The 121,896-nt window shown below is 38.9% G+C and overlaps 10 protein-coding genes and 1 non-coding gene across 16 annotated transcripts; 7 read left to right on the top strand and 4 right to left on the bottom strand.

Annotated features, from left to right (window-relative positions):
- Nucleotides 1–327: 327 nt before the first annotated feature.
- Nucleotides 328–9,226, bottom strand: LOC122664555 (serine/threonine-protein phosphatase PP1). Of its 3 annotated transcripts, none has more exons than XM_043860417.1 (4): nt 8,599–9,226; nt 3,089–3,648; nt 1,220–1,432; nt 328–680 (listed from the first exon to the last, which is right to left on the bottom strand). In XM_043860417.1, the coding sequence occupies exons 1-4, from the start codon at nt 8,780–8,782 to the stop codon at nt 657–659; spliced, it is 981 nt and encodes a 326-aa protein (XP_043716352.1). In that variant the 5' UTR covers nt 8,783–9,226; the 3' UTR covers nt 328–656. The 3 variants fall into 3 exon arrangements, with proteins under 3 accessions (XP_043716352.1, XP_043716354.1, XP_043716353.1); XM_043860419.1 differs by having other exon boundaries at nt 328–677; XM_043860418.1 differs by having other exon boundaries at nt 673–717.
- A 6,254-nt stretch (nt 9,227–15,480) lies between these two features.
- On the top strand, nt 15,481–30,334 carry LOC122664552. 3 transcript variants are annotated; one of them, XM_043860416.1, is made up of 6 exons: nt 15,481–15,899; nt 16,521–16,856; nt 20,543–20,671; nt 24,786–25,123; nt 25,880–26,393; nt 29,524–30,334. In XM_043860416.1, exons 1-6 carry the CDS (start codon nt 15,722–15,724, stop codon nt 30,048–30,050), a joined length of 2,022 nt encoding a protein of 673 aa, XP_043716351.1. In that variant the 5' UTR covers nt 15,481–15,721; the 3' UTR covers nt 30,051–30,334. The 3 variants fall into 3 exon arrangements, with proteins under 3 accessions (XP_043716351.1, XP_043716349.1, XP_043716350.1); XM_043860414.1 differs by having other exon boundaries at nt 25,874–26,393; XM_043860415.1 differs by having other exon boundaries at nt 15,482–15,899; nt 25,874–26,393; nt 29,527–30,334.
- Nucleotides 18,512–18,599, top strand: TRNAS-GCU. The gene has a single exon. It is a non-coding gene; the product is annotated as a tRNA-Ser (tRNA).
- A 1,039-nt stretch (nt 30,335–31,373) lies between the features above and the next one.
- On the bottom strand, nt 31,374–32,137 carry LOC122664556 (protein LURP-one-related 17-like). Its single transcript, XM_043860421.1, has 2 exons — nt 31,919–32,137; nt 31,374–31,794 (listed from the first exon to the last, which is right to left on the bottom strand). The coding sequence occupies exons 1-2, from the start codon at nt 32,117–32,119 to the stop codon at nt 31,399–31,401; spliced, it is 597 nt and encodes a 198-aa protein (XP_043716356.1). The 5' UTR covers nt 32,120–32,137; the 3' UTR covers nt 31,374–31,398.
- A 22,334-nt stretch (nt 32,138–54,471) lies between these two features.
- Nucleotides 54,472–59,839, top strand: LOC122665270 (respiratory burst oxidase homolog protein A). 2 transcript variants are annotated; one of them, XM_043861381.1, is made up of 14 exons: nt 54,472–55,102; nt 55,207–55,366; nt 55,487–55,535; nt 56,416–56,529; nt 56,823–57,245; nt 57,339–57,719; nt 57,806–57,901; nt 58,012–58,127; nt 58,238–58,405; nt 58,528–58,679; nt 58,821–58,951; nt 59,043–59,171; nt 59,499–59,577; nt 59,667–59,839. In XM_043861381.1, exons 1-14 carry the CDS (start codon nt 54,517–54,519, stop codon nt 59,774–59,776), a joined length of 2,694 nt encoding a protein of 897 aa, XP_043717316.1. In that variant the 5' UTR covers nt 54,472–54,516; the 3' UTR covers nt 59,777–59,839. The 2 variants fall into 2 exon arrangements, with proteins under 2 accessions (XP_043717316.1, XP_043717315.1); XM_043861380.1 differs by having other exon boundaries at nt 58,528–58,687; nt 58,823–58,951.
- A 7,024-nt stretch (nt 59,840–66,863) lies between these two features.
- LOC122664760 (ABC transporter G family member 8) lies at nt 66,864–68,817 on the bottom strand. Its single transcript, XM_043860731.1, has one exon. It carries the CDS (start codon nt 68,784–68,786, stop codon nt 66,873–66,875), a length of 1,914 nt encoding a protein of 637 aa, XP_043716666.1. The 5' UTR covers nt 68,787–68,817; the 3' UTR covers nt 66,864–66,872.
- Nucleotides 68,818–76,487: 7,670 nt separating this feature from the next.
- On the top strand, nt 76,488–76,880 carry LOC122666058. The gene has a single exon (XM_043862169.1). It carries the CDS (start codon nt 76,488–76,490, stop codon nt 76,878–76,880), a length of 393 nt encoding a protein of 130 aa, XP_043718104.1.
- A 6,316-nt stretch (nt 76,881–83,196) lies between these two features.
- On the top strand, nt 83,197–83,919 carry LOC122666057 (late embryogenesis abundant protein At1g64065-like). The gene has a single exon (XM_043862167.1). It carries the CDS (start codon nt 83,197–83,199, stop codon nt 83,917–83,919), a length of 723 nt encoding a protein of 240 aa, XP_043718102.1.
- Nucleotides 83,920–94,765: 10,846 nt separating this feature from the next.
- On the bottom strand, nt 94,766–96,999 carry LOC122664761 (probable membrane-associated kinase regulator 2). Its single transcript, XM_043860732.1, has 2 exons — nt 95,374–96,999; nt 94,766–95,254 (listed from the first exon to the last, which is right to left on the bottom strand). The coding sequence occupies exons 1-2, from the start codon at nt 96,554–96,556 to the stop codon at nt 95,097–95,099; spliced, it is 1,341 nt and encodes a 446-aa protein (XP_043716667.1). The 5' UTR covers nt 96,557–96,999; the 3' UTR covers nt 94,766–95,096.
- Nucleotides 96,555–101,718, top strand: LOC122666056. Its single transcript, XM_043862166.1, has 4 exons — nt 96,555–96,707; nt 100,244–100,568; nt 100,687–101,226; nt 101,546–101,718. The coding sequence occupies exons 1-4, from the start codon at nt 96,555–96,557 to the stop codon at nt 101,716–101,718; spliced, it is 1,191 nt and encodes a 396-aa protein (XP_043718101.1).
- Nucleotides 101,719–112,809: 11,091 nt separating this feature from the next.
- On the top strand, nt 112,810–113,753 carry LOC122663984 (RING-H2 finger protein ATL67-like). Its single transcript, XM_043859653.1, has one exon. The coding sequence runs from the start codon at nt 112,902–112,904 to the stop codon at nt 113,514–113,516; it is 615 nt and encodes a 204-aa protein (XP_043715588.1). The 5' UTR covers nt 112,810–112,901; the 3' UTR covers nt 113,517–113,753.
- Nucleotides 113,754–121,896: the final 8,143 nt, after the last annotated feature.

Here is a 121,896-nt window from a genome sequence, read left to right as displayed (position 1 = left end):
TGCACATTCTTGTATTACATAATTTCACACTTGAATGTTAGTAACTCCATAAGTATACAACTGGGCTCCCAATTTCAGGAAGCCTGTGTGACTCATATTATTTAATTTCTTGGATAAGGAAGGAATGATAGATCTAAGGGTCTAAATCCTATATACTATTGAGCCATGTGGCGGAGACCTAGACAAAATTCGTATTGGGACTTCCAGGTCTCTACTGGGTAAATTATGTAGCTAAGTCTAACAAAAAGGCCTATGAAAAAACCAACGAAGAAGAAAAGCCATAGACCATCAAAGGTGCAACGCTGAAATTCCCTTTAAATTTCACTAATAAAAGAAGACTTTTGCCAGGAAAGGATTGCTGCATTATAACCACAACAATAAACAATTACCGACTTTGATTTATAAATCAAATTTACATATTTAAAAACAAAAATGAATTGCAAGCATTTAAGCTCATTCTGCTTCCTCTTGTTTGCACAACCATCCTTGCAATATCTCCATATATTGACCTCTAGCATCAAAATGCAGGCCATAAGTGGTCCTTTTGTGAGCTCTCGATACGGTAGCCTGTGTAAAACAACTAATGATGGTACAAAAAGCCTATGCACGCATCGCACTCTCCGGTGGGTTAACCCTTCCCACTCTGAAAAGGAACATCAAACAATATAAGCCTTCCCACCCTGAAAAGGAACATTAAACAACATATGCCTTCCCACCCTGAAAAGAAACATCAAACAGCACATAAGCTTCACAAAAAGACCTCTAACCCTGGCCCAAGGAAATAACCATAAAAAAAAAAAAAAAGCAAAATTTTCCAGACATCTAAGGTTTCTTGCTTCCTCACAACCACCATTTCTTGTACTAGCCCTGGCCCAAGGAAATGAGCACTGTGACTGTCACTAGTCAATACAATAACCATACAATATAATTAACAAAACAATTTTGTTTGGGGTGAGAAATTTAAGCTGGTTATGAGGCTGCATTTCATAGGTTAGACACCACAGATGTAGAACACATGCTAAGAAACATGAATTTTCAAAAGCTGCATCATGAAATACTGTCCGAGGAGAAGAACCATCAGAGACTAGTGAGAGTCGAACTAAAAAGTATGTTGCAATCATCCAATTCATCCAAACTGGCAACCAAAATTGTCACCCCTAGCACCTACTAAAACCTATTTTAGAAGACACTGGTTGAGATTGAACAAAAGCTTGTGTACCTTATGCGGAGGCGTTCCCGGTCTCAATGGGTTGTTGCCAACTCCTGCTTTCCCTTTCTTGTCAGAAGGCTTAAGTATCTGAAAGGAACATGTCAAAGTATCGTCCACACTCATCATCGCACCAGCATTGTCAAACTCCCCACAATAATTTGGAGCTGAGAAAATTGTCACCAGTTGTCGTTTCGCAAAAAACTCATAACCATCTTCCACAACCTAATGGAGAATCATACCGCTCAGATGAAAGTAGTGTTTTCATACTGTGGAAATAGTGGCCTAAAAAGTGAAGCATAATCCTAAAATGGTGCACAAGAACAAGGAGTGCAAAAATACATTAAATGTATGTAATTCATACAATGAAAGAACACAAGATTAAAAGGAGAGATGAGATAAATTACAAAGAGGAAACCAGGTAGTTTTAAGGCAAAAGATCATAAGATGAGCACCACTCCCCTCTTCCCCCCCCCCCCCCACCAAAAATAAATAAATAAAGAAAAAATAAAGAGAATCTCTAGGTTGGAATGCTAATGGGAAATCATCTTTCCCATGCAGAGTTAGCCAATATAACCCTTGGACAGACAGAGGAACCCCTTGCATTGCTTTTATGTCAAATGCGATGGTTCATCTTGATTCTGACCATCAAATGAATTTTCTAACCTTGAATTTACATCTCTGGAACCAGCGAAGAGCTGATGTGGCTTTTCCAACCATTGGATAGATACAGGAGAATGTGGATCCATCATCAGTTAAATTTCAAAGCCTTGAGCTCAATCTTATGGCCCAGTATGTATTGAAACTTTTCCCCACTATCATCAGCCACCCAGATGGCTGGACCAAATTAACCTGTTGATATGCCACATGGCATCATCTATTGCTTATACTGAAACTAACAAGCCTAGACTATGTTCTCAATTTGTCCACAAAGTTTAGAGCACCAACTAGGCTGCCATATAGCAGATAGAAGGGACAGAGGGAGCCACCTAGAGATTCCTATCTAGGGCAGTGACTTATAAAAAACACACATTTAAATTTATAGCGAACAAGTAAGACTAGGTTTTCTTTAAACAAATTAAGAGTTAAAATTAAAGAAAAATAAATCTTAAGCTAGAAAATCATGATAGGAACATTATTTTATTTAATTAACCATAAACCCCGACTGTTTTATGGTGTGAGGCATGTCTTATGCACTTGTACTTAAGGTGTCAGCTTTAGTATCAAAGGTGTTCCCTTCTAGTATGATCTTCAGATAAGCCTCACAATGTAAGCCACATCAGCTTCATGTGCCTTGCAGAGCACTGAAAAAAAAAAACACGCAGAAACACTAACGTATTACACAATTTATTGACATGGTCACACTTCAGATGTGTTGCAATATTTGATCCCTGAAGAACAATATTATAACACTGTATGTGGGCAATCAAAACATTATAATTGACATCAGTGAAAGAAGTGGGCAAGAGATGGTATATTGTGAGGTTCGAAGTGCTGGAACTTGCAAGGCCATTTAATATATGAAAGCCAGAATAGAGATATCACACATGAAATGTTGTTGCTTGTCAGACATGTCTCACAAGAAGAAAAAATAAAATGCCAAGAGGAATTTGGAAGGATAAATTGAATCATTCTAATAGGAATCCTAGAAATTGTGCTCTGGACGAGTTAAGTGCACATCCTCTGGTTGGTCTAGTGTTTATGTAAGACATGTGTCTCCAATATTTTAAAGCATCTAAACACAATTACATGGCAGCTCCCAAATGTTCATACGCATCAACAACAACTGATACTTTTCTCCCCCCCCCCCCCCCTTTTTGAGGGGTGGGGGGTGGGAGAGAAAACCAGGAGAGTCAAGAGACTGATTCCAAATAAACTTGCCTGGTGAGCTCGGCAGATCAAATCAAGATCATGTTTCTGAAGGAATTCAGCAACCTTGTCCGGCCCAAATGTGTAAGAGACACCTCTGTCATTCTCGCCCCAGCCTTGAATATCTTTATCTGGATCAGCCCAGAGAAGATCACAGAGAAGGCCCTGATCGGGCACATCAACAGGGCGAGCAATATTACGGATCTGATCCAAACTCTTCAAGTCAGGAGACAATCCACCATGCATGCAAAGGATCTTCTCATCAATAAGAGCAGCCACTGGGAGGCAATTGAAGCAGTCGGTAAATACCTTCCAGAGGCGGACATTAAACCTCCTTTTGCACTCATCGTAGAAGCCATATATACGGTTGATGGAGGCACATTCATGGTTGCCCCTGAGAATAAAGAAGTTCTCCCGGTATTTGATCTTGTATGCAAGAAGGAGGCAAATAGTCTCAATGCTCTGCTTACCACGGTCGACATAATCCCCCAAGAACAAATAGTTTGCCTCAGGTGGGAAACCACCATATTCAAAAAGTCGGAGAAGATCAGAATATTGACCATGAATATCTCCTGTCAAAGGAAGAAAGCAATTCAGCAATGAAGATTTGGTTGCAAAGGGCAAAAGAAAATAAATCAAGTTCCTCTTGAAAGATTTTTGTGTTACCAATTTTATTAATCTACAACAAAAAGAATAGTTCCAAAAGATGAAGGAATTTCTTTTTCTTACAGGAGATTCACAATGACAGTGTATTCTTGCTTCTTTATAAACAGTTAAAGCCCATCAACACTTAAAGCCAAATCCCACAGCTCCGCATTTCCTGCCGAGTGGAATAACAGTGTCCCTTGGTCCAAAATTCTATATTATTCTAGTAACATTTAGTCCTCAAAATACATTAAGCCTAGCTGATCATATAGCCGTAGAGACATACTAATGAAATCCTCTCTAGCATAGGTGATAGAAGCTGAATACAGGCTTTATTTTAATTGATGGGTGGCACAGGCCCATCAAGTCTATCAATTCAAAGAAGCTTCGGCTTCATGTAAACTATCTCTGTTCTCACATGAAGGTTTGTGATCGGTGCAGCCTGGGCAAGTTTACAGGCCAAGAGAACAAGGCTTTCCAAAGTCAGGACAAGTCAGTTGCGCTGGGTTATATTAGGTTTAGGTCTCTTTGTCCCATCAATTATTCACCCTATAAAGCTATAACCCCATAGACATCCACTGCAGGTCATTCCTTCTACTGCCAAGCCGTACAAGTTAAAACCATTACCTATTTTAGATTCCATCAAACCTGAATATCTCCATACCACACCATGTCAATATTTACAAAAACCCCAAAAAATAATTCAATTTGAAAATCTGTTTAAGGCCTTAGATTACCAATTAAAATCCTAGAAATTCCACCAAACAAATAAGGAAGCTCAACCCTTGGCTTAGTCAGAGCTTGACAATAAAGGAAACACCAATCATCCCTACTGCCTTAGAATATGCTCATGTACCATAATAGACGCAAGAAATACTGAACTACTTCAAAGTGTCAATTTTTTGCCCTGATGATTTCAAGTATTCCCAGTTAAAAAATATATGGTATAAATCATGCTTCAGTATATTCATACCCTAAAGCAACTAATTGTGCAGAAATCCATTACCAGCATTAAGGTATCATATCTCATGCTCCTTCTTGATTGTCAAATTCAAAGTATATCAAGATTCTGAAATTTTGAGGGATTTATCCAAGACATCGTTGAGTTTTATAATAAACATGCATAAAAAAATATCCACTGAGGTAGCACTAAATCATCCATAATTTAGTGAGCCAAAGAAGTTGCTGATTCTTTAGCCAACATCTCCACTTTCAAATTGTACCACATTGAACAGAACCAAGATGTCTTGATAAGAGGATGCTGAGATGAATTATTGGAAAAACTATGATAGAATTAGAGAGAGAATACATTCGAGGAAACTCAAGAGTGGTGCAAATATATGACAAGATAGGAAAGTCAACTGAGATGATTCAGCCATGTGCTACAAAAACCAGTAAGTAATGCAGGGGCAAGATCAGATGTGTTTGATGTGGTTTGATCTCAAAATCAGGGTCTTGGATTTGTATTTGTTAATTGAGGCATTGTAATAACATTGGCCCCAACCACAGGATAATTTTTAAATTAGAAGTAGTTTGGTTTTAAATTTGTTTGTGGGGTCCAATGATTAGATGTGTAGGAGTGTGGTATTATCACACTAGTTTTATTCTGTTAGAAGTTTACTTAGATAAGGTTTATCCAGTTTGTGGGACCCAGTTGGAAGTTTCTACATTCTTGTGGTTCCAATGATTCCAGATTTCCTGGAACCTAATTTTCCCCATACCGTGGGGCTTAGTGGCAGTAATGGATGGATTAGGTACTCTACGAGTCCAGCCCTTGTTTAAGGAGTTTTCTTTCTTTTATTTAGTTTTATGATCTATTTAGTACACACATTCTTAGCCTGCAGCTGAAATGTTTTCTTTTTCTGTTAGGTTGTTTTTGTATAATTATTTTAATTAGCCTAGGACTGCCAACTCAGATTCATCAATTCAAGGTATCAAATTGTTGGCAGGTTTAGAAGTTCAATTTTGAATAAGTTTCTTCCGATTTTTTTCTATAAAGCAATTTAAAGGCCAATAGCCAGCCAATGATTTGATTAATGGAATGAAAGGATTAGTTTGTTTGAATTTTGAGAGTTGATATTGTATCTCTGACCATCTTAGTCTACCAAATAACAACAACAACAACTCAGCCTTATCCCAACTAAATGGTGTAGGCTACATGGATCCTTGCCCTCCAATCAGCCCTCTATTTGAGGTCATGCTTGATACAAGGCCTAAGCTATGCATATTTTTCCTCACCACTTCTCCTAAGGTCATTTTAGGTCTGCCCCTGGCTCTTTTAAGTCCTTCAATTTGAATCAAAGCACTCCTCCGTATTACAGCATCCAACGACCTCCATTGAACATGACCATGCCACCTCAAATGACTTTCTTGTAGCTTATCATGTATCAGAGCTACTTCCAAATCAGCTCTAATATGAACTGTCCTTACTTTATCTTTCCTAGTTTTACCACTCATCCAGCTCAACATCCTCATCTCCGCAACACTGAGCTTATCTATATGATGCTTCTTAACAGCCCAACATTCCACACCATACATCATAGCCAGTTGTATGACTGAACTATAGAAGTTTCGTTTAAGTTTTAAAGGAATACGCCGATCACACAACATGCCGGATGCATCTCTCCACTTCATCCATCCTACTTTAATTCTCTGTGAAACATCATCCTCTATATCTCCTTCTTTATTTATGATTGAGCCTAGATACCTAAAATAATCACTTTGCAGAATTTCCCTCTCATCAATTTTCAGCACCTCATTATCCGTCCTAGTGTAACCAAAGTTACGCACCATATACTCCGTCTTCATTCTACTTATCTTAAAACCTTTTGATTTCAAGTTTGATCTCCATAACTCCAACTTGTATAAAGAAAAAATAAAATAAAAGACTCCTAATCGCAAACTAAGTATAATAGAATCAAACTCTAAGGCTGTGTTTGGTATGCATTCTATGTCTATTTCACATTCACGGGACGATAAAAACAACTATTTTTATCATCCGAGAATGCAAAATCGACTAGAATCATTCCAAGAATGCATACCAAATGCTGCCTAAGACTAAAACTAGAGTTCCAAGCTAATTTGGACTCAAAATCCTACGTAGATAACACCAATAAAGGAATAATTACATAAACTTCAAATTAAAAATACTCCATTTATAAAAATGCCTTTTTTCAGACTAAGTCAAGATGGTCCATGGTACCTGCATCAGTAATTATTCTTGAAAACAGAAAATCAAACAAAAATCAATTCAAGCATTACAGTGTTAAGTAGTGGTTTCATTTTCTTGAAAACCTGGCAACCTCTCATGCCGCCTATTTGTTGTCAATGTCTAAGTGATAAGCCAAAGGTGAATTTTTGAGAGATTTTATGTAAGAGATCATTGAGTTCTATACTAAACCTAATATTTTTTAACTGAAAATAAAAGGAAACCATGCAGAAGAAAAAGATCCACTAAGGTAGTGCTAAATGATCCCTAATTAAGTAAGCCAAACAATTGCTGATTCTATAGCCAGGATCTCCAGTTTCAAATTGCCTTGCATGAACAGAACCAAGGTGTCTTGCTAAGAGGATGTTAAGATTGGTTATTGGCAAAAGTACAAATGATAGAATTAGGACATTGGACGAAACTCAAGAATAGCACAAATATATAGCAAGATGGAAAAGTTGGTTGGGATGATTTAGCTATGTGCAACAAAAACCAATAAATAAACAAACAAGAATTTGTAACAGGTGTGCAAACTGGGGGTGTGAAGGCTGAAAATGACTCCATTTGAAGTGGCAAGAGAGCACATAGGTGGCATAGGTCTGCCAAATTTAACAGAAAATATTGTCTTAGATAGCATAGACTCGTGAAACATGACTCAAATATCACATTAGGGAACTTGGGATAAGCCTTCAAAGTTGGAATTGAGCTTAATATACTCCCTCCATCCCACAATGAATGACCCTGTTTCCATTTCCATTCATTACAATCTGTTTGTTCACTTTACGGATCAAGTAATGGATTTCTAAAAAATTTATCATGTTAACCTAGTCATTTATTACCGCAGCTCAAAGTTCTAAAGTAGATGGGACAGGAATCTCCACAAGCAAGATAAATACTGGAAAATAAGTTGGGCTTGAGAGTTTCAAACTTTCAATCACTACTTAAAATTTGGATTTCTTAGAAAGAACAACCATTGTGGAAATGCATACAAAGAAAGCTGAGACCAAGATTCCTAAAAAATTCATATATGCATGGACCCAATTGTTAGACACTGCACATAACATCTCTAACCACAATTATGTCCAAAATGGACAAGTTTTAGAAAGATAGACTAACACATTCACACACCAAGAGCTCAACACTGATATCTGTTGTCTTAGTATAGATAAATTCCGAAAATTCCCATTTGAGAATCTAACCAGTGAAAATTTTTCAATAGTGCAAAAGAGAAAATGAATTGCTGATGAATTAATCGACGAACTCTCTCCTCTAACACTTGCACCATGGAAAGTTTCATATTCTTCGGTTCTTCCCCAATCCAGAGAATTCTTCTTTCACATTGTAAGAAATAATTTCCTGAATGAACCTGAATCCCCTTTTATTCTTGCGTATACTTGTTTTACTCTCTTTCTTTTTCCCTCACAGTTCATTGACTGATAAAACTTGGAACGCATCAGATTATGCCTCTCAACACAGAGTCATTCAATACTGCCATTAAATACTTGTAACACAAAGTTATACATACCATGTGCATGGTTATGCTCCAATTCGATACATCATGAAAGCTTGAAATGTTTAAATAAGATAGAAATTGGATGACAGTAAGAGAGTTATAAGTTAAAACAGGTAGACAAAAATGATAGTGTGAGTCTGTCGCTTTCATTTTTACCGCAGATCTTTATAGGAGCTTCAAGCTCGAGGAGATTAGGCTGGCTGATGAAGATCTCCTTAGAATTGAGGCAAAGCTGACGGATTTCCACCTCCGTGAGCTGGACCTGCTTCGGCGTCCGGCCGTTCTTCACGTCGAGGAGCCGCCGTATGATGTCGTCCAGCAAACTTTCATCCATCGGCATCCTTCTTAATTTGTTAAACAATTCGAACAAATAATTTGACGATTAAAAACCCTAGCTGCTGTTTCTTCTTCTTCTCCTCCTCCTCTTTATCACAAATCAAACAGTTTCCCGATCCAAAAATAAGGAAACGAGAAGAATGAAAGAGGAAAGAACGTGTATATATCTTTTGGGAATCAAAAGACGAACAGAACCGATACTAACGGAGAGATAAGGTTTATAAAAGCGATAAAATTCAGAGATAATAATATTAATAATAGCATTAAAGACGAGGGATGGAGACCTCCGCTCGTCTCTCTATCTATCTATCTTTCTGTCTAATCTTCCGGCCAAACGTATCGGATCCCTTGAGATTTAACGACGCGCATACGTGTATGTACAAAAGATTCCGGCAGGGGATACTGGTTTCTGGTTATCTTCTCTGTGTCTCTCTCTTCCTGGTAAGTGATGATGACGATGACTGAAACGAGAAGGAGAGAGATCGGTAGATTCGTCGGTTCGGTCAAAAGAACTTCTTCGTCTCTGACTCTCTTCCCCACCCTCGCTTTCTGCTTTCCATCACTACGAAGAAAGAAACAGTTTGAAAACAAAAATTGAAACAGATAAAAACACATTTATGAATTTGTGAACCCTATCCCTGAAGGCTGAAACTGTAAAAGTCTTCCCTCCGCACGTGTTTGCATCTAGTCAACCTTTGCTGACGTGTAGCTGTAAAATTATCCAAATGGACCAAATAGAACTGGACCGTTGCTCGCTGAAAGGCTGGATCTCCTTCAAACTCCAAAGTCGTTTAAATGGATCCAAGAAGATCCGGGTCCAGGTCCAATTGGGTTTGCCCATTTTCTGACGTTTAAATAAGTCTTATATGCAGGTCTGGTTCTTGTAGCACGGGTGGTATTCGGACCAAGAATCTAAGGTTTAAACGCCCTAATAAAGATCCTCTCCAATTCTTTAATCCGGCAATACCACCTTCCCTGCACGATACCAGGATTTTTATAATCCAACGGTTATAAGAACGTTGCCTCATATTTGAGGTGAAAATCCAATATTTGATCAGGTAGGACAAAAACCCGCCCCAACCCTTCAACCGACTATCTTCTCTGGTGGTTCTCTCATTGCTATTTCCCCTTTTCCAAACAGTTGGAGCCAGTCTCTCATATCTTTATTTTACCTGAGAAAAGTTCTGGAGTCTTAAAGAGTCCTCTTAAATTTCAGACTTTTCTGTGGAAACCTAGATCTTGAATGCTTCCTATAAAATCTGTTTATTTAGATTTTTCCATGTAAATGGTAGCTTTGCATTCTACTCTAGGGAGTCCGAGTCTCGATCAGTGGCATTAAGTTATTTTTCTCATGCGAATTCCCTAAAAAGAATTTGAGAAGCTAGTGCTCTTGGATATAGATCGAAACTGCCATCTCCTTCTTCCGTAATGGATTTTGTGAGCTAAATTCCAATCAATTTTCAGTTTACCATTTGTGGAAGGCAATCAATCATTGGAATCTTTGGAATCACATCTTATTTCATTTGGGCAGAGCAGGAAAACAGTGTACCTTCAATTGAGAGAAACTCAGCCCCATCAGTTTCATATCCAGTATCGATAAGTGAGCAAATGAGTTGGGTTTTGATTGAGAAACTCATGCGCCCCCTCTTGTCTTGATTCTTGCATCCTTCTCACATTAGAAACTCTACCCCATCAAAGCAACTATTGCACATTGAATGGTCTCAAAAAAGCTATTGAAGGAGACGACGATCATCTCTACTGGGTATTTCTTCAGAGTTGTTGCCTGTAGTAGAAAACCAAGATTGGGTATCACTACCCACCTATAAGATTAAGATGAAAGCTTATATTCCTTAATTAATTTTCAGTATCGGAGTTGCAGTTGCGTTTTTGTTTTTTCATTCCTACTTTATGCGTTTTAGATTTTGAACGTGGGGCTGGGGCGGGTTCTTCTCTTACCCGATCCAAAAATGGATTTTCATCTCAAATATGGGGCAACGTTCTTACAATTGTTGGATTATAAAAATCCACGTGTCATGCGAGGAAGGTGGTATTGCCATGAATTGCCAGTTTAAAGGATTGGAGAGGATCTTTATCCGTTCAAGCCTTCTCTCAACCAACAGTACCATTGGTCCATTACAATAGGAAACAAGGAATAGCAGCAAAACAAAAGGGAAATAGAGAACTTCACCATCGAGAAGAACCAAACACTCAAAATTTTATTCCATTCTAAAACTGATTTCCTTGGTAATATTGCTTACATATATACATGGGAGAAAGTTTTCTGACCGAATATGGCTTAAGCCAGCACTTCCATGAGTCTATCTCTCTTCTCCTCATTTGAAAAGACACCTCTACCCTCTTGTTTTGATGGGGAGAGAGATAGACACATGGGAGTATTGGGTACGCCACACTCCCGGATAGAAAACTACTTCCCTATATAAAAATAAAAAAATAAAGAATTTTAATGGCAATCTATTAAATATAATATTTTTACACTAGAGATCATTGAGTTCTCTACTAAATATAATATTTTTTGGGCTAAAAAATGCCACCCGGTTGCACACCGTATGTCGCCCCTGCGTCTAGACACAAGGACGCATGAAATGACCACCGTATCCCTTGGAAAAATGAAAATGCCCAGGGGTTTGACAGTCATTTTGTGCACCACTATGTTTGGGTACAATGGCGGTGTGTGTTGCGCAACTGAGTGGCGTTCTTTATCCCATATTTTTTATCAAAAAATACAAAGCAAACATGGAGAAGAAGATCTACTAAGGTAGCGATAAATCATCCCTCATTAAATAAGCCAAACAATTACTGAATCTACAACCAGGATCTCCAGTTTCAAATTGCCTCGCATTGAACACAACCAAGGTGTCTTGCTAAGAGGATGTTATGATGGATTATTGCCAAAAGTACAAACGATAGAATTAGGACATTTGAGGAAACTAGATAATAACACAAATATGTGGGAAAGAACGCTACTTGGTCGCTAGACTCGAAAGCGCACGAAAGTACCACTACCCCCATGGAAAGGTGAAAATCCCACCAGAGCAATGCATAGACTCGCGGAGCCTAACTCAAATATCACATTAGGGAACTTGGGATAAGCCTTCAAAGTTAGAATTGAGCTTAATTTAATATACAAATTTGGATCGTCTATTGTGCGCTGCCCATGCTTCCTCACACAAGAATCGTGCAATGATCGTCCTACCCACTGCCCAAGGTGCCTGCCTGTTTGGGGAAGCACAACGGCAGGATGGGCAATGTGCAATAGAGGATCAGAATCCATATACTCCCTCCATGGCTCCATCACACAATGAATGATCCTTTTTCCATACTCATCCTACAAAGAATATCAATGTCAATCTTTAATCCAAATTTCCTAACATCCGGTGGAGAGTGTTGAGAATAATCTTACATTGAAAAACTTAGGGACCTTAGATGCCTTCATGTATCAATTGAATCTCTTCATCTATTAACTTAAAGCTTTTGGATTGGACATTTCAATTTGATATCAAAACCATCAAACCCATTATATTAATTAAGTATTTATGTATAAATACTAAAAAACGATGAGCAACACATGAAGGCATGAAACAGAGCTTCAAGAATAATCCTACATTGGAAACTCTAGGACCGTAGATGTCTTTATGTGTCACTTTGGTCTTTCTGCATAATATTTTAAGATTTTGAATTGATGCTTTGACACCAACCATTAATCGGCAAAAGAAAGACTCGATGATATAACATTTAAGAAATAAAATTAAAGGCAATGATTGATACGTCATCGGTATGGAATGGAATCTTCCATGTCAAGCCAATAGGAGCATGGGAGCGTATATATAAGGCCCCCAAATGGTAGGAAGGAGAAGAAAATGTGAAAAAGTGCATGATACCCACAGCATGAACATCATTTTCTCTAAGATAAAATATCCATCAACAATATGGTTTCCCTCATCACTTCAACAACATATGTTTCATTTGGTAAGATAGCACCTTTCATGGCTTTCAAATCAATATAAAAGGAGTTCGGTTTCTCTGCATGTACTAACAGATGCACGTACATTTGAGAGCCAACCGTCTGTCTTATTTTGGCCATTTACAAGGGGAGGAGGGGTTTTTTATGGAAACAAAATTAAAATGTGATTTGGCTCTGAGATGTACGTTCACCTATTGGTACGTGCAATTGATCCATTCTCTATAAAAGAAGACCTAAAACCAAAGTGAACTACCCAACATCAATCATATACTCATATACATGATAGTAAAAACGCCCGTGAATCGATTTAAAAAAAGGTCTTACTAGTGCACAAGGCTCCCGCGTTTAGCACTGTCTAGGGAGGGTCAAATGTACGCAACCTTACCCTTGTTTTCCAGAGAGGCTGTTTCCAAGACTTAAACCTGTGATCAAGCGTTCAGCAAGTGAGTACTTGAATTGATTTACTCGATTACTTAATAGTTTTGAAATGTACGAAGAAAAGAAACTATTTGGAAGTCTATCAGAACATACAATAATCAACTAACACACATTTATATATAGAGAGTAGTTCCCTCCTCTGGTAATTAGAATCCAATTGTAGCAACAGGCATCCTTGACTGGAATTGGCACCCAATGGTTACAAGCTGTCTGTCTCTTTTCACACACGTGACGATGTGAGTATGTTGGGTGTAGCTCTTCCCTTTGTATTCGGAAGAGAGGGAGGATGATAAAGATTATTTTTAGGTTTTCTCACCTAAATAAGGATCTAAGATCCATAAATGCTTTTTCCTTTTGAGGGATAAATTTTGGTCAATTTCGAAAAGATTTGGATAAAAGTGGCACCAAGGTCAAAAAAGTCATTTTCATCATATAACCTTTGAGAGCAATGCTAGATTTAATTGTTTGGAGGTTTTTACTAGTGACAAAATTTCAGTGTCTACATCCCTCCCCAATATCTTGAAAAAAACAGAGAAGTAATTATATACAGTGGACGTATTTTATTAACTATGGTTGGACCTACAACTTGAAATGACTAGGATTATTAAATTAATTAATTAAATGCCTAAATTAAAATACAAGTGTAGATTCATCAAAACCACTAATGGATATATCTTCAAATATAAAAATTTAAATTTAGAAAATCTATATAATGATAAGGCGAAAGTTTTCTTTCACCCACATGTAAGGAGGAAGTGATTCCATGATTGGAATCTTAGATCATTATTACACTCCCATTCCTTATTGATGAAGTTAAAAATACCTCTTCTCGGCAATCCAATGGAACCGATGCCCATGGTGAGGGAAAGAGATGGGAAACTCTCCATGCTGAAGGTGAAGGTGAAAGAAAACTTGATCTTTATAATAGTTGCAAAATGATCTTCTTATAACCCCCCCGTAAGAAAGGCTTCTTTAGTGATCCAACTTCTTGCATCGGGTGGAAATATGACATGCTGTTTGACCTTTGGACAGATAGAAAACCTTTTGAATTAGCAACATGTCGATTTCTAAAAGTCTTATTCAATCAAAATATCCTTCCATGGATTGCCACGTCCCCTTTGTAGTTTTAGTTTTTAAATCATTATTTTAGACGTGACTATTTTTATTTCAATTGAAAATTGACATGTGAGTAAAGAGACCTTATGACCTGTCAATATCCATTAGATTTGGACTACATTCAAGCTATCACATGGTATACCAGGCCACACGAAAACAATGTTAAAAAAAAAACGAGAATTGTCGACTGATGCTGATTTTGATCAATTTAGATTGGTCGATTCTTATACGAAAACTAGGGTTAGGGCTTATTGGGACTGATTCTTCACCGATCCTAACTGGCTAGAACTGATCCAGATCTCAATTCTGGGTCTGAGTGAGAAATTTTGGCAATGTTTTGTATGCTTTCTCATAATAAATCTTGGGTGTATAACGCATTTGGAAGCTGAAAATAATCAAATTACAAATTACATTCTAGACCCAAATTTATTTAAAAAATGCATCACATACAACTTCTATGTAGGGGTGTCAACTGGTTAGTTTGGACTGGTTTCAATTTGGTTTTATCGATTTGGGTGTGAGAATAAGTGAGCCAAAAACATTATCCAATAAGGATGCACTAGTTTCGATTCCAATTCGATTTGGTTTCTTTATCATAGTAGTTTCTCCTATGGGTTTACCATCGGCTTGATTTCATTTTGCCATATAAATATTCAAAAGTGTGAAAAAAATATGTTTTTTTAATGAATTTCGGATTAGTGTCGATTTTTTATCTGGTTATATCAGTTTTGGTCTGATCCGATTTGATGTTGGTGTCACAAAACTGTATCCGAAACAGGATCCAATATGCTCATATTGGTTTTGATAGATTTGGTTTGATTTGGTTTGGTTTGGTTTAGTGGGTTCCGACTAGTTTTTTGATAACCCTACCTCTATGTATAAGAGGTTTCTAACGTTTTTTTTTCCCCAACCCGCTATGGATATTTCGGGTCAACACGTGTAATACACGGGGCTCGGGCACCTAGCAAAGCGCGAGCAAGAGACAGATGGGATGGATTAATCTGACGGAAAACTGGCCGGAATATTCGTCAAAGGCAGGGTTTTTCTGGTAAGAGTTCGCCTTTCCCGAAAACTATAAATACTTCTCAACTTCTTCAATTTTAAGCCCTAGAAAATTGTTTTTGGATTCTCGTGCCCCTCCCTTGGCCGTGGAAAGCTGATTGCGGCCAGAATGAGCTGCTACAACCCCTAAAACCCTACTTCTATCGTCAATTAATCTTTGCGAGTCCATTTGAATCCATGGAGCCGTATTTTCTGGGGGAGGAGAAGCTTCAGGTTGATGTAGAAATGGCGTCGTTTCCTCCGCCTTGATTTGTTGAAACGATTTAAAATGGTATCGGCACTGGTTTTCTTCTCCTGATCCTTTGTTTATTACTTATTTTGAATGTGCGGGCTTGTATATTTACAATGGATGCGGTGGAGTTGCCTTTTCCGGCTGTGGCTGTGTCGAAGCTTTTGACTGCCGAGGGTTTTAGTAGAGCTGGGGTTTCTACAGTTGAGGAAGCAAATGCTCGGAAAGCTGACTCTGTTTCCATTCTTGGAAGCTCTCCGATTAACGGTTGCATCTCTTCATGTAGCCCTAATGGTCAACTTCCAGTCTTCTCTTTTGCTCACTTTCACCCCTCCCCCTCTTTTCCTCGGCTATTTATGTTACGCTGGGACTCATTGCTTGTATAATAGTCGTGTTATCTAGAGCTTGGTGGTACCTCTGGCTCAGATGCCCCTTTCTTTACTTTCCTTTCTTCCCCTACCATCTGTGATTATGCAGCCTGTGACTTTTGTCAAGGATATTCTGGCATGGAGATGTGCAAGTAACGGATTTTTTTTTAATTATAAAAAAAAGAACCTTACACACACATTTTTGGGAAACGAAGTTTTACTTATGCCATGGGATCATAAATCCCTTGGGTTTTGAGAACTTCAATATTTGGTTGTCTTTACATTTTTCAATAGAATAGTATAATTGAAAATTTTACTTCCGAAAAAAATTGGTGAATAAAACTTTAAAATGTTTGGTTTTAATTTATTTTTATTACCTTTCTCATACTTTAAAATTTTTTAGTAGATATGTATCTGTATGTAATGTGTAAGTTCTTTCATAATATTGTGGCTGATGGATAGTTTTCCATCCACTATAGTATATTCTTTGTCGTTGAAAACTTCTCTATCTCATAAACTGATGCTACGTTCCTTATTTTCATTCCAGATGTAATGTGTGTTGGTATCACGTCGGAACAAGATTCAGTTTCTAGGCACAGGAAGGCTGAAGTTGGACTTGGTAGGGATGAAAAGCAACATTCGAATTTTCAGGGTGAAAAAATCATTAAACTCTGTGGGAATGTAAATAGTTCTGTTGTCATGTTGCCCAAGAGTGCTGGTAAACAGTGTACTCGAAAAGCAGGAAAAGTTCAGAGTACTAGCCCTTGCTCGAAGAGACAAAGAACGGATCAATTAGAAGATACCATAAACCAGAATGGAACCGTTGATAGCAATGTTATGTCTGAAAAGCTTGGATCCGGTCAAGCAAAATGCACCTTTGCTGGTAATATGTCCATGCCATCCCATTATGTACATGTTTTTTTTATGTATATGTGAGTATATGTATACATATGAAATAATTATATATGCCTAGAAAATTTGCTGGTAATATGTCCATGCCATCCCATTATGTACATGTTTTTTTTATGTATATGTGAGTATATGTATACATATGAAATAATTATATATGCCTAGAAAATATTTTGTACAACCACTTGTTTCTTTACTTAATGTTTCTCCATTGCAGAAACATTTATTCACATAGGTTCCAGGATAAAGAAGAAGGGACAAGGTTAACCAGATTGAAGTATAGATTGTGCCACATATCAAAATAAAAAAGAAAGTATATATGCGTCCCAGGGTTGTGATTGTAGGCATTTATAAAGAATCTGATATTCATGCCTACAAGCCCAAATATGTTATCTTGACTCGATACTAGCCAAAATAAACTCAAGTCATGTAATATATTCCCAAAATTAGGAGTTATATAACCATTGTCTAAACTGCTTTCTGTTTAATAATCTGCAGCCTCCTTTACAGTTTTGCCCCATTAGCAGTGTTTCAAGAATCGGGATTGGATCGGCCAATCCCGATTCCATCCAAACCGGCTTGTCCCATCCTTGTACGGAAAAACCCTAAAAGGCATTAAAACACCAATCCCGCGGCCGATCCAGACCAATTCTGATCCAATCCGGATAGGAATAGGCCGGGGACTGATTGGATCCTGATTCCGTGTTTGTAAACCCTGCCCATTAGTGCATTACTAGTGAATTACGAATGTGATATCTCAATATGCAGAACTTACCGAAACATCCCTTTCTTTGAATTAAAGGCTGAAAAATTATCCGTTTTTCTTTTTCTCTTCTTTAGAGGCTTGTAAAACTTTGTACAAAAGGTACTAATCACTTCCATTCTTGTTAGATCTTGCGACTCTATGTTTGACTTATTTCAATCAAGGATTCAAAAGGCCAGACCTTGTGAGTGGTATATGATAGCTAAAGATCTTAAAAAATGTAGAGATAATTGGAAACTAGTTAGAGGTCCGAACAAATGTTAGTGACTGTGTTGGGGTGATGGGAGGAAAGCCTCCCATGATTAGAATGCAAGGTGCTGACTAAGGCTCTCTTTGGTATAGTTTATGTTTTTATTTATCTGACACATTTTTTGCAAGTAATATAAATTAAAATGAAATAATTTAATTTATTTATCTATAAATTAATATAAATTGACTCATTAATTTTGCATGGTCATGGGTTCGAGTTTGGAAACAGCCTCTCTGCAAAAGTAGGGGTAAGTCTGCGTACATTATGACCTTCCCCAAACCACATAGTGGCGGGAGCTTCGTGCACTGGGTGTGCCCTTTATAAATTTAAATAAATTGAAAGTTACAAATAGCTTAGGAACGTGGACTTGGTGAGTTTTGGGATGAATTTGCAGGTTTGGAGCAGGGTTGTTGGTACAAGATGCAGCAAATACAGGAAGACTAATCCCACGTCCTGTGGCGTTAGTGCTGCGAAAAAGTTAACAAGGTTAGATTTTAGAAGAAGCATACAGTGGTTGGACCCAGTACTCAGTAGTCAATACTGTAATCGTTGCCATTAGCCACTAATTGTTCAAATCTTGTAATTTAACCTAGTAAATCAAATTCTTTTTTAATTAGGCGAGATGGCTGAGTGGACGAAAGCGGCGGATTGCTAATCCGTTGTACGAGGTATTCGTACCGAGGGTTCAAATCCCTCTCTTTCCGTTTTCTTTAATGACTTGAGATTATAGATTGAAACTTGGAATTGGCAGTGTGCATATGATGTCATTGACAAGACTCTTAGAACTCAAAGATTGGATGATTGCATGACAAAAATCATCGGATATAATTTTTTTTAAAAATCTTCCGATCTGTTCCATTTTATCTGCTCATTGTACTTGGGAAGAAGTCGTGGCTGCTGCCAGTTACTCCACTCTATGGAAGGCCTCGAAGTAGCCCGAGCCGTTGGCTCTTTTTAGAGTTCTGTTAATTCATGTTCTCAGTCCCACTATGTTCATATTGGGTTGTTTGCTTGTGCATCAATGGTGCTTTTTAGAGTTTATGTTCTCGTCCTGGTTGTCTTTGCAGTTTGTACATGTGTTTAAGAATTGCATACTTGTTCCAATGTGCACGGAGGAGAAGCAGAATGACTGATTATCAGAGAATGCGTACGTATGAACAAGTAGAAAATGCATATCCAGTATAGGAGGATAGGTTAATTAGACAAAGAGAGAACACCCTTTTCTCAACTCATAATCAAGCCTGTGTTTTGGATGGTCACAGTTCAAGCTCTCCTATAAAAGGGTTGGTTTGGATGCATACCTCGCCCCCCTGAACTCCCCCCCAACTCCCGACCCTCCCATCTCTCTCTCTCTCTCTCGACCCCCCTCCCTCTGCAACTCCGCTCCTCTCTCTCTCTGCAATTCCCTGCCCCTTCTCTCCATCTCTCTCTCTCTCCCCTCTAGGTTATAGAATTTATTCTGAAAATAGGCAATACCATACCTATTTCTCATTTTAGAAACTATTCTGTCTATTGCTACCAAACGATTTGTAATTATGACTCATGAATTATTAATGTAAATTATTTTTCATAAATAGAATAGGAACATAAATATAAATCATACCAAAGAGAGCCTAAACTAATGGGTTATCTTCTGAAGGATTAGTAAGGTCTATGCACGTACTCCACCTGATGAAGCATACTTATTTTTGTTTATATTTTTTTCATAGATAAATTAATTTAGTGATTCTTTATAATCTACTTGCAATTTCACCCCCTTTTGAAGAAATAATTTTTTTTTATTAATTTTCCTCCTTTCTCTAAATTCTAGTCGTCTAATAGACTCTAAGTTTTATTTGTATGTGACAAAGCCTAACAGTTGTATATTTTTGTTAACTCTGAACTTCAATTTTATTTTTAAAGAGTTTTTGAGTGAATGAGGAAAAAATAATTAATATTTAAATTTTGTTGACATTAAGTAGGTTAGCACTTCAGGCAAGGATTTAGGGATCGGTATAAGAATCTAACTCATTCCCAGGAAATACGACTCCATATTGATATGTACAGGATGATCGAATCCATAGAGAAAAGATTTGTATTTCCTATGCATTGATTTGGTCCACCATGTATAGTAGATTGAGTTGTTCCCATCTGATACTGGTTCTGGTCCAGGTCCCGGTCCGGTTATCTGGATTCTGGACTGGTGGATTGGTATGCCAGATGGACTCCCAAATTTTTACTGCATTCAGATGAGTATTTTTCTATTAAGTAACTAGGGATGCCATTGGTTGGATCTGAAATGAAAGAATTTTTAAAAGCATTGGTGGTGTAGCTGTCTCTCTGATTGTTTTAATAAAACTGCTTGATCAAGGACTTTACTCTAGTTATATACTATGGACTTATATGGTCGACATGAAATAAGGCAGTCTAAATTGTCGGGAACATGGTGGCATGACACATTCTCTTGCTGTTCTGACGTAGTTAATTATATCAGTTTCTAGTTTTCTACATCAGCTTTGTATTTTTTGATTGGGGAGGTTAGCACATAACATAGGGAGTGAAGTGTGGTATATGTTTTTGTCTCTTTGTATTTATATTATGAACTTATGCCGTTCGTACTTTGTTGAATTTTGTACTTATGTTGCCTTTCATGTGTCGTTCCTTGCAGAGAAATCTAAGGTTGTGAAACAGAAGCATGATGCCAAACGTGTCAAGGCAAAGACTAAATTGGATCCTTTCTTTGCAAAGGCTGGTCTGTTGAGCTCTAGCTCAGCTATAGGAGGGAATAATATTCTAGGTATGCCATCATCCTTTTTGTGTTTATCAAGTGTTTTTTTTACTGTGGTGGAACTCTGCTGCAGGAAATAGTTGTCATTGCATTACTGATAGGTAGGGACCTAAACTAATTTAGATTTTGGCATTCAAGCTTTAGAAACATGCTATTTTGCATATTTTGTGTAACCAGAATCGTCTAGATTTTGGAGTTGATTTTATCCTCACCATGATTGAAACGAACCTCGCGTCTCAAAATTTCCTTAGATGCTTCCAGATATTGAAAATTTATGAGATATTAAGATGAAATTAATGGAAATTTTGAAATTTTAAAAATAAAATTGCTTCGAATAGGAACAAAATACTGAAATTAAGAATTATGTTTCATTTTAGAACTTTGTTGAATGGTGATGCAATAGCACTCTCATGGATGAGCTTGACCCAATCTGGAGGCCCAGATCATGGTTCGAGATTTTGGTTGAAATGACCAAAATTTCATGAATTTATTTCAGTTTTGATGTGAGTCGATATGAAATGATAGTCAACTCAGAAATATGCAAAATTTCGGCAAAAATTTCAATATCGCCCTCTCGTGTGGAACGATACAAAACCGGTATTTAAATACCATAATCCGATCGAGACCCATTTCATCAGTTTCGCCAATTTTGATCAGGAGAGGAAAATTGCCAGAAAACCCTAGATTTTCGGATTTTTGGCCAAATCATCTACATTTCTTGGTGGAACAAGTGTTGGGGACAACTACAATGTATTTACATCGACAATTTGCCAAATTTGAGCAAGATTTTTGCATGATTCCAATTTGGGGGTATACAACTGATGCAGAACCTGGGTCACAAAACCCTCTTTGGGTTTGCTTATGGGACCACCAAGTCACAACAGGCAATAGTAAGAAGACAATGGCAATCTCGTGAATATATTGAAGTTTACCAATGGGATGGAAGGGCCGTAATTAATCAAATAAGGATGGATCACTTGATACTTGAGCAAGGATACAAGGCGAATTAGTATTTATTATGTAGTGTTAGATTTGGAAATGAATAAAAAAGAAGGGCAGAGAGTAATAAGGGAGAGGAGGGGTATTTTGGAAAGTGGGAATAAAACCAAAAAAGAAGTGAACTCGTGAAAGGAGGGGAAGGTTATCTTCTACAAAGAGGAAAAGAGGATAAGACAAAACTAATTATGACTAAAGGACAAAAAAAAAAGAAAGTATGCAATTACAAATCATGGAGTTGGGTTGCCTTCAGCCTCTGACAAGAACCAAAACTCAGCGGTGGGGGTCGATTCCAAGGGGAAAAAGCTCATCGGGTAGGCGTCTGATTGGCCTGAAATTTCAATGGGAGATTCATAACCCAATGGACTAAATCAACTCAACCACAATCAAATCTAAAGCCCAAAATTGAAAATACAGAATTTCTGAAACATCGCCTAGAGGTAAAGAGTTTCAGATCTGGTTTCAGCAAGAAGTCTCTCAACAGAAAGGTCGAATGGAGAAGGGAACCTAGGTTTTAGGGTCGCCCTAGGGAGGATTACCTTCGACCCTAATGTCAGGTTGAAAGGAAGAAGGGAGAGAGGGATTCACACCAGCCTTTTCGGAATGCTGTTAACACTAGGACAGAAAGGGGTAGAAGAAATAATGAGGAGATAAAGCTAGATCACAGGGAAAAAGTGGGGGGGGGGGGGGGATCGCAAAAGCCACACTGGCTTTTGAAGCCAAACACTCACAATTCCATTATCATCAATCTGTCCAATGTGTTGGACTGTTGGTTACAAGCATATAACTAATAAAAGAAAAAGACTCCAATAAGTAAACACCTATGCTAGGATTCCTAACCAAAAACAACTTAAAACTTGCTAAAACTCTTAAATACCTCCTGAACCAACCAACCATAGTTGGGCCCGGTTCATCTCGATATGGGCCTTCAAACGGGTTCGTAATGGGCCATGGAAGCGCTCCTGCATCAACAACAGGGTATGACGTACATGGTACACTAGCAACCTGAGGTCGAAGCCAAACTACCATTTTGGATGTGTTCTTTTACAATCTAAAGGCTCAAATATGTTTAGAGATGATGATTAATTAGGGTTTCCCTAAGTTCCGGGCAAAAATATAGCCATTTGACTATCAAAACAGTCAACTCAAATGTGCTGCCAAAATGTACCAAATTTCGGTTTCGCTCAGGGGTTCAACCCTGGTCAAAACTTGGTTGAAACCGAAATCTTGAACTGTGGCCCAGACCAACGAGAACCATATCTAAAGTAGGATTTCGATTCAATAGGGATGTTTAGGAAATTATTTAGTTGTTAGTTTTATTTTTTGTAATTTCATTTTTTATTATTATATGTTTGTTAGCCAATGATACGAGTTGGAGTCTAGTTCAGTTTTCCAGTTTGATTCAACTTTGTTAAGGAAGTAAAGTATATAGTGGATGTAATCCTTCGATCAGAAGGCAGATTGGAATAGAAATATTGAGTTTATTCTCATTTTTGCGAGGCTGCTATGCGAGCTTGCTGGTTGGTTTTCTTCTTCGTCCTCCCTGATCAAATGTTCTGAACGTTCCTTCCAGGTGTGATATTCTCTTGCTTACATTCTTCTTCTTCTTAAATTTCTTCCTCTTTTTCCCTTCAAGTATTCCTTGTGTTTCTGTTATTTACTTCCTTCCCTGTTACCACCAGTACCATTGGACTGAAGAGAAAATTTCATAATCAGATTGAGAATTGATTGCTTGCTTTCCCACCCGGGGAGATTTAGGTTGGCATTCTTGAGCGTGAAAAACTGCCTGAACAGTTGGATCCAAACCAAGTTTCAGTTCAGGTTCCATGTTCTTCAGCCAGACCATGTTGCAGAAATAAAAATTATTTTATTCATTGACTTTTGGTTCTGCTATTGGCCACATTCAATGTATTTTTGAAATTCCAGTTTCGTCCGCTTTAAATCGAATTACTTTTACATCCCAGATTCATTTTTCTTACCAAAAAGTGTTCCAGAAATTACAGAATTTCCTTTATTTCAATTTGATTTGTTCATCACTTTTGTGGGCCCATAGCAACCTAAATTAGGGTTTTGGAACCCTAGGTTGTTACTTGTTCTACATCTATTGCACCTGTTGGTGTGTTGGCTGTTTACATTGTCCTCCACTTTCTAAAAACTCCAGCTTTAGAAAAGATATGTGCCAAAATTACTACTTGGGAGAATTGAATTTTTAAGCATGAACCTTTAGGTTTATGGTCATGATTAAACATTCCCTGATATTACCATTTTGATGCACTAACTATTTCATATGTAAAAGTTGACTGTAGCATCCAAAGGTTGTTATTCTTTGGCATCTTGATTATATAATTCACTTGAGTATCCATTTTATTTTTCCCCTTCAAGGATGCATTGTGAAACTGCAGCTTCTTGATGGACTTCACAAATGATTTAAGCATCTAAATCATTGGGCTGCAGTTGGTTAATCTGGTATCTTTTGTTCCCTCCATATCTTGAGTTTAAAGATGCAGCTCATACAGAGAATATAAGTTCTGTAGTTTTATTCCAAATAATTGTGATGACCAATTACCACTGCAAGGACATACATATTGCCGTGTATAAATTCTTTTATAGTGGATCATTCACAGAGTGTTTTTCAGCATTTTAGTGTCTTGGATTCTTAAACCAACATTTTATACATGGAAAAACTTCAATGGTCTAGGAATGCAGACTACTATAACTTAATTTGTTTAGACGCCTCCAACAACCATGTTTTTCTATATACGCCTAAGACGCATGCTTGGGATGTAATGGGGGCAAGGAGTGCTAAGTGTATCTATATGCAGATATCTTTCTATTAGCATGAAAAGTTTTAGGCCTTCAGGGACAAAAGACAAAATGATCATTATCTGTTGTTATTGGCGTATACTCTTCTAATCTGAAATTATGAATATCTTTTGATAATTTTTTTTTAAAGATTGTCATTCCTTGCACTTTCTGATGATGAAAAAAGGAAACAGGAATAAAGATTTGATTTTCCATTCTGTTTACTGCTAATTTGTTCTTTTATCAGTTTGCCTTTCTAAGCTGTTGCTATTAGAAATTTCTCTTACATGAAATTTATTATTGCACTTGGGACATTTCATATCAGGAATATATGGTCTCAAGTCAGATATTCATGATGTTACAAAGCATGTAGATGAGCTGTCATTGAATGAACTCCTTGATGGCAGTTACAAATGTCCTAGTTTATGCCAAGACAAAGGGAAGAAGGCAGCCAATACAAATGATAACATTCTGCACTCAGTCAGAAAGGCTTGTTCAATTCTTCAGCGCAGGAGACCTGTGCAGTCTCAAAATTCTTTTGAGCTCGATAGTAGTTCCAACAAAAAAGCACCTACATGGCTAGTGACTTCCGGTTCTTGTGGCACAAGCATGAACTGTGATAAAGTGGATACCAACATGACAGATTTATCTTCATCCAGCAAGGTAGGTTCCAGAGAAATTCCAGATACTGGCAGGTCTGATCATAAATAATGTTTTCCAAAGGAACATCTGTATAGATGGCATATGTTTAAGGGGATTACGTTTGGATAATTTTGTGTATCCTACTCTGAAGAAAATGACTTGTCCTACCTAGTCTTTTCTGATGGAGCATTGGTCTTCTCTTTCCATCTGAATATCAAGTGTGGAACTGGACCTTTTTTTTTTTTTTTTTTAAAACCCGAATATTACCTGGGACTCGGCCAGCCCCAAGAATATTAATAACCCAAAATGGTAAAAGAATACAAGGGGTGGGGGACATTCCACCTTACCCCAACCCAAGGAGCAGCAGAAGCTCTCATAAAAACTCTTAAACAATTACTTTCCCAACCCCATACAGCCATGAAAACCACAAGCACTACTTTCCTAGAACAGGCAGTCCAGCCTTGTCCTCCCTTAGAATACCCTGTAAACCTCCCGGTGGCAGACTGCCCCGGTGGAAAGTGATTGAGGATCCTGTATCACAAGCAAGGTTAGCCAACCAATCAGCCGCCCTGTTACTGATTGGACCTCATGGTGGGTCATACCCACTTAATATGTGAGATTTGTAACACTTTGTTATAATTCCCTTTGGGCTCTACTTAATGGGATTTCTTTAATTTGCTAAATTTTAAACATAGAACTTGTTTACCTGGTAAAGTTGATATTGATGACTTTGGTTAATTATGTCTTTTGCTCTGTCCTTCATTCCTTAAGATTCAGGCTTCTTGTGGCAACCCTGGAGCTTCTGTCAATATGAACAATTCCTCATTATTTCAGCCTAAAGATATCTTGAAGCAGTTAGAACTACCACCAGCCAAAGGTTTGGATTCCCTCCTGTTGGAAGTGGTCAAGCCAGCAGTGTCTTCAAGGAGTTCTATAGATCTACGTTCAGGCAAGCTAACGTCTAAGAGAGCTGGCTTGCCCCCTTTTTCTTGGTCGCATTCTATTGGTCTGCCTTGTAAAACCAATGCTGACGTGGGCAAGATGTGTACAACCAAAAGCACATGTCAAGGTCGATGGGTAAGGATAGGAAGCGCTGTCAGCTCTCTCGGGGATGCCTGTGGTTGTTTTTCAGACTTGGATTTATTGACTTATGATCACAGTTTAGTTCCTTCAAGGGGACTAAAGCTAGGTCTTCCTGAAGATGAAAAAGTGCCCTTGGTGCATATCAAACCTCCTTGGCATGAGCCATCATCATCTACTGCAAGATTTCATCCAGCTTCTCATATTCCAGGTAAGACCAACCTAAAGAGGTTTTGTGCAGCATCTCTGGAGCTTGGGTGTGCGTGTGTCTTCTTTATTTTATTTTTTATTTATAAACATTTGCACACTCTCTAAAGTGATTTTACCTATTGTAATTCTTCCCCTCAAAACAGCAGAACCTGAATGAGATATGAAGTATCTGGGACATAGTGACATCTTAGAGTGCCCTTCAACAAATAATTTCCTATTTCAAGAACATATAGACAATTTGATTGGGGTTTCTAGAAGCCTGAGGTTACTAGTTTCAGAAATCCAAAGAAGCCAGAATCGCAGTGACAGGTTTAGAAGCCAAATTCAGATGGGCTTAAAATTCGAGTCGAAGGTCAAAAGTATGGTGAAGAATAACTCCTCAAAAGATGAGTCTGATCCAATGGTATTATCTGGAGTAATAAGGGTATCCTACTAGGAATATGTTTCTTTAAAACAGAATTTCCGAAGTGACTATCAATGGAGATCTTATGGGGTTCAAACCAGAAGAAATTAAAGAGTATTAAAATGCCAACAGATTTCAGCAATAATATAAGAATACTAAGCTGAAACTGAAAATCAATCTGATCTTAAAATAAAATAGAACTAGATATCCAACTTTAAGTAGGACAATTAAGAAATCAGCACAAAAATAAAATTTCAAACCATGGAGGTGTTTAGAATATTATCTGATTACCAAATATGAAATCAGATTTGGAATCACAAATGGAAACAATGAAGAAATTGAAATTTCAACAAGTAGGGTATGCACAAGAACATAATAGAAATCAGAAAATACTAATCTCATTTGATGGTGGATAAGATGAAGAATGAAAGAAGGATGGATATGAACCAAGCGTCTCACCTAAAACTAGAGGAGATCCCATCAGCCCTAACTTTACATCTCACCAAAGGTTGCTACTGCATCTCACAAAAGCTATTCTGAATCACACATAAAATAGGAGCAAATCCCAACTTCATTCATTCATTATTAAAAACCATTGGAGGGGGGGGGGGGTGTGTTGTATGGCCTTACATCTTTTAGATAGATACTATAAATGTATTTACAAAAGGAAACAAATGTTTACTTGAAATAGGAAAGAAAGAAATAAGAAACTCTCTCCATAATAGGAATAGATGTCCCTTATAACTAAAACTTCATCCTAACCTGTCTCACATGATTAAATCTCTATCCAAAGTTGGAATAGTTCCAATGTAGACGTGCTAGGCTGAAAAGGACCAACATTAACACACCTACAGTAGACCAGAATCGTAGTGATCAAATAATAGAATACTTGGACAAAATATGGGAGAGTTTATAAATAAAAGAGCAAACCAATGGATGGGGCTGTCCAGGGAGTACAGAACTAGGGTGCCACAGGTAGATGTAGTCTTCCAATCGTAAGTACACCACAGAATATATTTAGCAGCTAAGAATCACGTCCACAGTGGCTTTGATTTCTCACAAAATCACTCAATTGTAGAGAAAACAAAAATAGAAAGTAAAGAATAAAACAGAAAGTAGAGAAGAAGAAGAAGGATAGAAGGATAGGGTAGGCTATCTCAGCCTTGGGCCTCTCACCCACAGCTATCTCAGCTGTTGAAACAAAGATCTCTCTCAAATCTCAAGCAAGGGGGGGGGGGGGGGGGGGGGGGGGGGCAGGGGGGGGGGGGGGGGGGGGGGGGGGGGGGGTTTCCGCTTGGGGCCTCTCACCCACAGCTATCTCAGCTGTTGAAACAAAGATCTCTCTCAAATCTCAAGCAAGCAAATTGCAACTTCAATGATGTTTTTTTATACTGTTGGAGGCCTTTAAGGGCATTACATTATATAGACTCAAGGGTTGAGCCCAAAATAGAAAGTGTTTGTTAGCAAGTAGCTTACAACCAAAATAGAAAATTCCTATAAAATCTAGTTGCCATTACATCAAAATAGAAATTCCTATTTTAGTGAAGAAAACAAAAATAGTAACAACTGAAATTAGAAGCTACCTTGACAGCATTAGGATAGAATCTTTCTCCACTTGATGGGCCCACAAGACCTTCTAAAAAGCATCCCACACAAGGCAAAAATGGGCTGTGACACTGTTCACGTGAACAATACCGTGAACAGTGTTTTGGTAATTTTTTCTTCATATTTCGAGCTACATCAAGTTCTATTCAGGCAAGACTCTATCCTATCCTGCACGACCAAGGAAATAACAATTATTTAATGAAATAAAATCTCAAGCTAACCTAATAAAGTAAATCCCGTATTTTTATCTTCTACCCATATTTAAAATGGCCTATTACAAAGTAAACCCATTGGACTAAAGGTCCGACACATGTATAACCCAACCCAAGGCTTATATCGACTAAACAAGCCACATATATGATTTATCTGTGTCACAATTTTTTTGAAAAAGAGCAGCTCAAAAGAAATGGCGAAGGTGTTTGTACTGATAGTTGCTATGGTATAAAATCTCTTGTGGGTGGATGCAATAGATTTTTGTCAAATTCACTTGTGCCAGAAAACTCAAAACAGTAACTTAAGTTTATTGAGGATAGAAGTATTGAATCTTCGTTTACTTTTGAAGAGTTGTCCTATATGTTATTCTGATGTTTGTGTGTTTATTATTGGGTGTTCCTAGAGAAAGAATGTTTACAAATAAGCTACCCTATTGGGTATAACTCTTTTAGTTGCATTACCAGTTAGGTTTTAAAGCAGAAGCTAACCAAGCAAGTACTATACACTACCCAATAACTAAATAAATAATGGTTATAGGTGAAAGGTCTATCATCATTGATGACATCAACCGTGCATGCAATACCATTTAATCTATCGTCACCTCTTTGAGGGACAGAGCCAATGCGGATTGACTGAACATCCCTCCTTTCTTTCTCCCAAATTTCTAATTGATAATTTATACTTGGAAATTTAGGCTCTAGATCAGAAGGATAAGTTACTGAATTCGGATAGTCTCTGGGATATGCTCCCTCCATGTGAGCTGTCTAGATTGATGAGTTGGTGGACCATGTACAAGTTTTATTGCTTAATATATTCATGTATCTTCTAGTTACCAATTTGTAAATTAGTTATGTTTGCTGTCGATTCTTATCTAAGCTTTTCGCATTTGTTTTGTTGGCTTTGTTTATGACAGATGTACATTCTCCAAGACTACTGGCTGCAGCTCAAATACTCTGCGAGATAGCAAATGATTTCTGGAAACGAAACCAAAGCAATGGGAAGATCAGATGGCCCAAGAAACCATCACAAAAGGCCATGAAAGCCCGCAGGTCGAAGTATTCAACAGGAAAAGCAGAAGTTCTGTCTGTGGCTGAAAAATCAGTAACGGGATCTGGTGATCTGGCCAAGGTTGCTGACCAGATAACACTGCCAAAGCCACCCAAGTTCCACAGAGCCGATGAGAAAAAGGATCTGGGGTACACCAATAATCTTGGAAGAGGATTAATAAAGTGCTCGGTACCAGCATCAAGGATATCGTCTCCGAGTAAATTAGAGAGGGACCAGGTTGCTGATTCTAAGCTATTGAACACAGACATGGTAAATCTACTAGGTACAAAGCCCTTTTCCACTCGAATACTGGAGGAGTGCAACAGTCATCAGAAGACAAGGAAACCACTGACAGTGGATTGGGGAAGAGGAAGGTGCAAGAAAGAGTGATTGGTATTGTTTCCACTGTTATGGCTTCCTCATTCCTGGCAATGCCTGTATGTTATTCAGATTCCAATCGGAATCTGGCCCCTGTATGTATATTATCCTGCAAATTGAAAGAGGTTTGATGTTGTAACGTTGTTTCTGGGTGAGCTGAAGTTGATGTTGTAACAATAAATTGGAGGTGTAGTGGTAAAGCTGGGCATTTGGTTCTTTAAGAAGGTTGTATATTGGTCTTTGCCTTGTGTAGAGCATTGGATGAAGGCAATAGAATTCCATTTCTCTTTCTGTCTATATGTCTTTCCTATTTCCCATTGAATGACATGGAAAACACCAGCAAATATTAAGTACTGATATCTTTGAAAATGTTACTAATGAATTAGAATTCAATATAGGATCACAAAATTAGTGTTTGCCATTTAGCAGGTAAGAAGGTTCCATGGCTGAGAATTGAAGCAGGTGATGGAAGATGTTGATTGTGAACTGAGATCATCCTGCCTATACCGCAGAGCACTGCGTGTCTTACAGGTATGGTGTACTGCTTGTGATCACAGGATCTGGTCACCGGATGTATCACAGCCTCTGTTTCCTTGAGGATCTAGCCGTCCAGGGTTGCTTAGACAATTGAATTGTTCAGAAGTGAAGATCCAGAGTGCAGACAGTGTGTCTAAGGAGGGAGCTCAAACCCCCTGTCTCAAAACCTCAAAGGGGATTGGCATGCTTTGTTTCATTGCAGAATAGATTTTGGGTCTTAAACTTATTTTGAAGTGAGCAGGTTTAAAATTTTTTTTTGTTTTCTTAAAAAGACATCTTTGCAATTGAATGAACAGTTGCTCGGACAGTTACTTGTAATCCAATGCTTTATACATAAGAAAATGTTTTGTTTAGCGAAAGTCTTCCTTCGCTGATGGATGAAGTGGCCCCACCCCATAATTAGACTCTTAGGTCACCATTACACACTTCACTTCTTTTCGAAGACTCTATCAGCCCCTGTGGTCATCTGACCTATGCCCATGGGTGAAGGAATGATAAAGGGTGACTTAGTCCTTCGTGCTTATCGTTTTTCCTAGGAAAGAAAGAGAAAGAGTCAATTCCTTTTCAATTAATTAATCCCCTGTTGTGTATGAAGTTACTCTTTCCCCCAAGTCAATGACTCATGCTTCACGCTCACATACTTTTTGATGCATCATGATTCATCCCTTCGTTAATACCATAGCTGTCGTCCCAATATAAACACACACACACACACACAGACAGAAAGAGAGAGGCACTGGGCACTGGATTGTATTATTGTTAAATGGAAAAAGAATTTCAAAGCAATATAGAAGATGGTTAAACGAAAAAGAATGAACTAATTTCAAGTGAACATTTGATCGAGAAGTAAAACCAGGGACATTGCAAAAGCAGGATTGAAACCTGGTCGAACGATCAAAAGAAAAACATCGAGCCCATAAGAGATGCCTTGAATGCATGCATCTTTCTTTTTAATCTCTGCAACTACCTCTCCCGACTCATCATCTACCACCTGACATGTTCTTCTCTCGTAACATCCTTGTATCTCCAATCCATATCCTTTCTCCGACGAAGGATGACTATCCGATCCTCGAAACACATGAGCCAGTACATCATGTGGGTTTCTCTGCAACAGAAGATTTACATGCTTCCTTCCACAATAGATTGGCTTCTTTGGTTTCCCATCTCTCTCCTCTGCGTCTCCTTCGAATACTACCCAGTTTTTCACAAATCTTCGTTTCTGTTTCAAATTTAAAGTTCAAACCAAACATCAATTAATCAATCAAATCGATAATAATGAAAAAAAACCAGATCAAACACACATCATATTAGATTGATAGAAAAAATGTGGAGAGATTTTATACCTTACGATGCAGGGTGAGGAGGGGTTTCCCACGGGCATCCATAAGAACGATGTCTTCAGTACGGTCACCTCTGTAGTTATCGACCCGATAGACAAGATTTCCATTGGAATCAAATACTGTAAATCCATAACAACTGAATACGAGTGATTTCCTCCACACAGTTAGTGATGTACAACAACTACTACTCGTATCGTATTTCATAACGTTTCTCTTCTTCTCCGGCCGGTCGACACCTTGACCATCTCGTATACGCACCGCTTTAATTGTAGAACACCTTGAGAGAAGAAGCATATTTTTTTTTTCTCTGTCTCTGTTTCTCTGTTTCTCTCTCTCTCTCTCAACGATGAAATGGAAGACGCAAAAGGCTTCAAAAGTTTCAAACGGTAGCTTCGAGTATTTATTGATATTTTGGACTCTCGGTTTAGTTTTTTTATTTTTATATAAATTATCGTACATGACCCCCCACACGCCACGTACGAACCAGGAGCTTCTGGGCCTTAGTCAGCCACGGGCGAATGGCCCCAAGAAATTATACAGCGGGACTCTCAGTTTTCTTCCAAAATAACAAAAGGAGTGATAAAAGCAACGACGATTAAGAATAGGTTACACAGAAAAAAGTTACAGTTTACTCTGATTTGTTAATTGGAATTGTATTTGCTATATATATATATATATATATATATATATATATATATATAGTCTGAAACAAGATAATGGTTAGATTTGGCTTTCTGAAATTATTGTGGCTTTTACAAAAAAAATATAAAAAATATTGTGGCTCGTGTCGGTTCTTTGGAAGCTTCTAATATACCTTTTAAAAAAAAATTATTAGAATGAAAGCTTCCAATATGCCATGTGATTTCTCATGTTACAAAAGCATATCAACCAATGGCCTATGGTAAATATCTCTAGAGAGAAGATTCTATGAGCAAGTGGCATGGGGACTAGGGAGGGCACCAAAGAACATTTTATTTTGGGGGAGTGTTCTTTGCGTGGGACACAAGGGTCACACCGTGAGTAGCAACCAATGACTGGCTGAGTCCAGGCACATTGGGGCAGGGGGCACAAATTTTCACCATTCATGGGAGACACATCGATCATTTTCACCCCATGTGTCTGGGTGTGACCCCTGCGTCCCACACAAAAAATATTTCTCCTTTCATTCAAAGACACAAAGGTAGTAATGTACCTGCAATTATGCCTTAGAAAACCTTTTCAAGGGCTCATTCACGATGCATTAGACACATGTTTTATCCACAGCCATTTAGAGTGCTTTGAAGAACATTTCTTGAAACCAAAAGAACATGTGTTGAATGCTTAAGTGTATGTACAACATACACGTACAACCGTACAAGCAACATGGCCACTCTCTCGTGAGCACAAATCACATACTCGTTTCGAGGGTGATGATGTGTCCCATTTGCTAAGAGGGAAGTAAAAAAGACATATGTCATCACATGACCATATGTGAAAAGTACCAATACGAGCAGGTGAGCCCAACTCTTGTTATGGGTGTACCATCTCCTTCTCATATATGTTTTTTTTAAATCGTTTTTTCTCCTCTATCCTGAACGTATGGGCCCATGTGAATGATACCATTCCTCGAGCTCTTATTGATATGTTGTAAGAGATTCCCCCACACTTGAGGTGTAGGAAACCCTTTCCCTTAACCAAAGGGTGCTACTTTTTTTTTTTTTTTTGGTAAAGAAAGGGTGTTACTTGTAGTCACCAAAATTTGACGGTGAACTTAAAAATTGTAGAATTTAGCTCGCCTCTAGGGAGCCCAGCACGCCCAGGGTGTTGTCAGCCGTTTGACTGTACCGTACACATCCCTAGGCGTGCACCGAGATGTGTCTGGCACAACTCAGCCGCTGAATGCCCCCTGATAGCACCCTAGGCATTGGGCTCCCTAGAGAGGATCCTGATCCAAAATTGTAACCTTCTTATGATTGCGTAGCGTGGATTTTTTTGTAACTGATCTTTTAAGTCATGAGTACAAGTTAAATCATATCACCCCCTCATAAAAAAGTTAGGTAAATCGTGAGAATAATTTTCCTATGCAAAGACTCGTGGGTGGAAGAGGGCATCATCTCTTCCTTTTTAATGGGCTCACCTCAATCTTGTTGGATTGATTGTTGGAATTGCTAAGATAAAATGTTAACCTCACTGATTATGTAAGCTTCATGAGTCTTATATAAGTCAATAGCTGTCAAAAATAAAAAAAATTTCATTCCCTTTATTTCAAAAGGTTTGCATGGACACATTCATATTAGCTTGTGAGGAATATCCCTTTCTATATTCTGTGATGTAAGCAAAGCTATTCTGAAAATAGCTTTTGAGTATGAGATATAGTTATAATTGTCATCCTAATTGTAGACACAATGACCCACCTTTGTATTACACATATAATATGATTGCTAAGATGTGTTGCTTAGATCATTATATTTATAATCTTTTAATTAGATCTTTAATTCATTTGGAAGTGATAATCTAAAAGTAAAATCTTGTTCTAATCAAGGTTGATGAAAAAATATCATAACCTTATTTTTTTGTTCTTTTCGTATAAAACTTTTTTCAATTTCAATCAGAACAAATCTTATCATTTTACATAAATATTGCATTAAATAACTTTCAATTTTTGCATGGACACATTCATATTAGCTTGTGAGGAATATCCTTTCTATATTCTGTGATGTAAGCAAAGCTATTCTGAAAATAGCTTTTGAGTATGAGATATAGTTATAATTGTCATCCTAATTGTAGACACAATGACCCACCTTTGTATTACAATATAATATGATTGCTAAGATGTGTTGCTTAGATCATTATATTTATAATCTTTTAATTAGATCTTTAATTCATTTGGAAGTGATAATCTAAAAGTAAAATCTTGTTCTAATCAAGGTTGATGAAAAATATCATAACCTTATTTTTGTTCTTTTCGTATAAAACTTTTTTTCAATTTCAATCGGAACAAATCTTATCATTTTACATAAATATTGCATTAAATAACTTTCAATTTTTTAAAAGCGCTTTCTTTACCCTTCTAATAAATAACTTTTGAGAATGAGACTAGGGCCGATCAAAAAAGGCTACAACTTCTCACTTCATTTTGGTGACAACAAGATGCACCCTAATCTAAATCATTAATTTGATAAATAAATACATTTGGGAGGGAGGGGTGTGGAGGAATAGGATATATTTTGCTCTTGATTTTTTTTCTTCAGTACATTAATTGTTTGTAAGAACCTTCCAATTGAAATCATTTATTGTTAATTGCAATTTTCAATCACATATCTATTTTTCTTTAGGGAGGGGGATCGTTGCCAAGTTGCATGGCCCTTGCTCTAGCGTGGGCTAATGAGAGCACTCGTGCGAGAATCTAATAGGGGTGGAATTTTTCATTTTATATAACGGTACACTCATATGTCTGAGCATAGGCGCCTTGCAGCCTGGCAGCCTTCTTTTTTCCCTTCTCTTTATTTTGCCTTTGGGTATTGTATGGAGAATTGATATGCAAAATCTAATTTAAAATAGAAAATGCAAGACAACAAGAGAATGATAATTTTTTATGGGACCGTGATCTCTAAGTTGGCGAGCCAAGAAGTCAACCAATATGGAATATGGTTTGAGAAATCGGTATCGGATCAGCCATATCAGTGCATCGGTATGGACAAGGGTAAAAATATTAAAAATTATAAAAAAAAAAAAATATAGATAAACTTGTGCGATCTAGATCGATACAAATCAATCCCAATACCGAATACTAAAACCCTAATGAGGAGAGCGGGAGACAACGGTTTGTTAATAAGTAAAGACAGGAGAGAGAATATAAGAAAAAAAAGAAGAGAGAGAGAGATTGCTGGCTCATAAACAAATTTTTTTTTCTTTTTTAAAGCTTAAGCCCAAGTACAGAATTCTAACATGTATCCAACTTCTTACACAAATTTTTATTGAAATATCTAAAAAAATATAAGTGAAAAGAGAATGTTGTTTGATTGCGTTGAGCCTGTGCCCTAGACACATGAACGTGTGGAATTACCATTCGTTGTGCGTGAAATAAAAAATTTCTATATATTGATGCTCCTTCATGCGTCCTCATTGGTCTAACCCCATAGGTGCGAGAGCTGCATGAGCAGGCAGCGATCTCTTGCCAAAAATATTTTGTAATAAGCACTTTGATTAAAAACATGTTAAATAAAAAAAAAATCCCTCCATACACGCAACATAAACATCTAGAAAATACAACCACGAGGAGAATGGCTGGAAGGTATAAGAAATGAGAAATTTAAATTCACTTTTGTAAACTTATTAGAAGAGTCCAGTAGTTTGAGCCATGTGGGTATATGACCCTTCATAGATGATTTGTACAATTTATGGGTTAATTAGCAATATTTTAAATTTGAGATCTCATCTCAATCATATGAACCATATATTAAGCTTCTAACCTAATATTTTTAATGGTCAAACACATTGTTAATGAATAAATTTCACCTAATGTTTCAAAGATTAGGTGAAATAGATCCGTGGGTTAAAAACTTACTAAACTAATCGGAAGTGGAGTTCACAGTGCAAAGTAGGAAGGAACCAAGATTTAACTTTTGTTTTCTATGAGTTTGAGAGATCTAAAATATTAAACAATTCTTTTGGAGATTTTTTTTTTTTAAATGGTGAGTACTTTAATTGAAAGAGAGTGTCATATATAAAGTACGGGGGAGTGTTCTTTGTGGGGGAGCAGGAGCGACACACATGCGGCAGCCAATGAGAGTGCACACTGACATCTAGGGCAAGATTTTTGCCTTTCATGGTGAGTGGGGCCGATCATTTTACTGCCCATTGTGTCTGGGCGTGACTTGCACCCCCCTTTCCTCCTGCGCCTTCCCCTAACATTTTCCTATAAAGTATATTGTATATCATTCTTGTTGGGAAAAGAGAAAAGTTTCTAGAATTTTCAGGAAAGTGGATAAAAAGGAGAAGTCTATTACTTTGGGAAAAGAGAAAAGTTTCTAGAATTCTTTCATATGGATATGTCCGAGTCTTGATCTTTTTTAAAATTTTTTTGGAGAACGCCTTGATTAGTTTTGATGGGATCCAATGCATTAATGCTGATATAATCCCACCCGTCTTGATTTACAAAAATCTTAATACATAATTATATTTTATAGTTCAAGGCCCTATAGCCTATATATAATCTATCCCATCAAATCTACCCAAGCACTAAATTTATTTTAAATCCCCATTTAGAGGTTAAAAGAATATTCTCAATTTTTATTTTAAAAAAAAAAACCCATTTTACCTATTTTAATCCGTGTTGGGATTGAACCTTGTTATTGGTATGAAGAAGGCCATTACTCAACTCTGCTCTAGCTACCCTAAATATGTAAGGTGCCTATGGTTTCAAAAAATGGAATCAGATCAGTAGTATCGCTCATAATCAGCCGAGTCTGATCCCTATTCCTCCCGTGTTAAAATGGCTTGAATTTGACTGATTTTGATCAATTCAGAATGGAATCAACTGAACCTGATTTTGATCCCAATTTCAAGTTTAATAACCTTGACCATGCCAATATAAGAATTTTTTAGACCATTTTGCCTTCCCTTGGTCTCATTTTTACTATTAATACAATATCGATCAAGTATTAATATCAACCATGACCAATACCAATATGGATCGATCGATAGAACCGATCCCATCCCAATACCTAAAACCATGTTTACAAGGGCTGTTCTTGAGCTCCCTTGTTCATAGGACATGGTCATAGCCTTCCTTAACATATAGAAGCAAAGATGTGGACTCATTAACAAAAAAAAAGAAAAAGGGTAAAACCATCAGTCAAGAGTCAAGACTCTTGTCTGCCTCCTTGCTTGGGTTTAGTGTGACTAACCCATCAGAGTGAATTGGTTTTTGGAGCATGGTTTTAATTAAGGAATTGAAATCGGAATCGAAAGTAGAATTGGTTTGATCATATTGACTAATTCGTATTGTTATGGGTCTATCATAGATATTAATACAATAATATACCTAGTCAGAGATAGAGAATAAAATGGTCAAAATCCATATTAATATCGATATCAATTCTGAAATTGACCGATACTCAATCCGATCCATAAATTAAAACTATGTTTTTTAGGGCAAAAACAAAAATTCCCAACTAGCAAATAAGGGAAGGAATTTTTTTGCTACTCGGTTCATAGGCAAAGAAATGAAATAAAAAAGGATATATTGATGGGCTGATGTTCTCTGTGTTGTAGCGCAATCTGCGCCCAAACACATGGGCCTGTTATTCAGGGGGCAAGATGGTCATTTTGCCTACTCATGTGTCTAGGCGCAGCCTGCGCCACCAGCACAGAAAACATTTAACCTTTTGGAAAATACTGAACCCTAAGAAGATATTTGTGAACCCTAAGGGAAAGTGAGTTATTCCAATTTTTCGGCTTTCAAGCCCAAGTTTTGCAACCAAAGTAGCAGCAGATTTTTTTTCTTCCAAATAAATATCGGGAAGCAGTTTTCTGTACAGGAGTGTGGCCTACTCTAGCACTCCCATGTGTCTATCTCTCTCCTCCTTAAAATAAGGGGACAGAGGTGTCTTTTCACATGGGGAGGAGAGAGATAGACTCATGGGAGTGCTGGCGTAGGCCACACTCCTGGACAGAGAACTTTTTCCCATAAATATCTGATACCAAAGACTAGGTGAAGAAATCGTTCTGCTTCTCTTTTCCAAGTCTTGGGAGACGGGACGATTTTGATCTTTCAAGCAAACCTGGCGTGCCATGCAGCCCACGCCACTGTCCTAATCTTAGAAGTAAACAAGATTCTATTTTCACCACACAAAAAAAAAGAAAAGAAAAATCCATTGTCATTAATGGGCAAAGACCGAGTTTTCCTCTGGTCATTGGTCAATTTGAAGGAGGAATTCCTTTACTCATAGCCCACTTGGATGAGTCATAAGAAATAGTGAACATTTCGAATCTCCAACAAACAAGAAAGAATACTAATTAGATGGGAGAGAATTCCTAAGCTGTCAGTGTAGAAAGGAATCTACATGTTACACTGAAAATATTATCTCTCCATATAGATTCATATTTGTTTCTCTTCAGGAAGTACACAATCTAAAGAACTGCCTGGATATTTATTGTAAAGCTAGTGGCCAGAGGATTAACTACAAAAAATCCTCCTTGAGTTTCTCCCCCAACACGGCTCCAAAGTTCAAATGGTGGTTCTCTAGGATTTTGAAGATCCCCCAGGGTATGGCTCCTAAGAAGTACCTGGGCCTCCCCTCCCATTTTGGTGTCTCTAAGCTGGAGCTTTTTCGAGACATAAGTGACTGCACCAGGAAAAAGATGCAAGGTTGGAAGCAACAGTTACTTTTACACACGGGTAAAGAGGATTTACTCAAGTCGGTTGTCCTATCGATGAACAACTTTGCGGCATCCCACTTTAAATTACCTACAACCCATCACTCAAAGCTTTGACAAGCGGCGAGTCAATTCTATTGGGGCACGAAGGAAGATAAGAACAATGTGCTGGATTTCATGGGACAGGATGTGTAAATCCAAAGAAAAAGGGGGATTGGGATTCCGGGAACCAAAGCGACACAATTTGGCTCTTCTGGGGAAACTTGCTTGGAGGCTGTGGACCGAGCCAAACTCTCTTTGGGCGACTTTCATGAAACAGATTTATTACTCCAACATTGAGCTTCTTCATGCCAAAGCTGGTTCAAATCCTTCATGGTGTTGGAGAGGTATATTGGAAGGATTGAAAGTTATCAAATCGGGTCTCTTATGGATTATTGGAAATGGGGCTGATGTGTGAATTTGGGAGGATTAGTGGATTCCCACATCCTCAAATTTTAAACTAAAATACCCCCTCTTTTCAGTCCATTCAGGTGTGTTTGTGGCAGAGCTTATAGACCATGAGAATAGAACTTGGAAGAGGGATGTCATTGATGCTCTGTTTCACCCAGAAGATGCTGCTGCAATTAAAGCAATTCAGTTGAGAATTTTTGAAGAACCAGACTTTCAGATTTGGGGAGCGGCAAAGGATGGTTCTTACATTGTGAAATTAGGCTATCATCATCTTACAAATCTTGCAGATTGGAAAAAGAAGGATGACAACAGCATAGCAACCTCCTCTTCCACAAGTAGTTATAAAATGATCAAAGATGTTGTCTGAAAAACAATATGGACCTGCCTAACAGTCCCTAAAATCAAAACTTTCCTGTGGCGTGCTTGCACAGATGGACTAAGGAGGAGGAAAATTCCAGTGGAACCACTGTGCCCACGGTGTGGAGATCAAGTGAAAACCGTAGATCACCTCTTACTTGACTGCTGCTTTGCAAGAGCAATTTGGTTCGGGTCTGCCCTCTCCTATTCACCTCCTAGGAATGCTCCTCAACTATCTCACCTAATTGATTTCTGGAACCAGGCGATTAAAGCTGAAAAACTAGTGGGGAGAGACCTTGCAAGTCAAGCTTCTTTTATCTGCTGGAACCTGTGGTTAGCCAGAAATGAATTGATCTTTGGGGAAAAGATATGGTCTCCTATGCAAGTAATTTCCAAAGTAGCAGCTGATTTTGCAGAATTCAAGGCTGCAACCACATACCCGGGGGACATCGGCCAACCTCAGCCTACTCCAATTACGCCCTCCTCTCCTATTCTTTCTCGGGAAAGACCTTGGTCACCTCCCCCTCATCCCTTCTGTAAGGTCAATGTGGATGCTTCAAAAGCTGGGGAGAAATGTGAAATTGGGTTTGTCATTCGTGACTCAAGAACAAATCCCATTGTGGCGGTTTTGGACCCACAACACTTCACTTCAATCTTACAAGGTGAGGCCATTGACATACGAGGGGGCATGCTTGAAGCTATTGAGGAAGGTATCTTGCATGTTATGGTGGAATCGGATTGCAAGGAAATGATCTCTCCATTGGCACAAAACAAAGTGCCTCCCCAGGTGGAGACTCTCAATATTGTTAGAGATATTAGGCATCTCTCTACCTTCTTTATTTCTTGTATCTTTCACCACATTCCTAGGGAGATTAACAGCGTGGCTGACTCCCTAGCCCGGAGGGCGTTGTCCATCGCATGTAGGACATCTTGGCCCATATCCACACCATGGTTGTCAGAAATCTGTAATTCGGACACTATGTTCTGGTCACGTTTCAATAAATAGTTTTCTTCTTACCCAAAAAAAAAAAAAAGTGTAGATTCATATTTTCAGAGTAGGTGATCGGAAATAGGATTTTTTTTTCTTGTGGTAGAAATTGAAAATAGTATTAAAGAACGTGCTATCTGGCTGGCTGCATAACATAAGCTTTTGCCTCCCTAGGTGTGGCTAGGTCTCTCTCTCTCTCATCCTCTCCTATGAAATGACATTTAGGCCTTTATTATGGGAGGAATCGGCTCCTCTCCTTGGAGGGTATCGCCAATGAGTATCCAATGAGACATCCAATGGTTGGGCTGTGTTGCACACATCTCGGCGCACGTCTAGTCAGCCATCATAATGTGTGCGACAAAGCTCAGCCTTTGGATGCTTCATTGGGCACTCATTGGGCGATGCCCTCCAAGGAGAGGAGCCCAATCCGAGAGATAGAACCAGGGATATGCTAATGTATGCTAAGTAGTCGTTCTCTCTTTCACATGAGAGGAAAAATATATTTCCCCCAACAAAGATTTGTAGGTGTTTCTTTTATGGGCTAATATTCTTTGTGCCGCAACGCAATCTGCGCCAAGACACATGGGCCTGCCATTCAGGGGGACAGGGTGGTCATTTCACCCACCCCTATATGTTTGGGTGCAGCCTGCGCCCCCAACACAGAGAATATTTGGCCTTCTTTTATAATGTGGGTGAAGGAAAAACTTTTGCCTGCGTATTTGACTCTATTTATAGTATGACAAAAAGATTGCTATGTTGCTAGTGCACAATTTCCTTCTTACATGAATTTACTTATTATATTTTTTCACTTGTTTTGAAAATGTGGGTTCCGAATGAATGACATCTTTTTCATTACACCCATTGGTGTGGTGTGCAAATTCTTTTCCACATTGACAGTGTGGTAAACCCCTTATAGTATATACAAAAAAATCTAAAATGGAATATAACTTGGAAGAGGGATGACACACTATCCTTTTACGTTAGCATTATACATTGATACACTTATAGAATGAGGGAAGAATTTTGATGAGTATCAATTAATACGTAAGAACGTACATCATTAAATGAGGAGAGAGAAAAAAACTTATTCGAGAGTGTATGTTGCGTGCCCGCCTGTTTCCCAAGTAAACGAGTTTTTTTTCTCTCAAATCTATCACTATCTTTCTGCTATGTTGTAGTATCATATATGGGAAGATATTAGTATAAGATCTTAATTATCATTTTCATTCAAACTAAATATTAAATATTTCGTAACAAACCGTAACTAAACTTTACTCAAATAAACAAAAATTAAAATAATTTATTTTCTTTCTTAAGCTCATATTCTATGAAGAATATCTTTTCAATGAGTATCCTCATGGGCCATGGTTATTCCACCACACAAGGCCACACGTTCTTCATAATTTATGTGGGAAAAAAAGGGTTTCTTTACCTATGTGATAGTGTGGATTTTATAATCACCTAACTCCAAATTTAGAAAGGAAAAAAATGAGAAATGTGTGAGAATTTCAAGGAACCGTGTGGAGTGTTTTCTATTTATGGGAAAAAGGGGATTCTGATTCTCATTGGCTGTCACCAAGAACACTATCATGTAAGAAAGAAAATGAAAATTTTGACACGGCAAGCTGATATCCTTCCTCTTATCTGTGAAGTTGACATGTACTAAGTACTCTCCATGTGGTGGTAAATGATTGCCAACAAAGGGTGATAGAAGTGAAATCATTTTTAAAAGGGAAATTACACGTCATCCCTTGGTTTTCAAACGAAACTCAAATCACCCCCTGATTTTAGAAAATACTCAAATCACCCTTTGTATTAGACCCCAATATGATAAATTAGTCCTTATCGTTAGTTTTATGCTGTTAAGTGATGATGTCAGCCAGTTAAATAAATTTAAATTCTTAAATTATCCTTGACATCTAAACATAGATTTTGAAGGGTAGTATTGTAAATTTAATTCTAATGTTTTAGTACAAGGGTAAAATAGTCTTTTCACACCAATAACTAACAGTAGACTAACACCGTTATTGTAGAGGGGGACGGATGAGTATTTTCAAAAACCAGAGGGTGATTTGAGTTTCGTTTGAAAACTAGGGGGTGACGTATAATTTATCCTTTTTAAAAAGAAAATGACCCTTAAGGAGAATTTTACCCGTTTCGAAGATTACCCTGTTCCGACATTTTTTGTGATGACCCAAAAAGAAAATTTTGTGAGGTCTGTGATGGTAGTGGAGGGTTTGGATATATTGGACCGGTCCAATTTGGAGGAGTATTTGTTTGTTTTATTATCGTGTTGTTGAAGCAAGAAAAGAAGTGAGATTTGAGGGGGGGTTTTTTTATTTATTTTTTTTGAATTAGGATTTCTGGGGAGAGCTCTTGCTGTAACCATATTAATTCTTTATGTCATTTTTGTTATGCTTTTTTTTGTTTTCTTCGTGTTTCTTGGTGTTTACATTAACAATGATTATATAATTGTCCTAAATTCTTATTGTTAGAAAAATATCACCCACAAATATACATGTGAATATAAGTAATTAAGGGGAATAGAATACTTACTCGAGCCATAACTAAAAAATAATTGATAAAGTCAAACTCAAGCATCATACACGATACTATGAACCTAAAAATACATGTAAGACCTTAAAGAATCATCAGGACTAAATCGTATCACCGATCACTCTCCTTAAGACTGTAGACGTCTCATATGGTGCGAACTAAGTTCTTGCGAATTAACATTCAAGATTAAACAACCTTGCATGCCTTTTCAATAGTTGTTGCACTCACTTACTGGATCCCATCAGGACACACTTAAGTTGTGTTCAACCAACAAGAGAAGGGAATTCACAGAAAATCAATTGAAAACAAGTAAACTCAATCAAAGAGTATGTGAGATAAAGAATGATACCATTTACCACTAAAAGGATTTGCTGAACCGATAGCATGTGCTGTCAAATATCCAATATCGTACATGATCTGATCTGAGGAGGCCGAAGCCCAGCCCATTTATTATTGGCTTAAAAATGTTTCCTTTGCTTCTTTCAATTCCTCTCCTAATCTTCAAAACTTTGTAGTAGTCTATCTCTCTTCTCTCTCTGCCCTCTTTGACCGTGTGCGCCTATATACAAGTTGTGAGGCTCCCCCTCTGTTGCATCCAATGCCTTAGAATGGGAGATACCATTACATGCGAGCGTCCGCGCAGCTAATGTGAGGAGAATATCCCACGACACATCAATGGTAGCACAGATAACATTATTATTCATATGGGGCACACATGGTTAGAGTAGGAAAGAGAAAATTAAGAATTCATATGAGAACGGAGAAGAAGTACAGTACATTGGCTGCATGAGAAATTTTTCCCCTTTTAATTATTTTAGGGAAAAAGAACCCTGGAAAAAGTACCCTAAAAAAAAGGCAACATGACCCTTGCGCCCACACACTGAGGGACGTAGAATGACTGCCCCGCCCCCATGAAAGATGGAAATCCCACTCCTATTGATGCTTTCATTCACGGTCCCATGACCCCTGCATTTGCACAGGGGCCAAGCTGCCTTTTAGGGAACCCCATTATTTTATTACTACAAACATCATTCATCGGTTGATTGGAAAGGTGATCATGGGTTCAGGCCGAAGCTGAAGTGGGAAACTAATCTGTTGGGCCTAGGCCCATACAAACGTCTAAACGGTCCTACTTCAGGTTTGGAGCCTTGAACATGAATGAAGAATCCAGAGAGCAGTTCAGAGTAATTGGGTTAGGGTTTAAGATATAGTTTTTAACAGAAAATATGTTTGGACAGCAGAAAAGCTATGGTCTAGCCCAAAAACTGAACCTGGGCTGTGGTTTAGCCCAATTTAGCCTAGGAACATTTTACTTGGGCCTTGATACTTAAGGTAGCCTAGAATTATTCTAACAGGTCTAATTCTGGGCCATGTGTAGCCCTTTTTTAAAGCCGCTGAAGACCAAACCCTAGCAATCGAGAGATGGAGTGCTTTGTTTTTTTTTTTTGGTAATGGAGTGCTTCGTTTCAATCCCGAGTTTTGGAGTCCACAAGAATCCATGTCATTTATATGAAGGCCTAGAATCTTGGACTCGATTTGGAATTCGCCCCAAGGGGCGAATTCTTGTGGATTCCCAAATTTACACTGAAAAATGGATTTTCATGGATTCTTGGAATCTAACACGGAACCGGGTTCCGAGAAACCAAACACTCCAAAAATTTGAGAATCCGGATTCCATTGAATCCATCTCCGAAGAATCCTCCAACCAAACGCGTCCTTAGAGCGTTGGGGTTAGTGTTCAGGGTAGGGTGGCAATTCATGACCCTAACTGAACTTGCCAAAGGATTCGATACCAATACCTAAAAGGCTAAAACCGTAAAGCCAAGTGGCCGGTGTTACACATATTAAATTTTAATGAATGAAGAAATCAAACCAAGCCGGGTGGTTCTGAAAATCAGACGGTTTTCAGAAATCTCCTGATTTGATTACAGTTTTTAAGCAGTATATATTGGCCGGTTCTCTTTGGCGAACAAACCAGAGAAGGGTGTCAATTAGACTTGGAATAAAAAATGTTTGTTTAAACCCCAATCAAACCGAATAGAAAAAAAGTGATTTGATTTCTGTAATTCGATTCTTAGACGATTTTGATATTTGGTTCTTATCTGGTTTTTCGGATTGGGCTCGATTTATTTTGTTCGGCCCATGTTCAGTTGTATTCTCCTTCAGTTAAATCTTTGTAGTTCCAGCTTGGTTCAAACCAACGGTTTAAATTGAAATAAGAACCTAGTTGAACCAGTTCAGTTTTGATTTTAGTTTTAAAAATCTATTTGGTTTTGATTTTATTTTGGTTTATAGGGAAAATGTTTTCTATACTGGGGGTGCAGGATGAGCCCAAACACATGGGGGTGAGCGAAATGACGACCATGTTTGCCTGAATGACCGAAATGACCACCCTATCCTGCCTTATGTGTTCGGGTACTAGCACGCTCCCAAACAGAGAACATCGCCCCATATATTATATTCTAAACTGTAATTGAAACTCAACCAAAAAACGAAATGGAAACAATTGACACCCTTAATATTTGAGAGAGAGAGAGAGAGAGATGACTTCATGGTGAAGAAACGATTAAAGGTTGGCATTGAACAATTGAAGAGTCTGGGACTAACCTTATCTGATTCAAATCAACAACTGTAAGTCAAGCAGCCATAAAATACTTAAATTCTCTTTTTTTTTTATACTTTTTAATTCGATCAAAATTAAAGCATGTGAAAATGGTTTGCTTTCGTTTTCGGTTTCGTTATCCTTTTAATATCAAACATAGTTTCAGTACTACAGACACAACTAAATCAGTATTATATGATGGAGAGTAAGGTGGGCCTTTGTGCATGCCAGCTTTCTTCTGTTCTCCTTTTTTTTTGGTAAAACTTTCTTCTGTACTTTATTTCCTTGTGCTCTGTCTTCTGATCTTGTCTGCCACTTCGATGTTTGAGGCTCAGCATCCGCCACTTGTTCACAATATAAATTTTGTCATTCTTAATTTTTTCGTTTTAATAAAAATGTCATTCTTAATTTTCTATTCTCATTTTCCTTAATTTTCTTCGCATAAGATGTTAAGGGTTTAATTCAAAACCTTAAAACATTATGTGGAGAAAAATTCAACCTTTAAAACATTATGTGGAGAGAGCTTTTCAAGTATGAATAAGCATTACAGAACCAAATAAATCGATGGTGGGATTTTTATTTTTATAACTTTTAATATTTTAATATTTTCTTTCTTGTAATTTCGGCATATTGGTTTTATACGTAGACAAACAACTTAGAGAGAGAAACAAAGAGACCTAGGCTCTGAGATACCATGAGATTGGCCATCTAACCCAAAACCCTGAAGGCATTAGTTGGAGAAAGCACTTCAATCATACTAAGGTACATCGCAACACAAGAATCTAGTCTCTCATTAGTGATCCGAGAAGATAAGAAAATACATTAAAAACAATAAACTTTCTTTGTTATTTTTTTTTTAAGGCTTTATTTGGTTGCAAAGGGAATTAAAGGAAAAGGAAGTGAGAAACTACACCAATGAGAGAGTAGAAGGGGTAAATAGAATCTCTATTTTATTAGAAAAGAAAGAATGTCAATGTGAATCCCACTACTCATTTTGTGAGATTATGAAAGTAGCATTGTGGTGATTTCGTCTTTAAATTTTTAAGATGGTACTATCACTTATTAATAGATAGATTAGTGCTTAAGCGCTAAACAAATTAAAGAATTATATATTTTCGCACTATATCACATAACTTAATTAGACACTCTCAAGCTGCTTAACATAATTAATACACAAATAAATTGAATAAAAAAATTACAGAATCTAGCCTACTTAGCACTTACCCTAAACTTAGGTCAGATTAGATTAACTGTTATAATATTCTTAGATTTCTCCAAAAACACGTGGGAAGATACATATGATTTTTTTTCGCCCCCTCCTATTACCTTTTAATCTTAAGTTTATTTTTTCCCCAAAAGCATTTCTTCAATAAAAAGCCATTATTTCCGCGTAATTAAATATTCTTATACTTACGACTGTTTTACTTGGAGGGTCTTCAATTGGAACTTCATCTTGAAGAGGAGAGAGAGAGAGAGGAAGGAGGCACCGTTTGTTTTTTAAACAGTATTTACAATCCATGAACGATTATATTAGATTCTATGATAGATTTTGTTTGAGGGGTCCGATCCAAAATCTTAAGGCATTACATAAAAAGAGTTCTTTAAATGTACGAAGACATCAATGACCTAAACAAACTGATTACGTAACAGTATAACTCATTCCTGTACATGTGGAAAGACAACAAGATCAGAGAAAGAACGAATAAATCATGAGTTCTAATACCATGTTGGAGGGTTCAACCCATGGTTTGAGGTATCGGTCGAGGCCGATCCCGAGATTTGATCGATACAATAAGGTTTGACTGGATCGGTGATTGGATTGCCCAACTCGGTTGGCTCGGTCGATCCGATCCGATCCTTGACCAATCCAACTGAATATTTTTTTATTTTTTTAAATTTTAAGTGTTTTCTTTAGTTTTTTATATTATGTTAATCGATACCGACTGATACCAATCGATTTTGACCAAACCGATCCAGATAATATCGGCCGATCCAATCCCGAGATCGTAACACCCACCAACTCTTGCTGATACATGATCCGATCCATAAAAAAATGATTTTAGATGGTTTTTTGACCGATCCTAATCGATTTAAACTGATCGAATCCCGATCCGAGAAGGTTTCGATCATGATCGATTCTGAGTCCGATACCTGGATTTTGAACCTTGGTTCAACCAAAAACCCCAAGGTTCCATTTGTTTGTGATACAAAAAGACGAGAGAAAATTAAAGTTGTGGATCCTACATGTGGGGTTAAACCAAAAAAACTAAAAAAAAACTAAAAAAAAGGAAAGATAATGATAAAGTAAGGAAGATAAGTTGAAAGTTGCGGGCCTTATCATGCGACTCATCTTGTCGTCAAAATCCCACCAAACTAGTTGGGACGAGGGAGTAGACTGAGATAAATAGCTTGGCACCTAAGTAGATAAAAGCTTTTAATTCATCTATGTTTCTTTATTCACTTTTTTCATCCTATACTATCAAATACGTACAAGTCTCTCATCCTTTGTTTCTCAGTCTTTTTCTATATACCGCAAACAAATGGGGTTTAAGGTATTAAATAAAAAACTCCTCAAATATACGTAGACATCAAAAGACAGAAAAATCACTATAACTCTATAACTCTCCATTACCTTCCAATCTAATATCAAAACCTTTTCTTGATTCTTTCCTCTTTTTTTTTTTTTGTTAATGATCAGCAATGTATGTATTGATAATGAGAAATAGATAAAATTACAATAAAGGTAGCAACCCTTAGCTGCTACTCAACCTTGCAAGAAACTCAGAAAAAATAGAACATATTCTAAAAATCTGTGACGTGGACGACCCATCGCCTCCCAATTTACATCTTTTTCTATGAAGCTTGGAGATGTGTATTCCAGGTTTGAGTAGTCTTTGATCTTGCAGCATAATTTGCGAGGGAATCTGTAGGAGCATTTCCTCCTCTGAAGCAATGAGTGATGCGCCATTGGATGGTTTGAAGGAATTTTAGTGCCTTCCACCATTTCCGTCAAAAGTTCCATGGCAGATTTGTAGAGTAGTATCGATGTCACCATCTGATCACGCCTTATTCCGTTATGCAATCTAAGTAAATCTATAGAAAGGCCGTTCTAGCGCTCCACCCATAGCTTGTTTGCATGTAACGTCTATGCTTCCTTGATGCCTATAAAAAAGAGCGATAATTTTGCATTATAATTTGTTCCAACTCCTTGATATGAAGCAAAAGCTTTGATCACAGCACCAAGATGACTGCGAATGAGACCCCCAGCTCTTGAAAAACCTGGATTTCCTAGTGATGAGCCATCAATGTTGAGTTTCTACCACCCAAAGATTGCCTCTACCTTTACCTCACGTTGTCTTTCTAGAAGGGGGTATTGGGAGTTATTATCACGTCTTTGATGCCTTAATACATTTGCTAAGCACCTAATTAGGTACATAACCGAGGTATGGACACGTGGTCATCTACATTGCAAAGTGTTGTAAGTTGGTAATATTGCCATAGCCGCCCGTACGGCTTCGATGTAGCATATATAAAGCGATACGTATCGTCTCAACAAGACAAAACCACCTTGTTGACTTGTCCAAGTTATTGTTGACAAGTCAACAATTTCAGCTGTTGGCCCACCTAAAATTGGGTCGGCTTCGGTCCCTCAAGTCTTCCATGAACAAGGTTCGAAAATAATCCAAATTTAAGGAAAACCTGGGTCTTGTTTATGCAGAAACGAATTGTTGTCTATAAAACAGAATCTTTTTTTTTCTTTTCACGTTGATTAATTAAGACTTAGAAAGAGTAATTACGAAGAATTTGAAAGGGGAGTGGGTAAGGTGGGGGGGGGGGGGGTTTCTAGAAGAACATTACATTATACGGCACATTCATAAGTCAAAGACCCACCAACTCTGGATTCCTAGAGGTGATCCGAACCGGCCCAAATCCACCACCTCACACTTCTTGACCAATTAAAACAACCACAAGACTGTCATTATCTCAACAACCACCGTTTGGAGGAAACAGCCTAAAAGAGAAAGTTTTCATTTTTCCTGTGGAGGGGAGGGTTTAATCATCATTTAGGGTCATTATAACTCTGTCTTTGGTGTATGAAGTCAATAAGGACACTTCCATTGTTTTCGATACCCATTCCAAGACACTCAAACCCTTTAGCAAGGGATTCTTCATTCACCATGTCCATGGGTGAAGGGAAAATCCATTAAGACCCGGAGCAATGGTATAGTTGTTCCATTACCACTCAGTTTTGGTAGGTTTATCATGTGTGAGGTGACTAGCTTGGGAGAATGGATCATTTGCACGTACGTGCAGGTGAACGTACACCTCTAAGTCAATCACCTGTTTATTTTTGTTTTCATAAAACCCCCTCCTCCCCTTGAAAATGGCAAAAATAAGACAGGTGATTGTCTCTCACATGGAACTCTAACCTGGTGGTTTCACGCTTTACTTATTATCTTCTCATAGAAGAAAGTGAAACGATAGTTTCACGCTTTACTTATTTATCTTCTCAAAGAGAAAGACTGCAGACTATTTCTCTCTTCCACACTACCCATTATTCTATTTTAATAAAGGAGATAAACTTCTTTTAAAACAATGGGAACAACTTCTTGTTTTTTTTTTGGTAAGGATGAGAACAATTTGTTACCAAAGAAGTTGTAGTCCTAGTTTTAGTCTTAGAAAGTTATTTAATATAAAAATAAAAAAATTTAAAAATATTATACTACAAGGGTAAGAAAATAATATTACAACCTTGTTGTAACCAACAAAGGTTTTAACAAGATTTCTCTTTAACAATAATGTCATATTATTGCGAAGAAAGTTTGCCATGACACTAGTGTAAAGACTAGGAAGAATCTACATATCACACTAATGACTGTCTTGAAAAATGTATCATCTACACGTGACCTACATATTCAAAGCAGGAGAAAGAGAAAAATAATAAAAATGACAACAACAATCACTCCACTTGTAAGATTTACTATTGGACTTAATTAATTATTTATAGCTAAGATGTTGGAAGGATAGGGTTCATGAATAAGTTATTGATCGTAGCATCTAGTATGACTTTTTTTTTTTAATTTTTATGGGGGTAAACAATCTAGTGTGATGGTTTGACAGCCGAATAGGAGTTCTGGGATTTTTTTCTTTCTAATTTTTTTTTTTTCAGCTTTCATTTACCTTGTGATTTATACAGGTTATCTTATATTGGATGTTATTATTAGATCATCATTTTACTTAGTGATAAATAGAGCTCTGAAAATTCAAGTTTTTTGAGTTTTGGAAAAAGTGATCGAAATACGTGCATAGGTACGTATACAAGGAGGACGTCTATACATTGGAGGGTATTTGATTGAATTAGGTTATGAAATTTGATATTTTGTTAATTCAATCCATGTCCTTTCTATAAAACAGTGGATTTTGCTACATCATCGTCTATGTGACTGCAAATAGTACACCATTTTGAAAGCCCTTCCAAAATGGGACCTATATGTAAATGCATTTTTCTGGAGAACATAGAAGAATTTTTTTTTGGTAAACAACGTAGAAGATTTTTAGTGACGGGTAATTAAAAGGATGTGTATGAGAATTTTACAAAAATGAATATAAAGCAATATTATTTCCTATGCTTTATGTACTACAAGACAATCTATCCATCAAAAGCTCCAAAGAACAAGGATATTAATTGGGAGGGGAGTGTGTAGCTTGTATTTTGACAATTCCTATGTATGCCCATACTAGAATTTTCTCGATGAACTTTTCAAACGTAGGCTCTATTTAGTATGAATTCTTGGAATCGAATTTGCGTCTAGAATGCATTCTAAAGTGAGAAAATAAGGAAGAATTTGGTTTGAAAATGCATTGTAGCCTTAAAATCTATAGCAAGAATGCATACAAAACACGGCCTTAGATTTAATGAAAGCCCAATCACTGATTGATTGAAGAGCAAGTTTTCTTCAATAACACATTTATATCTCTATAGTTTTTAAAATAAAAATTATTGTTTATCTAGAATTCTAGATGGTCCATGCAATTGCACATGAATGCCATGGACCATAAAAGCTTCCTTTTTTTGTTTTTAATATTTGCATTTCAATCAATTATAGGATGGGATAGAAAACCCATGGGTTGTGGATAGAGAGAGCTCCAAAAAATTCAACGACAACACTTATGCTCTCTACTTATATTTGTAATAAATTAAACAACATTTTCATTAGCTTAATTAAATGAAGTAAATCAAAAATAAGAATTTTTTTTATTTATGTAAATAAGGTGTAAAGTTGAAATGATGTAAAATAATATAGCAATCATGTAGGACTAGGATCAGAACATAGGGAAAATAAACATATAAGTTAAAAATCAAAGTCTAATTTTACTTCACCTCACTTCATATGTAACCAAATTGAGGCCCTGATACATTTATAATCCACAAACAAGGAAGTAGGGTAATGAATGTTGCATGGAAGGTATAATGAAATACCACCAAATCATGTCACATTTATTAAGGAAAGTTCTGAATCATGACTAAGCTTTGGCCTAGACTTTGATTTTGATGAACTGGTGAGTGGTGACTCAATAACTTAGCTTATTTTAGAGAGAGAGAGAGAGAGAGAGAAAGGCAGATCTTTTATATGTTCCACTTAAGAAGTTAATTATAGTCAACTGAGAGTAAGGGCAATAATATTAAACTTTTGCACAGCTGCATCACATTATACAATAAATTAAGATTCTGTCAGCCAATAATACTCTCAAGCCCATGTGGACTTCATTTTCTATTCAAGAGAAAAGAACTTGGCTGGTTAGTAAATTTTAATTTAGTAGTGATAATGTGTTAGTAGTTATTATAGAGAGTGGAGCTTTTTGTAAAAGGTTGTCTACTGTCAGAGTGAGAGTCATCAAGGACGATGGTTATAGAATCGTACGTGGTGGTTTTTTATGTGTCTAATAGAAATTCAATGGCTTCAATCTAATGTATAGGTGTTAGATTAGACTAGCCTAATATATGATAGGTTAAAGGATTTGATTTAACGCGTTTTATTAGCTCTGGAGTTTTGACATATTGATTAAAGACCTACGAAGGTGCCCCACCATTAACGAAGGGTTGGACAAATTGTAAAGTAGACTAAGGTCAATTGGTTCAGTTTTTATTTTTGGTTTGATTTAAGATACAATATGTATAAATTGAAACTGAATCTAAATTGAATAATCTTCATAACCTCCAAACAGAGCCTCAAGTAATTCATAACCTCAAACCGAAACCGAATGGAATTGGTTCAGTTTTCACTCGGTTCGTATGCAGTTTTCTAGTATTCATTTCATTCTATTTATATACGGTTTTGATAATTCAGTTTAATGTGATTTTGTTCAGTTCACCCTTTTATTTTAAGTTTTGGATGAGACTTGAGAATATCTGATCTTGACTTTAAAAAGGAACGTATGAAAGAGAAAACAAGCAGGTCACGAGAGTCAATAGTCAAAAAAATGGAGGCTAAAAAGATGAAGTGAAACTGAAATCTTAGAACTTGTGTTTATACAATACCTTTTGTATATAATACCTTTCCTTTCCTAAATGAAGTGTATACGAAATAATCATTTGGATTCAAGATTTTTGGTGCAAGTTGAGAATTTAGTTGAGTATTAGGACTTAGAAGTGGTGGACCGGGCGGTTCCAACCGTGGACCCGGGAATCCATACAGAAAATGTGAGAAAACCAATTAAATCCCGGCCCATTCCATATAAATTCGTACTTTGCTTTCCCATTTATCCAAACGAATTCGTGTTTTCTTTTACGAATTCGTTTTCTATATCAATGCAATGGAAAAGAAAGAGTTTACCAACTAAAGAGGAAAACAAAAAAGAAGCCAAAGAAGAATAAATTATTTTTTGGGTCCCCTGCAACAAGCACTGTTGCAGTGTGGTTCCCTGTTGTGAACTTGTCTTTTTCTAGCTTTTCTCTTTCCCTCCTCTCTCTCTCTCTCTCTTCATTTTCCCACTCAAATCTTCTCTCTCTCTCTCTCTATTTCTAGCACTTTCTTTAGCTGCAGTACCTCCGCGTAAATATCCTTTCTGAGAGATGCTCGACGCGTTTAACGACTACAAATCCATTTCTTCTAAAATATTTGTGAGCCAAAACGATCACGTTCGAGCTTGGTGACTTACAGGTCACAAGAGAGAGAGAGAGAGACAGAGAGAGAGAAACACTGACGATCAGTTAATAATTTATATATATATATATATATATATCTTCTTCTCATTTGTTTATTTGGATTTCCGATCTTCTATCTAATCATGAGGGGGGTTGCGAAGCATGAACGTCGATGGGGTTCAGACAACCTCACCGGGAATACGTTCAGTGACGCATCTTCGCCGGCCACGGAGGAGTACGTTGAGGTGACACTTGATTTCAAGGATGATGACACCATCATCCTCCGCAGCGTTGAACCTGCCGGCGCTTTTGATATCGAGTCCGACACCACAAAAAGTGGATATCTGACACCGGCATCGGTGTCTAGGTCGCCGACGTTGATACGAAGTACGTCGAATCGGATACTTCAGTTCTCACAGGAGTTGAAGGCGGAGGCGGTGGCGAAGGCGAAGCAGATCTCTCGGAGGTTCTCCTGGGGTCATGGAAAAGCTTTTTCTTCGTCTCAGAATGGAGCAGGTTCTGGATTCGATTTAGCTCTCGCAGCTCGAGCTCTACGTCGACAGAGAGCTGAACTCGATCGGACTAAATCTGGAGCTCAGAAAGCTCTTCGAGGACTTCGATTCATTAGTAATCGTAAAGGCGTCGATGGATGGAGCCAAGTCGAAAACAATTTCGAAAAGTTCGCCAAAGACGGTTTCCTTCAACGCTCAGATTTTGCTCAATGCATAGGTTTTCTCTACCTTTCATTCTCTTTATTCTGCATTACCTTCAATACTGTGATCTCATGAAATGTTTCTCATTTGTTCTTACAAGTTGTTTTTTTGTTTCAAAAGGAATGAAGGATTCTAAAGAATTTGCGCTCGAGATGTTCGATGCTCTGAACCGGAGGAGAAGGTTGAAGCTCGATAAGATCAATAAAGAGGAACTGTATGAGTTTTGGTCACAAATCACAGATGAGAGTTTCGATTCTCGCCTCCAAATCTTCTTCGACATGTGAGTTATTAAACTAAAAAAAATGTTAAAAAGGCCACAAAAAAAAAATAATTTTGCATAAAGTTTAATTATTGCATTACTTAATTAATTTATTCAAAATTATTTACACCGAAATTGCAGGGTGGACAAGAACGAAGATGGTCGAATCGGAGAAGAAGAGGTGAAGGAGGTACGTAGTCTATTCTTTGAATTGAACCTCTCTATCTCTCTCTCTCTCTCTTCCTTTCTTTCTCTTCAAGCTCTGCCTACTTTCTGCCTACTTCAACTAATCACCATTAAAAAAAACGTTTCGGGAATTAGAGAAATTCTTTTTTCGGAATTAGAGAAGTTGACAGATGGCACCCTTGAATCTCCCCAAAAATTTTGGTTCTCCATGAATTTTTTTTTGATAATGAGGTTCTCCATGAATTCGATGAAATAAACCGCATGAGAGGAGCTTCTTTCTTCCATCGGATTGGAATTCGATTAGACAACTTATTCCAATCTGATAGGAACAAGCAAAAGCCTTCTCTACTACTTCCATCATCGTTGGAAGGCGACGCAAATTTCTTGAATCTATTAAACGTCATTTTCGGTAGAGTAGGTCAAGGGTATTATTGGACAATCCAGATCGTCTATGGCCTGCCTGCCCGTAGCAGTCATAGCAGCACACTAATGAAGCGTGGTGCAATGACCACCTTACCCTTGTTCGAACATCTTATCCGAGCAGGGGTAAGGCAGTCATTGTGTCGCACCTCATTAGTGCGCTGCTATGGCTGTTACGGGCAGGCTGTAGACGATCCGTTATCGGATTAAAATTTTCTGCAATTCCTTCGTCTTGCTGTACTTTAATATTTGGCCGATAAATCGACACGTGAAAGATGCCTCATCCAATGGTTTGAATTCGATTGATACAGTTTTTTTCTTTGCTCGGCACCATTGGATATCATATTTTCCTCAAGCCCGAAGTGAAAGCACCGCACGATTAAGGCACTGTTGAGATTTTTTTTCTTCGGTATTATTGTTCTTCAAAACGATTCTAATAATTTTTGTAAGTTTTTGAAATACAGATTATTGAGTTAAGTGCGTCTGCAAATAAATTAGCGAGACTGAAAGAGCAGGCGGAGGAGTATGCATCTCTGATCATGGAGGAGCTTGATCCAGAAGAGCTTGGCTATATCGAGGTGGGTCTCCCTTCCCTCACTGATCACTCATTTTATTCTCATTTTACGTTTTTGGATGGAGAATGGAAACTGGAAGCTTATTAGTGCGGCTCGTCCGACCATATTATAGTAGGTCAAGATCGATTACCAAATTTGACAACGACAAGTGGCCAAAATTACCATATCAACCCTTTACGTGGCAGATACGATTACCCTGAAGAAAACCTGTTCTTCCTTTTCTGTTTTTTTATTTTTTTTATTTTTTTTAAATTTTTGATGAAGATGATGGATGTGGATGGTGTTGATCGATGCAGCTATGGCAACTGGAGACACTTCTGCTCCAGAAAGATACGTACCTGAACTACAGCCAAGCATTGAGCTACACGAGCCAGGCATTGAGCCAGAACCTACAGGGGCTGAGGAGGAGAAGCCCAATTCAGAGATGGAGTACCAAGGCAATCTATTTCGTGGAAGAGAACTGGAAGAGAATCTGGTTGTTTGTTTTATGGATTGGAGTCATGGCTGGTCTCTTCACATGGAAATGGATTCAGTACAAGAACAGGGCAGCTTTCCAGGTCATGGGTTACTGTCTCCTTGTAGCCAAGGGTGGTGCCGAGACCTTAAAATTGAATATGGCCATCATTCTGTTTCCCGTTTGCAGAAACACCATTACCTGGTTCAGGTCCACCAAGCTCGCTCAAATCTTCCCCTTCGATGACAACATCAACATTCACAAGGTATGTCTAATGCTTTTACTTTTGGTCTTTTGGTACTGCTTAAACTTCTCTTTGGTTCTGACTCTGAAATGGATTGTGTTGCACACTGCACAGTCGATAGCGGCAGCAATCGTAATTGGTATTATTCTTCATGCCGGCGACCACCTTGTTTGCGATTTCCCCCGGCTAATTCGGTCTTCTCCAGACGCCTACAGAATGTATTTGGCTGCAGATTTCGGTTCAAAAAAGCCCACATACAACCAAATAATGCAAGACCTAGAGCCCCTAACCGGAGTTATAATGGTGATCTTAATGGCAATTTCATTCACACTTGCCACAACTTGGTTCAGGCGGAGTAAGCTTCCCAAACCCTTCAACAAGCTCACTGGCTTCAACGCCTTTTGGTATTCTCACCACCTCTTTGTCATCGTATACGCCTTGCTCATCGTCCATGGCCTCTATCTCTACCTCGAACACGTCTGGTATCAAAAGACGGTAAGAATCTAAAATGCGGAATTATGAAACATGTTCATCGCCCATCCATCTGACGCTTCTGCCTTCTCTTTTCTGTAACTTTGCAGACGTGGATGTATATAGCCGTTCCAGTTCTTCTATATGCTGGTGAAAGGACCCTGAGATTCTTCAGATCGGGCTTCTACTCTGTTCCCCTTCGGAAGGTAATTAATTATAACGTATAGTACATGTTCGCAAAATTGCCACAATGACAGTGCCCTTTGTCCGATGGCTTCACACATCCTGATTGGTTCCTTCTTTTGAATATATCCAGGTTGCTATTTATCCTGGCAAAGTCCTGACCCTGCAAGTGAGCAAGCCTTCCCAATTCCGCTACAAGAGTGGACAGTACATGTTCGTCCAATGTCCCGCTGTTTCTCCATTCGAGTGGTAAGTTACAGTAGCCAGCATCTTTCGTTTTGTGCAACGGAGCTCGATCCCTGTTCTAATACACAATTCATGTAAAATTTTTAATTTGAAGAATTGATTTTGTATTACAGGCATCCATTTTCAATCACCTCAGCACCAGGGGACGACTACTTGAGCGTCCACATTAGGCAACTGGGTGACTGGACAAATGAGCTAAGGAGGGTCTTCGAACAGGTTTGTGAAGCTCCCGAGTCTGGGAAAAGTGGGCTTCTTAGAGTTGACGAATCCACCACTAAAAGGTACACAACCACACATGGATTTGAATTACTTCACCTCTGCAATTTTTTTTTTAATATCCATTCTTCTCCCTTTCCTTTATTTGGTGATTTTAGTTCTTACAAAATTTTTCTGAATTTTGTAGTCTGCCAAAGCTCTTGATCGACGGGCCTTATGGAGCTCCAGCTCAGGACTACCGCAAATATGATGTTCTTCTACTTGTTGGACAAGGAATTGGTGCAACACCTTTCATCAGTATTGTCAAAGATTTGCTCAACAATCTGTTTAAAGCAGAGGAGCTGTCGGTAACTCTTTCTCTAGTGACAACAAGCCAGACTTTTCTCTTGATCCAACCATTGTTGGAAAATAAATTGGTCTACAGTTTGTCTTGAATTGCAATTTCTAGCAGGCAGAACTAATAATATTCACTCTATGTTCAGAACGATGGCAACAAGGGAAGGAAGTCACTGAAAACTACTAATGCCTATTTCTACTGGGTAACCAGAGAACAAGGTTCCTTTGACTGGTTCAAGGGAGTAATGAATGAAGTGGCTGAGTTAGATAACAAGGTAAAATTAGATAAACGAAATATGTATCTTGACTTGAATTAAACTCAAAAACACTTGGTTGGTTCTTAATTCAGCTCTACTTGGTTTTCAGGGTGTGATTGAGTTGCACAATTACTTGACAAGTGTGTATGAAGAAGGTGATGCTCGTTCCACCCTCATCACAATGGTTCAAGCTCTTAACCACGCCAAGAATGGAGTAGACATAGTTTCTGGCACTAAAGTAAGATTCCTTTCTTCGTATGGGGACTTGCCTCTTGCTTTACTACTACCACAGTATCACTCAAGGTTATAAAACAGAGTATCTGGATTGATCAATGTTGATACTGATACTGATACTGTTACTGATACCGATATTGATACCGATACCGATATTGATATCAATATCAATATCAGTATGGGTCAGCTATATCAGATAAAATATCCACTTTTGGCGAATACCAATATCGATATCAGCCTTGGTCTCTGGTGATACTGTTACGTAGTGATCGGCGGATAGGATTCTGATACTTGGAACCCTGGTATTACTTGCTAACTGAATGAATTTCAGGTTCGTACCCATTTCGGAAGGCCCAAGTGGAGAAAGGTCTACTCAAGACTCAGATCAAAGCACCCTAATGCTACCATTGGTGAGTAATTTTCCATCTGGCCACCTGGTTTCTTCTTGAATGTGTGTCTGTGACCGGCTCTATTAACTGATATTTGAATACCTGAACAGGGGTCTTCTACTGTGGGGCGGCAATCTTGGCTAAAGAACTGAACAAGCAATGCTATGAATTCAACCAGAAAGACTCCACAAGGTTCGAATTCCACAAGGAGCACTTCTGAGGTTTCCGGCTTGTGCTGCCTCTTTACTTAACCTTCACTTCCCACCACTCACTACCTTTTGTACAAAAAAACCCAAAAAGTAATATGTATAGGGAAAAAGAAAAGAAAGCAAATTTATACTAAAAATAATAATGAGAGATCGGGGAAACTTATTTGATAATCAAAAATTTTCCCTGATGTACAAGTATATTTGTTCTTGAAACCTATAGCTCCCTCCATTTTTTTTAGTGTATGACTGAATCTGAGAAAAAATATGAAATTCTCGAGTGAGTCTGCATATCTCAAATTTGTGTTTCTTGTTGGATTGGCACATAGTTCCTTTCGAATTCAAATTTGTAACCCACATGGGGATGGGTGGGGACAGATCTGAATCCTCCATGGGGGTGTGGGATCAATGCCCCATGAAGGGATTAGATTTGTCCCCACCCGTACCCATCTGGGTAGCTGATCCGGACTCGTTCCTTTCACGGGTGGTTTAGGGATACCTAGCTCTATATGATGCAATAGGGAGTATGGGGGGCTAGATCTCATTTTGGTGGTTACGACCTTTGAATCCTCGAGCTAATGAAAACCCTAATTCCAATTAGGAAGAAGTGCAAAGAAAGTAATTAGGTCATAAAATTTAAGATACTTTAATTTATCCAAAATGACCTTTATATAAGGAGGTTGAATTACACAGGAAAAGGATACTTCAATAAAATATGAAACAAATTAATATAGAAAAATAAAATAGGAAACTAATTTCTTGAAATCGCACACAAAACTTCGGAAACTGTGTAGACCTCTTAAGCATGCGAATTTGGCTCTAAAATATCAGTCCAATGGCTGCCCATTGCAAAAGATATTATGACTCTTGTAACTCCATCATAATGAGAAGTTGTGTTGTTGAAAGTTGAATTGAAAAATCAATATCTTTAACATGATCAGGTAGATTTTTGTCGGTCCAATCGATTAAAAAACCTTCTCTACATTACTAGAGGTGGACAAACAATTTAGAATAAATAACAAAAGGATATGGACTCTAATAAAATGTCGAAGAGTCTAATCTATTTCAATCATTAAGTGGAGATAGCTATGTATCTAAAGACAGAGAAACTTTTTCATCAAAAAAAAAAAGAGACAAAGAAACTGAACAAATTTTTTTTATTACACTTTTCCCTTATTATAATGAAAACTGAACAATTTGATTTTTATACTATAACACTGTAATTTCCAACATGTCAATAAGTTTACTTTCACAAACTTGGGTTGAAATATTACCAAAAAAAAAAAAAACTTGAGTTGAAATAATTGCTTGGGTTGAAAGGGATGCCCAAGTCTTCACACATGGAGCATGAATGAAAGAGAGGACCCCAAAAGTGTTTCTTAACGTCATGGTGTGGGTCCATGGATTTCATGGGCTTTATCCTCCGCAAAAGTTAGTGGGTTACAGCGCAGAACTATAGGTGGGAAGGTTGACTTACTTAATCGAAAAGGACTTAGATAATTAATTCAGTTCTAATAATAATTGGTAACACGATGCTACCTTGGTCTTTTTCCTCACATAATTTAGTTTTTTGTTTTAAACGTACTCACATAATATATAATTATATAAGTAATGTAATGGGATTATGGGAATAGGGTTGAGTGGCGTGAGGTGGGCCCAGCTGAATCCTTCTAGAATGTGTTCCTTCCCCTACCCATTTCTTGTGTTTTGTGTCATTGTGTGTTCCTTTTACTGCCGAGCTGCCCGGCAGGACCATGCTGTCCAGACACGGTGCTGCGTGCAAAGACCGCCTTACCCCCACTCGGGCAAGGCATTTGGGCAGGGATAAGGCGGATATTGTGCACAACACTGTGTCTGGGCAGCATGGTCCTGCCGGGCAGCTCGACAATAGAGGAACCAAATTGTGTTCCTTCCCCCCCCCCCTTCCCCTTTTTCTTGTGCTTTGTCGGTGTGTGCGTGTGTGTGCACATATGTGCGTATGCGTGTGTGTAAGTATGTATCTACTATCATGTGTGGGGTTGTGCGGATCTTTATTTCCTCTAGTTTCCTCCCCGACCCAGTTCCCTTGCTAGAGGAATGACCACCCTACCCCTATCCAAACATTCTGCCCAGGTGGAGTCTACCCCTCCTATTAGAGGAATTAAGGAACCTGAAGGAGATAATTTTCTAAGGTTGTGCAGCCACTCCAACACAACTATGTGCAGGGCTATGTGATGAACCAGATTGGTACTGATCAATCATGTTCTGCCACCTGTCCTTTATGACCTGAATCGATCTATTAACCGATGTGAAATAAGGGACAGTCAATGACTCAACCGTCAACGAAAATGTCACCGACCAACGAATTTAAATCAGGCACGATTGAGCTCGGCCAAATGGTCAAGAATCCGGATCAGCTACCCACATGGGGACAGGTGGGGACAGATCTGACCCCTCCATGGGACGTGGGTCCCACACCTTAGAGGCGGGTCCCACACCCCTATGGAGGGTTCAGATCTGTCCCCACCCGTCCCCATGTGGGTAGCAGATCTGAACTCAATGGTCGACTTAGGCTCTACCGAACCGAGCTATCTAAATACAGTCAGCTAATCCTACACATATCCACCAGATTAGCAACCGGCAACGAATCAACGCCATCACAGCTGAAGAGACAACTTGAGTAGCTAGGAGGCTAAACCCAAACAAGAGATTAACTCAGCAAGTAACCAGCCCGGTTAGGAGCATGCATTCCGCATGACTCTCCAGCAATAGGTGTCCACCCCAGAGGACGCCAAGTACGCGAACAAGAATCACAGATAATGGTCTATGTGTATCTAAAGCCCTAGATTGATCAATTAGCTTAGTCCTATAAATTGCCATCCCTAGCATAGGTAAATGGGCCAATTCACTTCTTACTTTCTCTACTTGAAGATTTATCAGTTGTGAAAGGTCTAATTTAGGCATCGGAGTGATCCGTCGATTTAGATTAGCACTCCCCTATCTAGTCTATTCTTCTATGCAATAAAGGTCGCAGCATCACGCAACCATGAGCAGTCATGCCCGCAAGCATGTGCGGGGCTGTGCAACGAAGCCTGCAGCCACACCGGCAGCCATATGTGTGTGTGCGCGCACACAAAAAAAAAAAAAAAAATTAAAAGTGCAGTACTGAGGGTATACCAACTTCATAAAAATTTGCCATGCTTGTCTTGTAAATCTTGTGGCCAAAGGGACTCGTATAACTTGTAATCGAGCAATGGGCCTTGGCCACTTCTGAGAAAACTGAATTAAACGATGTCAATCATCTTTCTAGACTAAGTCCCTATCAAATAACAAAGCAAAAAAGCAAGCATAGAATGAGTGATGCCAATCATCTTTAGACGAGCAAAAACAATTCAAAAGAGGAAAAACTTCAAACTAAGATTCTTAATCTCAAATCCAACACATTAGAGCTTGCTGTCAAACATCTTGTTTAAGAACTGGAGAATCACAACCAGGGTTTTAGTACTCTGTATCGTCGATCCGGATTGGCTTGGATCGGACAGATTTACCTTTCTTTTCTTTGAAAAATTAAAGTTTTTTACATTTTTAGTCCTGTCTGTACTGATCCACTGATACGGGTTTGGTCAAAAATTGGTATCGATTGATCAGCCGATATGACAGAACCGATACATATTCCTCAAACCATGATCACAGCTGCAGTACATCTAAGAAGAAGTCGCAGCAAGCTACGGTTCGAGTGCTCTTGCAAATAAGGTCATAGCCAAGCTAGGGTTCGATGAACATTAAGATGATTCGTAAGGTTTTCTGCTCAAAGGAAGTCAAAGAGGAGTATTCGGGTTTGAAACCAAGGAGGTACAAATGGGATTACAAATTCAGCAAGTCGGGTTTGGCTACAGGTAAAGCGAGGAATGGAATATTTTTTGGATGATTATAAAATGTATTAAAGCCCAGAAATGGAAACCGAAGTCCATTATAGACTGCAACACAAGCCCATATGGGCATCAAGAAAGAATGTGACACAGACGCATGTCTAATGCAACCCAAAAGCCCACATGGGTTTAAAACAAGAGTAATGAAGCCCATAATAAAGAAGAAGGGCAACAAGATGAAGTTGGAGAACCATCGGCAAGAAGGCAACCAAGGCGGAGGGGCACTGGCCTTGCAAAGGGCCACGACCAAACGGGAAGCTGGCCTAGCGAAGGAGACCGCCATGACGGAGGGGCACTGGTCTTACGGAGGTCAACGACAATGAGCCTGCTGATCGAGCAAAGAAGACAGTCTTGCGGACTTCGGTCTTGCAGCTGATAGTGAAACAGCAGAAGGCCGAGCGAACTAAATAGAACCGGCAGGAGGAAGGCCAAGCGAGGTTGGCAGACGCAAGACATCAAGTTAAATTAGTAGGTGACCGAGCGACGGTAGGTTGTGAGCACCGACGATGCAGACGACGACGATGAAGGTGCTGACGAAGCAGCACCAATTTATAGGTTTTTAAATTCCAACCATTACATTAGAATTTGCCATGTGTCACCTCTTCGAGCCTCATTAGAGACTCATTGGGCGATGTCCTCATTGGAGAGGAACCAAATCCACCCCTTGTCCTCCACTCCCCCCTCGATTAATATATATAATATTCCTACTTACCTGGACCAAGCGACCAAAGTTCAGCGGTTTGATTTTGGTTTGACCCATATTACACCAAAATTATTGAACCCATCTTAAATCGGACCAAACCAACCGTCTGACACCTTGGGGAGGACGAAACTTTGCTGCTACCCGGGGAGGGCTTGTGAAAGGAGAATCGATCATCTACACGTATCAACAGGTGACCGTACATGTGAGAGCCAACCACCAGTCCTATTTTTATCATTTACAAGGGGAAGATGGGTTTTTATGAAAACAAAATTAAAATGTGATTGGCTCTCACATATACGTTCACATGTTGGTACGTGCAGAGGAACCGTACTCTTGTGAAAGTCTTTTATAGCATGGGAGAATCTTCTACTTTCTAATGAAATGTCAAATGTGTATGAATAAAGGAAAATTATGGGAAATTATCAACACCACCCCTTGACGTTTGCCTATATTTTAAGGCACACCCACTAATTATCATAATATTAGTGCCACCCCTTGCTTTACCAATGTAATTCCACACAGACCCCCTACCATTAGTTAAGAGGTGTTAAGTGGTGATGTCAACAATTAAATATTTTTTAAAAGACAATTGTACCCTTCTTAGTGGGCAAAGTACTTAATCTACCCTTTCAATTAAAACACCCACAGACCCTTCTTTCTCACACTCACCGACAACCTTGGAGAATCCACTGCAACCTACTATGACCTACTCTGGCGATAAAGCAGCCCGGCGTCAACCGACCACCATTTTCCTCACTTCGGCGACCATCGTCCTCACACTGGATTGCACATCCTTCATCAGTTTTCCGACCAAGCTCCAGTTGCAGAGGCAAGTTCTCTCTCCAAGTCTCACTCTCAATTGATCACAAGCTCGAGTTGCAGCAGCAAGCCCCCTTCCACTTCTCTCACTTTCCATATAGCAATTTAAAATTTCCTAATTATCACCCCTGGCGTTTTTTGTGCGTTAAATTGTTTTTGATTAGGCAAAGGGAATGCAAGATTCAATGCGGGAAAGGTGGAAAGGAAAGACGGAGGAACAGTAGTTGGAGGAAATCATGATGCGTCAGGAAGAGTAAGAAAAAAGGAAAACGAAATTTCTTTCTTTGGATTTGATCTGAGAGAGATTGAGATATAAGCACCACTACCAGAACCGCAGTGCCAATCGCCGCCCTGCTTCTCATCAAAGAAGGAGAAACAGAGATTCTTATGCACGCCAAAAACGAAGTCTTCTTTAACAAAGCCCAGGTATTGCATTCTATTTCTTTCGTTTTTGTTTATTATTAATTTGTATAATACAATGTTTCAAGATGGGATTTTTATCGAGTCTGTGATGACAAATTTTTTAGTTTTGTTTTCTGGTTTTGAATGGAAGATCAATTCAAAGTTTTACTTTTTTCATTAATGCCTAAGCAGAAACCTTCGAAGAAAGTTGACTGGTCTGGAACCAGAATCGTGGAAGTGGTTTTCTGGTTTTGCTCTCGGTTGCGGCAAGAGAAAATATGATGTTAAGAAAGTCCGTTTTGTTCTTGCTGGTCGTTACTGTTTTTGCTCCTATTGTTCTCTGTACCGATAGACTTGCAAGTGTGGAAATTTAGGGATGGGAGTGATTGGCAGGGACGCCCGGTGGTGGGGAGAGCAGTGGGGAGTGGGAGTGGGGGTTGCACAGCAGGGCCGAGGTGCCTGAAAATGAGGTGGGGGTGGAAGTTGAGGTGGAGGTAGAGGATGAGATGGAGAGGGTAAAATAGGAAATTTGTTTAAGAATAGGTTTTTTTTTTTTTTAATATAAAAGATATATTGATAAAAAAATTGCATATGTTAACACCGTTAAAAAATGGATAATGGTTGATATTATGATAATTAATGGATGTGCCTTAAAATATAGGCGAACGTCAGGGTTGGCACTGATAATTTCCCATGAATTATAAACCATGAATGGTTAAGAGGTTGAGGTCTAAGCCTAGTGGAACCCACAAGGGTAGTTGTCGTGATCCAACATCACCATACCAAACCACACCACACCATACGGTCTTTTGTCTCAGAGCTTTTCTTTTCTGTTTGTCCATTTGCTCCATTGCAGGCCTAGTGCATGATCACGGGTTCACCTTCTTTTCTTCTTCTTCTTCACGTGAGCATCAATCAATGACTCGCATTCTGTACTCGATCTATACTCCATCCATTGCAATTTGGACTCGGAACTGGCCTGCCACATTTACAGAAGATCGATCAGGAGAGGAGAGTCTTCGGCGATGATGAAGTAGATAGAAAGAGGGAAGAGACAGAGGAATTGATGTAACCCAATTAAGTTCGATAAAGAAAGAATAACAATCTGGTTCTTAATTTTTGATAACCGAAATTTGCAATTCCCTTTCAAAAACTTAAAAAAAGTAGAGCACAAGATTCATGGCTTTCAGTAGCGAGGGGCTGAAAAAGAGAGGGAAGAAGGAAAAACAAAACCTATACTATACACCTTATTTCTTAAACCTCGAAGCCCCATACACGTTATTTCTTCGACCTCGATGCCCTTCTGATCAAAACCAGCAAACAAAGAACGCGATAGAAAACGAAGAACCCAATCAGAATGTAAATGTTAGTCCACTTCTGCTTCTCATGTAATCCTCTCGTCTCCAGTACATCACGCCCTGTTACCATGCATGTCTTGTTCTCTTCGTACCATATCAAACACCTTGAAACAAGGCACGAGTACTCGTTGATGAGTAGCGCATCCAGGGCATACTTGTACATGGAGAAATAGTGCATCACAAGCCAATACTTGGGTAATCTATCTTTCGAGATGAAGTAGCCGGAGAAGAGGAAGAAAGCACCCAGAAATACTGTTACCAGTGATGTCCCTGCAATGTAATTTGGAGCAAGAGAGCTCAAGAAGAGGACAAACGAATTCCCCATTAGAAAGACAATCCATATAACCAGTACAAAGTAGACGAAAGCTTGCCAAGTAGCACAGAGGCCCACTATGAAATAGACAGAAACAGAGTATACTATAGCGATAGCTAACAAGTAAGGTAAGAACACGAGTGTGTTCGCAATCAGATGGGATGAGAGCCTGTAAACGCCACTTGAGGTCTCTCTCAAGAGGATTGGCCTCTCGTTAATGAAGATAGGTAGAGTTTCAGTGGTGGATGAGAGGAGGAAGGTGAGTGTGAAGGCAAAAAGCCCCAATCTCTTCTCTATTCCCTGCTTATCGAATCCCATATGAATGTAAATAGTTCCCAATATAAGACCCACTCCAAGTGCTTCTAATGTGTTTGTCAAAAGAAGCTGCCTAGTTCTGTAAATAATCTTCCAAAATCTGTTGTACAGGGTGAAGATCTCACGGACTCTGGAGCTCTTATATCTGATCTCTCCTCTGCCATTATCTGAAACTGAAGAATTTTGAAGAGATGGAGGAATAATTTCTGATGGCGAGATGGGCTTATTCTCATGTAGCTGACTGAGTGTCTCCATTGCGTACTCTAAAGCGTTAAGCTGCGGAGGGACTGTGAACCCATTGGAGAGCAAGAAGCACTGAAGGGAAGAAAGGGTTCCATGGTGAACAACTGTTCCTTTAGATAACAATAAAATGCAGTCAATTGTCGAAAGGATCTTGAAGCTGGGCTGATGTATGGAGAGTACAACAGTCCGGCAACGCGAAATCGTGATCGATCGGAGAGTCTGCATTACGTTGAAAGCAGAGGAACTGTCAAGCCCTGATGTGGGCTCATCGAGAAGTAACACAGCAGGGTCATGAAGGAGGCTAAGTCCAATGGAGACACGGCGGCGCTCGCCTCCGGAAAGGCCATGGGCGAGGCGGGTGTGTGCGAGGTGAGATAGACGGAGTTCCGAAAGCAGAGAGCTCACAATCGAAGCAATTTGGGATGAACTGGGGATAAGAAGGCGAGCAGCAAAGGCAAAGGTCTCGGAGACTGTGAGCAATGGAAGGCATGCGTCGTGCTGAGGAACATAAGCGGAGAGCTTGCGAAAGGTGGATGGGTTCAGAGGAGAGGAATTGAGGAGAAGAGATCCATGGGTGGGTGAAGTACGTGCTGCGAGTATGTCAAGCAGAGTGGATTTTCCAGCTCCACTTGGGCCGACAATGGCGAGGATCTGCGAAGGGTTGGCAGTGAAAGAGATGTCACGGAGGATGTAAGAAGGTGAAGAGGGTGTACATGTTTTGAACAGAAAATTGGCTGTAGTGGCTGTGGTGGTGGTGGACTTGGTGTAGGAGATGGAAGAAGCTGTTATTGTAAAGGTTTTGAAATGCTTTGCCGCCGTTGGCAGCGGAGGAGGAGGAGACGATGGTGGTGATGGGGTTGTTGATGGTGAAGAAGGTGATGATTGTTCTTCCATGGAGTAGTGAATTGAGTAGGGAGAGGACTTACAGTAAAGAGTGGAAAGACACAAAGCTGAGGGATACATTGGTGCTTCGTTTTTATGACTTTAGTATGGTAGGAAGGATAAGATATTTAGGTAAATTAAAAAAAGTAGAATGTTGCATTGTTGCTTGCTCGTGAAGAAGAAAATAGTAAATTGTTGTTATATGGCTAATGCGGACCCAGTTCTAGTGTATGGGTATTAAAGTGGACCAATCTAGTGTGTGATATGTTAAAGGGCTTAATTTAACGCGTTCCATCAGCTCTAGAACTTTTGACATATCGATCAAATATCTAACACTTTGTATCATAGTCAAACAACACTTCATAGATTTGAATCACGAAAATGACTACCTGGTTGAGGGTGGATTTGTTCGATTGTGTAATCAAAGCTAAGACTTTACGAGTAAATCCCATCACTGTAATATAATGAATATCTCAACTGCTCAATCCTCATCTTCATCTTTGTTTTGGGCTCTTTGATTATTTCTATTCGAATTAATATGCCAAGTGGATTTCTTTTCTGAGGAATTTTTTTTGTCGTTCTTGGAGGGCTTTAGGCTGACAAACTTGAACTCACACTCCACGACAAAGTCAGCTTCACAGTTTTAATGTCTATATATTCTCCCGTGATTCATCCTTAGCCCTCTCCATGGATACTCGTCCCGTGATTCCTCGTCTCAAGTCTCAACTCGGGGTGTTAAAAGTTGCCGGCACCGGTAGGCCCGATCTGAACCCATCAGTTACAGTTCAAGATCGGTCGTCTTGATTATTAAACGTGTCTGGTTCAAACACGGATAAAATAATAATTGAGAATTCCCGTTGGCCTGACGATCCTTCAGCTGGGACTGACTGAATACCTTGAGCCCAATTATGGACCGTTGATATACCAACAAATAAAAAACGTGTTCATGCCCTGGTTTACAAGGTCCAGTTATCCAAACGGGTAAAAATAGTGCGAGGCCTTAAATTGGTTGGACTGATTTGGCCCGGCTTAAACCGGGCCCAACTGTTGACACACCAACTCTCAACCCCCTTTCATCTCATTTTCATAAATTTATAGAAGCACTTTAATCTCTGGGCTTTGGGCTTCCCAAACTTCACAGGTCCAAAAGAATTCCCTCTAGAAATCAACCTACACAACTGACGAACGGATATCAAAGATGAATCAATCTCCTGTGACGATTGGGCTCTGAAAATCCATCACTCCAGGTCTAGCTATGCATAGTCCAAGCCCATTATGAGAAGGTTGGGCTTGAGGCAGACATGGCCCATGTTCACTAAAACTTTCCAAGCCATGCATCGACCGAAATTATGTTTGGGCCTCAAAAAGCATCTTGGGTCCAGCCAGCCCACTGAACTTAAGGATGCTAGCCCAATTAAGGGTTTAAAATCTGAGAATCGAAACCGGATCTGTCCTGGATCGGTTTCAATCGGCCCGGAATCAGTATATTACAAAGCAGTGCAGGCCGTCACAAGCGAGATTTTCACAAATATGTGTTTTATGGAGTTTTTGTCCAAAAGTCTTGTACATACCATAAAAGGTAAGTTTCATAGGTTTTCTACAATTTTACTTACTAAAACAAGGAAAAATGTTCTACCCAAAAAAAAAAAAGAAGGAAAAATGCACTGGATTGGTATTGCTCAGAACCGGACCAAATATAATGCATTTGCCCCTGCATTTTCATTATAAAAAAAATTTGTTTTTTTTTTTTTTTTTTAAAAACCTTTTACCCTTGTGCGTACATGTGAATCAGATCGATCTCGAGATCAATCTCGGCTGATACCAAACAGATCTGACCAAAATCGGCCAATCAAATCCGAGATTTCGAATCATGTATTGGATGAAGAATGTATCAATGATGCAAAGGTTCACAATTTCAATTATTTTCTGACTTTTTCTTCCGCAATACCAATTAATTTTGTTGAGAGAGTGTTTGTAAACTGTAACTTGTAAGTTTCTTTGAACCTTCTTGAATCATGACCTTTTTTTTTTCTTTTTTTCTTTTTTCATTAAAAATGAAAAAAAAACCTTGATGATCTCTTGACCATTTTGATGCTTGGCACAGAGTCTGTTGACAAATTCTCCCTTATATGATTGTTCTTTGAAAAAGGATTTGATAAATAATGTTGGACTCAGTTTTCTTTGAGGCTATGTATAAATGTTAAGGAAAAAAAAAATTGAATTTGAGTCAAAGGAATAGACACATAAATTAATATATCATTAAGTCACGGTGAAGGGGAATATTCCATAGATTGTGGCTTTCGGATGAGTTGAAAAAGGTTTCATGCAATAATGTGGAGGTATGTTCGACTATTCATTAATTAGGAGATGTTTAGGGCCTTGGCATGATAGCTGAATTCTCTCCATGCAATGAAGGAAAACTTTGTCCAATAATCTTTTTGAAAGATTATTTTGACAATATTTATGGGAGAATGTTCTCTGTGCCGCAGTGCAGGCTGCGTCCAGGTATATGGGCAGCTTGTGCAAGGGGGAGGGGTGGTCATTGCTCCCATCCCCATGTGCCTGGACATAGCCTGCGTTGCGGCACAGAGAACAGCTCCCCAATATTTATATAGAAAACGAAGAAACTCTAATGAAAAATGGCTGCCAAGATTACAATCAGTAATATAGAAAACAACATAATCTTTTAAATCTAGTTTTGAGAATGTATTTGCCATTGAAATTATGAATTTGGCTAGCAAGTTTACCTGAGCACATTACTTACCATTGGATGGGGTGGGAAGCATATCAGTCGTTTGATCCAATGTCGCTATATTACCCCCAATCCATTGCCACTACAGCGCACACTTCGTCATTCACATCTCTTCCCTACCACTTAACTATTTAAGGGTGTCAAACGGTGCGGTTCTAGTTATTCGGTTCGGTTGCGGTGCAGTTTACATTTTGATAAGGTGAAATCAAAATCAAACCGGATAATAATCAGCCAAAATCAGAATTTTTTCCATACGGTCCAGTTTTATTGGTTTCTATTCGGTTTTTGTTATCCGATTCACAACCGGTTTACATGCGATTTGTGTAGTGTCGTTTTGAAAAACAGTAAAGAAGACAACCTTGGTTTTCAAGGGTTTCCCTATTCTCTCCCGATCTTCCTCATTCATCATATTTCCTATGCCTATGTGATAAAAATAAAAAAACTTTCCATCTTCACCCGTCTTTTTCCTTTCTTATTCTTTGTTTTTTCTTTTTTTGTTTTCCTCTCCACTCTCACATGATGAACAAATGATTTCTTCTATTAAAAAGTAGGATTTTGTTAATCCATTTTAACATCATCCGTAATCTTCAATTTATACTTGAACAAATATAATATATAGTTAACCCATGGCATTTTACTTATTTTATGTTTCATGTTGATGCAATAATTATATTTATTAAATTAATTATATGTTATTAATTAATCCAATTGATGCATGGGTTAGTATTAAAGTAAGAGGTATCAGTTTCTATTCGGTTTTCCCGGTTTCTTATTCGGTTTAGAACCTTGATTTTGCGGTGAAAATAAAAATCAAACCGGGAAGAGAATCTATAAAATCAAAACTGGATCTTTTTCTGCGGTGCGGTTCGGTTCGATCGTAAACGGCCGGTTCCGATTCCGATATTATGTTTCGGTTCCATTTTGACATCCTTACTACCACTATCCTCCCACAGCCAACCTTCCATCAGCCCTGCAACCACCCAATCGTGAGCCCTTGTCACCCCGTCTCTTATGAGTTTGGATCAAGTCCCCACATGGGGACGCGGGGGGGGGGGGTTGAAATCTTGACCCTCCATAGGGTGTGGGCCCTACACAGTAGATGTTGTCCCACACCTCATGGTGGATCCTGATCCGGACCCACCTCGTATCTCTACACCATTCCGCAACCCCCGTCCCACTCCCCTTCGTGCAACCCCCCAAGCCAAATAAAGCCCTACACTACTTCGTTTTTCCCGTTTCTCTTCTCTTTCATAATTTTTTTTGTGTGGCTAGAACTCAATTTTCTTTTCTTATATTTGGATCCATGTAGCCGACCTCATTAAGTTAAGATAAGACTGAGTTTGTTGTTGTTGTTGTTAGCTCCAATGAAGAAAAAGAGAGATATGTTGTGGTGACGGCAAAGAGATGTGGTAGAGAGGATTTAATGGCTTAGATATCATTTTGCACCATTCTTGCTAGGATACCCATCTGAGAATCGATAACCTCTCAGAAATTCTTTCCGCTCTTATATGGGATAATGTCAATGGAAAAAAAATTCTTCAAAATTTAAATACCTTGTAAATTGTAATTGATATTCTATTAATATAATCTCTCTTTTCTCCAAAACAAATAACTTAGTTCTCTAATTAGAAGTTTCCTGGTGGTACAACCCGAAAACTGTCTAATTGGGATATATCAGACCAATCTCCAATTGAATACCTTGGAATTTTTTGCAGGACTGAATAAATAACGAGCGCAAATCATGTTCTTTTACAAGTACCATTCAATTTCCTTCGGAACTAATCACATGGAATCCACTGTAGAACCACTTGACCCGGTCTCAGATATAACTTGGATTTATGGTACTTTATTCTAAAAGTCTAATTCAGTAATTCTCCATTGGCCATCACTCAGAGAGAGAAGGGCAGAGAGAGACAGTTCTTACGCGTCTTCTATATAAGTTGAAGCAAAGCAAAGCAAAGCAAATTAATCAAATAAAATGCAACTCAGCTTGGAATTAGTCATTAGGATGGAAAAACTATACCAGATGGGATGGGTGATGGGTCCTAAGTCTTTCTGACGCGTAGGACTTTAATATTTTTTCTTTTTTATTGCCACGTGGCAGATCATGAAAGTTAAAAGGTCTCTCTGTGATAGTCATTTGAAATGGCCAAAGTCAAGTAAAGACAGCATTTTGTGTTCACTTTTACAAAGCTTATAACGGTCAGCTAAAGTCAGAAAATTAGAGGAATATTTCGTCCATCCAACGAATTGGATTCTAAAGGTATTATAAAAAATCTGTAAATTTTTCCAAATCACATAAGCTATCTATTTTAGTAGATGGATATATATGATATATCCATTTCAACCGTTACATAAAGAGATTATGATGTAAGTAAGTCATTTGTCAAATTTCAGACTTTAATTCAATCAAATATTTTTTTTATTTTATTTTAGGATTGATTTGGTGTATGTCTATGCTTGTGGACCAGTACCCTAGACGCTATTGTACACTCTCTCAATTCTTAAAAATAAATTAAAATAAATGATTCAAATTTATCTTGTGAATTTGGATAACATCAACTTCCATTGAAATTTGAAAAATTTTCCATATTTCACTTTCATGTCTTTAAGTATAACTAGATCAGCCTCAGTCGATTCTGAAATAAATTCAATTAAATCTACGGGAATCTGTTAGAATCAACTTGAACCCTAGAAAATCAACATAGAGATCAGCCGTTCCAAATGAGTAGGAATCGAGTTTGAGATCGATAGATTCTAATCAAAATTGGCTGATTCCACCTAGTTCTTCAAAAAAAAAAAAAAAAAAACAATTCTCCACACCCTTCTATTGGGTAGAAAACTAAGTACTTTGCGTTTGATAATTGAACCCCACCCCCCTCCCCCCAAAAAAAGGTAGGGGAAGGGAAGGGGTTTGCTGTGAAGCTACATGGTCGATTTGCCAGCGCCGAACTAATGGAAGTGTGCACAATAATCTAGGGGAGACAGGGTGGTAATTTCGCTGCTACATGTGATAAGAGCGTAGGAGGGAGCTGCCCTAAGAAGTTTGTGAGGTAATCCAAATTTTTAAGGCATGGAACCCACAAGAAAAACACCAAGTGCAGGAGGCAAAGACCCAAGCCCTTAAAGACTTTTTTTTTTTGGGTAGGAAACCCTTTTAACACAATATGAACGAAAAGCAAGCATTGACGCCCAATATAAGGGTGTAAATCAGTCTGGTTCAGCTCTTAACCAGTTCCAATTCTAAGGGGCCAGGGTTAGAACCAGCTCATTCATCTAATTGATTCCATACTTTGAGATCGAAAACCATTTTTAAATGGTGGGACAGTTTCAGTTCTTAATTGTTTGTAGAAACAATTACAACGTTATGCATATAAATAACTAAATATTTATTCATATGCATATAAATAATACCAAATATCCATTCATAAACATACAAATAAAAATATAAACTACAATACTAAAAAGAAAATCTCCATTCTAAACATATCAATTACCAATATATCCAAAATTCCAAAATCCAAATCACAACACCAAATATATGAATATATATTCCTTCGGTCCTGAAACCATTGAGAGACCCATCCTAAAACCGACCTGTCTCATTTACTAATCGATTTCAAAATTTATATAAAAAATTAGACAAATAATTTAGCAAGTTGGTTCGGGTCTGATTCCCAATTCTGATCCTAAATTGACATAATTCAATTTACAGAGATCACTCAGGATCGAGATCCTCTGCTGTTACCTGCCCATGCGGTTGACGTGCGGCTTCACAGAGGTAGAGTGCTCAGGCAGTGGGTATGGTGGTCATTGTGTCTCTGCCTATATGAGGTTGCACGCCAACCGCACAGGTAGGTGGCAATAGAGGATCCGAATTGGACCACTCAATTAGGGGTGTAAACGGAGCGGATTCGGCTCGGATAGTGCTATATCTGCATTTGCATCCGATTAGCTTTCAGATGGATTCGGATAGTGCCAAACTGATACGGACATGGATATGGATAGAATATTTTATCCGTTTACATGTAAATATAGCTTTTCGGATAGCTATAGTCTATCCGTATCCGCATCCGCATCCGTTTAGCTTTCGAACGGATTCGAATAATGTTAAACGAATACGGAAACGGATTTCGACTATTCATTTACACCCCTACACTTAAGTAGTCAAGTAAATATGTCATGTTCCATTTGATTAAAATAATAACTTTAGAAATAGAACCTTCTAATAATAATAGACTAATAGTGACAAATAAAAATTAAAAGCGCGGCCCAAAGAGAGGGAGGAGGAAAGAAAGTTGGGAACTTGGGAGTCAACACCGTGTTGTCAATGCCGTGATATTTAGACTAAAGGCCAAACAATTTTTATTTTTTTTTAAAGAGTAGAACCTTCTAATCCACATACAAAGTCCCTTATTTCTGTCATAACAAATTCACAATGGATCCATACACAATCACATTTAATTTAAATTTCTCTTTCTCTCCCTATGTATATAACTATATATATATATATATATACCCATGGAGACCAAAGCAAACAACAGAAAAACAGAAGTGGAGAACGAAGAGAGCTTCAGTATTCCTGAATCCTGATCTCTTCTCCCCTTCCACTATTATTACAGTTTTCAGCTATATACAGAAGTCACCCAAAAGCTAGGAAGAACTTGAAGCAAGAAGCAACAACAACAATCATGGTGGAGGAAGATCATTACAGACCTTTCGCATACCCAACCCCTACCAGGCGTACCCGCGACGAAGAAAACCCTTCATACCAATCCAGAGGGACTATCAAGCGTAAGAGATGTATCAAGTGCTGTGGCTGCTTAACCGCAACGATTCTGATCGTCGGAATAATCTTTATAATCCTCATCTTTACCGTCTTCAAAGTCAAAGATCCAACCATCACTCTCAATTCAGTTACTTTCGATAACTTGTCCATCAATAACTCCACCACACCATCCACTACGCTACCCAGTTTACCAAACAATCCGGTCACCACCACTTCCACCAATCCCAGCATCAACGCCACCATGACGGCGGACATGTCCGTCAAGAACCCAAACATCGCTTCTTTTAAGTTCAATCCCGGCACCACTATCCTTTACTATTACGGTTCCGAGATCGGTCAGGCTAATAATCCGGCGGGTAATGCTCAGGCTAAAAAGACTATGCAGATGTACCTTACGATTAATCTTTATATTGAAGCTGACTCGTCAACACCGGGTAAACTTCAGCACTTGACGAACGATCTGAGTTCAGGAGAAATGAGTTTGAATAGCTATACTGTATTGAATGGGCGTGTGAACGTGTTAAATATCTTCAAGAAGAATATCGAAATCAAGATGAATTGTACCATGACTGTTGTCATTTCTTCTACCATGTCTCTCAAAGATATGCAGTGTACTAGCGAAGTCAAGCTTTAGGGATTGGGGATTTCCTTTCCTTTTTTTTATGATCCCCTTTTAATTATTATGTTTATTCATCCTCTTTTTTTTTTTTTTTTTTTGATAGAAATAATGTTTATTCATCTTCGCTTTATTTGATTGGAGATTTTTTTTAAAAAAAAATTTAATTGAAGGCTATTGTCTCTCTCTCTCTCTACGGTTCGTTTTACGCGCACGTATTCTATATAAATTGGAAGAAAATTAATCATATAAGCAACTTAGACTGGAATTAGTCATTAGGGCTGAAAAACTAGATCGGATGAGATGGTTTCCCTTTTATAGTCATATGGCAAGTCAAGAACGTTAAATGGTCTCTATTGGAGTCATTTCAAATGGCCAAAGTCAAAGTAATGACACAATTTATTTTTTGGTTTAAGTAATATTTCGTCCATCCAACGAATTGAATCCTTAAGATATTCAAAATTTATATGTCAATTATTATTATCGTAAATGATATGTCCATTTTCTATGTCAAATTTCACTCTTATTATATCAAATATTCTTTTTTTTTTTGGTATTGGGATTCATCCGGTGTCTGTGTCGATGTATGTGTATCAATATTCTAGACGTTATTGTGCAATCTCTCAACTCTCAGTAAGAGCAAATAGTATGGATTAAGAAAAATCGTAAATCAGATGATTGAGATTTATCTTGTGATTTTGAGAAGAATACTCTCATTGAAATTTGAAAATAAAAAAAATTACTTGTACAACCCATGTAGTATTTTTTATTGCACAATCTCTCTCATTTTTTCAAAAATTTACTTGAACACCCCCTACATTTTAGTCGGTCTCTGTTTAGTGATGACGTCATGGATTATAACAATCCCAAATATCCAAACTACTTTTCATGATAGTAAAGTGACCCTTTTACCCTCCTCCTCCTCCTCCTTCTCCCTGCAACCCTACCCCTTACCCGTCTTCTGCTTCCATGAACTTTTTAAGCTTATGCTTGAGCCTTGAGCTCCAAGGTAGTCTCGATTTCACTTGTACCACCACCGCCGGCAAGGATTTCAACGGTATTTACCAGACCAAACCACTTGCAGTCATAAGGCCGGCAGGTCCGAAGATGTGGCTCGAGTGGTGGGAAGGGGGTTCTCTTCTTCAAACTTATGCTGGAAATGTTCTGGTCATGGCGGCAAGGCAGCAACTGAATTTTCAGAAGAGCTTCCACACGTCGAGCCCAAACAAGCTAATATTTTGGGAACAGAGTCGCAATACAAAACTCTATGAAGTCCAGGTGTTATCTCAACGATACAGCCTTGATTCATTAAACCAAAGCTCTCTGAAATCAGATCTGGCGAACTTCTTAGGTACAGGTTTTCTTCGAAGATTTCGAATCTCAGAGCAAGGGAAGCTTTTGGGTATGAACGTCTCACTGGATCGCACTAGGGTGGTAATTCAATGCTCCAAAACTCAAGATCAATCGACTGGGGCTAATGGGTCTGCAAGAGTCTCTTTTAGATCTGGTATTATCGCCAGTTGCAGAAAATTTTGAGGAGTTGTAATGTAATATGGTCAGATTACTAGTAACAGAGAAGGAGAAAGAAAAGGAAAAGATGAAAATCCAGAGGAGAAAGGGGCAGAGGTGATCGTACCTAGCTTTATCGATTTCTTGCTTTTGTCTCCTCTGTTTTCTCAGTTTCCCGTTCTTCTTCTTTTTTTCGCTATTTTGGGGAAGTCATTTCTTCCCGAGTTGATTCCCTCTCTCTTCCAGAGGTGGTCCATGTCCCATGCTTCTTCGATACCTGTTGCTGTGTCCGTGAGTGAAAGCCATCTTTACGAGGTTTCTTCACCCGTGTCGGATGGCGCTGCGGCTGACCACCGGAACGGCCAGTAGAAGTGCAACACGGAGGGCTGGGTTTTGGATTTTTCAATTGCAGGTTTTTCCTTATTTTTTACGGTTTACTGGAGGTTAAGGATGAGGGTAAAATAGACTTTTCCATGCAACCACTAACAGAAAACTAACACCGCAGGTTGGCGTACTAAGCACTCAGGTAATATTACATGTGGTGTACAGGTACTATTACATGTGGTGTACAAGTAATTTTCCGTTCAAATATGCAAAAATCAGCTGGAGGATCAACTTTAATTGAGTCTTACATATGTTTCCAAATCGTTATCCTCTTCTATTACAGCAAGGTGTTGTATTGCATCGTACTGCGTTATAGAGGTCATGTGGCACAACGGGTCCCACATGATGCACATGACCTCTGCAGCCGCCGCACGAGATAGTATAACACCGTGCTGTAACAGGAAAGGATAAAATTCATATGTTTCCTACTTTCTTCAAAGAGGAATCTCCTCTCCACACCCTTCTATTGGGTCAGTAAGCTAAGTACTATGTTTGATAATTAAAAGGGTACCCTAATTAAAAAATATAAAGAGTAAATTATACGGACGTTCCCTGTACAAAGACTTAATTACATTGATCTCCCCTGTGTTTCTATTACAAAATTACCCCTATTTTCCAAACGTTATTATACACAGCCCCTAAGCCGTTAGTGATTTACTACTAGTTGACGACGTAATTTGACAATAAGCCTTTAATTTAGGATGGAATTTGTTGTCGAGCTGCTAGGTCCTTTCTCCCGCACGGGTTAATGGAAGTGTGTTGGATCTCTGTCCCTTCCAGTTGTTTGCCTAACCCAGTTCTCTAGTCCCTCTAATAAGGGGTGCAATTAGGGGTGTCAATTACAGACTCACACCGGTAGAATTGGCCGATATCAATCGATGAAAAATCGTGATCGATACGATCGTTTATAAACATGCCGGGCTTCAAAATCGATCGATAAATATCGATCGTTCTTAGTGCAGAATGGGAGACCGGCCGACTGATCAAAACTTAGATTTGTCATCGAATTGATTTTTTTAATGTAAGAAATTATACTCTGTTGGTATGATATAATATATATATATATATATATATATATATATATATATATATATATATATATATATATATAAGTATAATGGCTAATGGACTGATCAAATTAATGATTCACTAACATATTTATATAATCAATGGTGACTTCTACCGATTGAAGTGGCACAAAATATTAGAATATTAACCCATTACTTCACAAACCCTATTTTGTTTCTTCTCCACCGAATGGTTCGAAACTCTGAAAGTCTTCGAAAAGATCAGCTATAGCAGTTTCAACATCTTCAAGCCACGCTCCTCAAAATGTAATCCTAGAAGCATAGTTCGTTTCATGAGCCTATCGTCGAGACTTCCATATGGTTTTTGCTTAAAACCAAAGAAATCAGAATTTCTCATTTCACGTTTCTTTCCTGAAACCTTCCCCTCTCTTGCCATGGATCTCATCTGTCTTTCAAGGGTGCAACCTCGACTATTGTTAAAGGTTTGATTTGTTTTTTTTTGTTCTTTCTTTTTCCACTCTATTTCTCTAATGACAAAATACCAAAAGCTTCATGTCTGGAACTCACCGTCTATGGAAATCTTGTGTTGATCTATGAGATGAATATTGGAATTTATTCATCTCACAGATCAACATTAAGGAGACCACAAAGAACAGGAAAAGCCCCGCTAGCATCTCCATCCTTAAAGCCCAATTATGGCCTGGAAAAGCGTTGCCAGATCTCCTTCCTTACACCCGATAATGGCCCGGCAATCGATCGATCGAATGGTGCCGTGTCCATGCCCAGCGTCTGAAGGCCCGACTCCATAATCAGTCGGGAACGGTGCAACATCTTAAGCTGGTGGTGCCCGATTAAGTCTGACTGAGACCGGCCGACACCGACCGGTTGACACCCCTAGGTGCAATGACCACCTTATCTTTGACCGAACACTTTGCCCGAGTGGGGTCCACCCCCCTTATTACAAGCACTAGGGGGAACTGGAGTTGATAATTTTTCAAGTGCGTTCAAGAATCTAAGGGAGAGCGGGGTGGTCACTGCCACATGTGATAGGGCGTAGGAGGGAGTTTCCCAATTCAAATTTTTTTTTTTTTTTTTACAAGGAAGGCAACTCATTAACTAAAGAAGAAAGAAGAAGAGAAGTTCCTGCTTGAGAGAATGGCAGGGTTTACAACAAATAGAGGTGGATGCATCCACCAAACAGAAGAGAGAGTAAGAAGGGAAGCCCCCTTAGCAAAGATGTGGGCATCCCTTTTCAACCCTTTAGGAACATACAAAAACCTTCTAGCAAAAAAGAAACACTTAAGAGCTAAAATGTCATCAACTATAGAGTTTACCGCCCAATCAACAGATACAATAGAGGAATTAAGAAAAGCTACTAACGCTTTGCAGTCCGAAAAAACAGTAACATGCTTAAACTAAATACTCCGAACTAACAATAGTCCATCTCTCACAGCTTCTGCCTCCATCACAGATGTGGAAAGATTCCAACTATGCTTGCACTCACAACAACAGAGGATCTTTTGAAGTTTCGAATAATGACTCCCCTGCCACCATGAGCAGAATTAAATACCCAAGCACCATCACAAAAAAATATTAAAGTGATTAGCGGGATGGGGGTGAGGAGAGGAGCTCAAAGCAACATGAGCAAGGACAACATTAGCCTTATTCCGGGAAAAACCCCACCTACCCTCCTCAACCGAATGATGGAAAGCCTGAATAATACTAATAAGGGACAAATTAGTATGATTAAACACAAAAGAATTTCCTGTTTTCCAAATTTATCAAGCCAAACATACCCACTCGACAATTACCTCATCTTTATTTGGAAGGCTGGAGATTTGAGAAAGTAATTTAGAAAAAAACTTCCTTAAATGTAAGTCCTCTTGAAGGTTTGCCGTGCAAAACCTAAAAGGCAAAGCCCTCCAACAACATGAAGCAAAATGACAATGGAAAAATGCATGTATAATAGTTTCTTCATCATCTGAGCATAAAGGACACTTAATAGAATCATTAGAGGCAACGACCCAAGCCTGTTAACGCAATATGAACGAAAAGACACCCCAAGGGGTCAGTTCAATTCGCAAAAGACCAACTCTTCAAATAAGAGGTCATGAGTTCAAACCACCTTGGGGGCTATCCCCCCCCCCCCCCCCCTTATTATACAAGCTCTTAATCCAAAAAATATATATATATGAAGGAAAAAAGCAAGCATTGAGCCCAATATAAGGGTGTAAATCGGTCCGACTCAGTTCTTAATCGGTTCCATTCTAAGGGGCCAAGATTAGAAACAGTTCATTTATCTAATTAATGACTCTATACTTAGGATCCAGATCCATTTTTTAATAGGTGGGAGTGGGACAGTTCCGGCTCTCAATTGATTCTAGGTGCTTAAGCATAGATAAATAATTAAATATTTATTCGTAAACATACAAATAACCAAATATCCATCCATAAATATACGAATAAAAATATGTACTACAATACTCAAAAAGATTATTAGCGGGTTGCTTTCGATTCTGAAAACATTGGGAGACACATCCTAGAACCGACCTGCCCATTTATTAATCAGTTTCAAAATTTAGATCCAAAACTAAACCAAAAACTTATTGAGTGGGTTGATTTCGATTCTTAACGAGTAAGTTCCAATCTAATTCCTGATTCTGATCCTAACTTGACGGAAAATTATCACGTCAAGTACTTGAAGCGGTCAAGTGCACATCGTGCGGCTGAGCACCACCCATGTGCACATAGTGGGCCCCACCGTGCACACATGGGCGATGCCCAGCCGCACGATGCACACTTGACCGCGTCAAGTGTTAACGATCCTAAATTGACACAGCCCAATACATTAGCCACAGCATAAAGCTTTAGAAATAGAACCTTCTAATAATAATAAAATGTTAATTGAAAAAAATTAAAAAGCACGGCCAAAAAGAGAGGCATAGAGGAGGAAGAAGGAAAGTTCAAGTCAATACCGTGTAGTCACAGCCGTGATATTAAGACTTGAAAGCAAGAAAAAAAAATTTATAAGCGAGAGAAGAACCTTCTACCCCACACACCCATACCCAGTCATCTTAGATCTGCTATCGCAATATACAATCAAATTTTGTTTTAAATTTCTTAAGACCTAAGAGACTATTGACTAAAAACCCATTAATATTTACCAAAATTAGAAAAACCTCCATTAATATTCCTTTGATGCTTACAAAGCTCTCTCTCTATATATATATATCCATGGAGGGCAAAGCATAAAACCACAGAAAAACAGAAAGTGGAGAAGAGAGAGCTCCAACCCTTTAATCAGCCCAACTATTCCTAATCTCTTCTCCCCTTTTCGTTATAGTTTTCAGCTAAAGTAGCTTATATCAGAGAAGACCCAAAAGGAAGAACTTGAACCAACAACAACAGCAACCATGGGTGAGGAAGAACAAGCCAGACCTTTGTCAGTCGCCACCCCAACACGTACCGGCGACGAAGAAGACGTTTCGGTCGATTCAAAGAAAAAGCTCCGACGTAAGAGATGTATCCAGTGCTGTGGGTGTGTATCAATTTCGATACTGATCGTGGTTATAATCCTTATAATCCTAATCTTCACCGTCTTCAAAGTCAAAGATCCAACTATGAGTCTCAATTCAGTTTCGTTCGATCACATATCCGTCAGTAACGCAACCACACCATCCACTACTCCACCAAACTTACCTGCCACCACCACAACCACCAATCCCAGCATCAACGCCACCATGACAGCAGACATGTCCGTCAAAAACCCAAACATCGCTTCTTTTAAATTCAATCCCGCCACCACTATTCTCTACTATTACGGTTCCGAAATCGGTAATGCAAAAAATCCGGCAGGTAACGCAAAGGCTAAAAAGACTATGCAGATGAACCTCACCATTTCTCTTTTCATCGAAGCTGACTCATCGACACCAACTAAACTTGAACACCTGACGAGCGATCTGAGTTCAGGGCAAATGACGATGAGTAGCTATACAGTGTTGGATGGGCGAGTGAATGTGTTAAATATCTTCAAGAAGAATATCGAAATCAAGATGAACTGTACCATGACTATTCTCATTTCAACCACTGCCATGTCCCTTAAAGATATGCAGTGTACTAATCAAGTCAAGCTCTAGGTTTCGGTTTTTTTTTTTTTTTTTGGGATGATTTGTATTTATTTTATTGTATTTTGAGTTTTTTAGTTGTTTGATTGTATTGGAGTTTATTGTTACAGTTATTGAATTATATGGATCCTTTTTTGTACTTGTGGAGTTAATAAATTTTAGGGAAATTTATGAAACACCCCCTGAAAATGGGTCGAAACACAGATCACCCCCTGAAATTTAAAAATACTCAGATCACCTCCTCTACATTAACTGTGTTAGTCTGCTGTTAGTTATTGGTGTAAAAGGACTATTTTACCCTTGTATTAAATCATTAGAATTAAATTTACAATACTACCCTTTCCTTCATCTTCAACCTAAAATACCCCATTGCCTCTGCTTCGCTCAGGCAGCACCGTCGCTGCCGCCTCTGCTTCCTCACACCTGCAACTCAATCCCGGCAGCCACCGGTCTGAATCAAGAATAGTGAGAAGCAGCTGAGGAATGATACAAGACCTGGGATCGGTTCGGATGTCGAATCGAAGGGTGAAGGTGGAGCACATGCGTATGATGATGAAGAATCTGAGAAAGTGGGAGAGGAAGAAGAAGCAGTCGAACAAGCAGAGGAGGGAGAAGGGGAATTTCCAGCGTGGCTGCAAGGTTCTTTCCAGCGGAAACCCTCTTTCGATTCAATTTATAAAACTCATTACAAATCAGAAATCAAGTTTTATTTCAACTGAAACCTGAAACCTAAGAGATCTATGTGTTACGAATCTACCTAAAAGCTTAGATCGAGTTTTATAAATTGAATCGAAAACCTAAAACCTTTGTAATCGAGTTTTATAAATTTCTCTTAGGGATGGGCAATAACAATATCAGAAATCAAGTTTTATTTCAAGGAAATATGGCTGAAACTACTTATAGCGGTAGGTTTAGATTCAAATTTGAAAGTGGTTTTGAAACCCACTATTCCAGCCAGCTTTGGAGCTTAGGTTCACCAGGATGGGTTGCCCAAAGGTAAGGCCTCAACCCCCTAAATCTGAGTAGAAACGGAAGATCAAGGGAGATTGATCCAACTATGTGGCTGTCGGTGTGACATGGAAAACAAAGTAACAATGTAGGTTTAATAGAAACAGAAATAAAAAAGAGAAAAGGGAAGAAGAAGAAATAATGAGAACAGAAGAGAAACATTACCTGGGATGGGAGAGAGAATATCAGAGAGGAGATAGAGAAAAGGAACGGAGAGTATGCTCCTGCCGATGCAATCGATCAAGAACGGAGACAGAGAAGATGAAAGGAGCAGGGGTAATATTGAGATTTGGCTGTACAGGATTTTCCCTTCAAGTGGTTCGTTGAATCTTCACCTTTCTCCAAGAGGTACGCCAGCAGCGGTAGCGGCGGCGGCAGTACTGCAAACAGAGTTGCAGGAAAAGGGTGGGGGTATTTTAGGTTGAAGATGAAGGAAGGGTAGTATTGTAAATTTAATTGTACATGTTAAGTTTTTAGATCTAAGGGTAAAATAGTAATTTACTCTTCTCAAGGGTAGTTTAGGGTTTTTAAAAAATTTAACTAGCCGACTTCATCAATTAACTAACGGTAGAATCTAATTTGAGTATAAGGTTCTAATACAGGGGGTGATTTGAGTATTCTCAAATTTTAGGGGGTGATCTGAGTTTCAATCCATTTTTAGAAGGTGTTTCGTAAATTTTCCTAAATTTTAAGTTTGATGCATGATACAGATATTTTTATGAATTAGATGACTATCCCTGAGGAAACCATGGTTTTAGGTCAAAGATGGCTTCTCTTATTCTTGTTGTCTTTATACGGCTAAAAACTTCGGTATTATCTAATTCTATTTGGGTTCTAGAATCCATGACTTGTTCCTCGCACAAGGTTTCTATGTTTGAAGCAATTTGACCGCAAAGTTAAAGAAGAATAGATGGGTCTAATCACAAAATCCAACTGAAGGAGGAATTCTTCTCATTTTCTTTTGGGGGGGCGGGGGGGGGGGGGGTTATCCTTATCCTCTCCTGTTATTGCACGGTGCGATACTGCATCGTGCGGCTGTACAGAGGCCATGTGTAAGGGGGTTATCCGAATTTTTATCCTCTCCTATTACTGCACAGTGCAGTACTGCATCGTGCGACGCTGCAGAGGCCATGTGGCACAGCGGGCCCCACATGGTGCACATGGCCTCTGCAAATAGCCACACGATGCATTACTGCACCGTGCAGTAACGGGAGAGGATAACGATTCGGGTCTATCCTAATCTAAACTAGAAAGGGAAGGTTAAGACAAACCTACAGAAACCTACAATTACCAAGGTGGGAGTTGGGGGGATTGGCCGATATCGGCCATGACCAATCCCGAGATGACCAATCCGTCGAGGTATTTCTGGATCATTCCCTGGATTGGCCGATTGGATCCGCTACTTGCTATTTTTGGGTTTTTTGAGTTTTTTTACCCTTTGTTTTTTATTTTTTACCAATCAGTCCCAATTTTTAATATTTTTTACCAATCCAAGCCCAATCCAGAAAAATCTGGATTTTGGTAATTTTTGACCGATCCAGATCGGTATTGGCTATGACCGATCCTGAGTCCAATACGTAAATTTTTAACCTTGGTGCCATCAGAACCTTGGATTCGGCTCCTCTCTTGTGAGCTTAGCGCCCAAGGAGTGCCCAGTGAAACATCCAAAATTGGGTCGCAGGAGAAGAGCCCAATCTGAGAACTCTTCTCCAAGAGGGAAAGAAAACTTTCCCATTTTATTTTTGTACCCCCTTTTTTATGGAATTTCTCATGCCAAAAGATCATATATGATGTGTTTGTATTTAAATTGTGAGCGACATCTTATCTCATCTTTTGTGAGGTTAGGAAACTCGCTCTTTAAAATCCTTTCTGGAAAAAAGAAAAAAAAAGTTTCTACTTCTTTCAATAATTCAATAACGGGTGGAATGTAATTATTGTTATGAAAAGTATCTCACTTTATTAATTGAGTATAAGTATAACCACATATTTATACACAAGAGGTAATAGAATAACTAAATACAGTTATTACACGTGGCTAATCCTTATCAATTATAATCTAAGAGTCCAATCACATGGTCACTTCACTCTTTTAGATTGAATTCTAGTTTTATCTACATGTAAAAAGGAAATTTTCGCAAAAAAGAAAAAAATTACATTTTTAAGGGAGAGGGATAGTTACAACTGTAGTTTCCCACCAATGAGGGGGTGAGTGATCAAATTGTTGAGTAAGAGACGTTTAATGGAAAGAAAGTGCTCAGTTCATTAAGTGCATGTCTCTCGTCGTAGCACACTTGGGCCTTGGCCTCGAATTCGAGTTCTCTCTACCCATTTGCAGTGCTAGGTATTAATGCCGACCTCCTTGGTGCCCAGTGGATCCGGCTCCTTTGCAGCGCGCGGGGGTGCACCAGAGATCAAGCAGCACGACATCAAAGCTCGCCACGTGGACAAGCTCCCATTTGAACGGCGCGGAACGATGAAGCACAACTGAGCATGGTGCAAGCCCTGGGGTCATGTTGCAGATCTCCGATGCACTCCCGTGCTGCAGAGGAGCCGGATTCGTTCCCAAAACCCACGTTGGCCGCCCTCTTGGGACACCACCCCTGGCTGCCCTCATGGGACGCCATCCTAGTGGGCGTATGAGCCCCTCATAAGGAATGACCGAAAAGAAAAAATGTTTTTATCTCATATGAGTCACACTTCCAATGGGCTTCTTTGGTCGGACTCCTAGAATAGTTACCTCTCCTCCCCTGTAGAAGGTTGAAAGTTCCCTTGTTTTTTATAAGTCCTATTTAATCACCAGAACTGGTGGATTTTTTTAACCATGGATGAAGGAAATCTCAGGTCGCTTAGTTTATTAGGTTTCCAACGCCAAAAGATCCTGTTCAACATGTTTGTAAGTACTCTTACATGTCATTTATGATGGATAAAATCTCATGTTTAACTCGCCAAGATTATATGGCTAATTGAATGTTGGATTAGGCATATATAGTGATTTCTTCATTCTCTTTCTCTTTCATTGGTGAAGTAGCGAATGGATGGGCCACGCGGGCTATCCACGCCTACATTTGGAGTTTAGAGTTGGGCTTCTAAGAGTACTACAATGAATGTTTAGCAACACTGGAGTCGCAAAAGGATTGGATCTGTTCCCCAAGGCCCATTAAGCCAAAGGATGAGCTCCTGCAAATTAATTAAACCAAATTAACTAGACCAGTAATGGGCCTCAAGAATTAATTTATCCACAAAGGGTTATGTACCTCATCTGCTTCTATCAATTATGGGATCCGAAAAAACTCAAACTAAATCGGACCGAGGTTTTATCAGTTACAGTTCAGCTTCAGTTTGACCCGTTACATGCATAAAACAAAATTAAATCTGACTGAACCAACTATATGGCATTCCTAACCATCATTGCTTTAGATCCATTTTAAAAGTAATTAAAAGAATAAAAAGGTGAACATAATCAACGTTGGGAATGGAAGGAGATCAGTGAATCCATGGAGTGATACATGGACCTGCATGGGAACGATCGGAGAAAGATACCTTTTCATGGTGAAGTGAATCCGCCCTGCAGAACCAGAACAAGAAGCAGAAGCAGAACCCTTCTCGTAAGTAGGGCTATATACAGTGCATGGACAAGTTTTTCGTCATTCATGCTTTGCTTTGATATGTTTCCTCCAAAGTATAGGGGAATTGTTTCCCAAATCTCCCTCAAGGTCGAACAACACACACTACAAGGTTCAACTAGGCTATTTTTTTTTTTTTTTGTTTATTTTCTTCTTCTTCTAAATGAAGAATGTGCCATAGCATCCATGGATTTAGTTCACGGTAGGTATCGGTCGTTATCGATATCGATACCGATACCATTGGTTGGTATCAGTATAAAACTCGTTCCATTTGAATCTTGAAACTTACTGTTTACTGCTTTCTTACTTCATTGTTTCATTTGTCCATCACTAACACTTAATTAATGCATTAATAGAGTAGTAGGTTTGGGGACCATAGTTGTGACCTGAGTTTGGACACATCACACATCCGTCCTGAAACTTATCCAATTTTTGCATGTGTTGTGTTTATTTGTATTGGATTGGTAGGGGACAATCCAATCCCTGAGTCCAACCCTTAAATCCTTGGTTATCACCTTCCTGCCTTCTTAATTAAATCATTGTTTGAATTTATAAATTCGGATTTTGTGTTTTTTTAACTAGTAGTCCATCCACACAACTGATTAGACAATCTAAAAAATTATGAAACAAAAAATGTGGAACATATCTATACTAGGGTGCGCCCAGACACATGGGGGCAGGTAAAATGTTGCATGTTTTTAGAGGCAGTTTCCTTTAACCTATGGCGAAGGAGGTATTCCTTCACCGTGGGAATGCATTCTCCATCTTGAGAATGAGAATTGAGAACACAGTCTAAGTGAATCTGAATTTGAGAATCACAATCGTCTATTAATGGGTGGGATGGTTCTGGTTGCTAATTGTTTCCAAGTACTATTAAAGTATTTGAAACTTCTACTTTTTTTTTACCTTGATACATAAATCACCAAATATTTATTCGTAAGTATATAAACGATTAAATATTTATTTCTAAACATACAAATAAAAATGAATCAAAATATTTTTTTTTTAAAAAAAAAATCTCAACAACTAAGCATTCCAATAAATCCAAATCACCAACACCAAAATATATAATTATATGTACGTTTTAAATGGGTCAAACAATTTCGATTCTGGCTGATTCCTAACTGGTCTTTTAGTTCTAGAACAATTCTGAAATCTGTTCCAAAATCGATCCATGTATGAATTGATTCCAAAATTTGAGATCCAAAATCAAACCAATAACTAATGGGGTGAATCACTTCCGATCATTAGCAGTGTGGTTCGGTCCAATTGCATTCCTGATCCTAAATTGACAACCTTAGAACTAATGATAAAGAGTAAACCATTGTTAAAACAAAAGACCTTTGCAAATTGTATCACCAATAAGGGGGGAAAAAAAAACTCTATCTAGTCCGCACTCCCAGGAGTCCTCTTTATATGAAAATGCATTTCTATCATATTTTTTGAGGAGGAGAAAGAAATACACTAAAGTGCCATCGTAGGCCACACTCGTGTACAGAAAACTACTTCCCCAACATTATTTTAAAGTTAAGCCAATCATCTGCATTTGTCATTTTCTATAGTCATTATTTGAGCTCTTTTGTTTGAGAGAGAGACACAGAGAACTGATGAGGAGTTGATTGAGTCAATAGAGAGAGTTGACTGTTTCGCTTAGGCTGTGTATAAATGTATAATGTATGTGGTATTGTGGTCCCAACTCCTATTTCTTTGTACCAAAAAAAGAACTCGTATTTCTTGATCCTAATTCCATCACGGCCCGGATCGTCTCCAGTGCGCACTAGACGGTTGGGTAGCACAATGGATGCGTACCGGTTGCTGCCACCCGTCCGATGTGAACTGGATGCGCTGGAGAGAATCTCCTTCCATATATCATCTTTACCAGTCCACAATCAACGCCACACCACCTTCGTCGATTGTGATTTGTCTGTTAGCGCCACATAACTCATCATCACCCCCTCTCCTAAAACATATAGTGTCGTCCAGTGTACATCCAACGGCTGGGCAGCATTTGAGATGCACACCTAGATGCTACCAAACTTAGAAACTAGAAAGCATGCTAGAGAGGATCCCTTCCCTACAACACACACTAATAGGGGGAAAAAAAGTGTATTGAAAACTAACATTAAAAAAGTGAATATAAATGCATCCACATATTATAAGAGGCTTTTGTACATGAATCAAATCATAAACACTTGGTGAGGCTGAGTCATGCCATTGATTATTTTTTATATAGTTCTATTGTAATACGGGTTCTTGCAAATTGATCTTCAAAATTAAATAACGCTTGGACCTTTTAGTAGTTGTTGCATTCATTTAATGGATCACGTTAAGACATACTTAGGTTGTACTCAATCAATCAGAAAGAGAGAGAAAGAGGGGAAATGAATATCAAAGAGTGAATAGAACATTTAGAGTACATTAAAGAGTCCTTCATGCCTTCTATTTATAATGGAGTGATTTACCTTAGAAACACCTGTCTAAGAGAGCCCAAAAAATGTGCGTCTCGGAGAATAAAATCTCATTGTATGTTGAATATAAAGTATTCTAACATGTAACAAACAAACTATAACCGACATCGTGAGAAATACATTCGACGTCAGAAAAAACTATGTCAAAAAAATAAAAAGGAGAAATCAAGCCAAGTCTAACCGCCAACATAAAGAAATCACACATAGAAGCCCCTACCATGCCATGACTCGAACTAACTCGATGCCCCCTTAGGAATTTAGGAATCAATATTGAATGTTGTATCAGTCTCAGCCAATACCGATCCAGATTGGCCCATAGTGGATAAATTTACACCTAATTTCATTTAAAAATCATTTTTTTATAATTTTACCCTTGGTTCATATTAATCCACCAATATTGGATTGGTCAGGAATCAATACCGGTCCTTATCGATTCCAATACGAATTAATCGATCCAATACCGATAACTAAAACCATGCCAACGAAAATATGGATTATCAAGGATTATTGGGTGTGAATCGGTGGAAATTGGGATATCGATTCTGACCAATCAGATTCCCGATTCCTAAAACCCAGATGCCATCTAACTAATACAGATCGAGTATCCGATTCCATGTTTTGACTATTGATTGAATCGGCCCAATTTCCTGAATCCTTATTTTTACTGAAACGTCCAAAACTCCTTCCCCACCATTCCAAGGGTTTCCCTAGCTAAATCCATCGTCTCGGGAATAACTTTAGAGATCTCCCGTACATGCAAGAAACCTGCAACAACCAGACAAATGCCATCTCTTACCAATTTTCGAGACTCAGACAGAGAGAGTAATGGCGAGCATCCGCATCAGTGTCTTCACGGGAACCAAAGACGTCACTCTGTGTTTCTGTACTTTTGGCTTTTGCCACAGAGACTACTCTAGACTCTACAGAGAGAGAGAGAGAGAGAGAGAGAGAGAGAGAGAGAGAGAGAGAGAGAGAGACTCAACAATTGTAGAGTATCAGCATCATTGGAACGCAGCAGGTGACTGAGAAAGAGAAGAGAAGGAAATCACTCGCGACCTTATGAGCAGTGAGCTTGTACAATGTGGATTTTGAAAATTTCTCATTTTCACATTATCCCAAAGCAGAGGCGAAGCGAGATTCTTTTTCAGGTAGTGGCAAGCATTCACTCTTCTTTTTCACCTTCTCCTAACTCTCTCTCTCTTTCTTTCTTCTACTTTTCCATTCTTTCCACTGTTTCCTTCTTTGTCGCTACTTTCCCCATCACTCTCTCTACAAAGACAACATTTCCTTCTTTGCTGTTGATTCGCAGAACAAGAAAAAAGGAAAACACATAAACCAATAAACCAAATAAATAAGAGTAAATTACTCCCCCCTCCCCTCGATTATGCTCTAATGACAAACCCCTCCCCTGGGTATTGAGTAATGACTCTCCCCTCCCCTGTATTAACAAGATTCTATCAACCGTACCCATTCCGTTAAAAATGACTGTTAAGTGATGACATCACCCTAAAAATATTCATTTAAACCCTAAAATACCCTTATGTTTGTGATATTCCAATTATACCCCTAACCATATCAAAACCCTAAAAACCTCATTTCTCCAGTTTGACTAATACACCATCACCACCGCCACCACCACTTCCGTAGCCACGGTCACCACCACCATTTCCTTAGCCACGGTCACTACCATGGTCAGATCCACCACCGCCGCCTCACGACGTCCATAACCACCGCCGCCTTCACCTCTATAGCCTCCGCCACCACCGCTACAATAACCACCTCCACCACCACCACCACCGCCAAGACTCCCGGTCCGGGCTTGATTGAGGTAATATTCCTACCATCAAGGTCCTATCCGTTCATCCCTTCAATAGTATCCTCATCGATTGCTCATCGCGGAAAGTAACGGGTTAAAACCTCTGATCTCCCGCCTCACGATTGCCGATGATCGTTTCCGGTGATCAATGAGAGAACAGAGAGATTGGTAGTACAGAAAATTCAGACCTAGCTGAAATTTTGGATATTGAAGCGAGATCTTGAAGAAAGAATAGCGGCAGTAGATGTGGAATGTGATTCGAGCAAGGATGAGGCCTTTTGAGCAGTTTAGGAATTGGTCTAATTTTGGTGTTCGGTTATGTCCGCTTCTTAGCTCTTGTTGCAAAGCTCTACTATTTGTTATGGTGGAAAAAGAGGGTCACCAACAGAGAGATTGAAGATGATTACAACAGTCCTACAAGAGAGCTATTTTATACGCTTTCTTGGAAAAAATCAAACCACCGTTGTCGAAGTTCCACAACACCGCTTTAGTTCCACAACCTTGAACCCTCAGAACTCGCACTCGTGAGAATTACAAAAGCCCATGGTCATAAAACAGAGAATTAACTTATCCTTCATTTTGAGTCACATAAGGATTTGTTATCAAAACCCTTTGAAGATGATGCCATGGATTTGGAACTCTTGATGCGGAGAATCTCTGTGGACCTCCACGATTCCTCTTCACCATTAAAGAAGATTTGAAGGAAGATTTGGAGTCCGATGATGGGAAATTCAGAAGTGGAAAAAGCCGAAAAGGGTCAAGAAGTAGGAGCTTGAGTGATATCCTCCCAGTGTGGAGACCCCATTTTTAACTCCTATGCCTTCTCCACCATTTACTCCACCACTGACTCCTATAGACTCGTATAACCACCATGGATTGACTGAAAGCCCTCTCTTTTGGTTCCTTTCTATGGAAAATACTTCATTTTGAATTGATTTACAGGGAACACACATACAAGTGACAGCTATGTGGGGCACAAGAAGACTAAGATAGTGAAGGAGGCAACCACATACATTAAAAATTGCTTAGGCGTAGGAGCAGATGATGCATTCATATTCTGTGGCTCTGGCACCACCGCAACAATCAAACGTCTTCAAGAGGTTATGGGAATCACAGTGATTTCAACCATGAGAGAAAGGATACTCAAGAGCCTAAAGAGAGAAGAGAGATGGGTGGTCTTTGTTGGGCCATATGACCACCACTCCAACCTCCTCTCATGGCGTAACAGCTAGCAGAGGTGATTGAGATCGGTCTTGACGATGATGAATTGGTAGACATACGAGCTCTAAGTCTCCAACTTGAGTTTTATAAGGGTTCCAATCTCTGCCGAGCTTTTTCACACCTAAACATGGAAACTGGTACAGCTTTCGGAGATGCATTAGGAAGAAGAAGAAGAAGAAGAAGAGTGGGGTGGCGGTGGTGCAGAGTGGTGGGGGCGGGTGGGGTTACAGGAGGAAGAAGAAAGAAGTGAGGTAGAGATGGGGGTATTATTGTCTTTTTATTTGCATTTTTAACACCGTCAGTCAAAATGGATACGGTTGATAGAATCTTGTTAATACAGGGGAGGGGAGAGTCATTATTCAATACCCAGGGGAGGGGCTTGTCATTAGAGCATAATCGAGGGGAGGGGGGAGTAATTTACTCAATAAATAAATCAGATTGAAAAGGAAACAAAGATACAGTATACAATCCTTGTTTGTATCTTTGTTAACTTGAACAAAAAGGAAGAGCAGAGAGAGCAATAACACATCAGTAGCGGGATTCTCTCTTTCAATTTTAAAAACCATTCCTTTTTCAAGATCTGATCTTAAGCTTTGGATAAAATTTCCAACGTATTATCATTCAGGTTACTTGATTTCTAAGATGATTCACCAAGTCATTTCATCGAACATATCTGTAGATCTAATCTTTAAGCTTTGGATAAAATTACGAACTTAGTATCATACAGGTAGGTTACTTGACGTCGAAGATGATTTTCACCGAGTCATTTCATCGAACACATTTGAAGATCTAATCTAACAAGACAGATTGTGCTATTGCAGATTGCATCCTTTACAGGCAGACGAGTAAGGTTGATCATCTACTAACTGGTACTCCTCTATCGGACCATCCCTAATACGCTAACAAGTCACAACTCTCGTCTCCTAAATTTTTTACTTCCTCTTTTTACAAAAACAGAAAACAGAAATACTAAACATGGCATTCACAGATCTAATTCTTGCTTCTCTTTCAGCACTAGTAGAAAACTCGAATATCAGGTCATCGACAATATCTTCAAATGCGAGCGTGAGCAACGCTTCCCTCTTCCGAAGAAATCCTATACGAACTAATTGCTTTCTCGTTAGAGAGATCCGAAGAATTTCTACACGAACTAATTGATTTCTCGTGAGATGGATCGCTCGTACACCGCGACAACATAGAGATCTCTAAGTCTGCGAAGAAACAAGCGTAACGAACATTCGGATCAGCTGTTAAATATAACCAGCAACATTAAATAAAGGATAACATTCATAAACAACAAGTAAGAATCCATTAGGGATCAGATCTATACCTCTTTTAGCATTAAACGATCTTTTGCAGTGCAAAATAGCACCCTGGATCCCGTCTTGCTGCTGCAACAATGAATCATCACGTCTACTGGACTGAACCGGCAATGTAGGCGCCGCAGCCACAGCCGAAGAGGCGGACCTGCTCTTTCCTAAATGCTTACACACCACACGCAACCCCGCCGGCAAACTCCCCTGTTTCTGGCTCCGAAAGCTACACTGTGCTTCGGTCTCCTCTGCTTCTCCTTGGTTGTTCTTAGTTGTTTTTGGAGAGGACACTGGCGAAATCGTCGGCGCCGGAGCAGGAACAGGTGCCGGTGTTGCCTTCCCTAACCCCAAGCTCAACTGTCCAGAAAACTTCAGCTTCTCCCCATACCTCCTTGAAACCTTTACGTAGAGGGGCTTGATCATCTTCAGATACTTCTGCACCACATCCTTCGAAAACCTCTTGTCATCCGTAACCGCTTCGTCGGAGTTCTGCTTCTGAAGTTTGTTTCCAGAGCTTCTTGAACTGTTGTCTCTGGTAAACAGAGAAGCGATCGGAACCTCTTCGACCTTCAATTTCACTGTGAGAAATTTTCCTTGCCGATGCTGCTTAGTCTGCGGTAGCTGATTTTGTTTCGGAGCAGCCGCAGCTGTAACGCTTGATTCCGACTTCTCAGATGTCGTCGATTTGGGCTTCCTGAACCCCAACGTGAAGACCCGGAACTTTGTAGCAGATTTCAACAAGGAAACAGGGAACTGAGACTTTGAGTTGGGCTCAGAAGGGTTGAAGTCAAGGGATGATGGCTCAAAAGGCACAAGCCTTCCTTTGAAGAAGAGATCATCGGAAGGGGAGAGCGAGAGATTCGGGTCTGTCTTGCCACCGCTCGACCCAGAAGACACCGTGAAGTTGAACTCTCTCTCTCCATCGGTTCCCGTCGAGGAATCTCCGTCATCTTCCTCGTCAACTCCGCTGTTGCTATCAACCTCTTCGTCGCTCCCGTGGTCATCTTCCCCTTCACCGTCATCGTCGTCGGGCATAAACTCCAAGTCAAAGAAGGACCCATCGTCATCATCATCGTCGTCCGTTTCTACCGCCGGTTGCTTTACGGCTTCGACTATGGTGGTGGTACCAGGTAAAGTGCGTGCATTGTTTCCGGTGACTCCACCTCCTCTCCAGTACTTGAGCAAACTAAAAGCTTCCATGGTTGGGAGAGCCAGAGCAGAAGATGAAACCGGGACGTTATGGACTGCAGTAGAAGACTTCTGCTCCGTTATAGGGCGAGAAAGAGAAGATGAAAAGGGCAAGAGGTGGAAAAGGATGACTTTGTTTAATGGCGCTGCAGTACTGAAAATGGCATGACGCAACAGTAACTGTTAAGCTTTTGCAGCGAGACAGAGAAAGAGAGAGAGAGAGAGAGACGTCTGCTTTTATTTTCTTGTTTCGTCGTTATAATTTTTAAGGAGTCGTATACGTGGTTACAGGGCAGTCATGTGACTTTGTGAGAGCAGTGTCTGCGCATCAGAGCAAGAGAGAGAGAAAAAGAAGATGACTGTGTAAAGGAAGTGTGATAGTTGATACTGATACTGATGATACACCAAATCAGTATAACTCTTATATATACGAACTATGATGTATCAACGTCTCACCACCTGTTTCGTGTAGCAAAGGAGGACATCAGGAGTTAAGGGGAGGAGTAGGTAGGGCGAAGCTTCCCAAAAGAAGAACCTTATAGGCTTGGCTATTATAGAGAAAGGAAATATAATAGTAGAGATCAGAAAAAAAAGTAGAAAACTTTCAACTATAAAGTTAGTAAAGGTAAAGAGGAAAAAGCCCAAAGGGTAAGGGTAAGGATTCTCTGGTCGAGCCCCTTATGGGCTAGGGTTCAGCCCTTCTGTGTTGCCAAGAAACCTTGAGATTTTTCTGTAGCATTTGGATCCCTTTAAAGCTACACCTTTATGGCATGTGCTCTCACAGTATGAGTCACAATCACTGTTTGAAAAACTTTGAATCTCTCACACCAAAAAAGATTTGACCTCCTTTGGTCAATATCACCATTCTTTGGCTCTTTGCCCACACCGGAAGACCAGCACGATATGTTGGTTCATGTGCAAATGGTGAAACGTGTGTTGTGTGAGACCCCACAGGGAGATATCTTATTAAGATGGTAAGGAGAGTGGGACCGGATGGATGGATGGATGGATGGATCAGAGAATTTCCATAGAATTTTGAGCAGCTCCTATGGTGATGATGATGATGATGCGAGGGTCCCACCATTGGAGATGGAGTCACGGCTTATGAGTATAGGGTTTGGCTTTTGGCCGGATTTCCTGCTACTTAGACAAGACACTATGGTTGCAATTCTCGATATCCAAGTCCAACCACCACCATGGAGAGGGACCCGAACCCACCACCAATCCTATAAATTCCTACTCCTAATAAGTGTTCTATGTCTAATTGTCTATCCAACCACTGATGACTGACCCACTCAACTTCCACTATTAAGAACTTGGACTAAGTATGGTGGAAGCCTAGTGACACCTTAAAAAGCAAGAGAAGCCATTCAGTGAAGGTGATTAGGTGAATGAGGTTACCTTATAAGCTCCTGTCGTTGGTTTCCAGAGTTTCTGTGTTTGGTGAAGTAGCAAGATCTTTTGTTCACCAATCTTATTCGAGGTAGGTTATTAGGAAATAATAAATTTGGGAAAAAGATACTTCAAAGGCAGCTTGGCCCTGCTGCGTCCAGAGTCCAGACATGGGATGCAAAATGACTGCCACACCCCTGAAAAAATGAAATCCCACCTTGATGTTTCTGCACATGTTTCCATTGTCTCCATGCTAGCAGAAGGCTACGTTGCCTTTCAATAACCCTCTTCCTAAATTTACAGGTTTACTCTGGGAAAACCCAAAAACACTTATATCTTTTAGGTAGTAGCCTTGGTTGATTTAGTGTGAATGGGTTATTTGCAGTTATACTTTTATGAGGTCCTCGTTTAAACTAGGGTTGTAAATGAATCGGATTCGGTTCGGATAGTGCTATATCCGCATCCGCATTCGATTAGCTATCGGATGGATTCGGATAGTACTAAACGGATACGAACACGGATACGGATCGGATATTTTATCCGTTTACATGTAAATATGACTTTTCGGATAGTTATAGCCTATCCATATCTGCATCCGTTTAGCTTTCGAACAGATTTGGATAGTACTAAACGGATACGGACACAGATACGGAAACGAATTTCAGCTATTCATTTACACCTCTAGTCTAAACCCTCTAATAAAACATGAGAAGTTGCAAATGATGATTCTTTCTCACATTACCAAATATCCTTAACTATTTCATAACTCCCATCCAAGACTACTGATGACCATTGATGAATGAATTCTTCTTTCATCGTGGTTGAAAGAAAACTCTGTTATCTTATATATATATATATATATATATATATATATATATATATAGGTTAAACGTTTTCTATGCCGGGGACGCAGGTTGCGTCTAGACACATTAGGATGGGTGAAATGTACCCCGTAAATGGCAGACCCATGTGTCTGGGTACAGATTACACTACAACACAGAGAACATCAGCCCATATATATATATATATATATTTGCTTTATGAGAAGTAACCTTATTCCCCTCCCATAAAATTTCAAGATAGTCCAGTGCGGGCAATCTTGATTCTTGATTGAAATTTTGTTATTCCATGTTTACCAGATGTAAGACAAAATTTCCAAAGGTTATCATCTACCTCACTAGCTTTTTAATGGACTCTACTTATCCTATTTTTGTTTCATCTATGTTTGTATAATTTAAGTGATTAAAAACAATATAAAATTTCATATAGGTCCATGGGAGCATATTGTATCACTTGCTTTTTTTCTTGACTCCCCCAAATCATGGTGGTATCACAACTTTGTATTTTCTTCAGCCTCCTTTCTTCCCTTCTTCCCCAAATCCCCTGCGGCCCTAGAAAGGAAAGCTACCCAAAGATTGCCCCACACACATTTCACTTTTTCTTACACTCTTCACTCTTGTTGTCATTCCATGATCACGATAGTGGATCCACTTCTCCTTTTCTACTTGCTCTTTACTGTTCAGATCTTGTACTTCTCATTTTTTGTTTTTTTTGGTGGTGTTTGGATCCAGACCCCACTAATGGTGACCTCTATAATCACATAATAGTTTTTTTTTTTCTCTCTCTCTGTACACAGCACAAATACGTATGAGTGGTGGGGACTGTGAGAATTGAAAATGAAAACCAATATAATTTATTCTTTAGAAAGCTAGAATACAAAATTTTTTGTTGTTTATTACTGAGTTATGAAAGAATGATTAATGGGTATTGAGCTGAAATAATTGTATATAAGAGAAAGAAAGGAAAAGAAAGGAAAAAGAAAAGAAAGAGACATACTGAATCTTCACTTTTCTTGCAATGCAGTGGGGACTATGGACTGGACATTTCATGGCTTTGTTTTGTTGGCCCACTTCTAGGGGACCTTTCATAGGTTGAGACTTGTAGGGTACTATCAAACTGAGCTAAATGGGTTGACCCTATTTCTAAGTGTATTCTTTCTGGCAAGTGAAACATAAAGTGGTGCTCTGGGATACTCTTTTGTTTTTAGGTAGGGACAATAGTGTTGGATGGAACAAGTCCTAGAGGGGCTATTTCGTAAGGAGGGACAGGTTAATCCATTGAAGAACCAGTACGTCCTCTCACCCTGTAGGCCTACATAGACGGCCCAATAAAGAGCCCATTTATGGGTGGAGTTAAAATTGGCTTAGAACTAAGGGTGTCAATTGCAAACTTAAACTGTTTCTCAAAATCGAATCAAACCGTTTAAATCCCCAGGTACTAATGGCTTCCCTTTAACTTTTTTTTCAGAAATATTGGGATATTATCAGGGATGATTTATGTCATTTGGTTTGCAACTTCTTTGAGACTGGTATTCTTTCTTGTGCTCTAAATGAGACATCGGTATGTCTTGTCCCTAAGGTTTTAAAACTTGAAAGTGCAGACCAATTTCAGCCAATAGCATTATGTACTATTGTTTCCAAGGTGATTACCAAGATTATAGCTGGCCGCTTAAAACTGATTTTAAATGATGTGATTACTCCATATCAATCAGCATTTATCCCTAATTGTTCCATTTCTGATAGTGTTTTTATGGCTTATGAGTTGTTTCATTATATCATAAAAAGGAAGAAAAGTAAGAAGAAATATCTTACAATATATGAAGAAGGCCTATGATAGGCTTGAATGGGAGTTTATTGAGAGGTTGCTCTTACGTATGGGTTTTTGTTCATAATTTGTCCATATGATTATAGGTTGTTTGAGATCTGTTTCTCATCATATATTGATAAATGGAGCATCTAGGGGATCTTTTTCACCATCCCGTGGTATACGGCAAGGTGATCCTTTATCTCCTGCATTATTTATTTTATGTAGTCATGCTCTCAGTTGTCTTCTGTTGAAGGCTGAATCTGAATCTCTCATTCATGGTATCAAAGTGCGGAATAGGGCTCCTCCAATTATTCATTTATTATTTACAGATGATAGCCTTATTTTCTCAGAAGTAAAGGTGGATGAGATTTACCATTTAAAGGATATTCTGTCTACATATTGCAAGGCTTCAGGTCAATCTATTAATTTATCAAAGTCTTGTTTGACTTTTACTCCAAACACTCATCAGAAGTTGAAGAGATGGTTTTCCCGTATAATGAAGATTCATTATGGTTCTGGCCCTAAGAAGTATTTGGGTTTGCCAACAGACTTTAGTATCTCCAAGGCTTCTCTTTTCAAGGATATTACTTCTAAAATTGATGGGAGAATCCAAGGTTGGAAGTCAAAGCTATTATCTCATGCAGGTAAGGAAGTACTTCTAAAGTCTATGGTTTTTTCTTTGGGTAATTATGTTGGCATGCATTTTAAATTACCTGCCTCTCATCATCTATATGTGAAAAAAAAGTGCTGCAAATTTCTTTTGAGGTGATAAGGAGGGACGACCCAAAGTTCATTGGGTGTCATGGGATCGTATGTGCTTGTCAAAGGAGAAGGGGGGACTTGGATTTCGTGATCCGACTCTTCATAATCGAGCATTACTTTCTAGGACTGCCCATAGACTATGGTCTGATCTGGGTTGTTTGTTTTCTCAATTTATGAAGGCCATTTATTTTTCAAATATAGATTTCCTTAACTCAAAAGCAGGCAATGATCCAAGTTGCGGGTGGCGCAGTATTTTGTTGGGTAAAGATGTTCTGCTTGATTGTTTGGGATGGAGTATTGGAAGGGGTTTATCCATTGATACTTGGCATGATAAATGGATTCCAATAGATGGTGGAATGAAGACTGATTTATGAAAGTTTTTGAATCCAGATTTATTATGCTTGGCTGATTTTATTGATCAAGATTCTATGCAATGGAAACGTGATTTATTGAATTTCTATTTTTTCCAAGATGATGTTAATCGTATTTTAAGGATCAATCTTCGCATGTATCTTAATGAAGATAGGCAGATATGGGTGGCTTCTCGAAATGGAGTTTACTTGTTAAGAGTGCATATCATATGTTATCCACTAACTTTGGTCTTGCTGTTGGAGAGGCTCTTCATCACCGCAAATTTGCAATTGATCCATCTTGTTGTCGATGTGGCCATTTTGAGTCTATTACTCATACTCTTCTCAACTGTGATTTTGCGAAAGCGATATGGTTTGGTAGCAGTTTTGGTTTCTCATCTTCAGCCTAGGACGTTGATCCTCTTTCTTCTTTTATTCGAATGTGGAAATCATTCTTCATTATAGGGAAAGACTATGGTCAGCGAATGTGCACCCTTGCTTCATTCTATCTTTGGCATATATGGTTGGCTAGGTGTGACATGGTTTTTGGACGGCGAAGGTGTACACCAGAAGAGGTTATTCGCTGTGCAACTCGTGATTTTGAAGATTTTCAAAATGCTTCTAAATCTGATCAAAGGGCTGCAACTTCAATACCTCATATGGTGTCTGATCATGTTTGGCTTGCAACACCGGTTGGGAAGCTTAAAGTTAATTGTGATGCAAGTTTAATTAGTTCCGAAGGCAAAAGTGGTTTGGGTTATTATTCGGAATCATCTAGGTTTGCCAATTCAAGCAGTTTCTGTTCCAGCCATGTTTAATAATATCATGGTGGGTGAAGCTTTAGCAATCCAAACTGCATTACTGGATGGTGTTACAGCAGGTTATACTGATTTGTTGGTGGAATCTAATCATATGGGTGTTGTCAATTTTCTACAACATCGTGGCAGACCGATTATGATGGAGGTGTTGCCTATTCTGGAAGATATTCTTTTATTATCTTCATCTTTTGTATCTTGTTATTTTGCTTATATTTCAAGGGAGATAAATAGCTTTGCTGACTCCTTGGTAAGGAGGGCCCCGTCGGTTAGGTGTTCGATAATTTGGCCTAATTCCGATCCATGGTTTGTGGAGTTTGTTTCTACTTCACAACCTGTGTGTTCTACACAATAAATAATATCATCTACTCTTTCTACCCAAAAAAAAAAAATGTTGGTTTAAAACCAATTTGAATCAGTATGTATTCAACTGATTATAAATACTAAATTGATTGGAAAAACTGGTTAAACCTGACAAATTGGCCAACATGCTCTGGTTTAAGCCTAGTTGCATCAAGATTTTTTTTCATTGGGCTTTGTAGGTTGTTTCCAATTGGGCACAAAACTGAACTCGATCTGGAAACAAAAGAGAAATCGAAACAGATGAAAACCATTAAACCCTTTTTTAGACCTATTATACTGGCTCGGTTTGGTTGCAAGGGGAATTAAAGGGAAAGGAAGTGAAATGTTTATCCTTAAAAAATAAATTTTTGTAATCATTACCCCATGTGACAATCATTAAGTCCGAATCATTCCATATTTGGTTATTAAATTCCACTTTACTTTGCATTCAATTCCCTTTGGTTTAAAACGTAAAATAAATATTATGTAAAATGTATCATTACTAAATATGATAAGAAATTTAGTAATTTATACAATTACATGGGGTAATGATTACAAAAGTTACTTTTTTAGATTTGAAAATTTTTTCTTCCCTTTCCTTTGATTATCCTTGTAACCAAATGGAGCCACTGTGTTTTAGAGTAGAAAGAAGAAAAGAAACGAAAAAAAACCCCCTTATAGGGGAGAAAAATGGAGTCACGCAATGCACACAAGAAAAGCAATCGAGCAATGGGTCGTCCATGTAGAAAGACGAACCATAATGATGCAGAAAAGAATAGAAATCACAAACAAATATCACATAATGCACACAGGGATTCAACAAGATTGCCTACACCCATTGTTTTACAGAGAAAAACATTTAGTACAAATTTATAATGAAAACCAATACAAAAAATTTATTGTTACATCCATATAATCCTAAAAAAAAAAAATCTTGAAAGAAAGCATCAACACACTAATTTAGGTGATAAAATACAAGACATCATACCCCCAACAGTCCATGCTGAATCCGCAGGAACTGACTGGGGCTCTTGGATTTGCTTGTTCCACAAGAAAACAAGGACATTGGGAGTTGAAGATCCTAAGAAAGTCATCCATGCTTTGAAGGTGACTATGGTAATCATTTTACTGTGCTTTCCATCACTTGGCCTCACATAGAAACATAATAAAACATGGACACTAGGGTGATTGCCATGACTAACGTCAAAGAATGGATGATTTCCTTAGGACTTTCAACCTCCACTCTTTCTTGGGGATGTCAGATCAACAAGCAAATCCAGGAGCTCTGGCCATGTTCTGCGGATTATGGAACCAACTTGACGATCCATTGCTCTGTTTCGCCAAAAAGCTTTATTCGCTTTCTCCTCTTCATCTCAGGATCGTTGATAAGCTCCCTCCATGGCTTCTTTGACGACATCGAGCTCTTACTCCCTCTATTGATGCACTAAGTGAGGCTTTGTTGTTGGTGGCTCTGGGACAAGGAAGGCTAATACTGAAAATCGCCAAAGAACTAATTTTGTTGTTGTTGGTGGTGGTGGTGGGGAGAATCAGAAGCAGAGAGTACATAACTAGAAAGGCATCAAATGTGATTGAGAGAGGGAGAGAGAGAGAGAGAGATTCATGGTTAGAGCTCGATGATTTAAGGGGTCAAAAATTAGATTGATTGAAGGCCTACCGAATATTTGATTTGGTATGGTTTTGGTCATAGACTCATTGAAATTACTTAAAAGACCAAAATCAATACCAATACCAATTTTCAGTGTCTCAAGAGACATCTGTTACAATGAATCGATCCGAATAGGGACAAAATCCCAAAAGCCAGGATCTCCATAGGGCGCTCAAGAACACAATCAAATAAATAATAGAAAATAGGGATAGAACCACCAACCTTGTTTCGCATCCATAGTGATGATGATTGCAGCGGAAAATAAAGAACAAAGATCTAGGTGCTTCCCCTCTATTCCCAAAGTAACTGGCCTGATGAGAATACCGAATGCGCAGGGATGACGAACACTGAATATCTCCCTCTCTTTCAAGAATGCACTCCTCAATAGCAATTAAGAATAATAAGTTATGACGGGTAGAGGGGGGACCTAGCTCTCCTTATATAGTAATCCCTATAGGGTCTAACTCATCACAGTCCCAATAGAAATCTATCTGGCCCACACTAAGCCAGTCCACATTAGACTTCTAATATAACTTAATGACCCCACTTTATTAGACCAAAACCCTAATTAGCTTGGTTTAGGGATTTAATAATGTCCATATAAAATTTTATTAGAACTAAAATTCTAACATTCTCCCACTTGGACTTACATTAAATTCCTTATTTTTAAAAAGATTTAAAACAGTTTTGACCAAAACAAATCACAGGCTAACAATTCTTTAACAAAACTTTATGTGCACAATTTTTAAAATAAATTGATCTAGAGGTCATATTAGAAAGTCAATCCTATCCCATAAAGTTTTAGACACCGAATCATGGCGGTAACTGTATCTATGATCAAGCGACACAGAGCCTTCCATGGTCACGAGAGCCCTCAACTCTACTAACATGGATTCAATGTGGTAGTGTGGCAATGAGATAATACTCACGTAGTGATTCCTTATGTATTATCCATTTATCAGTCCAAAATCTCTCTTCTTTAAGTGGCACAGGCTCACTAGAGAAATAAACTTTGTGATTCTAACGAATCTGTATGTCTCATCAGAAATAACTCGAGTTATACTTTATGTGTTACAAGATATACCTTTAGGCTAACAACTTAATGCCCCAGCCTTGCTTAAGGTTAACACATTCCTTAAGACTTTAAAATCAGAAATATATTCATCATGTCAATAAATAAAACACTCATGTGTTTAAAAGAAACTGCATGCAATGACACCTGATATATATATATATAAACCAAGGTTTACCATAAGGTAAAAATACAGATGAAAAGAAACTTTAAATTACAATGAAGCAAAATAAAACAAACTCCCACTAACTAACCACATCCCATGATGCAACTAAGCCCATGCTCATGACATGTCTCTCAAAAACACAAGGGCGAAGACCTTTGGTTAGGGGATCTGCAACAATATCATCTGTACCAATATGCGTCACTGCAATGTCACCTTCCTTTACTCTCTCCTTTATGGTCAAATACTTGACCTCCATGTGTTTAGACCCTCTAAGTCCTTTATTGTTGTTTATAACCAACACAGCAGAGCTGTTATCACAGTATATCTGGATGGGTCTATCCACAAAATCTACAATGGTCAACTCCTTTATGAGATTTCTGAGCCAAATAGCCTGAGTAGCAACCCCATAGCATGCTACAAACTCTGCCTGCATAGTCGAAGTGATCACCAATGTCTGCTTTTTACTCTTCCATGATACTGCCCCTCCTGCCATTAAGAAAACATAACCTGATGTGGATTTCCTGTCATCCTCACAGCCAGCAAAGTCAGAGTCGGTATACCCCACTAGCTTGAGTTCAGGAACGTGTCTGTAAGTCAGCATATAATCTCTTGTCCCCTTCAAGTACCTCAATACTTTCTTGGCAGCAACCCAGTGGCTAAGACCAAGATCTGACTGATACCTGCCAAGAAGTCCCATCACAAAAGTAATATCCGGTCTGGTACAGACCTGAGCATACATGATACTACCAAGTGCGCTGGCATAAGCCACCTTCTTCATGTCATCCCTCTCAACATCATTTTTTGGGCACTGTGTCGAACTCAGTTTGTCACCCTTAAGAACATGAACATTCCCAGGTTTGCAATCCAGCATACTGAACCTCTCCAGAACACGATCAACATAAGTCCTCTGAGAAAGACTTAATAAACAGCGAGAACGATCCCTATGGATCTCAATCCCAAGAACAAAAGAGGCCTCACCAAGGTCCTTCATATCAAATTCCCTAGATAAAAGTTGCTTTGTATTATGGAACATCCCTTGGTCACTGCTTGCAAGCAGGATGTCATTCACATACAGAATGAGAAAACAGAATTTGCCCCCACTGACCTTATGATATATACACTGATCCACTTTGTTTTCTATAAAACCAAACGAAGTCACAACACTGCCAAATTTCAGATACCACTGCCTAGAAGCTTGTTTGAGACTGTAGATAGACTTCTTGAGTCTACACACAAGATGATCTGAATCATCCACTGCAAAACCCTCAGACTGAACCATATAGACTTCCTCATCAAGATTGCCATTGAGAAAGGCGATTTTAACATCCATCTGATGCAGCTCTATATCAAAATGAGCTACCAATGCCATGATCACCCTGAAAGAATCCTTCGAGGAGACTGGAGAAAAAGTCCCATTGTAGTCTACTCCCTCTCTCTGAGTGAATCCCTTGGTTACCAGTCTGGCTTTAAACCTCTCAACTTTTCCTTTGGAATCTCTTTTGGTTTTATACTCCCATTTGCAACCAATGGGCTTACAACCTTTAGGTAAATCAACAAGCTCCCAAACATCATTATGTTTCATCGATTGCATTTTATCTCTCATCGTATCTATCCACAAATCTGACTGAGGACTAGAAACAACGCTTGAATAAGTAACTGGATCGACCACACAACCAATGGCATAGTCATGTTCTCCCAGATAGACCTCATAGATAGGTGATATAGCTGACCTTCTCTCCCTGGTGGATCTCCGTAATGGTGCCACTACTGCCTCAACCTGAATCTGAGGAATCTCAGCTGGAACTGCATCAATGATAGGATCCTCAACCGCATCCTAAATAAGAGAAATCTCATCAGGTGTTACATGAATGTCGGGGACGGTATCAATATCAGGCTCCTGAACTCCAGCAGGTGTAACCAATGGCACAGTATGCCCCACATCCGTCTGAATAGGTAGAAGAATAGGTATTGATGTACCAACCATGTGACTATCTTGAACAGCCTGAGAACAATCATTCTTTTCAGCCACATCAAATTCCAGAAACTTCGTTGTCTGTGACTCCACAATCCTAGTACCTCCGCAGGGATTATAAAATTTATATCCCTTCGAATGATCTGGGTAGCTGACAAAGTAGCAACGAGTAGTCTTGGGATCCAACTTGTTTAAAGCCGGATTATACAACTTCACTTCTGCAGGGCACCCCCAAACTCTAAGATGGTTTAAACTGGGTTTACAGCCGATCCACAACTCAAAAGGTGTAAGAGGAGCGGCTTTAGTAGGTACACGGTTAAGGATATAAAGAGCAATTTTCAAGGCTTCACCCCATAAGAACTTAGATAAATTTATCCTACTAACCATACTCCTCACCATGTCTATAAGGGTACGGTTACGCCTTTCGACGACCCCATTTTGTTCAGGACTTCCTGGCATAGTAAACTGACTAACTATTCTAGAGTCCTCAAGGTATTTGGCAAACGAGCCATTAAGCTGTCCAGCATCGCCATGTCTGCCATAATACTCACCCCCACGATCAAATCTAACAACTTTAATAACTTTCCCTAATTGTTTCTCAACTTCAGTCCTAAAAATCTTGAACTTTTCTTTAATTAAGTACAGGTATCCATATCGGGAATAGTCGTCTGTAAAAGTGATGAAATAAAAATTTTTACACAATGTGGCTGAATAGGGACTACTGATGTCAGTGTGAATGACCTCTAACAGGTCAGAACTACGGACTGTAGTTTTTTTCTTTATTTTGGTCATCTTTCCCTTATAACAGTCTACACAAGTTTCTAGATCACTTTCGAGAGTAGGCAGGATGTCAGACTTTATTAGCCTTTCCACTCTTGCCTTAGAAATATGATTTAGCCTCTTATGCTACAATGTGAAAGACTGTTCTTTAGGTAAGGGTCTTTTAGAAAGAATGCTTTCAATATTACAGGAGATGTAGATATCAGTGGAAGACAAACACAATCTGTACAATCCGTTGGACATAAAGCAGGAACCAACTTTAGTTGAATTAAAAAATAAATTAACCATAGTATTCTTTATTTCAAAATAGAAACCACTAATGTCCAAAACTGAAATCAAAATTAAATTTCGCCTAAAGGACGGTACATAAAAAGTGTTCTTTAAAGTCAATTTAAAACCAGAATCTAATAATAAAATGACATCTCCCACGAACTCTACGTCAGAATGTCCATCATTTCCTACGATCAGCCTTGATTCATCCTTGTTTGGCCTCCTCCGATTTATGAACCTCTGTATGGTAAAAGCAACATGGTTAGTTGCACCGCTATCTAGCCACCAAGAACTAGATGGGGCGTCTGATAGATTGGATTCACAAACAAAAGCCAAAGAATCATTACCTGATGGCTGCTTGGGCTTGAGTAACCAAGCCTTGTATTTGTCGCAGTCCTTCTTCATATGACCCTTCTTCTTGCAAAAGAAGCAGCGATCACTCTCTTTCTTCAAAGAGTCTTTCTTGGGTCCCAAATTGTTAGTCTGATCGGACTGTTTATTGGCAGACTTATGAGTATGGTTTTTAGACTTTTTACTCTTACGGGCTTTGTAAGTAAACAGGGCAGTAGGCTTTTTCTCTTTCTTCAGTTTCTCTTCCTCAAACACAACCCTAGAAATTAGGTCATTAATGCTCCAGACTCCATCTTGGGAAATATAGTTGGTTTTTATGATGCCAAATTCAGAAGGTAGGGTATTTAAGGCTTGATGGACAATTAGGGCATCTGGAAGAGGAATGTCTAAGGCCTTGAGTTTAGTTTGGTAATCAACCATCCTAATAATGTAATCCCTAACACCCTCAGAACCATTATATTCCATATTAAATAACCGTTGCAGAAGTGTCCCAATCTCAGCATTCGATGAAACTTTGTATCTCTTGGAGATTGCATCTAGCAATTCCCTGGCAGTACATTTCTCAGGCAGACCACTTTTTAGGTGTTCCGATATCGACCTCGTTATGGACAGTATACTGAGTCGATTACTCTTTTGCCATGCAGCATGGACAGACTTTTCATCCTCAGTACTATCAGCAGCTACTTCCATTGGTGTATCCATAACAAGGGACGTATGCACATCTGCCATTTCTATAGCAAACATAATGTCCTCTTTTCACTTCTTAAAGTTTGACCCAGTGAGGAGCTCAATAGTAACCATGTTATTATTGACAGAGAATGTGACTGAAAATTTAAACAATGAACAGTACAATAATTAAAATGATGCAAGTACATCTTGAAAACTTTATAAGTTAATGAGAATTTTACACACATCATTGTGAAAACACCTTTGGGCTGAATTCTCAATATGCAATTGTAAAAATCCTTACATACCAATGGCCATGGGAATACAACTCAACTTTCAAAATCCACCACCTTTGGGTGTGCAGAATTCTAGGGTCAGCCTATTCATATGCATATTGTATATGTATCCCTTCAAGTACCAATACATGATCACCACCTTTGGGTGTATGACCACACATTAGATTTGAAGGATATCCCTCAACTGTATAAGACTGGTGTTTAACAAATCCAATAAGGAAGGTCGCTTTGGCGGCTGCATCCTGTCGAAAACATGAAATCCTCTTTCGGGATTTTCCAAAATTATTTACATCCTTAAACAATGTGTTATTTTATAATTTATGACAAGGAGCTTTAAATGTCTTAAAATTAACATAAAATAATAATAATTTTGTTAATCAAGGTAGGTATTCCAGCAAGTTAGAAATTTGTTCGGTTCCCAATAGAACGAACCGATAAATTACATAAAAGGGCATGCATCAAAAAAATACCAAAAATATTTAAAATATGTATATCTGATCAAAACAGAGGACACCACTGTGTAGAGCACAGAAAAATAGAGCCAACGCAAAAAATGGGACCCCAAACGGAGTCTCGTAGCCCCCAGAAAGCCCGGTCAAAGTTCAAGTCCAAATCCAATTGACTGTACTGGTCAAATCGGTCCGAAAAGTCAAACAAAATCAATTCGGTTCAACCCTGGTTTATTTGGACCTGGTTGAGTTCGGGTCAGTCCTGATCGGGTCAAAATTTGGGTCAACGGGTTGGGTCTCCGGGCCAAAAAATGGGTCAACCCGACCCAACGGCACACGTTAGCATTTATATGTATCTGTCAGGGGCGCACGATAGCAAAACCCCAGATTCCCTCTTTTTTTTTTTTTTTTTTAAATAAACCTGACGGCGAGTGAGATCACCCGCCGCTGCCGGCGACGGCCGGCGGTGATCCACCCACCAAAAATTCTAAAATTTTGTGCTCTACGCACCTATGTGGTCAGATTCTGTTTTCGCCGGCTAAAAAAATTGGCAGAATACCAGTGTCCGTACGGGTTTTTGAAAAACTGAAAAAAAACCCTAAAAACCTTGATTTGAATCGAAAAAATTTCGATTCCCTTATTATGTTCTATTATTTTGAATCCATATAGGTTCAAGAACGGATCTATGGAGGCTCTGATACCACATGCTATTATGAATCGATCCGAATAGGGACAAAATCCCAAAAGCCAGGATCTCCATAGGGCGTTCAAGAACACAATCAAATAAATAATAGAAAATAGGGATAGAACCACCAACCTTGTTTCGCATCTATAGTGATGATGATTGCAGCGGAAAATAAAAAACAAAGATCTAGGTGCTTCCCCTCTATTCCCAAAGTAACTGGCCTGATGAGAATATCGAATGCGCAGGGACGACGAACACTGAATATCTCCCTCTCTTTCAAGAATGTACTCCTCAATAGCAATTGAGAATAATAAGTTGTGATGGATAGAGGAGGACCTAGCCCTCCTTATATAGTAATCCCTATAGGGTCTGACTCATCACAGTCCTAATAGGAATCTATCTGGCCCACACTAAGCCAATCCACATTAGACTTCTAATATAACTTAATGACCCCACTTTATTAGACCAAAACCCTAATTAGCCTGGTTTAGGGATTTAATCATGCCCATATGGAATTTTATTAGAACTAAAATTCTAACAACATCTCCAAAACTGTTCAGATGGCTTCAAAACTAGGACCAGTTCCAATTCTCATCCAAGAAAGTGGGGCTGAAACTTTGAGCAAGGTTTCCTTCATGTGTTGGTATTTATGGTTGGTGAGGAATGATTTGGTCTTTAATTAAAGGGAGTGGTCTCCAATTGAAATCTTCAGTAAAAAACATAGTGCGTTCGAGGAGTTCTGGACAATTCAAGGCAAGAAGAAACCTCACCCCCACAAATGGGATTGGATTCGTGATCAGAGATCATACAAAGGAGATGCAAGGGACGCATCAGATCCAGTGACTTTCGGGGAAGTTCTCATAAGTGAAACGTTGGCGGTTCGTGTAGGATTGAACAACGCAACTGAGCAGGGTCTTCAACACGTTCATATTGAATCCGATAATATGGAATTTGGTGAATATTGTCAAAAGATCCTGCCTCTCCACCACCCAGTCTTATCTCGAATCTAATTTGGGATATCTGATAGCTATCTACTCGACTTTCTTTTTGTTCCTTTTCACTTATATGTGGGGAAACAAATGTTGTTGTTCACTCCTTTTCGCTTATATGTGGAAGGCCTTTTCTTTGACTAGTAAGACGGTTGCCCTATCTCCACTCCTTCTTGATAGGTATCTTGTGTTTCCCTGGCTCCTTTAACAAAAAAGTTTCACCATCACTCCCCTATGGAAAGGCAGAATTTCTTGGAGGTGCGTGATCATTTCACCCGCCCTCTGTCTTAACACAGGGGTTGTGTACCATAAACGCCCAGGTAACGTTCTCTTTCCCCTAAAGCAAATAAAACAGTGCTAATTCTTAACCAAATCACAACTTGATAGTTGATTGGAAGCAATGTGGTCAATTACCAGGGTGGGCCTAATTTATTAGAGAAACTATTTCTAATCAAATTTGGGCCTCTCACGATCCATAAGCATGAGCCCAAGAAGCCCATCAACCCTACGTATATTTATGAACCTTCGTTATTTCTATAACTTTGTCTTAAATGCAACAGCTGTGGATACACCAACCTACCTCCCAAGGGGAAAAAAAAAAAAAAAAAAAAAAAAAACCTCTCCGGTTTCGCTATTGTCTCTCTCTACTCACAGAGATGAAACTCTGCATCTCACACCCTGCCGCAAAATGTCCAGCAGCGCTTCTGCCGGCGCCTCCACCGGCAGCGGTAGCGGTGGCGGTAGTGGAAGTTCCGGTTACTTCCTTAGGAACCTCACCAGCCTGGGTCTTGGCTACGCTATTGCCATCGCTTTAGGGTTTCTTGTCCTCCTCTCCATTGTCCTTCTTGCCTCCTACGTCTGCTGCCGCGCCCGCTCCCGTTCTCGCTCTTCAAACCCAGGTAGCTCTGACTCTAACTCCGGCTCCTCAATTGTTAACGGTGTTATCCTCCCTCGCATTATCTTCGTTGCCGAAGACGACGACGGCGGCGGAGACGAGGAGAATGGTGTTGGGCTCGATCAAATGGTCATCAATTCGTACCCAAAGTTCCCGTTCTGCAAGCAGAGGGATCGTGGGAGTGGAGATTCCATGTGTTCGATATGTCTTTGTGATTACAAGGACGGGGAGATGCTGAGGATGATGCCCGATTGTCGACATTTCTTTCATCTGTGTTGCATAGATGCTTGGTTGAGGCTTAATGCTTCTTGCCCTGTTTGTCGCAATTCTCCGTTACCCACTCCGTTATCGACCCCACTGTCGGAGCTCGTGCCGTTGTCGCAGTATCCAGGGGATCGGAGGAGGTGATGCTTTGTCCTCGCCCTGCTTTATTTTGTTTTGTTTTCACTTTTCTGTAAATTTTGACTTAGCAAAGTTCTTGGGCTGTTACAAAGATTAAAGCTTTTTTTTTTTTTGGTTTCTTTCATATGTTTTTTGGGGCTATGTTTGATATTTTAGTTATCTGAGGCAATGGGTACCAATGTATTTTGCTTTTAGTTAGGGTTTAGGTTTGATTAGTAAAGAATGAAAGAAAGATTAAATTCATGTTCTTATACTCTTCTGAATTGGAACACTGTACTCTGCTTCTAAAAGTTTGAAGCAACCCCCTTCCAACTGATCACCCTCCAGAGCTCTGTTTTATATTATCTCTGTGGTTTGAAGCTTCGAACTTCTTTTTGTCCTGAATCAAAATTCACAGCCCTCAGTGAATTGGGTCACTGGAATTGAGTCTCATAGGGTATATATTACTGCTATGATCAGATTCTTGGATGGGGAATGCGATTAAGTTCTGTAAAATAACCATGCCCTTGTTTGCCTGAATGAATTTTAAGATTTTCTTTATGATTGTTAACTTTTGAAGTCGTATCATACAAAATGCTATTCTGCAAAGAACAGGGTAAGTTACAGTGCTAGGTGGTTGATCTTGTATGACATTTTTTTGTTGTTTCTGACTTTTTTAGGTCTTGTCTTGGGCTTATCAATGTTACTTATCTAATCAATTATATAAAATTTTCTTGTCTCTATCCTCCCATATCTTGTCTCATGTCCATGTGCTTTATACATTATACATGAACTAAGGCACAGTGTAAGATGTATAACTGAAATCATCACTGGACTTCATGGCCCACCTTGAGACTTGAGATTCTTAAGAAAGTCTTTTTAATTTACAACTCTTTGCAGTGTTTGACTTAGACATGCATACATAAAAAATTTGCTTATGCATTGAGCTGATCACCCTTTTGGCACTTCTGTTCATTGTAGGGTATTTTTTGTAATTTGGGGTTTGGGGGGGGGGGGGGAGTGTGGTTTGAATGTAACTAAAGTTGTATTTGATATGCATTCTCGGAATAGATTCTGCATCTAGAACGCATTTTGAAACCCGATTCTTCTCTATATTCTTGCTTCAAAATGTGTTTTATACCCTTATAGTTGATGAGTTTTTACCGATACACCATAGGTAATGAACACCCAATTCTCTTGGAAAGGAGAAGCTATATTTGCAGTTGGAGAAAAAAAAGGGGGGAATATTGGAATAGTGATTTAATTCACTTATCTGTTTCAATTTGGTTTGAGTTTTCCTCTCTTGCCAACTATCCCCATTTCTTTTTAATTGCTTTGCAATTCATTCGAGGACTCTGTTCTAAACAGATTCATTCTATTACCAGGAATAGAACTGTTAGCTTAAAACAAACTAATTCAAAGTCAGTGTAGCTTAAGATAAAGAAAGTTCATCAATTTAGTGTTTGTAATAATTTTATATATACCATTGAAATACAATGTATACTATTAAGTTGAGGCCCTCAATTTGACATGTGGCCAATACATGACATCCTCTTCCAATCCAACAGTTTGGATGGCAAAAATGGGGAATGAGAGCTTCCCCCCTTATGTATACCCAAGGAGTTAAGTCTGTCTTGGCCAAATCTAAAATAAAGAATGTTATGCTCAAATTTTGTTTTGAAGGAAAACAACTGTAGGAATTGCTCAAAGTTTCATATTTAACGTACTCCTTATTCACTTAATAAAACCTCCAATCTAGATAACAAAGATGCTTGGATCACTATTCTGGATATCTGTGTCCCTGGAGTGTAAGAAGGATCTCTGTTTCTGGACTACCAAACACAGCCTGAAGAGTTGCCGATAGTGACATTTTGAGCTGTGAGTGACCCCATTTGTTTATTAAGAATTCCATGCTTGGCTGTGTGGTCCCTCTTTTCTGAATAGAACCTTCAAACCTGGATTTGGCCTTTTAAGGTCAACGCTGGTGTTACATGAGAAATGGGTAAAATATTACATTTGCAACTCCTTTTGCTTCTTCAAGGTCTTTCTTTTTAAAATATGCCAAGTCTCCCAGTGAAAGTGGGGAGGGGCTCAAAAACTAATCCAGAGAGAGACTGAAAAATGCTCTTTAGATTTTTTTTTGATAAAAAAAGAAGCAAAAAGCTCTTTAGAAGCCATGGCAACTTGTCTACTCTTCAGGACCAGTTGTTTAATGGGACCATTTGATTGGCCTAAAAGTGAAGAACTCTTGAAAGGATAAATTTTTGGTTCAAAAAACTGAAACAGAACTATGGTTTACAGATTCAGGGTTTTGAGTCAAACTACTGCAATCCCCAGTGTGTGGTCATGACTGATCTGAAGTGGCGACTGGAGGTGTTCCTCTATACCTTACTAGGCCGCCCATTTCAGTTTTAAAGATTTACTCAAACACCTTCAGATGGTGAGATGGAATCTCAACATTGAATGAGTAATATGCGATGAGCCGGCTACTGCTTGTAATGGCTAGTAAGATTGTTGCTCTCAACAAGATTAATAAATAATTATCTCTTCCACTGATTCTATTCACGTTGCCATGAGTGGGACAGTATCCATACTTCGGTGTGGAAGAGGATTTGGCATGGTAAAGACCCCCCTAAGGTTAAACACTTCATTTGGGGGTTTTGTGCACAAGGGTAAGCCTCGGGGGAGGGCCTTTTCAAGCGCCCAAGTTGATCCAAGCTGTAGTAGATGTGGCCACGACTTGGAAACCAACAACCATATCCTATTGGAATGTCCATTTGCAAGAACGGTGTGGTTTGGTAGTAACCTTACCTTCACCATGTCAAATGTGGATTCTCCTTCCTTGAGCACGATTATCCATACATGTGACAATCTGAGATTCACTTCTAAGAAGGTCACGGTGGAAGCGCTAAGCCTTTTCTTCTATATTTGTTGGTACCTATGGGTCGCCCTCAACGATTTATGTTTCAACAAGAAGACCTGGTCCCCGAAGAGGTGTTTTCTAAAGCTCAATGGGCTTTCGGCGAGTTCTGGTCTCTGTCTAGGCCTCAGCCGCAGAACGAAGTGGAGCAACAAGGTGTCCCAGCACTCCCCAAGCAGCTCACTTGGAGCCCCCCAACGCCTGGACTGACTAAGATCAATTGCGACGCTGTACTGCCTTTAGACTCTGTCGCTGGAGGCCTCGATGTGGTTATGCGGAACCATTTGGGCCACATCACCTGGGCCATGCCACTTCGATCCCAGCCTCCTTCTCTGACACTCTCCTTGGCGAGTTTTGGGCTGTGCGATCAGGATTGCTGTGTGCCATAGACCGAGGTTTGTCCCACATTATTGTGGAATCCGACAGCTCTATCGTGGTTGATGTCTTAAACCATAGGCTGGTGTCACCTCCAGTGTGTGCGTTTGGTTTTGTTCTGGACATTCAATGCCTTGTTAAGCATTTCTCCATTTGTAATTTTGTTAACATTCCTAAGGAAGCAAATATAGTTGCTCACACCTTAGCCCGGAAGGGCCTGTCACTGGCAAGTACGACAGATTGGTCACATTCCACCCCCTGGCTTCTAGACCTTTGTAAAGAAGCCTTGAGCCCTTCTTGCCCTCCCTTTCAATAAACTATTACTTAACAACAACAAAAAAAAGATAATTGATTCAGAATGCATTTCAAAATCTAATTCATCTTTATTTTCTTGCTTTAGAATGCATTCTAGACCCATAATCTATTCCCTAAATACATACCAAACACAGCCTAGTTTTTCAATCAACAATCCTTTTTGATGGAGACAGAAATGAGACCGGATCCTGTACTTGTTCAAGTACCATCCAAGGCCCTCTTAGGCCAATCATTTGTAATCCATTGTGGGACCCACAGGAGGAGTGGATTCCAAGTGATTGGACTAGGAGGGCCTTGGACGATACTTGTACAAGGACACGATCCGGACTTGGAAAAAATAAAATACAGTATTACCATCCAAGTTCATTCCTCCCTTCCTCTTTGAAGCTTTGGAATTGTTCATCCTCTCTCTCTCTCTCTCTCCTTGACCATAAACCAAAACCTGAAAGAGAAGAAAAGATCAAAATTTCCATCTCCAAAGAACACCTCCTCACAAAGTACAAGCTTTGCTTTGGGATCTACCATTTAACCGTGTGATAATAAGATTCTAGTCGTTAGATTGGAATTCAGCAATGCCCTTAGTGAATTGACATAAATGACCTCACGATGCCTATCAGACGGGTGAAGTAGCCGATAGCACCTCCTTAACGTTCGTAGTGAATCATTGACGCGTTGCCAAAGCATATTCCGTATTCCAACGGGATGAATTGTGGATATGCCAAACGAATCGACTGAGCACCATCTTTTAATTTCATAGTGACCAAAATGCCCATTTAATTTTTCAAATGGGAGTTGAATTATGGAGGCGTCAAGTGAGGGCAAATAGCATAATTTTTTCAACAAAAGATAGGGTAGATCCTGAATTGCTTGTATGGAACATGGGTAAGCTCTATAACTGCTTCATTGGCTTCTCTGCAACCACAAGCTTAGATTCATTCATGTCCACTCAGGTCTCAAGCTCCCTATACTGTTTTCGTTACAGAGATTAAGATCGGGTATTCTTCTCTAATTGAAGTTTTTCTGAAATTTTGTGTTCCTTGATAGTAATTGTAATAGTTGTTTCAACCATCGATTTCAGTTCTTGAAGCAGGTTAATAGGTTTTTTATTTTTTCCATTTTGCATTATTGAATTTGACAGTTCTGAGCGATGCCCAATTTTGTGATACGTTCCCGGTTTGAGCTCATAAGTTGTTCACAGAAGGCATTTTGAGTTTTGAGTTCATGTTCGTACCTCATTGGGTAACTTGAAAGATTAGGGCTTGAAATGATGATTGAAGCATCACTCAACAACATTATTTCAACAGTTCATCTAGAGAGATTTGTCGCTCTTGAACTAAACTATATCACTCAACCAGGAAAGCCTGAAAGGTGAGATCTCAGCTTTTGTTCTAAACCCGCAAACGGCTATATGTTAATTAACTCCATCTTGTAGACTACAAAACGATGAGATCTTTTATTAAACTGAATTCATCTTTTTCTTTCCTCTTCTTTTTGTTAGAACAATTAACTCGATTAGCTAGACACATGCGGACATAATCTGTAGCTTAACTGGATCGCTGATGAAAATCCAATTAAAATCTTAAAATCTGGTGCATCAATTGCTGGTGAAAATTGTTTGCTGGAAACGAGTTGAGACATTGTGCAAACAGAGAAGGGTAATAGGAATGAATGACATTGTGGCAGTGAGTAAACACCTAAAACTTGAAGTGCTGTGCATAATCTGTAGCTTGCTAATGTCTACTTCATAGGATCCTATGGATAATGGCTAAGGAAGCTATCAGATTAAATAGTGAACCCAAATCAATCACTTGTTCCCCCTCTTGACATTTATAGTTAAATAATGAGAATGGGGATATATTTTAGTAGCATTTGAGGTGCAACGTAGGTGAACTTATGACGGTCCAAAATGGCGACATTAAGGTACATTGTCTAAAAGAGGGAAAACAAAATAATGGTTACTCTTTTCATTGTGTAGATGCTTGGGATCCTTCAATATTCCAGTAAATCAAGTGAAATTTCATTCTCAATGTGCTATCAATCCAAGCTAATAGCTGAAAATAAAATTGGAGAGTATAATTGCCTAGGAAATCTGTGGCTAATACAATGTTTTTATTCATTCATTTGGGGTCGGATTGATGACTCTACCATATTTTTGCTTGTGTTTCAAGAGTTATGAATTTATGGTTTTATGCCTGTTTAACCCATCATCTTAAATTGACATTGACTGCATGCTGGGGTGCCTCTCCTTGGGTTATAAAGGAGGGTTTTTTCCCTCCTAAATGAGACAAACTCTTCATAACCGACTAACAACATCTTTTAATGTTCATGTAATATATTTTGTCTTCTAGTACCTTATTTGGCTGAAATTTTGCATGGGTAAAAATATTTTTGTTTTCACTCTGCTTTCATTTGTTTTTAGTGCTATCTTCCTTGGGTCTTGGTTATTCAACTCTGGGGGTGTACTCTAATGACCATTTGCATTTAGGTGTCTCACAGAAGGGCAGAATTTACTTGTTTAAGGATTATTATCCAACTTGTGGTTCTGCCAGAAACTTTATTCCTTTTGTGTTACTTTCTGGCTTTTGAGAAGATTACAACATCTGATACACTGCAGAAAAGATCAGTTCCTTTAGTCGGTATGGTTTTGTTAAATACCTGATTTTTCCTTCTCCATTCACATGTTTCAGTTTCATTCATCCTGTATTTCTGATAATTCAATTGATGATTAATCGAGTGATTAGCTTCATTTCAGAACATGGTGTTAACTCTGACTTATATGGGACCTTTAAGTTACTTGTAATGAGTACAGGATGATGAGATACAAGAAGCTACTTGTAGCCTATAAATGATTCTATGTGGCAGTTAAGGGTGTAAAATATGTTAGTTTCTAAAGGGATCTCAAGTAGAATGATCTTTGAGAAAATAAAAAAGTGAGACATCTGTCCAATTAATGGTTGTGAAAAGATTGGTTAAAATTTCTTTGGTAAACTAGGATGATTGACTTCCATCCATTCTTCATTGGGAAATCTGAAGTATTTGGATAAGTTGTATTCGGTTTTTCACATATATATTTGAGAAATAAAGTGCAGAGCTCCGTATTGATTGGGTTTTGGTTCTTGCCCTTCTCTAATATTTACTGAGTAAACAGGAGGAACAGCCAAAAAAGGAGCAGCTGTGACATCCCAATCCCTGGACCCCTCTTTCTTTGTAAACAGGAGGAACAGTTTGTTCATTTAGGATGTATTAGTAAATGAAGATGACTTGCGATGGTAGTGTCCTCCCTCTGACACTCTTTTTTTCACACACCCTCCTCCCCCCTTTCTCTCTCTCGGACTCTGTTTTTGGATTTGAACCATGAATCTAACTTCAGAATCATTTTTAAGTACTTAAACTAGGTCACCGGTGCTTGCAATTAGTTGTTGGGGCAAAGATACATGAACAAGTGAAAATTTTTGAGTTTTTGGATGCTTCAAATTCAGTTCTAATTTGAAATGTATGAGGTGGTTGTATTTGAATTTAGTTTGAATGATCAATTAGATAAGAGAAAATTTCTTCCTGATCTTGCTTCTTTATTTGGTTGCTTGAAGGAGATGGTTTGTTTTTAGTTAACTCACTCTTCATAAACTTTAGTTGGTTTAATCATTGGCAGAATTAATAGACATAGCTTAAAACTTGGTGATTATTGGTTCGGAGTGAGGTTTTTAATTATATAAGAGGTTTTGTAGCACAAAGAATGCAGTGGGTGGGAAGCACTTCTTGATTAAGTGGGCTAATTAAACTTTGTTATTGCTGGTTCAGAGCAGTTCTGCAAAGTGTGCAGTGGATGGGAGAACTTCTGCACAGTGTAGTTGTGGGTAGTCATCTAAACTGTCCGACACTTCAGAGTACATGATCTCAGCCACTTCAGCATTGCGGTAAGAGACAGGTTGTACGGGTAGAGGAGAAGGAGTTTAATGATGAGGTGACATCGATAGATCCTTGATCACGCCGGTGGAGCTGTGGGCAAGGATGTAGAGGAGGATGATGATCGTTCCAACATACAGTCATAGCTTGCATGACCTTCAGCTCCTGAGCCTCAGTCATATGCTGGAGATATTGCAAAACGGTTGGATTATGTCCAGAGATGAAACTCTGAGGAGGAAAGGCAAGGACATATAACATATACTGGCCCGATGCTCGGTTCTGAGAGTCGGTCACCAGACCCCACACAAGCGCAACATTATGGATTTTTTGAGTATCCACCTACGCCGATGTATCCATCTCATCCCATCAAAGCCAGATATCCACGGTGACATGGTTAACCTTCCGAGCCGAGCCTCGGTCATATGGAAGACAGCAATCATGGGAGTCTCTACCTGTTAGAAACAGTAATCAGACTGGTGAGAGTAGTATCACATCCTTCTTCCAGCAGTTCTGGGGAGCCACTGTAGTAGAGATCCAACAGCAGTATGTACCATGCTGAGGGAATGATGATGACTCCGATGGTCATACATATGCTGGACCACGACATTAGGTGTGGTGGGGCTAGTATGGTATCAGGTATGTATAATTCATATTTCTGGATTGCATGTTTTTAACAAATTCACGGCTTACTTATTGTAATCATATATTGATATACTTGAACTAACTAAATTGATTGGGATTTTACGTTTTGTGGTATGGTACATTTTTAGTGTTTATTAGATGTATTTTCTTTTTTCTACTTTTTGTGATTGGATATAATTATCTAAATTTTTTTATTATATGTTCAATTATTCAATTTTTTTCATTAATTGCATTTTTTTTGCAATATTCACC

The sequence above is a fragment of the Telopea speciosissima genome, chromosome 6 (assembly GCF_018873765.1).
Source record: "Telopea speciosissima isolate NSW1024214 ecotype Mountain lineage chromosome 6, Tspe_v1, whole genome shotgun sequence".
Lineage (NCBI taxonomy): Eukaryota > Viridiplantae > Streptophyta > Magnoliopsida > Proteales > Proteaceae > Telopea > Telopea speciosissima.
This window is presented reverse-complemented; position numbering and strand designations above follow the sequence as displayed.

What these genes read in the sequence shown, in the direction of transcription:
- LOC122664555 (XM_043860417.1), bottom strand. Translation starts at nt 8,782, where the DNA reads ATGCCGATGGATGAAAGTTTGCTGGACGACATCATACGGCGGCTCCTC. An exon ending in AGCTCCTATAAAGATCTGCG is followed by an intron (nt 3,649 to 8,598) that starts GTAAAAATGAAA and finishes TTCCTTTGACAG; the next exon opens with GAGATATTCATGGTCAATAT. An exon ending in CGGGAACGCCTCCGCATAAG is followed by an intron (nt 681 to 1,219) that starts GTACACAAGCTT and finishes GTTCCTTTTCAG; the next exon opens with GGTGGGAAGGCTTATATTGT.
- LOC122664552 (XM_043860414.1), top strand. Translation starts at nt 15,722, where the DNA reads ATGGATGCGGTGGAGTTGCCTTTTCCGGCTGTGGCTGTGTCGAAGCTT. An exon ending in CTCTTCATGTAGCCCTAATG is followed by an intron (nt 15,900 to 16,520) that starts GTCAACTTCCAG and finishes TTTTCATTCCAG; the next exon opens with ATGTAATGTGTGTTGGTATC. An exon ending in ATTTATCTTCATCCAGCAAG is followed by an intron (nt 25,124 to 25,873) that starts GTAGGTTCCAGA and finishes TCATTCCTTAAG; the next exon opens with ATTCAGGCTTCTTGTGGCAA.
- LOC122664556 (XM_043860421.1), bottom strand. Translation starts at nt 32,119, where the DNA reads ATGAAATACGATACGAGTAGTAGTTGTTGTACATCACTAACTGTGTGG. An exon ending in TCCTCACCCTGCATCGTAAG is followed by an intron (nt 31,795 to 31,918) that starts GTATAAAATCTC and finishes AATTTGAAACAG; the next exon opens with AAACGAAGATTTGTGAAAAA.
- LOC122665270 (XM_043861380.1), top strand. Translation starts at nt 54,517, where the DNA reads ATGAGGGGGGTTGCGAAGCATGAACGTCGATGGGGTTCAGACAACCTC. An exon ending in ACGTCTGGTATCAAAAGACG is followed by an intron (nt 57,720 to 57,805) that starts GTAAGAATCTAA and finishes GTAACTTTGCAG; the next exon opens with ACGTGGATGTATATAGCCGT. An exon ending in ACTCTGTTCCCCTTCGGAAG is followed by an intron (nt 57,902 to 58,011) that starts GTAATTAATTAT and finishes GAATATATCCAG; the next exon opens with GTTGCTATTTATCCTGGCAA.
- LOC122664760 (XM_043860731.1), bottom strand. Translation starts at nt 68,786, where the DNA reads ATGTATCCCTCAGCTTTGTGTCTTTCCACTCTTTACTGTAAGTCCTCT.
- LOC122666058 (XM_043862169.1), top strand. Translation starts at nt 76,488, where the DNA reads ATGACGGCGGACATGTCCGTCAAGAACCCAAACATCGCTTCTTTTAAG.
- LOC122666057 (XM_043862167.1), top strand. Translation starts at nt 83,197, where the DNA reads ATGGGTGAGGAAGAACAAGCCAGACCTTTGTCAGTCGCCACCCCAACA.
- LOC122666056 (XM_043862166.1), top strand. Translation starts at nt 96,555, where the DNA reads ATGGTTGGGAGAGCCAGAGCAGAAGATGAAACCGGGACGTTATGGACT. An exon ending in GCGCTGCAGTACTGAAAATG is followed by an intron (nt 96,708 to 100,243) that starts GCATGACGCAAC and finishes CTTTTTTTTCAG; the next exon opens with AAATATTGGGATATTATCAG. An exon ending in TATCATAAAAAGGAAGAAAA is followed by an intron (nt 100,569 to 100,686) that starts GTAAGAAGAAAT and finishes ATATGATTATAG; the next exon opens with GTTGTTTGAGATCTGTTTCT.
- LOC122664761 (XM_043860732.1), bottom strand. Translation starts at nt 96,556, where the DNA reads ATGGAAGCTTTTAGTTTGCTCAAGTACTGGAGAGGAGGTGGAGTCACC. An exon ending in ATCGTTTAATGCTAAAAGAG is followed by an intron (nt 95,255 to 95,373) that starts GTATAGATCTGA and finishes GTTTCTTCGCAG; the next exon opens with ACTTAGAGATCTCTATGTTG.
- LOC122663984 (XM_043859653.1), top strand. Translation starts at nt 112,902, where the DNA reads ATGTCCAGCAGCGCTTCTGCCGGCGCCTCCACCGGCAGCGGTAGCGGT.